Source organism: Hesperophylax consimilis, chromosome 27 (assembly GCF_061612785.1).
Source record: "Hesperophylax consimilis isolate HC1 chromosome 27, BYU_Hcon_1.0, whole genome shotgun sequence".
Taxonomy (NCBI): domain Eukaryota; kingdom Metazoa; phylum Arthropoda; class Insecta; order Trichoptera; family Limnephilidae; genus Hesperophylax; species Hesperophylax consimilis.
Window position 1 is genome coordinate 18,087,238 of NC_142862.1, and position 121,896 is coordinate 18,209,133.

A 121,896-nucleotide genomic window follows, 5' to 3' on the forward strand; every position below is an offset into this window, starting at 1 on the left:
TAATTAAAAAAAATGCTTTAAATACTTGACAAGCTAGTTTTGGCCTGGACTTATAAGTCTAGGCGTACACGAGCAACTTTAGTTGCGTCGCAACAGTTGCGTGTATCAAAATACATACAGACTTTTTTGTATTTGTATGGAATTTTAAATATATAGTGGCCAACTGTCGCTGCGACTATAGTTGCTCGTGTGAAGGTGTCCTAATTATATTATTTCATCATTGTAGGTAAATATATGACCAGTGTGGAAAAATCCCAACAAAATGTCAAATGATTCATTTATTGCAATAAAATATATTACTAAATTGACTTTCAAAATCAAATGACTTGTTAGATGTGTTGGCGTAAAGCGATATTAATCATGCTAAATTTCGAAAGATTTTATTCTATCTACAAAACGAAAAACTTTTGTACGCATACATCACTAAAATCTTTCTGCATATACCACTGAAATCTGTCTACACATACCACTGAAATCTGTCTGCTTTTACCACTAAAATCAGTTACAATGAATGTAATGCTAAAATTTGTCTGCATGTACCACTATAATCTGTTTGGATACACAACTTAACTCTGTCTGCATGCACCACTAAAATCTGTCTGCTTGTACCACTAAAATCTGTCTGCTTATACCACTAAAATCTGTTTCCATGAAGGTACTGCTAAAATCTGTCTGCTTATACGGCAAAAATCCATCTGCATGCACCACTAATATCTGTCTACATGTACCACTAAACTCTGTCTGCCTGTACCACTAAAATCTGTTTCCATGAAGGTACTGCTAAAATCTGTCTGCTTATACGACAAAAATCCATCTGCGTGTACCACTAAAATCTGTCAGCATGTACCACTAAACTCTGTCTACATGTACCTAACACTAAAATCTATCCGCACATACGACTATAATCTGTCTGCATTTACCACTAATATCTCTTTAATGGTAAACATAGGTATCATGAAATGTGAGTGTTTTTCTGCGTTGAATATAATACACAACTGTTTTCACTGGAGAAAGAACAACAGAATTTACATTTATAACTTGCTTGGTGTTGTATTTTTGAATTTTTTTTTTTATATTTAAATCTATTCTTATTTTATGGGTATTTTTTAGATGCTTTAGTAGGTTCCCTTTACTAACCCTTTTTACTTGTTTTATATTTTATACACATAACAAAAATTTATATATTATATGTTTTTGACAAAGAAGAATTTAGATGAAATAAATAGTACTACTTCCCAACATTTCACTCCCCACTTCCTAACCCTCCCTTCCCCTTTCATCTTTCAGCATCACAACATGCCATAATTGGTGACACCGTAGTCCCACTGGCTCGGGGAAGTTGGGACTCTTGTGCGAATCAAGGGTCTTTGAATCCTTGGCAAAGTTTTAATCTAATTACAGCATGTATTATATTATATTATAGATTTTTTTGTTGGAAATTTGTTCACCGTTTTTATCTTACCATTTTTGTATTAAATAAATAATTAATTTAAAGACGTAATGTTTTGATTTATTAAACCAAGCTCGACGGTTCCTTCAACTAATAAAAAACATTAACATTATATAAAAAAAATCGCCATCTACAATGCCTTCTCAAAACACATTGTCTTTGAATAACCATTATCTTTGGTATAACCGCTGTCTATTGTAACCTAGCGGTAAATTATTAAAGCTTCGTGAAACATGCTAATGTTTAAAAAAATTTCGGTAGATGGCGGTATATTATAAAAAAATAAAATACAGGGTTTTACAATAAGAGGTGTTATTTTGATATTCAATCGTAAAAGATCAATGGTTTCGTTGCTTGTGTGGTACGTAGCGCCGTCTTGTTGAAAGTAAACGTTGTCCAAATCAATACCATCCAATTCCGGCCATAAAAAATCATGAATCATCTCTCGATAGCGCAATCCATTCACCGTAACTGTTGCTCCAGCCTTATTTTCGAAAAAGTAAGGTCCAATGAATCCGCCGGACCATAAACCGCACCAAACAGTCACACGTTGAGGATAGAGAGGCTTTTCAATAATAACTCTTGGGTTTTCCGAGCCCCACATGCGACAATTTTGCTTGTTGACGAAGCCACCGAGGTGGAAATGGGCCTCATCACTCAAAATGATTTGCATTTGATTCACTCAAGTGAATTTTAATAATTTCAATGCGTTGTTGAAGCGTGTATCGTTCCATTTTTTATTAATGATGTAGTTTCTACTTGTCAAATGTCAAAAAATGAGAGCTTCAAAAGTAACATCTACCGAAATAACGGGCTATTCAAAATAACACCTCTTATTGGAAAACCCTGTAGAGTTTCATAAGATGCGTTTTGTTTAAAAATATGTTTATAGGTAACGCACAAGAGACAGTGAGACTATGGCATCACCAACTCAGGTATATTGTGAGTCTTCAGGTAGTGTGGAGAGGAAGGAAATGGGAAAGAGGAAGGTGGAAAAGTACCTTGCTATTCAGATCTGTTCACCAAACATGGCATTTCAATCAAAGTTTCAATTCTGACTGATATTCTTACACCAGGGCGATTTTGAAAATATCTACCGTGCGCAAGTAATTTTTTTCTTTACATTAGCTTCACACAGGAGGCCCTGATGAAAATAATTCCTCTCAGGGCCTATGTCATGTTTGGGGATGCTGTATGGAGGGTCTTTTAAGGAAAGGAAGATAAGTTCTGAGAAGTAAAAAGGCGTGAGTGGTGGAGAAGAATCTGGGGATCAGTATATCCCGGAATGACGAACGTCGGAATCCATCCCTCCCACTGCAGTGCAAGTAGATGTTCTGAGAGAGTCCTGCTGGAGAGGTCAAAGGGTCTCCCTCAACCAGTCTCTTTTGATCGGGCCTGCCAAGCAGTTGGTGAGCAGACGCTCCCCATGAACCCAGGCACCCCTGCTAAGTCACCAAACGTAGCGGACCACTTTGGGTTATCCGATAAATTGATTCCAAAGTCATCAAACGTATTATTATTTGATGAATCTGTCTTTTTTCACGATTTATTAATTTAAAATTATATGTAGTATACTTTCGGCACGTTCCAGAGTAGAAGATACTCTTAGTATCGCCCTGGTGTAAGATCACTGTTCAGAATTGAAACATTGCTTTAATGGCTTCAGCCGTGTTTGATGACCAGATCTGAACAGTTAGGTACACCCCCACCTTTCATTTCGCCATCTCCTTCACCTCCCCCCTACCTTTCCTCTTTCCCAAAACTTAAATGATGGCCTAAACACCCTTGGAGGGTGAAACAAAGAAGCATTTGAAAAAAAAACTTGTACGGGTGTTCCATCATTTTGTTTTAGGCGGAAGTTCATTTTAAATTTTGATAAAAAAAAAAAAAATCATTTATTTGTTCAATTAATTTGTCTCCTATTTTGTTATTTGTTTTGTTATTTATTCGGTTACTTATTTTCTCATTTATTTTGTGATTTATTTTGTCATTAATTTGGTCATATTGTATTATTTTTGGATAAATTATATGCCACTAGTGCCACCTATGAAGGTTAGATTATATTGTTTACGAAAGGTTCTCGCCTCTGCTATTTGTTTGTAATTAAGTCGCGTCGGCAAGGCCGATTCCTGTTTTGCGGCCTTTTGGATTTGAAGTTTGTCAACTGTCTTTTCAAATTAAAGGTTGGGTTTTCTTAAAAACTCGCTCTTGCTCAAAAACAACCAAAGGTTTCACCTTTCCTAAAGAACCACAGGAACTAGCCTGTATCTAGAGTATTTACTGTAAAAGTTCCTAGTCATATCATGTGATACCCAGTGTATATTTATTGTTAAATAAAGTGATTCAGTTTGCTCTAAAAAATAACGGAGTTTAATTAAAAGGATCCTAATTTATAACACATATATTTGGTCCTTTATTTGATAATTTATTTTGTTATTTTTTTTTCGTTAATTTGGTAATTTAATTAGTCCTTTATTTGATCATTTATTTTGTCATTTATTCAGTTCTTTATTTGGTAATTTATTCTGTCATTAATTCTGTCATTTATTTTTCATTTATTTTGTAATTTATTTTGTTAAATATTTAAACATTTATTCGGTCATTTATTTTGGTATTAATTTTGTCATTTATTTTGCACATTTTACTAGTAGAGGTAAAATATTAACAACATTCATGAACATACTTTTTATTGGCAGTATAATAATGACAAAAAGTTTCATGAATGCACGAATTTTGTCAATTAGCAATTATCTTTCTTTATTTCAATGAAACATTATAATAGGTGTTTAAGATGAAGGTGGTTTCATAAAGGTAAACGTCACGTTAATTTAAGTATTTTTTAATAAAGTAATAAATTACCGTTTATCCAACTAAATTTTTAGTTTTAAAATGGCGATTGAACAATTTGCTAATTCAGGAACAACTTTTTCTTTCACTTATTTTGAAGGCTATACCAATCAATGTGATAAATCATTGAAGAAGAAGACAATACTTATAAATCAAAATGAAACGTGACACAGAGAAATGGCTAGATTGTGGTTTATGACGCCTGTCAAAATTCAAAAATATTTACTGCATAAAAATACAGAGTTCAAAGGGTATAGCTTATAGGTTTCATCCTTTTTCTTTCAGCTAACCCAACAAATACACATTATATTACATAACCCAACAATTAAATGTTAATAAATGTATATAAATAAATAAAAAAAAGGTATTTAATCTATGTAAGGTATTCATTTAAGGTGTAGTGACATTTGTTTAAAAGAATTTTTTTAGTGATGATTTAAATTTAAGTATGTGGGTTATTTGTTTGATGCTACATGGAAGGTTGTTATATACTTATGGCCATGTAGCGTGGTGCTTTTTGAAATATAGTTTTACTATTTGCTTTCGGGATTAATAAGTTTTCTGTGAACCTTGTAGCGTGTTTATGTGTTGAGTTTCTTTGTGGGAACTTTTCTGGAGATGATCGAACTAACAGACATAACTCCATTATATATAATATGTCAGTCACTGTCAGAAGTTTGAGATTTTTAAAAATTGGTCTACATCCCGGTGATCAGAGTTTGTAATTTTTCGTATCACCTCTTTTGGGTGATAAAAACATCTTTGGCGTTTACTGAGTTTCCCCAAAAAACTATTTCGTATTTTATCATTGAGTATACGTATACATAGTATATATATTGTCCCGGTAAGAGAAGATATCCTGGATGCGATTCCTAGTTGTGATCGTAATCTTTTTGTTTTTCTGTATCTTGTTCTTGTTCATGTTTCGTTTAGGTTTATTAGTATTATCTTCTTCAGTGATATTATTTGCTAATTAGTCGTTTGGACCATTGAGAATAATCAAACTAAATAGAATATTAGGAATGATTCTTCAATTTGCGAAATGCGGTAGTTAAAGATCTAACCTTTCGCCCAAATCAGATATACCTTAAATAAAGAGACAGAGTTAAATTATCATAAAATACATTTTATTATAAAATTATAAAATTAATCATATAGTTTATATAACTGGCAGTGTTCCATTGAACATGTTACAATATTATAACATGTCTAATCTATTCTTGAACCTTGTACCTACAAATATACATCTTGCCCCATTGAAAAACCCCATTAATTTTTTTACCGTCATACCGAATCAAAAGCTTAACGTTATTGATAATCTTTTTTCTGGATTTGTTTTTAAGACTTATTTTTATAACCATAATAGTTGAATAACCACCTTAATAAATAAAATACATCTACATATTATTTTGTCTAATTATTATAATTTCCATTTTTAATACTAATTTAATTTTAAATAATATCACGTTTATCATAATATCAATTTTACAAATAAAATATCATGAAAATTTTTTATAAGAGAATGTTGTTTCTGTTAGACAAAATACAACAATGAAAGACAAAATACAACAGTTCAAAAGTCAGAAATAAAACCTGGAAATTTTCATCAAAATCCACTATTTTAAATTGACCAGGCTGCTAAATACATTAAAGTTTTTATTACTTTAGTCATTGTACTTCAAAACCTCTTCTATTATGTTTTTGTAATTTTTAAAATACTAGTGGCATTTTTAAATATCATTGTAGTCCTAATTCTTCTGATTCTCTCAACCGTTGTTTTTCCAAAAGCCTTTTCCTTACCACGGTAGGATTATAACTTAACCTAAAGTTCCTTCTTCCTCTCTTGACTATCCTACTTGAGTTCCGAACAGGAAACGGTAGTTCAACCTTTTTTACTTTGCCTGTCCGAGCACCAAATTGTGTCGTCGATGTTAAAATTTTGTTGTAATTTGACTGCGTTGTTGCTTCAACAAAATCCACGGCAAAATTACCACTGGTTTTAGGATAATTTCTAATTCCTGATCTTGATGCTGGATTATAATCTTTGAATAAGTCATTATTATGATAGGTTTTTCCAAAATCATCTCTGCCGTTTCTATGATGTCCCGATTCTCCCGCCGTAAGATCTGAAAGCCTTTCATTGTGGTTGATATTTGGTTTTGAAATTGGTTCGAAGCCTCCATATTTTGAATCTTCGTCTCTGTCAGGTACTCTTACATTCACGGCGCGATCTTTTAACTCAACTTTTTCTATCCGACCGAAAGGTATTTTATCATCAACTACTTCTGGTGATACTTCGTAAAATACTTGGCCGTTGTTTACCACAGATTGCATCGATTTTTCTGTGGTTGCAGTCTGCGTGTTTATAATTTCCGGACTTTTAAGAAACTTGGCATTTCTTGATCCACCTCTTCTGTCCTCATTTGTATCTATAGCAGCAGTTGAAATGTGTCTCTTAATTTCATAGTCGAATTGATCAGGAGCTGTGAAACTCCTTCTGCCGTTACGATTAGAATCAAATCTATCAACTGTAGTATAAGTTCTTTCTGTATACGTATCGGGAACTGACCTTCTGTCGAAAGAGTTATTGTGATTATTGCGAGAATTGTGATTTCTTGAATAGGTGTCGTCAGAAAGGAACCTTCTGTCACTTCTTGCACTATGGTTTCTGTAGCTAGTATCACTATAACTATCATCTGGTAGTCCAAGTTTTACTTTATCATCGTACTCGTCAATCTTTTCTGATTTCTTGTTTGTATTATGAAAACTGACTGGTACAAAAACTGGATCGAAATTATCTTTATATTGTGACCTTATTCCGTAATCATGTTGGGACCTCTTTTCTACTACCACACTTGTTCTGCTGTCATCCTTTCTTCTGAAAGACTTGCCGATCTCTTCTATTTGCTTTTCTTCTTTCAATAACCTCTCTAGGTTTGCTTTAGCATCTTTGTCTGTTATTTTGACCGGTTCATCTACGGTAAAGACTTCGATAGTTTCACCAGAGAAGTTTTCTAGTTTGTCGTCGAGTTTACTTTTGTTCTCCATGGAATCATCCTTAATGCTAGCTTTAATTCTTCCTCGTTTATCCATTGGATCGGGAGTTCCTTTTGCAGAATTGCTGCTTGATATCAAGACCATGCCATCATCACTTATACTGCTTTGAACTGTATTATTTTTCTCATTTTCTTTATCTCTAGCATTCCTTGGTACCTCCACTGTAGGATCTGTAGATGGTGAAGGGGTCACAGGCTTTTCAGTTCTATTATCTTCAATAGGTTTTGTATCGACTCTGTCATCTTTTCTGCGGTCGGCCCCTCTGGCGTTGTCTGGTTTTCTATCAAAGTTATCGCGAGAACCGACGTTATTATTATTTCTTCCACTTTCTTGATCATGGTTGTAGTACGTTGAGTTTGGTGGGCCGTTCTTGTGAAGGTAGGAAACAGGCCAGTACCTAAAATAAATAAAAATATAACTTTAATTTTTTTTTTAAATTCAAATGATTATTTTTTTTCAGGTGATACCGTACGTGAGGCTCAATTTTTTGGAGTCATCGACCAATTAATATATCGATGCCTGGAGCCAAATAGGAGAAATGTTTTGTTTGGTTAAAGGCTATTCAGATCTGACAATTTCAAAAAACTGGGCGCTGACCATCAAAGTAGCTTTACGTTTGAGAATATTTCTATCGCACCATGACTAATTGATATCTTTCACAGTTTAACAAGAAAGGGATGTACGAAATATTCTCTGAATCGACTTCTGTATTTGAATAGTAATAAAAATATTCACGATAGTTCTTAATTTATTTTTAAAATCAAAGCTTAAAGCCAATCATCTCTGCAACGAGGTCGAATAAAAGCTTCTCATAGGAAACACCTTGAATTAAATTCTCTTAGAAAAATCGTATTACAAAAGTTGTACCTTGCAGTTCCAAAGCCACCTGGTTTGGGTGGGTCCTGGAACCCTGGTCCATCGTGGTCTTCAGGGACCCTGACTGGTACCCAATGAGGTCTGTCAAACCCTGTTGGACCGCTGTTGTGGTGGAATCTGATGTGGTTCTTCTCGATCGTAGGCACTCGAACATAGCCTAGAAAAGATTAAGTTATTATTGATTTTAAAATGACCGTTTTGATATTTTTATTCCTGTTTCATCAAAGGAAGAAACAATAACAACATCGGATTGGAACAGCAAAATGACCCAATAATTTTAATCTAAAAGTGTTTCAATCTTTCTATAAGTGTTTCAATCATTCTCATATTATTAAACATCTTCTATTTATTGAGTTCCCTAAGAACCTGCTTGTTTTTTTCTTATGCTATCCAATGATATCTTCAGAAATATAGAAAGATACTCAATACGTGTCAATTTTGTTCATGAAACTAGCGTTCAATGCCTAAACACTTTGTAGCAGCGAGTATTTTTTTATCAATTTTTATTTAAATTCTTCAGAGACAATCTTTGTTATGCTAAGAAAATTCATCGTTGAATTCATGCCATTAGACCGTGCATGCCATAATATAAAAAGAAAAATGTTGGGTTAATCAAGTATAATTTTATGAAATGTAAATCTGGTAAGTATACGAATTATACTGTGGATATAATTTGCTGAAAAATATCAAATCTGTGTATCAAAAAGATTTACCTGATCTCCGTTGTTTAGTTTAAGTTAATTGAATTAAAATGCAGCATTAATAGATTCTTCCACATATTATACTAAATATTATCAAGTGATTAATAAGTTGCTGGCTAGTGCATTTTTGTGCGGTTAGTTTTTTTAATCTTCTAGGAGCCACTACAATCCAGTGCTTTTTTCCTTTATATTTTTGACTTACCAGGTCTTTCATATTCTCGATGGGGAGACCAAAATCCTCTATTGGGCTCTGGAAGATAGGGTCTACCGCCTAAATGTGGTCGGCCTGGTCAAGAAGAATATTTGTATAATACTATTTACTTTCCAAAACTTGACTATCTATAAAGAATTTTAACAAGTGCAATCCAAATTACCGCAATGGAAAAAGTTATCTATGCATTCAGCTACATTAAATTGTGATATTAGCACTGCCGGAGGCATATTTCTTGTAATGTACGCAGAAGAAAGAGCCGTAGCTTATATAAAATCACAGGGGAAGACTGAGAACTAGGATTAAACACAAAATTGTTTGAATTAAAAATCTTTGATCTCTAAAGCTGGACACACATGAGCCAAAGATCAGATCAGAGCCAAAGCATCTTTTTTTTTAAATAATGATGCGGCCGTATGCGGAAAATTTCCGACCAATGGCTTTTCAAATAGCTGTGCTATCTCCAGGCCAAAATCAGTTTAGTGTGAATTCAGACTTCGAGTCGTAAGTACGGCTTTTTCAAGCGGACGTGATTTAGTTCGGGATGATAGAAAAATATACACCTATTGTATGAACCTGCCAATGTTATTTCATACAAATTAATTTTAAATAAACCTTTGTTTGTGAAAATATTACCTATTTTATGAATGCAAACTTTATTCTTATTCACAAGTTCGAGTTATTCACTCGATGGTGACATGTATCAAAATGACCAGGCTCGGTTTGGCTCATCAAATGCTAAAAAATGGCTAAATCGGTGCCAAATGGCTCTGTCGTGTGTGTCCAGCTTTACATTTACATATCTATATGATCCCAAAGATCTCATAATTATTCTTCTTTTATTTTGCTCATTCTCATCTTTACTCAGGGTTCGGCAGTAGTTATTTTAATTCGATACTCCGCCACGACAAAGCGTAACGAATATATCGCCTTTATTATACATGTACGCCTTCACATGTGACACATTATATTCCTAATGCCTTACCAGGAGAGTCGTTCCTGTCGTTATAACCCGGCTCATAGCCGCCCCCATGAGGCTTGTCCCAGGGTCTACGGTCTGCTGGGGATGGCCCTCCACCGCCCCCTTGATGGGGTGGAGAAGGCCTGGAGTGGGCATAAGGATAGTACTCCTCACTGCAGGGGCGCCATTGATCACGGGACAGCCCAACATAGCACCTGTAAATAAATGGTAGTAAGATTTTTATTAGTACATATTGATATACGATTGCCACAATATTGATGGATGGTTTAGCTGAAATTTTATATTTATTTTTATGTGTATACCGCACAAGAGTTCTAACTGCTCCCAACCATCTGGAGCCAGTGAAACTATGGCATCTCAAATGGGAATGTTGTGAGGCTGAAGGTATTGGGAGGAGAAAAAGATGCAGAAGAGGATGGCGGGGAAGTACCTGGTTAATCAGATCTGGTCACCAAAATTTCACGGCTATAGTAAACAGTATCTTCTACTATGTAACGTGCCGCAAATATACCTTATATTATTTAAATGATTCGATTGTGAAATAATACAAACCAAATAAATAAAATTTACTTGCGCACGCCATTGATGTATTATATTTAGATGATAAATGAAGCGAAAAAATAGGTTTCACTTTTTTACCTCCAACTGACCTCCAACTCTCCCAACTAAAACCGATACCGAATTAGGCATACGCGCACCGCTTTTCGCGTTCATAGTGGAACAAGTTTCAACGAGCTATTTATTAGTACGCAGTAGCGCCTCTAATTGTAGCTCTATGGCGCACGCTGGGATTTTAACCCGCTACCCTCGTATTGCTAGTCGAGAGCCTTACCCCTTGACCGCCGAGAAATAAAAGTGACAGATAATAAAATATAGGAGAGATTAGATTAGGAGAGAATATGACAGTCGAGGGCACCCGCCACTGTGTTGTTTTGTATGGGACACCCTTTTACTTTCATTGAAGTCTAGAATTTTATTTAGCTTAGTAGAAAGTTAGCTTAAATAGTATTATCTTCTTCTTCAATAAATAAATATCATGTTTTGGTTGTAACCTTAAAAAGTTATTCCAATAAATTGAATATTATAAAGACGTTCCCATGGCAGCACAACAACGACATCTTCTGTCAAGCTACATGCAGTCCCAAGGGTCTAGGACGTTTCTACGCCAGCCGATTCTACGCCGCATTCAAATTAAATTAACAATTACAGTTAAACTTTATTGTTAAAACCTAACCTAACCTAACCTAACCATAACATCATTAAGATAACCCGGATTAAAACTTCTGATTACCTGCTTTGTCATGCTTACCTGCTTTGTCAATGGGTCATTAAGATAATCCTGGCGATTGTAACTTGCATGTACAAAATTTCCATTCGGAAATTCTTTTATTCTTTTAAATTAAAATAAATGTTAATGCTACTTTTTAAATGATTCGATAATTTTTGTATTGTCTACTTTATTTTCTATGACTGTATGTAGGTATGTGTTTAAACAATAAAGTTTAATTGTAATTGTTAATTTAATTTGAATGCGGCGTAGAATCGGCTGGCGTAGAAACGGCCAGTGCAGAACCGTCCCGGCGTAGAAACGGCGGCGATGAACTGGCGGCGAAGAACCGGCGGCGTAGAAACGTCCTATTCCCCAGTCCCAATGACAGATGGTGAGCAGTGGGTAGGAGGGTGATCCTTTAAACCCTTCAAGCTATCCTCGGTGGAACAGTGGCCAGAGGTAACCCTTGAAGGTGGGATAGTGACGAAGAAGAAGAACCCTTCTGAAGAACCTTGGGGAAATGGGGAATCAGTAATTCACACTTGGTCGAAATGGATTGAACCGAACAGGATAAGATGAAGATGATGATAATTACTAACCATGGGTAGTCCAGCCCCCTTGAGTGACCGCAGTGGTGTCCTGGGTGGCAGCAGTAGTCCCAGGAGCCCACCTCCCCGCCCTCCAGCTCGCAGCTCCAGTAGCCGGCAATCTTGTTGGGGGCGCAACGGGATCCCTTCCTGCAGGGCCAGCCCGACACCGTGAAGTAGGACCAAGTGTCCTGACCTAGGTCTTAGGGTAGAAAGAAGAGTCAGATTTAGCAGAAGTGAAGATTATTTAATAAAGTCAATAAAATCAAAAAAATAAAATAAATAGTTGTTTTAATGTACACAGTATCTTCATGCAGTGACCACTCTTGGGAGATGAGGTTTATATTGCACATAATCTGTTAGGACAAAGTGGAGATTCAAATAGATTTGAAATAAAGTTTTTGGTAATTATTCGGAATCGCTGGACAAGGATTAAATGAAATATTTTTAAATAAAACCTTCTGATTTACCTTAATTACTATAAAAGGAATCTGACTGCATTTGGGATATTTTTAATTTTAACATTTTAATTTTTAATTAAGTAAATCGAAAATTCACTTTCATTGTATGGGATGACAGCTGGAATGATTTCTGTTGATAAAATTTTCTTTTGTTGATATTCCTGATACGAGTGGCTATATTTTTTACCATGTGCAAATACTAGGTAGGTACTATTTTAGCCAAACTCGAAAAATAAAATAAAGATATTTAGGTATGTTTTATAAAATAGAAAAAATAAAAAAGGTGAGGTTATTATAGGTTAGGTTGGTTTATTATTAGGATTTAGGTTAGGTTAGGATAGATTGGATATTATAGGTTAGGTTGGATTATTATAGGTTAGGTTCGATTATTATAGGTTAGGTAGGATTATTATTAGGATATAGGTTAGGTTAGGTTAGGTTGGATTATTATAGGTTAGGTTAGGTTAGGTTGGATTATTGTAGGTTAGGTTCGATTATTATTTATTTTTTTTTTTTAACTTTATTTATTTTCATTTCTTTACACATATTATACATATTAATAGATAATATAAAATAACATAATATATAATACCAAATAGTTTACAAAAGAAATGAAAACCCACTAAGGCACTGACTGCCTGAGTGTGGGTAATATAAAACGATTACTATATTTCAAGTACCTAAAGTATAATATACATTAGTAGAAAAAGTTTTTTTTTTGTTTATAGTTATTATAAAAAGTAAAGAGAAAAACATTATGTACAATAATTTATAATGTTTCAGCAAGTGAGTTGTAGAAAGGATAAATAAATTTATAGTAAAAGCGTTTCAATATCTGCGTCAATCAGCCATAATTTTACCTCTTTAATATATTCTATCTTTTTGTTTATCATTTGAGTTTGTAGTGGTAAAAGGTTAAATGTACGAGGACCAATGAAACTGCTATGCGTCTGCATTAATTTAGTATTGGTTTGGGGGGTGTAAAATATATTATTTGTTCTTTTGCTCATTCTGTTTTCATTTATTTTGAAATTGTTTTTGTTTTTAAATAGATATTTCATAGTTTGTAATATAAATAATTTACGAATGTTAAATAATTTAGATTCCTTGTATAATAGGTCGGTCGAAAATGTTTTATTTTTGTTATATATGACTTTAATTATGTGCTTTTGAATTATTTGTAGAGGCTTAATAAAAGTATCAGGTGCACCACCCCATCCTATTATGCCATAAGTGATTGCAGATTGCACCAGAGAGAAGTAGATCATTTTCAATTTTTCAGCGTTTAAAATTTCCTTGAGTCTATAAAATATGTAGGTTAGATATCTTAGTTTAGAAGTGGTTTGATTAATATGAGATTTCCAATTAAGATTAATATCTATTGATACTCCTAAATATTTTATATTTTTGACATTAGCGAGTTCGTTGCACAGGAAGCACATTTCTTGATTGCAAGTTGTATTATGGATTCTAATTTTAAAGTTGTCTTTTGGTTTGTTTTTGATGTTTTTATAAAAAGGTAAGTAAAATGTTTTGCTGTAGTTTAAGACAAGTTTGTTGTATTTTAACCATTTTGAAACAAGTGAAATACATACAGTTGCATTCGAAAAAGTTTCTGTCCAATTATTACCATCCACTATTATTGCCGTGTCATCGGCGTAAGAAACAATTTTACCAGGGATTACAAAATTACATAAATCATTAATATAAATTAAGAATAAAATCGGGCCAAGAACAGTTCCCTGCGGAACTCCGTTTTTTATCTGTGTTTCTGAACTATAATTATTCCCAATTTTTGTTTTTTGTGTTCTGTCTTTAAGATAGTTTGATAGTAATTTTAGTGTGTGTTTTTTGAAGCCCAGTTGAGTTATTTTTTTAATGAGTAAATTATGATTAACGGTGTCGAAAGCTTTTCTTAAATCTAGGAATATGGCAAGACATTTCTTTTTTTTATCGATAGATGTATAAATATTTTTTGTCAATTCATATATGGCATCCTCAGTGCTTAGATCTTTACGAAAGCCGTATTGGTTTTTCGATAGAATTTTATATTTTTCTAAGTGTTCAATGACTCTAAATTTGATGCATTTTTCGAATATTTTTGATAGGTTTGAAACAAGGGATATTGGTCTGTAATTGTCTAATTTATGCGTATCCCCAGATTTATGAATTGGTATTATAGTGGAGATTTTAAACTGTTCTGGAAAATGACCATCTTTGAGGCATATATTAAAGATATGTTGTAATGGCGTTAATACATGTTGTTTTATTTTTTTTAATGTATCACATGATAGGCCATCATTTCCCTTAGAGTTGGATGGTTTTAGGTTATCAATATATTTTTCAATTTCATTAAATGTAATAGGAGAAAAATATTCTATTGAGTTAATTGAATCGTTATTAGAGTCTAATTGAGGAGATGTCTCCATATAATCATGATTAACATTAATGCCGGAAGATTGAAGTACCTCGTCTACTATATTTGTAAAGAAGTTATTAAAACATTCTGCAATGGTCGATTTGTTAGTTATTATTTCATTATTTATTTTAACCTCATTTACAATATTTGAAGACATAATTTTTTTGTTGGCAATTTCATTTATAATATTCCAAGTTTTTTTAGTATTATTTTTAGCATTTTCAATTTGTTAACAATAGTATTTCTTTTTGCAGTTTCGTATCAGTCTATTTAGTAAGTTTCGGTACATTAGATATTTTGTTTTCAGATAAGGCATTGTTCTGAGATTATTATTTTGGCAATCCATTTGATATTTTATCATTTCTCGATATAATTTATCCCTTTGTTTAATTGATATAATTAATCCAACTGTAATCCAAGGTTTAATTTTTTTATATTTTCTGTTAGTGACAACTATTTTACTTTCACTTTTTAGAATATACTCTCTAAGAGTATTATAGAAATTCTCTAATGCTAAATGTGGATTTTCTATTGATATTACATTTTCCCAGTTTTCTGACTGAAGTAAAGAGTTTAGAGTTTTATAATCAATGTCTACTTTTTCTAGAGTTACAGAATTTTGGTTTAGAGGTGTATTTTTGAAATGGTGTCCATAAAAGGTCGGGTAATGATCTGTGATATTAGTTTCAAGAATTGAAGAGATAATATTGGTCGCCTTGTGCGACTTGACAAATATGTGGTCTAAACATGCAGAGTTACTTAAGGTTACTCTAGTTGGTGAGCTAATATATGACGTATATCCAGAGCTTGATAAACAATCTAGATACTCATTTTGACAATTTACATTTATATTGTTATCATTAATATTTATATTAATGTCACCTGTCAAAATGGAAAAAGTAAAATTGTTTCTGTCAAGATTTCTAACAAAAGATTTTAGTTCTTTTACAAATAAAAAATCATTTAATGATGGGGATCTGTATATGGCTAGTACGTGATATTTATAGTTGTTTTGAAAAAAGGTTAATTTTATTGCATTGGCTGACTTAAATTCAATAAATTCAGTGGCAACATTTTTCAGAGTATTATGAAAGAAGACAGTGACTCCATCATGACCAGTATGCTTACAGGCAGAGGAAATTGTGGTATATTCTGATAAGTTATATTGAATAACATCTTTCATTTGTGTTTCAGTCAAAACAATTACGCTTGGAGAAAAATCTAGGTTATTAATAAGGATACAGAGCTCATCGAAGTGTTTCCTTAAACTTCTAATATTCATATTTAAAATAGAGAAATTAACATTTTTAAAAAGTAGATTTAGTTCATTTGGGTTTGTACATTTATAATTTTCATGTATATGGTTTTCTTCAGCCATGTTAAAGGTTGATTGGTGTTTGCTATGTGGTGTTATTATTATTTATTCGGAGGGGATGTCTTCTGAGCTGTTTATTTGTATGATGGGAGATTTTTCATTTTTTCTCATCCAAATTTTTCCGTTCTTTGCCCAAATAAATTTGTACCCAAGCCTTGAAGATTTAGCAAGGTAAAGTAGATGTTTATTGTATTGGGTCAGTTGTTCGTTAATATATATTGTGTTGTTTTCTTCAAAATTTATGTTTTTTGCACATAAAATACCATATTTCTTTTTATGTGTTATGATTACGTCTTTACTATCTTTGTTTTGTAGACAAACTACTATGGGAGGATTTTTGTTCGGGTTTTTATTTTTGCTTCTGAAAATATTTGCCACTTTAATAGTTTCTTTATCACATTTGAGTGTATCCAATATATTATTAAATACTTTTGTGATATTTTCATTTTCCTTCAAAGGAACACCCTGTATTTCGACGTTATTTTGTTTTTCATTTTGCTCCATTTTATTAATATGTAGTTTATTTCTTTATTTTCTGCTTGAAGTTGTTTAATCAATAATTCTTTGCTTTTGTTTTTTTCTTCATATTCGTCTAGTTTCTCACAACAAAATTCGACGGACTTCTTAAGTTCTTTTATTTGTTCATTAAAAGATTTCATAAGTTGACTGGTTAATTCATTAAATTTTTTTTCAATGCATTTGATCATTTTATTAGTCATTGTGTCTTCTTCTTCTGAGTCGCTAGATGGCGCCTTTTTTGAGGTTTCTTTTGCTTATTCATTTTGAAGAAAGGTTCGATGATCGGATGTTTTAAATTTAAAAATAAAAATGTACGAATTTATTTATAAAATAACTTTTTCTTTGGGCTTCAGTAGGATTCGATCCGACTTCACCGGGATGTCTGCATAAACTCGTCCGGCTGTTTATACCACTGACCCACGAACGGCGCAAGGCGATGCGTGGATTTATCAGATTATAATAGGAACCGAGCAGCAAAGAAAATAAAAATAGTTGTTTATTGTTGTGTTCATTGATTGCTGTTAATTTTTTAATTTTTTTTTAGAAAGATGAGTCCTATTTCACTGAATCAAAAACACTTCGTATGATAATTTAATTATTGTTAGCTAATTTAATATCAATAGAATTTGATGTATTTCGCAAGACAAATTTTAATCGTAGCTGGTAAAATACATTGAGCTGTCACTTTTTGATTGTTACTTTACTTTATCATTGGATCACAAATGTTTTTTAATGTTTCTCAGTACACAAGTCACTTTTGAGTTAAATTGAATTGAAATCCTTCACTGTAAACACTTCAAACACCGCAAAAACTTTTTACTTTCTATTTCATGGGTTAAAAATCATATATTTTTAATGTTAGTTCGGAGCGATTAAGATGCGTATATACTGTGTAAGGTACTATTGTAAGATCTTATTATTATAGGTTAGGTTGGATTATTATTAGGATATAGGTTAAGTTAGGTTAGGTTGGATTATTATAGGTTAGGTTGGATTCTTATTAGGATATAGGTTAGGTTAGGTTAGGTTGGATTATTATTAGGATATAGGTTAGGTTGGATTATTATAGGTTAGGTAGGATTATTATTAGGATATAGGTTAGGTTAGGTTAGGTTGGATTATTGTAGATTAGGTTCGATTATTATAGGTTAGGTTCGATTATTATTAGGATATAGGTTAGGTTAGGTAAGGTTAGATTATTATAGGTTAGGTTAGGTTGGATTATTATCGGTTAAGTTAGGTGTGTTGGGTAAGGTTAGGATATAGGTTAGGTTAGGATTTAGGTTAGGTTAGTTTAGGTTTGATTATTGTAGGTTAGGTTACTATAATTTAGGTTAAATACAACAATAATTATAATAATACCTAAATATAAATAATTGAAGTTTTTTAAGTAACATAAAAATATTTTATTTTTCGAGTTTGGCCAAAACAGTACCTAACTAGAATTTGCATTGTGAAATGATTCGAATTCTAGCTACTCGTATGTATTCTAGCTACTACTACCAGAGAAAATGTCATCAACAGAAATCATTCCAGCTGTCATCCCATACAACGAAAGTGAATTAAAAATTAAAATGCTAAAATTAAAAATATCCCAAATGCAGTCAGATTCCTTTTATAGTAATTAAGGTAAATCAGAAGGTTTTATTTAAAAATATTTCATATAATCCTTGTCCAGCGATTCCGAATATTTACCAAGTTTTTGAAAACACGTAGGGATAATTTGAACAGTTATCCTCACCTCCAGTTTCAAAATGTCTATTTCCATCATAGCCCGGTCCAGCTATCCCAGAAGGTCCACTAGGTCCCGGATGTCCAGGATACCCTGGGCCGCTAGGACCGGATGGTCTATCGGGTCTCAAATGCCCCGGAGGTCCGTAACCTGGTGGGTCCAGAGGTCTCGGATATCCAGGTGGATCCACTGGCCTTGGATAGCCAGGTGGCTCATCGGGTCGCAGGTGGATTGAAGGGATTTGGGGTCGGTAGTGACCTGGAGGTCCGCTAGGTCCCAAGTGTCCTCCTGGAGGTAGAGGTCTAGAGCCAGGACCTTGATGGTAGCCACCCGGTGGTCTTTCGGGGTACGAGTCAGGTCCGTAACTGAAATTTAAAAAAAAAAATACGGAAACTGTAAAAAATTTCGATTGCGAAATCATTTTCTGTATGCAGGCACTAGACGACTAGACACTAGATATTCAGTGGTGTAATATACAATTTATTTATTGCATTTTGATAATTATTAATTTTATAAATACTTGGGTAAGGTACTTGATCAAAATTAGAGATTCAATTAAAATTATTTAGGCGCCCTGCAAAAAAAGCCAACTATTACTGACCTTTAATTTGTCATATCTTATGTCTAAACTAGACATATGATTTTAGGTATTTGAATGTTGAAGGATTAATATCGGTAAACAAAAAACTCGCAAAAACTAGGTCGTAGATGTTATCGATCGTCTTTATTTTTATTGTAGAATTTAAATTATTTTCTGTAGTTATTGCTATATTACTTAACGTTTTAGATTCTTCCTTATATTTTTAAATTGAACTTTTAACACTTTTTCAAAACAATTCTCCATCGAAGTCAACTTTTTGTCGACGGGATTTATATATAGTAATTTTAGGTGTAGTAAAGTCATTTGTATTCACTAAACAAACTGAAGTCCATTTACCCAGAAATCTAATTTGGGCAGTAACCATCACCTTCTTTTGAAGTTTAAGTGTGCCAAATTTTATCAGTCTTGGAATAAAATTGCAGATTTGTATTACAATTGAACATACGCCGCCCAGAAATCAAATACAGAAATCCTACTTGATATAAATATAAAGATAGTTGGATAGATAAGATATAAAATTTATAGGTTATTCTATTTATGAGAAATGGGCCTTCCATTGGAAAGTTTAGTGGCTTACAGAAAGGACGATAAAGGAAGCTTCTTCAACATGTGCATCATTAGCCTACCTTGGCGGCAGACCAGCACCGAATCCCGGTGCGCCAACGGGTCCACAGTCAGGGTCGAAGGTGTCGTAGGCGAAGAGCCAGTGGGTCCTGGCTGGAGTGTAGTCCAGACCTGGTTGTAGATCCCGCAACTGAATGTCTGATAGCAGACAGTTGTCCTTGCTTGGAGGGAGGTCTGGGTCAGATCTGGTGTATGAAATAAAGGGTTTTAATTTATATCGGTTATTTAGGAAGATCTGTCTCTTTTTTAAGACTTGTAAAACAAACAAAGAATATCACTCTATCAAGATTAAAACAAAAAGAAGACCTTTCGCAGTTGGATCATTCATTAGTTCGTGTTTGCTCACATAACGATGTTACATTTTAAAAGGACAATTAAAGGCCAAAACACTGTGGAAGGAGGAAAATGGTAATGGATTTCTGTGTGCGTCCGAAATATGTGTGATTTATTTAAAAAATTATGAATGTATGTACATTTTTTTATAAATAACATTTTGCGAAAAATGGAAAGAATTATTTTGATGCTTAAAACATGATTTACCACAGCTTTTATTTATTTTTCACATCTTTCAGATCAGGCAATAAATTCTCTACTTGATAAGTATATTTTTTGCAAAGCTTTAGTAAGTAGCGCAATTCTCCACCGTTAGTAGCTATACCCCGAAATATTTCTGATGTGCCTAATAAAGAGATTTTCATATTATGCCAGCCTCTTTGTTTCCTGACATTGGCCCTAAATTATTTTCCTCAAGTCCTCTTGTGCGGACTTAAAGTAAAACAACGGATAGGTACCACTTTTTGTCTCCAAGAACATTCGGTGTCATTATTTGCCAAAATCTAAACAGTAATGGAGATGTGTTGACTGGACGTACCATTTCATGATATTTCAAGACCTGAAATAATTTAGGCGAAAAATCGGAATTAAAAAATCATAAATAAAACACTAACGTGTAACTGAAGCTCATGCATCTAAAGTGGGCAGAGGGGTCACCACCCCCACCCCGACCTGCACGCAGTTTGTCCGCACACAGCAGCTTGCACGCGTGCTCCGTGCCCAGGCGTGCACCAGCGCGCACGGAGGACGGCAGAAGTTTTGCAGAGGTATCGTATTGAAGGTAGCACACTGGAAATAAATTATGTTAAGGAATATCAATGTCGTGGGACTTGTTACGGCAATGTTGAAGATAAAGGATGGGATTGGAGATAAAGGATGGGATTCAAGATAAAGGATGAGGTTGAGGAATAATTATGAGGTTGAGACAAAGTATGAGATTGTGGATAAAGAATAGCAGAAAAAAATTAGCATAATTAGTAGCTACTGGGACTATATAATAGAGCTGATTTGTATATGCATTAAAAATGCCAAAATACCACGAAAAGTATTAAAATACACAATAAAACTGAATTAAAAAAAAAAAACAATACAATTTGTCCATAGCTGCAAACCGGCGTGACGTGTTTAACATATTTTTTTTCATAAATGGCTAAAACTACACTAATGGCAAACTGCGAAAGGTTCACGTACATATCAAAAGCGATTAAAGAGAAGTTCAGTGTAAAAATACCACAATGATGAAACTATCTTCGTAACTAATTATAAATTTTAATTTTTGTTCATTTACATACATTATTTAATATGCAAATTTCCTTGAATCATAATTATAAACATTAAGGACGGGTTGTTTCAGAGAATTTGAACAATTCATCATATTTTACAGTTAATTTTCAAGGACTGTGAAAGTTCTATTATCATTTCAGTACTGTGAAGTAACTGGCCCATGTTGATATGATAACAGAAGTTCAATAAGACTTACACAGAACTTAAAAGATAACTTTGAAATTTGATGAATTGTTCAAATTTTCTGAAACAACCCGTCCTAAATATTCTTCATCCTGATGCTCAACACTCTTTTAAACACAAGCGCCAGATTCTGTAGAAGTGAAAAATTTAAAAAAAAAACAAAAGCAGTTAAAACTAGTTTTATGGATTATTAATTAACATACATTATTATACTCTGTAAATTAATTAATTATTTAATAAAGAAGAAAATAAATGAACAACGTTTGCCAAAAAGGTTGGAAATGCGTTATTCATTTGCAGACATGCAAAAAATGGACGAGTTTAAAAGTCCTACTCCAACAGCACGGCAACGGCATAAACAAAACATAAAACTTAGGTTTTTTATCACAAGAATGCTGCAGCTCTCTTTTGCGTACTTAATAATAGAAGGTAGTTGTAAATGAGATAAACGATGTATGTCTGCTACCCCCATAGGAAAAAAATATAATCCCTCACACGTATTAACAAAATAAAACGCACTTGTAGTTTCTGTCGCGGTCCGTTGCCACAGGATTTATAAAAGCGCTAAATGCGTTTTATCATATGTCTACTAATCATTGTTCAAAATTAATTTGCTCACTCTCATCCGGCTTGCTCGAGTTCCCCCGGTGCGGGGGGCGATGCCGGGGGCTGTCCAGTCTGAAAGGGTCACCCTCGCAGCCGCGTCCGTAGGAGCCCCGCTCGTACAGGGCACAGGGGGGCGCAGGCACCAGTGCCGAGGGGGCGAGGGCCGAGGCGGGCGAGTCCGCCAGGAGACAGTTCTCTAGAGGGGCGCCTATAACCGCGGATCCGTGTCTGAAAAGAGTTTTAAATTTTTGTCATGTGTATTTTTGGAACAGGAGCCGATTGTAGCAACGCTTCTCTTAGGGAAAAAAATCATTTTTATTCCTATTACCATTTAATATTTAGTTACCTGTAGCTGAAAGCTCTGCAAGTGAAGGTGGTCAATCGGAGGCACTCCTCTTCGCACTCGGCGAGACTTCGGACCTCTAGAGCCGCCTTCGTGACCTCCGGGGTCAACCTTCTACCGGACCTCACGCGCCAGAAGCAATCTAAAGAGATCACAAAAAACAATATAATTTGTAGTTGTATTTAAAGATTCCATGACTAAACAGAAAACAGAAATAAAGCAAGGCACCAATTTGGGACCACCATTATTTTTAATGTATTTGTTTGATTTACTTAAAGTAGTATTTTCAATGTAATTTATTAGATTGGTAGTTACACTTCGACTTCAAAACAGAACGTTAAAGAAAAGTGAAAAAGTGATTTATTTCTTATGATATTCTGTGTTGTCACTGTTCTGTTTATTCACTATTCGGTTGCCGTATTTATTGCATTGATATGGAGGAATGCTGGGTATTGCCCTCAGTTCTTTAAGGTAGGTATATAAACTTCTAAACGGTGCCCTACCCCTACCGATACATGATATCCTTGTTAATGTATGTTCCTACGTTTCGCGTGTTTTCAAGTGAGTCTACTAACACGAACAATTGGTAATTTCTAGATGGAGAACATAGAATAAAAAAGAATACAAGAAAATGCGATGTGGGCGAGTTTTTTTGATCAAAATGTCTGTCCAGTTGGACCTTAAATTTATAATTATGTGTTTCATTATCATTATGAAATAAAAATGGGATGGCGATATACGATGTCCGACAAGTGTAAAAGCGATAGAGCACGAGTTAAATTGGCTAGAACCAAAATGTATTTGTATCAGTGGCGATATAGGCATCAATTCAAATCTACTTTCCATACAGTTGTGGAGAACTAACTCACAAACGTGTATGCTCCTGGTAAGACATAGCTTAGTAAGTATAGCTTAGTTAGCTGCCTTGGAGGAAATGAGGATATTTTTCATACAGCACGTTCAAATACGAACTTACTCACAATTATTTTTTTAATATGTTATATGGATTACATTATGTGAACCTGTTTTTTTGTTGTTAAAAAGTAGAGCTATGAGGATTATAATGAAGAAAAATAGATAAACAAAAATCAAGGAAATATTGAAGGAGTAAAATATCTTGTCATTTAAACAAATTATTCACTTCAATACTTTATTTGTATTGTACAAAATAATTACTAGCCCTAAAACCAGCAGCACAAATTCCACACATGAAACAAGGAAAATAAATTTAATACAGCTCCCCTTCAGAAAAGAAACCCAGAATCAAAAGTTGTTGAAATGAAAATATTTGGGGCGAATTACCAGATGAAAAAAAAATATAAGAAAATATATACAAATTAAAACCTAAATTACGAAAGGATGTGGTTGATTTATTCTAAAAAGTGTTATTTTAAATAATGCTTGTATACAAGGATTGTATTAGGACATAGATACTTATGTACCTATTTAAAATATCACAAATTAAGGAATAAATGAAAAATAACGCATATACTAAACCTGCACAATATATAATATGATGACCGGATAAATCATCACAATGCTAATTCATCACATCTTTAAAAAGTTATATAAAGTCATGGAAAGTGATGAAACAAAAACTTTATTAACTGGGTTAAGTAGGTTAGGTTAGGTTAGGTTAGGTCAGGTTAATTTTTTTTTCATCGTTTCTAATGACTTTATAACTTTTTAAAAGTGTGTTGAATTGTCACTGTGTTGAGTTATCATGGAACCATATAATATATACATTTTTATTCGTAATGAGATGATCCATACGTTATTAATTGAGAGTTATGTCAGACGTACTTGTATTACACAGAGTCATTAACAATTTAATTGACAGCTCTGCCACCGTCGCCACTGTAAAATTCCATGAAAGGACTGGGAACACAGGATAAAATGTAACATTATTCTGCAATACATACACAACCAACTATCAGACACACTCACTGACTATTATGATGCATCTGGGCAACAAGTTTGGGGGTACTATTTATGTATTAACTGACTCAACTATAGAATTAAGAAAAATCTATACCAGCGCTTTGTTGAATCCTACAAATTATAGTAGCGTTGGTAAAGCAGTTTTAGTGATTAATCTTTAATTTTGTATTTTTCTAGTTTCTATTTTTATTTTAAGTTTTGTTTAATATTTTATTTATTGTTTCATATTTAGTTTACCAGTTTAACATTTTTTCATGCTTCATTTTCGATAGATCACTAGGTACATTCTGTTCTTATTATCAAGAACAGCAGGGCGGAAAAACAAATAAAATATTTTTCATATATATATTACACTTTACACTCACGAGCTATATAGAGATTAAAATCCCTAAATTTGATTAAACATAGGCCCGGTAAATCAGTTGATTTAAAGCTAGGCTTGGTTTGAATGACGATTTTTGCGCGGCTTGGAACATAATCCGTATATAGGTTGGAAGCCTAGATATTAGCAATGTTAAACGTGTGATTTCAATAGTAGTCCAGTCAGTGGGGAGTTTTACCTTGCAAAAGGTTAGGTAGTAGCGATTTTGATATATGTTGTTAAGATTGGGACTCTAAAGAAAAAAAAAAGTTTTCGACCTTGAGAGGGTCGAGCTCGATCCGCCATCTTGGATTGAAGGTGCCAAAATTTGTTTTTTTTTAAATAATTGTGAAGTGGTTGTTTTTACAACCAAATTGTTGAAGGCAAACTTAAAGACAACTAAATTACCTACATTTTTTGTAGAAAGTTTTTTTTTGTAAGTCTAATAGGTAACGAGTTACAGTGGCGGAAATGTGAATATTTTTCAAAAAAGTGATGAAATTCCCAACTTTGTAATTTTTGCGGGTTATTCATTACATAATTATAATAATTTTGTTAACTCATTTCCACACCACCATGAGGTAGAGAACATTGCGCATTTTTTTTTTATTGTGGTATCCCCAGTAGGTCAACTCCACAGATATACCAGCGTTATGCTACAGTAAATTATGTTACATTACTGTGAATTATGTTACTATAAATTATGTTACTTAATAACAGTCTTCGTCATCAATGTCATCATCTAACTCATTGCCTGTGATATTTGGGCTTCCATTGACAAAATCTCTTCTTCTTCGTCCTCGACATCGATGTGAACCTCTGGCGAATTTCGGCATGTTTGACCATTACAGCACCCACATACAATAGAACACTTCAATCCAGCTTTCCTGCAGCCACATGCAACGCCGCATCCTTTTTTACAATTGCATGAAATAAATTTTAATAAAGTCTCGGGTGCTGGTTTCTTTGTCATTCTTACTGGAACAAGCCCGTTGATGTCACGTTTCCCGGCCCAGTTTTCTGGATTTTTTTGGATTCCATACCATTTTTGGACTTTATGGTACGTTCTAAATGCATGGTACCGTGTAGCGTCGTTCGTTAGTGGCAAAGAGGCAAGATTGAATTTGCTTTTTGTTGTCGACTTTGCGAAACGTTTGTAGAGGACTTTTTCCAAGGTTTCCTTATCCATGTCACCCCCGTATAAAGCAACAAGAAAGCGTGTTCCTGCAACTGCTATGTCTTCTGGTGTTGCATCATGTTGTTTGAAGATTCTTATCATGGCATTGAGTCTTGTGTCGTTTTGCACAAGCGAACAAAATTTATTTTTTCCTTGGTTGAAGAAGGACGATGTTGTATCGCAGCCGCTAAAGGCATGAAGAAACAGAATATTCTCAGCCGCCTCTTTGTATTTCACACTATTCGCGGAATACAATCTTTCAAAAGTTTTGCCTCTACCGGGTTTGCGAAGATATATACTATTTTGTTGTGGTGCTAATGCTGTCATGCTGTCAGCAGAACTAGGAGATCAACGTCTTCGCCAATAATGAAAACAGCGTCATATGATGAACACAAGGAAATCGCAGTATTGACAATCAACTCATCAGCATCTTCTTCAGCCTGCTTAACTGTAAAATCATTCTGTATAAATTGCTTTGTAAGCATCGAAATCAGACGGACTTTGTTATTTTCATTGGCTAAAAATCGTTCTTGTGAAACTTGAACTGGCATTATTTCATCGAAAAGAACATCTGCAGACATGTGCTTCTTCGATCGGCGAAGTCTTTCTGCGGTTTTCGTATTTTTTTCACCATCATCAAGCGGATATCCATCGAAAACAATGACTGCATATGATCCATAGTGATTTCTTACATAGTGAACGTACTTCTCGCAAATTGACCCAAAATAATCATTCCGATTCCATACAACTTTATGTAAAAGATATCCTCCATCTACAACATTAATTTTGCTACCTTCAAGTTGCACGCCTTCTGGAAGTTGTTCGAAAACACCATAAAATGATGATTTCGTACCTTTGCGCACGAGCACACTGAGTGACCGAGCATCCAGGCAACGTCCTGTAACCACCCCGACTCAATCAGTGTTGCCAAGTCAGCTGTAGACTAGGATCCCACTATAACAAATCAACGTCATCGAGCACACGGATGATGCTATATAAGTATATTTTAACGTAGAAATACGTTAAAATGATATTGTGTAATATGTTCGTACAAAATGTATCAAGAAAACTGGAGTTTTACAATTTTTTGTCAAAATTGTCTTCTTTCAACCGCTGTAACTCGTTACCTATTAGACTTACAAAAAAAAACTTTCTACAAAAAATGTAGGTAATTTAGTTGTCTTTAAGTTTGTCTTAAACAATTTGGTTGTAAAAACGACGACTTCACAATTATTTTGAAAAAAACAAATTTTGGCACCTTCAATCCAAGATGGCGGATCGAGCTCGACCCTCCCAAGGTCGAAAACTTTTTTTTTTCTTTAGAGTCCCAATCTTAACAACATATATCAAAATCGCTACTACCTAACCTTTTGCAAGGTGGAGCCCTTTTTTATCCCCCACTGACTGGACTATAGAGGAATGTTCTTATTTTTTCTATGTAAAACCAAATCACTGTCTACTTGAGTGGTACATCTATGCGTTAGTGGTTTATGTACTGTCATCAGAAGATCGAGAGCTTCCAAAATTTCAATTGTTTTAGGCGGGATTAATTTGTGAGTTGATTTTTTATAAAGTTCTCCACTTCAATCAGCGTAGAGTGCTGGAATTTAAAATTTTGTTTGCTGTAGTCAATGCACTCACTATTCATGAAAACATGACTAACAAACCGCCGGAAACCCTGTCAGAACGATACAAAATCCGTTTAATATTACCTTACCAGACTCTTTTTATATTTTTGATTGATTATTTATTAACGCCCTATCGGGCTTTTACATAGTAAGTTGACAGTTTATGTATGTAAATGTAACATGTACATGGATAAAATTGCTAAATATAATTTACTCACAAGGTAATTAGAAAATAATATGGTAAAGTAAATCAAACTATGAAGACAATTCATTTTTTTAAAGCTAATAAATAATACAAGTTAATAACTAGCAAATAGGTCTGAAATTAGTTGCCTTTTGAAACTCACAAAGTTATTAACACCAAATATATCAATAAGTTTACAGTATTTGTTTGCAAGGTGATGAATTCTTGGAGTTGGTGAATACATAGAGTAGTTAGTATTGAGGTTATTGTTACATTTAAAAGTGTCTTTGATTCGAGTTTGTCTGGCAGGTACATTTATATAAATTAATTCCAATAATTCAGGGCTGTCAATGAGAGATTTGATAATTTTGAATAAAAATAATATATCAGTTAGAACTCTTCTATCCAATAGTTTGAGAAGTCTGGTTTCGGTACGTAAGTTATTATAAGTTATAAATTCGATGGAAATATTCATTTTAAAATTGATGTACCAAAGAAATTTATTTTGTACCTTTTCTAAGGCTTGAGAATGGACTTTATAGAACGGTGAACATACTGTTGAATTATATTCTAATTTACTTCGTACTAATAAGCAATATAGATGTTTTAAAGTTTAACACATTTTTAAACTTTGCCCCCATTCTCAAAATAAAACCGAGCATTCTCATTACATCGCTAGTAGTTTCATCGATGTGTAAGTTAAACTGTAGACTTTCGTGGAATAAGACACCGAGATCTAGAATCTGTGAAACTCGAAGAAGATAAGCGCCATTAATGAAATAAGAAAAATGAAGAGGATTTTTACCTTTGTAAAAACTAATAATCTGGCATTATTATGAATTAATAACATCAATATCCCTAGCTGCTCGATGAATATAATAGTCGATACCGATAAAATTATGCAGTTGACGTATACTTTGGTGAGATGGAAGTACGAAATTAATTTTTTACTGCTAGCACCTCAGTGTCTAAAAAGCAGAGATGTGCAAAATGGATACACAAAACCATTTGAAATGCAAAATGGAAATGGGTCAAAACTTTTCCATTTGAAAATGCAAAATGCAAAATGGTTTTTAGAAAAGCATTTCAAATGCAAAATGCAAAATACCTATTTTCAAAATGCATTGAAAATGCAAAATGGTTTCTCAGGTCAAACAATTAAAATAATTATAGAATTTTTAAACAATTTTGTCATTTAACAATGGACATCAATGTAGAACATATTACATGATGGTAAATCCAAAAACACCACGACTACAGATTATGAAACCACAAAAAATTTGCGCGGGACTAATGTTGCCAACATAAAAACATAGAAACTGCTATCTAACATTTAATATTACAGCGTCATGGCCATGTTCAGTATTTGAATCAGTATTTTTTGTAATGGTATCACTCAATTGCCAGGGCTCCTACCAAGGAGCAACTTGACAAATGTAAATTATCTCTCATAGCGAGGTTGAGGACCGACTGATATTTGGGGCTTATGAAAAAAAGATGAGTGGAGAAAGTAGGAAGAATGTTGCAAAAAGCATTTAAAATGGAAAATGCACTGAGAAAAGCATTTAAAATGCAAAATGCAAAATGGTTTTTAGAAAAGCATTTAAAATGCAAAATGGAAAATACCCATTTTGCATTTTGCATTTCCATTTTAAATGGATTTATTTGAAATAAAGCACATCTCTGCTAAAAAGGGAACTATTCTGCGGCCCACCAAACCTTAAGCAGGTTAACCTGCTTATCTTATCGAGGAATGTCACACATAGCGAGGATACGGACTGACTGATATACCAGACAATAGTAAATATCACGCATCCGAAACGCCACTACTACCGTCAGTAAAAATAATAAGTCAAAGTGGGATAATGAACTATGTTTACCATTTCTACAATAGGTACCATTGAATTAAATTTACGCCATCTTTAACATGTCGCATTAACCAATAGTTCGTACTTCGTAGTACTTACTGACTAGGTAACAATGCTACAACATCTAACAACTTTCGTGTCATCCTCACCTGTAATCTAGCTCCAAAATCACTGCAGCATAAAATCACTTGACAACAATGGACTAGTCTTTAAATTACCCTAATGGCAGGAAGGACCAAATGCAGGCAAAAAATAATGCAATTGTTAGAGATTTGATTGTAGCTTGCACTTGTACTTTAAGATGTTGCAATTTGTGTGTTATTTAAATATCGTTTTTTGAGGTTTGTCATAATATCACGATGGAATTTGGAATATGGAAAATTTGGAAGTGAAAAACATCATGGCACCCCTTCAGTAATCATTTAAAAGTTAAAAATGGAAAAAAAAACCCCTTTCACTATCAATGAATTTTATTTACTCAAAATATATATCCTCATATAAAAGCCATTTCGGGCCCAAAATGGGACTGAATATTGATGTTGTGGAATAAACAGTTAAAATTTTTCTTTAGTATGAATTCCGAATTCTGGCACATAATAGTCGCCAGAGTATACTCGGGCGTGGTCCTTAAGAGGTTAAAAACACATTTTCATATAGATCAACAAACGCTGTTTAAAAATATAGAAGTTTTATTATATACAAAACGATCACGAAAAAAATATAAAAATGGCTGACATTATATTAACCTCGGAACCAAATGATCTATCGAATTTAAATAACAACTCTTTCAATATACTACACAAAAACATAAGAAGCATAAGAAAAAATTTTGATGAATTGCAAATTTTATTGAAATATTTAAAAGTTAATTTTCAAATAATAATACTTACTGAATGTTGGATAAATCATAAATACATGAAATTGGAAATTGCTGGATATACAACCTACTCAAGTTTGAATAACAAAAAACAAAACGATGGTGTAATTATATACATTAAAAACGAAATAAAAGCCGAAGTTGAAGAAATTATTATCACTAATGCCAATTGTTTAAAAATTAAAATCAGTAAAGAAAAAGCTATATTAGCAATCTATCGATCGCCCTCAACAAGAAACATCGACCCATTCCTTAAATCCGTTGACAAGGAACTCTGCCTTCTTAAAGAAACGAAAAACATATTTATTATTGGAGATGTAAATATAAATATTTTAGAAAATGGACACCCTAAGCGAATTCAATATCTGCAGATGCTAGCATCCCATGGACTGGAAAGCTTAATAAATGTTCCTACTCGAAAAGTGGACAACAGTGAAAGTTGCATAGACCATATAATGAGTAAAACAAAAGACATTACTCAAACTGTTGTATTTAATTCAACTATAACCGATCATTATACAACTATGCTTTCAATAAAAATAAACAAGTCAAATAAAATGAAGAAAAAACCATTAACAACAGAAAAAACAGAAATAAACTGGAATATCATTAAACATAATCTACAATGTACCGATTGGAAAAAACTGCAAAGTATGAACAATACAAATGATGCATGGAATTATTTCATAGAACTTCTTCAGAATAACATACTATCTAATACCACAAAAATTACTAAGAAAATCTCACACAAAAATGTACATATTAAACCATGGATTACACAGAATGTTATAAACTGCATAAGAAAAAGAGACGAGTTACACAAGAAACTTAAAAAAATTCCATACGATATACACATGTTAAGATACTACAAAAGATACAGAAACATTTGCAAAAAAGTTATTATGTGTACAAAAGAAACCTACTATAAAAAAAAATTGTAGATTGTAAACAAAATCCCAGGAAAATGTGGCAAATAATAAATGAAATAACCAGTTCTAAATCTGCCAACGTTACATCAATTGACGTGCTGAATATAAACAATGTTCCCAGGACATACGCTGATAATCCTGACCAAATACTTGAATACGTCAATAATTTTTTCATAAATATAGGATCAAATCTAGCAAAGCAAGTTACAAAATGTAATGAAGATGTACAAATAAACGAACCACCTGAGCAAGGAAATCAGCTCAATTTTAAACAAATTACAGCTGACGATATCAAAAACACAATTTCTTCTTTAAAATCAAATATTTCTTCAGGGGAGGACACAATCTCAACCAACGCAATAAAATATCTCTGTAAAGAACTTATCGAACCACTTACATACTTAGTCAACATGTCTATAACGAATAGCATATTCCCTACAGCCCTCAAAAAAGCGATTGTTATACCAATATTTAAACAAGGATGTAAAAATGACATAAACAATTACCGACCAATAAGCCTACTAAATACATTTTCAAAAATATTGGAAAGAATACTAAAAAAACAACTCTTATCCTACTTAGAAGACAATAAAAAATTATCAAAAACTCAGTATGGATTTAGGGAGAACTTAAGTACTAGTGACGCCACAGAAAAAATTACCGATATGATCACTAAAAGTTTAGACAGTGGAGAAAAAACTTTGGCAATCTTCATAGACTTACAAAAGGCTTTTGACACAATAGATCACAAAATACTTTTTTCAAAACTTTCGAAAATTGGTATGTCATGTACAACACTAAACTTACTAAAAAGCTATATGACGGAGCGTACACAGAGCGTCCAAATTAATAAGAGAAAAAACAAACCTCTCCTAATCAACCATGGAGTACCACAAGGAAGCGTACTAGGTCCGATATTATTTTTAATATACATTAATGATATCTGTAACCTAGAAACAAGAGGAAAAATCATTAGTTTTGCTGATGACACAGTAATTTTATTTAAAGAAAAAGATTGGATAAATACCTACAAAAAAGCTGAACACGGACTTGGTCTCCTGCAAAACTGGCTTAAAAGAAACTCCCTGACGCTTAATGTCAATAAAACAAAATATCTGACATTTTCTAAAACAGCCAGAGGGCAGCCGTCAGAGGACCTTAATCTCAAATTACATTCATGCCAAGGAATTTATCAAAAAAATCAAGGCTTATCATGCCTCTGTCCCACTATAGCACACTCCAAAAGCATCAAATATCTTGGAATTGAAATTGATGATAATCTCCGTTGGAACTCACATATAGATGTAATTACAAAAAAACTAACCAGGTACATATACTTCTTTAGAAACATTCGCAATATCCTCAATATAAACGATATTAAAAAAGTATACTATGCTTTGTGTCAATCACAAATAGATTACGGAATAACTGGATGGGGGTCTGCCTTGAGCACTCACACAGAGCGGCTTAATATAGCACAAAAAGGAGTATTAAAGACTATACTGAAAGTTCCGCTTAGAACTCCGACAGAAGAAATATTCAAAAACTTCAATGTTTACAATGTACAGAAACTATATTCAAAAAATATTTTATTTAAACTGAAAAAAAAACATATTCGAATACTCCACTGCCCAACATAAATACACAACCAGGGCAAAAAGCGAAAATATCCTGATTACTCCCAGTTTGAACACATCCTTTGGACAGAGAAATAATAAATTCCATGCTATAAAATTGTTCAATGCTCTACCAAATGAAACCAAAAAAATAAACGAAATGAGTATATTTAAAACAAAAGTCAAAACATGGCTTAGAGATCAAAGTAATAATCAACTTACAAACATTATGAAGACAATGTAAAGACAATTCAAAACTAAATACAAAAATTTAAGAAAAACTACAGGCCGCCTCAGAACAGGAAACCCTAGTGAGGAGGACTGTGAAAAAAATACAAAAATATACTTATATTATACTTTAAACCTACATAATGTACAAATTTTGCTATTGGTATTAATAAAAAAAATAAATAAAAAATACAATTAGAGGTAGTAGTAATAAATCGTCATTTAAATACGATTAAAATCGTAAGAGTCCTAAACGCTCTGTGATTGGTTGGCGGGTTCTGACAGATTTTACACCGTTACCTCACGGATAGGTCGGCCGCGTGCGATTAGAATGCGGACAATTTTGCGCAAAGTTGCGCTGCGTAGACTCGACTCGACTCAAACGGGTTACTACTGTGGTATACTAATTATGAAAGAATTAATTTTTTTGGTAATCTTGTTGAATATTCAAATGGGGATTTGTTGATTTCATACCAACCATCCTCTGTGGTCGAGGGGTAATGCTCGCGACTAGTAATCCGAAGGTCGCGGGTTAAAATCTCGGCTTGCGCAAGTAAATTTTATTTTATTAATTAGTGTTATTTCACAATTTATTTATTTAAAATAATATATAGTATACTTGCGGCACGTTCTGGAGTATAAGATACTCTCAGTATTGCCCTGGTGTACGACCACCATTTAGAATTGAAACGTTGTTGAAATGGCTTCACGCATGTTTGGTGATCAGATCTGAATATCTTGGTATTCCCCACCTTCCTCTTCCCCATCTCCTTCCCCTCCCCATTACCTTCAGCCTCACATGATTCCCCAATTGGGGATTCCATAGTCCCACTGGCTCTAGACGGTTGGGAGCAGTTGGAACTCTTGTGTGGTATTCAGATAAATAATTTTTTTTAAACCCGAGCAGGATAAACCTTAACTACTGTTAACGACAAGACCGAGATACGTATGACGTCATGCGTATCCCATCAGACTTGATTGTTTTGGCGGGCTTTGAAAAATGCAAACTGTGGAAATTACTTACGTACGAAAGTATTGAAGTTATTGAAGTACGAAATCGACAAAAATTGACTGGAATTCCTAATTCCTTATAAATAATTTAAATAGATGCGGTCTGATAATAAACATTAGTTTATTTATTTTATTTATCGTTAGAGATTTTATCTTGTCCTGAGATTGTAGCTTGGAAAATAAATATTTTCAAATACACCACGAAGAGTATTTTTTAAAACCACACATAAGGTTGTAATGGACCTGTTTGGGGTAAAGGAACGTAAAGATTTTTTTTTTATATAAATTAAAATACGTTCAGAGAATAGGGAGAAACGAACAGACTATGGACATCTCTGGGACATACTAGAAGCTTTATTATAGAAACCTACGTCGGTAATAGGTGTTAACCACGTAATAATTGAAAAGAGGCGTGATGGAGCTCAACGAATCAGATCATTCCCAAAATCAATTAAATAATTTTTCGCCAATCACGGAGACTAAGGGCGGTCTAAAGACACGAAACACTCTAGGTTGATTTACTGTTGAGCTAACCTTGGGATCCGGTCTCACGATGCGTGTAAGGGCACTTGGAGAGCGACGATAAATTTGCATTCTAAGGTAGAAACGAAGCGATACCCAACCATCGATAACGAAACAGGGGGGTGACGGTTTGGCGAAAGAAGATGGTTTTTTAGAATGTTTTGGTCCAGAAGACATATTACGAGGTGATCCTCATAGCGAGAATTGTTTACGATCGCTGAAGTTCTGAGTGCTATTTCAAGTGTTGACAATGGACACGAATTTTAACTTAAGATGGGATGTTTGGCCGAAATTGCCTAATTATATTAACACGGGGGAGATGCAAGTGGGGTAATTAAGAAAAGACATAAAAGTTAATGGGTCACGAAGTCTTTGATTAACGATCAAAATTTTACGACCTTTTTTGCGCGTAAACAAAGTTACGAGGATAATATATTGAAATTCCTGGATGAAGCGAGAAAAGAGTATATGGATTGGGCTAAAACTAGACGCAAAAAAACTGTAAAAACAGGGATGTACTGGGCGTAGATCACCGAAAAGAAAGGACCAGGAATCGAAAAGAAACCCGAAAGGTAGTTTAGCTCATGATGGAAGAGGTGTCACCGACTCGGGTAGTGGACAGCGATGGATTACGAAAAATTACCAGAAGATATGCGGCGGATATCACGAAAAGAGTCAAAACAGGTAGGCGAAATTACAAAAAACGTGTCGAATCAAATTTTGGAACGAATGCCTACGTATGTCATCACCGAGAGGAAGGTATATGTGTCCTGGGATCACCCACGGATCGTGTAGACACCAATCAAATGCTAGAAGGCAGCACACAAGGAAGGATACTGGATTGCGCAAGCGCTGGACATAATAGGTGAAAAGCTTCCGTTAGTTGGGATAATTTATCGATTATATTATCGATATCAATAGCGAATTTCTCGGAAAGATTTCGAAAACAACGATATAGAAATGAGCTACACCTAGTCTATAGGCCGGAGATCAACCAATATTACGGACACAACACGCGTACGAGAAAAAATAATCAAATAATTTTGCGCAATAATCTACATCGCCGAAAATCATTTACGGGAGGGCGCCCGGAAGTCAGGTCACCGAGTACACGCCTGTACCCGTCTCGGCAGGGGGGTAGGTGTCTACCTCAACTCGGGAGGCGGGGGCCAAAAATCCTGAAACGGGGTTATGCAATTCTAAACTTAACGGGAAGTGAAACCTTGAATTCATAAAGGCGAAAGTCGCACAAATTTTAAGTCGATTTATTCGAAAAAACATTATTAAATAGCGTTGTTTGGAGGGAATCAGGGCTTTTTTCGTTTTAACTTGGTAGGAGTCGGTCTTCGAGAACTTAACGTCGCGACAGTTTGGTGTGCTATCTTTAAACTAAACTGATAGAGTTTTAAATATAGTGAAGTTGTGGTTTTAATATTAATTGAAATAATTGAAGTGTTTTAAAATTTAATTAGATTCAACCAAAAAAAAAAGGGTAAACTCATAATTAGACGATACTAAATTCACGGGTTGGAGTCTCTTGGTTCAGACTAATATAGAACGATGAAACTCAACTGCAGTAATGTTTAATAATAACGCGTGTGCCATTAGAGGAGAAAAAAAATAGAGAACCATAATAATTATCAAATGACCTGACGAAAACGGCTAAGACAAAGTTCTAAAAATTTTGTGAAATTGAAGAGACAGCGTACATTGATCAAAAAGAAATAATAATAAAAATCGTGTAGAAACGCGGCGAATGAGTTTACTCGGAGAGTAGAATTTAATAAGAGCTAAATACATCATTCGTAAATCACATGTGGACCTTCTGGTCAAAATTAATAATAATTCATTTCCAATATATAAAACGTAGAGTAAATTGCTCATTTGAATTGGGGGTATAGACAGTGTTTTCCTTGCGAACACGGGAAGGATTTTAACGGTCTACACGATATAAGAATTGAGTGAAAAAAATCGAAGTGAACGTGGCAGATAATATATGAAAGGTTCTAGGGAGGGGAAGGGGGTTTTGGGTAGATCTCGGCAAATACTTACTTAGATACTCTAAAATAGTCGATAGGGAGAGATATCTAGACTAGGTACAGTGGAGGCCAACAAATACCTATGCATGTCAACTATCAACTTACGGTTAGGGAGGAAGAGATATTCTATTGAAAGAAATGATCCGCTTAAACATTCCGAAATCTAGTATTCGGTAATTTATGTGCTATCTACGGGGCGGCGTATGAAAGTAGAAATTTTAGCTAGAAAATTAGATCCAATATGGTTATAGTTCCTACTGGCGAGTAGACGGGTGACATAGATAATCGATTTCGAATTTAATACGAACCCTTAACGGCTTAGAGGCTTCTACATCCTACCTACAGCCCCTGGACGTGGATTAATGTACATGTCGTCGATATCCCGACTGGACTGGTAATATAACGATTTTGGGTGAGTGATCTTGCATGAATATATATTTCCAGAACGTTAAAATTGCGACGAAGATGGGGCTGCAACTGATAAAATAGTATCACATTTAGAACTGTTTGCTTGCTTCTAACAGCTGTGTTTAGCACGAGGCCAATGACCTACTTATTTGTAAGCAGTTAGTGGCGACACACGACCAAAAGGAAGAAAAGGGACCCCATAAATCACTCGACGTCCGTGCCTGACGACAAAAGTCGTACACTCTACCGAGTTGGCGGCCGCGCAGAGGCACCTCAAATCAACATGGAAGCGACTAGCTGCAACCAACTCGTGCTCAAAACAAATAAAAAATTAAAATTAATAATATTTGTATAACCTTATATGTTCACTAACAAATTCCTAAATACCTTTGGCCTCGGCTTAGAACTCACCGTTGGAGTATGTTGTCCGTAAGCTGTCTTGGGAAAGCACACAACTTCCTCGGCTCAGAAGATTTTCTACTTTCCTCATCACGCGATTTCGGGGCGTCAACGTTGTATGGAGAATCACGAAGAGTTCGGGAGGTCATCCCTTTTCGCGGGACCGGGTCGGATGAGAGGACACGAGAGGCAGTATGAAAATTAATGTCAAGTTGGAATGTTTGGGCCTTGGTTCGCTGCGAAGGCGTTTAATTGAACGGGCTCCAAGTCTTTCAAAATCGCGTGGAGGGGACGTCGGCGTGATGAACGAGGGTTCAAAATCGGAGGACGAACACATACTAAAGCGGGGTTTACCCGGAGGTTGATGCAACTCGACTGGAAAACCCTCGAGACCCTTTGCAGCAACCTTCGTGAGGTGGATAGTAGGCCTGGCGGCTAGTGGACGTTGAAAGCCTCACCAGAACAAACCTATTTGAAACATGCACGCGTTTAGCATCATGACAAGGGACGCAATGAAAAATTCCCCTTTTACAGTCAGTAAAGTAGTCCGTTGGAGGAAGCGGGGCGGGGTGATTTGGGATATTCCAACAGGTGCATTATCTCTCCCTCTGACGTGAGCGGTCCGGAGGTGTCAAGGCGACTATAAGAAGAAGTTAGACCAGACCTCGGGGAAAGCCAGACACGTATTGGTTCTTGGGGTTTTGCATTTGGAAGAATAGCGACCATTTCATTTGGGGCAGTGAGGTGCCGACCCAGTTTGCAAAAAAAAAACCTTTTTCTCGTCATTCAATCCGTTCCCATCTCCTTTTCTCTCGTTTCCACTTCCATCCGCAACACCCAAAGTTTACTAACCACAGCTAAACCCATTTATCTAGTTTCAGTACATCGTTACAGAGGTCGATGAGAGAGTCCCGGTACTTATGCGGAAACAACACACTATTCAACGAAGGGTTTAATAGCCCGTACACAAGAGGGGGGGGGAGGGGTACGGTTCTATGTCACAATCTAGAATTTATAAACACGGGGACGTTAGAAATGGCGGGGATACAAGGCAATTGTAAAGATATGATAGAAACTGTTAGGTCGATTAGTAATAGGGTCCAGTATCCGAAAGTTAGGTGAGACACGTACTCGTTCCTTGTAGAACTCGCTGAGGGTCGATGGACGTTTTCCCCACACTTTGGCTAAAAAGAACCGGGAGTTACCACAGAAAGGAGACATTAAATACCTACCACCCCATAGCGGGGGGGCTTCGAATTAACAAATCACACAACGTGAAGTTAAGGGATTTATTGTAGATCATCCCCAAAGCGAAGGCCTTATTTTACTGTGTCCAATATCGCAGGGGCGGGGGATGTTCAGAGTTAGCTAGGCTCAGCACGATATCATTTTGCAAAAGCGAACTGAACGCTGGGAATAAAGAGGTATAAAAACCTCATTCAAGCGAGTTAGGACAATTAGGAGGTCGAGTCAACACATTTGGTGCCTTGAGAACCAGGAGCCGAGAGTTTTACAAGTTGGGGTGGCTTCATTGACCTTATAAGCGATAGAGGTACGAGTATGGTGTCTCAAGAAAAAAAAACATGTCAGGAGCGAATAGAAAAAAAATAGGTCGAAACGAATGTGGGTCAGTTGTAAAATAGTCTAGACAGGTGAACAAAAATTAAGCTGGACGCACTGTTAGACTCTAGTGTCATTTGTGATTTAATTACTTACGATGGAGACGGCGAGGCGCCGGACAATAGTGGAAAAAAAAAAGGTTACCTACTCTTACGTATCTACAGCCGGTGGTAGATTTATCGCTCTGAACACGGCAGGGATGTCGGTCGGCTGTTTGTTGGGACTCGTGTGGCGCCGTTTTGGGTAAAGTCGCCTCAGGCGCGCCGTACAAATGAATAAAGAGAATTAATACACAATACGGTAGTTAGTAATGAATAATATAAATTGAGTACTTTCACGAGACTAATAATAAAAGGGAAAGGTTACACAGTTAAATGGAAAAAAAAAAAACGTAAGCTGATGTTAATCAACATTTCATGAGAAAAAAAAAAGAGAAAATAAATAAATAGACAAGTTAATTACGGAATCTTTATTTGAGTGGAGATTTGTATTAGTTGATATTGCGAAATGTACGCCAACCTTCGATAAGGAAAAAATATACAAATCAGTTAAATGATCATAATTTGAGAAGGGCTCGCATTTAGATGGTGAAACGTAAAGCATCTGACTAGTATTTTGTAGACCGCTTGAAAAAAAAAATAATATGAAATGAATATTATTCAAACATTTTAAATGCCTTACGAAAGTGGGTAAAAACCGTACTAATATCGGTTTGTCGTTTCGAAGAGACCTATCGATGGTCACTTGAAAATTATTGCAAGCTAAAAGGAACTAATAGACCTTTTCATGATTTACAACGGTCGGGTCATAAATCTTAGAAAGAAAAAAATATCCACCGAGCATTTGCGAGACGATTTGTAGTACATAAAAACGGTTTGTTATCTTTGGATAGCGTGATATTAAGGGGAAACCTAACCGGTGAACATTTTGAAGGAAACAGCTTCGAAAATACAAGCTTTCATACAAAAGGGATCCGTCTATCCTCTTAATATAGAGTTAAACTTCGCAATGGGTGGTGATAACAGATAACAGATATTGTATGCGCTTTTGTACGACGTAGGTTGGGGTCTTTGAGTGCCATTTAAATTCGTTGAACGAAGTTTGGAAACGTTATGCGTGCAGACTTCGGTAGTCTTGGAATGTGTATATTACAAATGGTCGGTAGATAACGGTTTTTCGATACCTAGCAAGCAATATAAAGAGGGAGAAAGTGTGAGATGGTAATAATAATGATGTAAACCGAAGACTAGGGAGATTTGACTTGGTTACGAATCGGGACAGCCGGGATTGTGAGAGAGGGAAGATAATAATTATTTTGTTATGTTTTCGAAAAGGTTTAAATTAAACGTAGTGAGTACAAGCAGGGATACAATACGTTTGCGTACCACGACGAGTTCATTGAACCTACAGTGAACATTACCGGTGATTACTATTACATGTTTTTCGGTGAAATAAATGCAGTGTTCTTGTGAAGTGAATAGTTACAACCATTGGATATAATCTAACTTATTATTTGAATAAAGTGAAAACAGTGATATTATGAGAAAACTACAGCGTGAAATAGTGGAAAAAAATACATATACCATCATGGAAAATATCATACCATCATGGAAAAAAAAAACATACAACCGAGACTTCAGTCAGGTACCCATAGAACTTTGCTTCGACCCTTTGGGGGTGCAACAAAAACTTAGCCATAAATGTGTAGTTAAGAGGAAACACGTCTACTGACGAAGCGCCTAGAATATAAAGCAAAGTTACGAGTTTTGTGACAAATGAAACCGTGTTTCGTCTTAATGAAATCACGAGTGGTAGGAGGCGGCAGATTTATGAATGGCATTGTGCCTTACGTTTTGTTTAAAGGCATTTGAGTTAAGACACGTACAGGGGCGAACTTCGTGGGAAGCAGATAAGCCAAAAATTAACGGAAGATTGGAAAGAAAAAAAAAGGAAAAGACCCATTCTAGAATTTATTTTGCATTTAGGGAAAATAGGAACATCTCCTCTTAGGGAGGTAAGGGGTACGCAACCTTTGGAGTACGAAAAAAAAAATTTGGAAAAGGAAGAAAAATGAGTCAATCTAAACCTATTGTTAGTAATGATTTCACCAACTAAACACCAAAACGTGTTTATCCGCTGTAATCCTTACTAAAGGGAGGCTGTAATGGACCTGTTTGGGGTAAAGGAACGTAAAGATTTTTTTTTTATATAAATTAAAATACGTTCAGAGAATAGGGAGAAACGAACAGACTATGGACATCTCTGGGACATACTAGAAGCTTTATTATAGAAACCTACGTCGGTAATAGGTGTTAACCACGTAATAATTGAAAAGAGGCGTGATGGAGCTCAACGAATCAGATCATTCCCAAAATCAATTAAATAATTTTTCGCCAATCACGGAGACTAAGGGCGGTCTAAAGACACGAAACACTCTAGGTTGATTTACTGTTGAGCTAACCTTGGGATCCGGTCTCACGATGCGTGTAAGGGCACTTGGAGAGCGACGATAAATTTGCATTCTAAGGTAGAAACGAAGCGATACCCAACCATCGATAACGAAACAGGGGGGTGACGGTTTGGCGAAAGAAGATGGTTTTTTAGAATGTTTTGGTCCAGAAGACATATTACGAGGTGATCCTCATAGCGAGAATTGTTTACGATCGCTGAAGTTCTGAGTGCTATTTCAAGTGTTGACAATGGACACGAATTTTAACTTAAGATGGGATGTTTGGCCGAAATTGCCTAATTATATTAACACGGGGGAGATGCAAGTGGGGTAATTAAGAAAAGACATAAAAGTTAATGGGTCACGAAGTCTTTGATTAACGATCAAAATTTTACGACCTTTTTTGCGCGTAAACAAAGTTACGAGGATAATATATTGAAATTCCTGGATGAAGCGAGAAAAGAGTATATGGATTGGGCTAAAACTAGACGCAAAAAAACTGTAAAAACAGGGATGTACTGGGCGTAGATCACCGAAAAGAAAGGACCAGGAATCGAAAAGAAACCCGAAAGGTAGTTTAGCTCATGATGGAAGAGGTGTCACCGACTCGGGTAGTGGACAGCGATGGATTACGAAAAATTACCAGAAGATATGCGGCGGATATCACGAAAAGAGTCAAAACAGGTAGGCGAAATTACAAAAAACGTGTCGAATCAAATTTTGGAACGAATGCCTACGTATGTCATCACCGAGAGGAAGGTATATGTGTCCTGGGATCACCCACGGATCGTGTAGACACCAATCAAATGCTAGAAGGCAGCACACAAGGAAGGATACTGGATTGCGCAAGCGCTGGACATAATAGGTGAAAAGCTTCCGTTAGTTGGGATAATTTATCGATTATATTATCGATATCAATAGCGAATTTCTCGGAAAGATTTCGAAAACAACGATATAGAAATGAGCTACACCTAGTCTATAGGCCGGAGATCAACCAATATTACGGACACAACACGCGTACGAGAAAAAATAATCAAATAATTTTGCGCAATAATCTACATCGCCGAAAATCATTTACGGGAGGGCGCCCGGAAGTCAGGTCACCGAGTACACGCCTGTACCCGTCTCGGCAGGGGGGTAGGTGTCTACCTCAACTCGGGAGGCGGGGGCCAAAAATCCTGAAACGGGGTTATGCAATTCTAAACTTAACGGGAAGTGAAACCTTGAATTCATAAAGGCGAAAGTCGCACAAATTTTAAGTCGATTTATTCGAAAAAACATTATTAAATAGCGTTGTTTGGAGGGAATCAGGGCTTTTTTCGTTTTAACTTGGTAGGAGTCGGTCTTCGAGAACTTAACGTCGCGACAGTTTGGTGTGCTATCTTTAAACTAAACTGATAGAGTTTTAAATATAGTGAAGTTGTGGTTTTAATATTAATTGAAATAATTGAAGTGTTTTAAAATTTAATTAGATTCAACCAAAAAAAAAAGGGTAAACTCATAATTAGACGATACTAAATTCACGGGTTGGAGTCTCTTGGTTCAGACTAATATAGAACGATGAAACTCAACTGCAGTAATGTTTAATAATAACGCGTGTGCCATTAGAGGAGAAAAAAAATAGAGAACCATAATAATTATCAAATGACCTGACGAAAACGGCTAAGACAAAGTTCTAAAAATTTTGTGAAATTGAAGAGACAGCGTACATTGATCAAAAAGAAATAATAATAAAAATCGTGTAGAAACGCGGCGAATGAGTTTACTCGGAGAGTAGAATTTAATAAGAGCTAAATACATCATTCGTAAATCACATGTGGACCTTCTGGTCAAAATTAATAATAATTCATTTCCAATATATAAAACGTAGAGTAAATTGCTCATTTGAATTGGGGGTATAGACAGTGTTTTCCTTGCGAACACGGGAAGGATTTTAACGGTCTACACGATATAAGAATTGAGTGAAAAAAATCGAAGTGAACGTGGCAGATAATATATGAAAGGTTCTAGGGAGGGGAAGGGGGTTTTGGGTAGATCTCGGCAAATACTTACTTAGATACTCTAAAATAGTCGATAGGGAGAGATATCTAGACTAGGTACAGTGGAGGCCAACAAATACCTATGCATGTCAACTATCAACTTACGGTTAGGGAGGAAGAGATATTCTATTGAAAGAAATGATCCGCTTAAACATTCCGAAATCTAGTATTCGGTAATTTATGTGCTATCTACGGGGCGGCGTATGAAAGTAGAAATTTTAGCTAGAAAATTAGATCCAATATGGTTATAGTTCCTACTGGCGAGTAGACGGGTGACATAGATAATCGATTTCGAATTTAATACGAACCCTTAACGGCTTAGAGGCTTCTACATCCTACCTACAGCCCCTGGACGTGGATTAATGTACATGTCGTCGATATCCCGACTGGACTGGTAATATAACGATTTTGGGTGAGTGATCTTGCATGAATATATATTTCCAGAACGTTAAAATTGCGACAAAGATGGGGCTGCAACTGATAAAATAGTATCACATTTAGAACTGTTTGCTTGCTTCTAACAGCTGTGTTTAGCACGAGGCCAATGACCTACTTATTTGTAAGCAGTTAGTGGCGACACACGACCAAAAGGAAGAAAAGGGACCCCATAAATCACTCGACGTCCGTGCCTGACGACAAAAGTCGTACACTCTACCGAGTTGGCGGCCGCGCAGAGGCACCTCAAATCAACATGGAAGCGACTAGCTGCAACCAACTCGTGCTCAAAACAAATAAAAAATTAAAATTAATAATATTTGTATAACCTTATATGTTCACTAACAAATTCCTAAATACCTTTGGCCTCGGCTTAGAACTCACCGTTGGAGTATGTTGTCCGTAAGCTGTCTTGGGAAAGCACACAACTTCCTCGGCTCAGAAGATTTTCTACTTTCCTCATCACGCGATTTCGGGGCGTCAACGTTGTATGGAGAATCACGAAGAGTTCGGGAGGTCATCCCTTTTCGCGGGACCGGGTCGGATGAGAGGACACGAGAGGCAGTATGAAAATTAATGTCAAGTTGGAATGTTTGGGCCTTGGTTCGCTGCGAAGGCGTTTAATTGAACGGGCTCCAAGTCTTTCAAAATCGCGTGGAAGGGACGTCGGCGTGATGAACGAGGGTTCAAAATCGGAGGACGAACACATACTAAAGCGGGGTTTACCCGGAGGTTGATGCAACTCGACTGGAAAACCCTCGAGATCCTTTGCAGCAACCTTCGTGAGGTGGATAGTAGGCCTGGCGGCTAGTGGACGTTGAAAGCCTCACCAGAACAAACCTATTTGAAACATGCACGCGTTTAGCATCATGACAAGGGACGCAATGAAAAATTCCCCTTTTACAGTCAGTAAAGTAGTCCGTTGGAGGAAGCGGGGCGGGGTGATTTGGGATATTCCAACAGGTGCATTATCTCTCCCTCTGACGTGAGCGGTCCGGAGGTGTCAAGGCGACTATAAGAAGAAGTTAGACCAGACCTCGGGGAAAGCCAGACACGTATTGGTTCTTGGGGTTTTGCATTTGGAAGAATAGCGACCATTTCATTTGGGGCAGTGAGGTGCCGACCCAGTTTGCAAAAAAAAAACCTTTTTCTCGTCATTCAATCCGTTCCCATCTCCTTTTCTCTCGTTTCCACTTCCATCCGCAACACCCAAAGTTTACTAACCACAGCTAAACCCATTTATCTAGTTTCAGTACATCGTTACAGAGGTCGATGAGAGAGTCCCGGTACTTATGCGGAAACAACACACTATTCAACGAAGGGTTTAATAGCCCGTACACAAGAGGGGGGGGGGAGGGGTACGGTTCTATGTCACAATCTAGAATTTATAAACACGGGGACGTTAGAAATGGCGGGGATACAAGGCAATTGTAAAGATATGATAGAAACTGTTAGGTCGATTAGTAATAGGGTCCAGTATCCGAAAGTTAGGTGAGACACGTACTCGTTCCTTGTAGAACTCGCTGAGGGTCGATGGACGTTTTCCCCACACTTTGGCTAAAAAGAACCGGGAGTTACCACAGAAAGGAGACATTAAATACCTACCACCCCATAGCGGGGGGGCTTCGAATTAACAAATCACACAACGTGAAGTTAAGGGATTTATTGTAGATCATCCCCAAAGCGAAGGCCTTATTTTACTGTGTCCAATATCGCAGGGGCGGGGGATGTTCAGAGTTAGCTAGGCTCAGCACGATATCATTTTGCAAAAGCGAACTGAACGCTGGGAATAAAGAGGTATAAAAACCTCATTCAAGCGAGTTAGGACAATTAGGAGGTCGAGTCAACACAAGGTCTTAAAGTGGAAAAAAAATAATCCTATATGAAACTTATTTAGCACAAGAACCTTACTTTAAATTTAACCTTTACCAAATTTGTAATTTCATCGAGTTTTATTTTCTTCGTCTTTGATTTTTACTAATTTTATCAAATGTAAATTTAGCATGTTTAATTTCTGCGCAATCTGATATATTTGAAGCTTCATTGTGGTATCTCCATTCCAAAAATGTCTAATAAATACAGCCAAGAAACATTCGCTTATCTTTTACCTTATATATTTGATATGATGACAATGGATGTAAAAAGCTAATCAACTTACAACACTGAACTTTAAAAGAAACAATTTCTTTAATGGACCAGCATTTTTTAAATTGATATTGTTTACTAATGCATTAAGTAACCATTGATTATACGCGTGTAGTTGTATAAATATGTCTATCAGTGTGTGTATGCTTATGATGTATATTGACTGTGTTATACATATGTTATCCCTTTGTTAATGTTATTCTTCCTTATCTACTTTATACATTGTGGATTCTATTTTTATGTGTGTTTTATTTCTCTAATTAATATTGTGAAATTGACTTGCTGACAAACTGCTTTGGCATATTAGCGAGTGTTTGACTGTAATAGAGAATAAAAAAATTAAATTCACCAATATTTTAGTTATGTTATATGCTAAACCAATTTGCGGAATTGAAAAAAATGTTAAATTTACATTAAAAATACTGTTTCTTATGGGTGACAGGACTCTTCAAAGCTATTTTTTTTTATCAAAGTCTACTTAAAATACTTATTGCGTCACGTTTTCAATGTATTTTTTATTACTAATATCAAAAATGATCTCAGGTGACTTGGAGAGTCCTGTCAGAGAAAATTTACCAATATGTTAGCTATATAATAGTTTATTTGCTAAACTCCGACTAAGCTAACGAATAAGTAAAATAAATCAAGACTTTTTTATGACGAATTCATTAGCAGTGCATTTCCCTTCTATGTTACACAATTTAATTTCCTCAGCATTGTGACGTGAAATCAATTGCCTACAGAGGTGCCTGTGAATGCTTTTTCATTTTTATTGTTTGTTAACAAGGTAACATATTTCATTGCACGTGAGCAGTACCGTGCATTGTCAGTTTGGAATGATAAGAACTATATAGATATGTTCACATATTTACGCATGTGCAAGACGTCTTTTATTATGTTCATTTAACATGGTTTCCATTTGAACGATTGTAATTAATAAATCTAGTTATGATTGCGAATAGGATTACAAAATATCAGACACAGATATATGAGTAAATCGGTACCCGCTTTGAGATTCTAACTCGATCGATTCGACCGAAATCCAACCCTAATAATGCATCTATTCCTTCAAAAATGTTGATATGGCTTGGTCAGGGTGTGTCGCAATGGATTGAACATTTTAATTACGAGTAGTTATGTCTTTAGGTGCAGTTATTTAGTGGTAAGTTTATGGTTTAATAATTTACTAAAAATTACAACCCGGCTCACACTACTTTCTCCAAATATTTTTTTGTCGAAACAGTTTAAAGTGATTTGGTGATGGAATCAGCTTTGGTAGATGAAAACTGTTTATATTTTTTAATGGGACTATCGCACAAGAGTCTCAACTGCTCCCAACCGTTTGGAGCCAGTGAGACTATGCCACCCCCAATTGGGGAATGTTATGAGGCTGAAGGTAGTCGGAAGGGAAAAGAGATGGGAAAGAGGAAGGTGGGTGGAATGCCTGGCTCACCAAACACGTCTAAAGCCATTTCAAGCAACGTTTCAATTCTGAATAGTGGTCTTACACCAGGGCGATACTGAGAGTATCTTCCGCTCTTGAACGTGCCACTAATATACTGTATATTATTTTTAATTTATAAATTGTAAAATAACACATTTAAAAAAAAATTACTTGCGCACGCCGGGATTTCAACACCGATCTTCGGCTTGGTAGTCGATAACCTTACCCCTCGATCAGTTTTTTCAACCTTTGAATAAATGGTAGGAAAAGCTTTGCAAGTCTTATGTGACTAAGGTTCACTGTTCAAGGGTTTTGTCTACAACAAGAATACTGTTAATATGCGAATAATAAGTAAATAAAATGCGAATACATTACTGCTTGAATAGTTACATTTTTGGCGAACTCCGGGACTGAGACCTCCGGCATTAAACTACCGAATAGTATGTTAGCTTATGTTTGTTGATATGCACACAGTGATATTATAATTACTGGGCATCTAACTGCTATTAATTTGGTTGTGAGCTAAAACAAACTAATGCTATTAATGTACGATTCACGAGATCGAAACTGAAAAGTAACTCACCACTCTCTAAGTTTTCGTCATACCCCGGTCTACCACTGGGCCCGTGGGACTCGAGACCTCTGCAGTACTGCCGGTCAGGGTTCATGGCGTACACGTCAGAGTCCCTGTCTGGTTGCACGTCATTGTAGAGGTCTAGGGAACGGTATAGACGATCGGTCAGGAAACAGTTGTCGGAGGGACCGCGGGTATACCTAGGATTCATTAAAAAAAGCATTAGTTGTTGAAAAAAAATGGATGGGATGTAACCACGAGGTTAACCAAATATTTGAAGATCGGTCAATGTAAGATGAGTTATAATTGTCAGTCCATGAATGAATGAGTATTTTTCTTTTACTGCGGTGCAAGTTCGATAGGAGCAGTTAGGTTAGGCAAGTTAGGTTGGAGAGGTCAAAGGATCAAATTCAACCAGTATATCCCGATCCGCCACACAGTAAATCGGCAGACGCATCAGCTGCCAAGACCTAGACAAACCTCACCCCATGAACCGAATGTACCTCACCAAACGTAGCGAACCACTTGGGGTGACAAATGGCAGAGGTGTTGATTTTCTAATTCATGGTTTCTGGTTACCCATACCCGCCTCTTAAATTGATATTCCATTTTTCTTTAGTTTCTAATTGCTGATGATCATGACTCTAATTTACATTGCAAACTAGGTTCCTCCACTCCTCGTGGTTCTGTGCCTCTTGAAGAGCTGCCATGATACTCGATCACTCCAACCCTTGAGCGACCTTTCTCTTTTTCTTCTACTTTCAGCTTTACCAGTAACCATGAGTTTCTCCAGGTTGGAGTCTTCAATTTGGCCAGCAACTTGTCCCAATTGAAAATTGCCGAAGTCAGACCATTGAGAGCCTATTGTGGATGCGCAGTTCTTCCAGAATAGATTAGTGCCCCTGATTGTTCACGTAATCTTAAGCATTTTTCTCCAGCTCCACATTTAGATTAGAACACAATTCTTTTCGCTGGGTCTAAGATTATTGTCCAAGTTGCCACACTGAATGTAATATGACATTCCATTAAATATTCAAGAAACAATAAAGATATGTCGAAATATCTGATTGGCTTGATGCTCGAAATTAGGAAACGAAATATTACCTGAAGCTGTACGATTTGCAGTCTATATGTGCATCACTGAAGCAAATCCTCTCACACTCATTGACATCACGAACCTGCAGAGCCTTCCTAACTATGCCGTGGCTAAACCTAAAGCCGGAACCTGATCGGGAAGAGCATTCTGAAATCAAAAAGACAACCATCAGCACTTCCAGGGTCATAGCTTCCAATTGAAAAATCTACATAACGGTGATATAGGGATTGTGACTAACCGACGTGTTTATTGTATCCATGATATTCCTGATCATCTCCGTAATCTGGTCTGTCCCTATCTATGTTAGGTCCATATCCTTCATTTGGAGTTAATCCATGAAGTTGGTGTCCATGGCTTCCATAGCCAAAGCCACCTCCATAGCTGTGGTGCGCTGATCCTTCCCATTTATCGTGATGCTGATGATGTTGACTAGTGTGTCCCAAGCTGTTGTAATTGAAATCGTGTTCGTGATTTCTGTGGTCATCGTATCCATGATCGTAATGCGTCACGCCTCTGGAAGGATAATGGCTTGCATTTGGAAGGTAATGTGGTTTATTATTGTAAGCGTCGTTCAGACCCCAATAGTTGTAACTTGATCCATATTCTTTATTATGTTTTTCGATTTCGTAATGGTGGTCTGCTCCATATCCGTAAGATCCACCATACTGTCCCCACGCCTTTCTATCATTGCCGCCTCCTCCTGATGCAATGTCGTACGGTACAAAGTGCCTGTTCCACCGCTTGTCTCCCCCGTAACCCCCTCGATCGTTCTCGTACCCTGACCCCCCTTGATGATGCTGCCATCCTTTTTGGTTCCATTGGTGATTGCTGTTGTATCTTTCATCTCCTGAACTTGCGTAGTAGTGTCCTACATCATTGGTTGGTCTTTCGTTATATCCTGGATATCTTCCATCATTGCCAGGTCCGCCGATGCCTGGTAAAGGTCTTGGATAAATCGGATGAGCTCCGCACCCGCTGCATTCCCACCTTCTGTGATTGCTTTGATGTCCACTGCTACTTTCACTTCCATAATATCCTTCCTGATGGAAACCTCCTCCGGGAGGTCTCCATGGAGGTCTCGGGTGGCCAGGATATTTTTGAAAGCTGGGCCAGAGACTGCAGTCAGGAGCAGAGTTTCTGTCGAGTTCATAGAAGTCGTAATCCCTGTCTTCTACGAAGTCTTTTCTGACATCAAGATGAGAAACAGGTGTGGCTGTCATTTCACATACTCCTTTTCCTCTGTTTGATGGATCCAATCTAGAAACAGAATTTAATGTTATTAATTGGAGATTAGGTGAGATTTAAAGTGGATGATGCAACACAGAAAGACACACAAAAAGATCTAGAATGAGTCAAAACTGTGCCGAAAAGGAATCAATATTTTTGCAGCTCCACAACTCCACACAAGATTTGCTTAAGTATGTCCAAATAGGGAAAATTGTCAAAAACTATCAATCCTGACAATTTTACCCATTCAACACAATAACATTTTCCGACTAACGACGATTCAATAGAATCAAAATGGAATAATTTGTAATAATCTCGATAACGTCAACTAAATGCCCTAATAAAGGCAAAACATGAAACAATGATATGACCCTGGTAGATGGTATATTGAAAGTGCCTACTGTTATGTGTTGAGTTCAGAGACGGGCAACTTTTATCTTGTTTCGACTTGAAAATAATGAATTATCCTATTCAGGCTAAACAAATATGTTTTTTTTTCAAAATTACATCTAAAAATTAAAACACATTTTTGGTTAAAATCCATCCGTCTTGCTTCTATCCAGTTTTAACACTATTTAAGTCATATTTTAAACAGCCGAATTGATACAAAATTTTTTTTTTTCACAATTTACGTTGGATGTGTCGTTAAAAATAGAAAATAGCTTTTATCTAGAAATTCTAAACTGAAAAATAAAATTAAGACATCCAAGAGCGTTATTATTTTTTTGTTTACGTATCACAATGCTTACATTTTTTGAAAAATTTAAAGTGGATCAAATAATGTTGCAGTTAGGCTCTGTAAGTATTTAAGTACTTTTTTCAGATTTAATATTCTTTTAAATGACGTGAACTAAAATAAAAGTCGACTGAGGTAATAATTTTAAATTATAAAAAAATAATATCAACAATTTTATCACACCACGACAGTTAGTCAATGATAACGAATAACCCAATATTCAACTCCTCCATATTTTTAACATTATTTCATCCGATAAAACTTTTATTATATACTCGTATATTACTACGAACCTCCTTGATTTAAAAAACGAACTCGAAAGTCATTAAAAATTAAATTCCCTTTTGACGATAGATTTTTTTATATTCTAGAACTAAAGGTTGACGACCAACTCGCGTAGTGTGTGGATACATTGCACAAGCGTGTAACAATCATAATAGTAGTGAATAATGGCAGCTAATTGTAGAAGGGGTAACTGTTGGCGATGAAACTAAGCCACGGACGCGCAGGACGGAAGAAGTGAAGTTTGATAAGCATCTCCGTGTCTATTGTCTCGGTATACCCGCGCGGAGTGCCCTCAATAGATGCTGGTATATCTGCGATTGTTATTATTGTGTATTATTAGCGTTTTTGAATCAATTTTTAAGTAACGTAAGATATCGATTTGAGAGGCTGGGGTCTATTTACTTACTCTACCAAGTGCTTAGTGAGAAGTGGATTTTTGGTATTTTATTTTTTATGAGAATACCCCACAAGGGTCCTAATTACTCCAGACCATCTGAAACCAGTGAGACTATGACTTCACCAATTGGGGTATGTTTTGACGATGAAGGCGGAGGGGAAGGAAATAGTGAAGAGAAAAGTAAGGAAGTGCGTGGTTGCTCAGATTTGGTCACCAAATACGGCTATAGCCATTTCAAGCAACGAGTCAGTCCTAAATGTTACACATGGGCTCTATTATAATCTTACATTAAATATCGTTTTTATTTAATTATTTGTGAATGAAAATAAATTAATTAAATAAACTATACTTGCGCACGCTGGGGTTTGAACCTGTTACCTCCGGATCGCTAGTTGAGAGCCTTACCCCTCGAGTACGAAGGCAGTCATTTGCACCTTGGACTAGTTATCAAATAAACTGTTGTAAGAGTGGTAGATATTACCCCGGTGAAAGACCAACATTCAGAATCGAAACGTAGCTTGAAATGGTTCAGGCTTTTATAGCAGATCAGATTAGCCAGATACTTCCCAATGTTCCTCTTCCTTATTTCCTTTCCTTCCTTACTCCCTTGCAGCATACACCTAATTGAGGATGCCATTGGCCTCCTGGGGGCAAAATTGATATGCCTAATTTTCGATTTCAATCAATCTCTCAGGCGTTGAAAACTAAGATTCCCTAGTTATGTTTAAACACAAATCACTTCTGGTAATAAATTATTCAGTTTTTAGCTTTTTCTAAAAATAATGACGTTTTTTTATCGTAAACGTGGAAGAAATAATATCAATTTGTAAAACAAACAATGGACGAAAGGTAATCCATTACGAATTAACTTGTGCGATCATAAAGATAGCCATCTTCGGCATTGAAATTCTAAGTGTTTTTGTTAAGCCCGTTGTTATTAAATAGTAAAAAAGTATTTAAACGAAGTTCCCTGATTTGAGATTTGTGCTTGAACACGTTGATGTTCGTGGTACAATCAACTTGCATGAGCTCATACACGGATACTGGTACAGTCAGTAGATTAGTGGAAAAAATAGTATACTATTTGCAACTAGGATCTCGTGAATGAGTGTCCAAATTTGTGAGTGTCTATTTGGCACAACAAAATATTAATTTTTATGAAATAAGATATGAAAATTTTACATCTAAATAAAATTGGTGTACAGGGTATTAAGAATGTACTTGACTTACTTTCACAAGTGATTTCTGACATTATTTGGAGTAAAAAATGTGAACGTCATTTTGGTCTCCGGTAAAATTTTCGATGTGTTTTTTTTAACTCCAAATAATTTCAGAAATCACTGGATAAAGTATTGGTATTAAGTCAAGTGCGTCCATTAAAACCCTGTAAAATTTGCCTTCCCCTATTACATAATTTGAATTAATGGCCTTGAAGATCCTTACATAAAATTATTAAGTCTAGTATTAAATCAAAGATCTGTTTAAAAAAAAAACAGTAAAAACTGTCCAAAGAAGCAAAGCTAACAGTCCACAATGGAGTGCTATTACCTACCTTGATATATGGCAGTGAGGCATGGAGCTGGCAGAGGAAGGATTAAAGTAAACTGAATGCTGTAGAAATGAGGTCCCTGAGAAGAATGTGTAGTAAAACCACGTGTGAGAAATGCGGAGATCCGCAAATAATGCAAAGCTGATGATGTAAGCGTAATGAGTAAGATTAAGGACGGGATGCTCAGATGATTTGGGCATTAAGAGCGAATGAACGAAGAAAGGAGTGTAAGGAGAATATATGACGCAAATGCGATTGGTAAAAGAAGTCCGAGAGGCCCGAGGAAGATATGGCACGATTAAGTAAATCAGACACTAGAGTCGGGCCATGTTAAGAGTCAGAATAATAGAAGAGTATGTAAGAATGGTAATGATGCAATGAGTTTATGTTAAGACAGAGCTCTTTGGTGGACCTTCCTCTCAGCCTACCCCTGCGGGGAAGCGGCGTGATGGTTAATTAGTTAGAGAGATAGAATTTTAAAACATTAGAATTTAAAACATGTACTTCATGTTCGAGTACCCATATCGATAGAAAAATGCGAAAAATTCAAAATACCAAAAAAATAAAACTTGTTTCTTAGTACATCAGGATTTTAACCCGATGTCTACATGTTGACAACAATGGATCTAGCGACATAATGGGGGTTAAGCATTTTAGGTTTCAAATTAAGGCGATGCACTACGTCGAGTAATATTTTAAATTGAACCGTTATCAATAACAACCCTTACGTAGATGGCGATAAGGTTTAAATTCCCGCTTAACACCATCCGACTGTTTTGATTTATCCAAGAAAAAAACATGGCCAAAAAGTGCCTTTTATTTTATTTTGTGGATGTTCAGGAATAAATATTTTTTTTTTCGATCATTTTATAAATAACTTAATTTGCCACATTATACAATAAAATCATAACAGAAAATGAGTTTGTAAGTAGGAGATTTTGAACTTTCAAGCAGTTTTCATAGGCCTTATATATAATTTTTTTTCTGGGCTTATAAAAAGACTTATATAAAAAATACTCGATTATTTCAAAGGTCAAGATGTATTCTACTGGCAGTATTTAATTAAAGCATTTGAAACATTTCTAGGCGACCAAATTTTCAAACCAAAAACACATGATTTTGCATTACTACGTATGGCATCGCCTTAAGTAGGACAGAGAATTTTTAGAACAGAATCTAACCTTTCATGCTAGCATTTTAAATGTTGCTAATTATCAAATGCAATTCTCGAGAAAATCCAAAATCCATACTGCATTTCTCAAACGAATACAAATGATTTACAATCATTCTTCCAACTTCTTTAAACTATAAGATTTCACCTTCTAAAAAAGAAGGACATACAAAAAACCGAAAGTTTTTCTTTACCGTATTCACTGCCTTTACCAACACTTTTGATTTCATCTCAGAAGTTAGATCATTGTTGCTGGCCCTAGCATTGTACTTTTCCCAACAATAGGAACCTCGACTTATTGGATGTATGGTTTACAGGTATTCGTGTTTTATTACCTGTTAAAACAACAATCTTAGCTGGTTCTTCGATGAGCAACTATTGTTTACAACAAATATGATTCCGCAAGAGACCGCCATTGTATGCTAATAATTGCTGAAGATTTGCATTGTCTCATTCTTATAACGTTGTACTTCGCACATTTTTTCTCTCAGGACCTTAGAATAAGGCAGAATGGTCGAAAATCTAAGGTTATAGAGATAAAACAGAGAACTGATGATCGTGATAAGCACAATATCAATGGACCTAATTGACGTCCTTGTGGCACGCCATTATTCGAACTTTACAAGGGTTCTGATCATAAGGAAATTCAGTATCTGTATTTATCACTCTAAAGCAATATAAACGACATTTTGAAATAAAAAGTTATATAAACACTAACTTATTGTTAAATTAGCAGTATGATGTCCTTTAATGATTGTTTTATTATTTAAAGACGATTGTGTGCGCCATAATTTTATTTTAAAACCTGTGAAACACATTAAAAAGTAAATAATACTACAAAATCTAAAGGAACCATGAAACATAACAAAACAATAAAAAATTAAAAGGTAACGGTGGCAATTGGGAATCAAACCCAGGACCACTGTATTACCGATTGGTTTGAGGCGTTCTTTCAGTAAGACAGAGATTTCGTGTTCGATTCACAATTGCGACTGTTACCTTTTGTCTGCCTTTTTCTGTTTCATGTTTCGTTTAGATTTATTAGTATTACTAATTCTTCAATGAAAAATACATAAACGAGTGTTTCAATTCCAGCCTTCAAGCCTGTGACAGACCACGCGATAAGCACGCTGCACTCTCGTGGCCCATTCCCAATGGGATTAGCGATATGCTGAAATATGCCAAGCCATGATGCGTGTAACGTAGTCAGCCCTATCAAGATTTATGTGTTCAGTAGAAATTTATTTCTCACCCGGAAACATTACTCATACATGAGGGTATTTTTAAGAAAATGAAGCAGAGCTAGTTCTGGTAAGGAAAAGGGTATGAGGGGTAGCTAGGAATCTAGGAATCAGTGTGTTCAGGAGTGAAGAACGTATGAATTTATCCCTGCCGCTAGTCTCTCTTGACCTACACGAGAGACCAGTTGGAGAAGTAAAACGGTCTTCCCAAACCAGCATCTCCCGATTTGGAACCCAACGCAGCTGGTGGGCAGCCACACCCTGAAAACATCCCACTGGATGTACCCGGGCAACCCTGCTTAGTTACCAAACGTAGCGAACCACTTCAGGTGACCTATGGCAGAGGTGTAATCGGTACCCAAACCTGCCTCAAAAATTAATAATAGTGAGTAAAATAAGTTACCTATAGTTGAAAGTTTCACAGTCGAATCTTCGCTCTTCTGCGCAGCTTCTCTGGCAGTCCTCCAGCCTCTCGCAGGGGACTATTCCCAGGATCATTCTGTCCTGGACCCGCTTTCCAGCCAGGACTCTTCTGTAGCATGCTACAAGAAAGGAATACAAAATAAGTAAGCATACTGAAATATTCAGGATATCCGGAGATGAATAACTATCATCCTGGTCAACATATTAATTATAGATCATGGTATTAATAATAATAATAAAACATTTTTTCGTGAATAGACTATTAATTCTTTACATGTTTTTACAGCGTATTTGGTTAAATAAATGGGTTACTGCTCATATGTACATTCCGGACCTGAAATGCAGCTGGTTTTTAACAGTGCCTTCAAATAAAATTTAAATTCAAATTAAATAACAAAATCACTGACAGAAGCAGGTATCCCTTTCTACAGGTATATATTTGATCAATTATGATGTTGTGCGACTGACAGTGCGGTTATTAAATATAAGTTTCAGAGTTTTTGAAACTTTTGAAGACATAAATACTTTTTGTTCGAAATATTCAGTATGATATGCCGATAGAGGATACGCCAGAAATCAATTAAAAGCATCGTCCAAGATACCAGACCATCGTAAAAGAGTCTTTCCCAATTGAAAAAGTAAATGAAATTAAGTACCTGGGTGTGATACTAGATTCAAAACTAACTTTCGCAGCAAATTTTGAATATGTGCTAAAGAAGGTATCTAAAAAAGTCAATTTTCTTAGAAGATTAAGAAATAAACTAAATGGAAACACTACAGAGCTGATTTATAAAACATAGTTGAATAAAAATATAGTTGCTCCACATTTAGATTATTGCTCTACTGTGTTGTATTTGGCCAATGAAGTAAACTTGAACAAGCTAGATGTTATACAGAATAGAGCTATGAGATGTATACTAGGAAAAGGAAAATACGCAAACATAGATCAAATGAGAGAATAGCTAAATTGGATTTCTATAAAAAAGAGACTATTATTTAATGTGTTAATTTTTGTACATAAAATCATGAACAACCAAATGCCAAAATATTTTAAGGATGAAATTGTTTTTAATAGAGATGTTCATAATTACGAAACCAGAAATGTAAATAGGATTAGATTGCCACATATGAAAAAAACAAAATCACAGAACTGCCTAATGTACAAAGGACTAAAAATGTATGATGAAATGCCTGAAAGTCTGAAGAATGAATGTATTTAAAAAGAAATGTTATATTTATTGTAAAAATATGTAAAATTACAAAATGAAATATGATCTTGTTTATATTAGTTTATATTCAAATGTATAAACTAACTCAATAAATAATAAAAAATAAAAAAAAATAAAAAATTAGCAAATAAATGATTAAGCAGTCAAAATAGCAAAATAAAGAAATCAGTTGTATTCTGGTCTTCCCATCAATGCTCAAGTTTGGATGAAGCTATTGATAGATCCCGCAATGATTTATTGGAGTATTACACAATACTAGCCAATCCGGAGGTCCTACTATGCCTTGATGCAAAGAGCATCTCATGTTCCTTGTCTACAATCCAAAATCGTGGTTCCATCAACTTTCTTCCAAAAAATTTTTCTCTTAAATTATTCGAATGTGAATTGGAAAAAGGTCATTCTTCCGTTCCATCTAATATTTTTAACATTTACGTACTTTGGACTGAAGGTGCTAAATTTGGTCTAGAAGTGGGAATTTTGTATCTCACATTTTTTGGTTGTCCCTCTCTAAACATTTTTATTCTTCTGTTTTATTTATTCTAGCTTAAAATTGCTTTCCCTTCACCAAACATCCCATCTCTTCTAAACCTGAACTCTATTCTATTTTTCTTTATTGAAATACTATCCGACGTTTACCTGGCGTTGCTGGGCTTATCCTTAGACATACGAGTATATCATCGCGGACTTTTCTGTAGACCATTTTAATATATTTATTTATTTATTATTGGATAATTTGCATAGCGCCGCTTTTGTGAGATATCACCTCAGGGGCATTAATTTTGATGCATCTCATCAGGTTTAGCCAACGTTTGCAATGTAGTGCCCGAAAATATATTTTTACGAATTTATAAATATAACATGCATGTATCATATTTGTAAGCCTTTCAGAAGAAATTTTCTAAATGATTGTGCAAACCCTATCAAAATCCATTGGGAAGTTTAGAAGAACTAAGCGCACAAGAAGACAGACGCGGATAGCGACTTTATTTTATACTATTTAGTGTTTAGAGATGTCCAATCCAATAATATAAATATGCACGAGGTCAATAAATTCATAATCTACATCACAATTGTAGTCGATGTAGAGGTGAAGCTTTTATGATTTGAGCTTTCGTTTATGATTATTTTAGGTCAAATTCGAAAAACATCGGTCGCTAGGGGGTTAATATTAGCATATCTTTTAAAATGCGACCTGGCTGAAAAAATGTTTTTTGGGGTTCTGCATGTGATGCAGATTTTTCACCAGTTTGCCGACACCGTGTACATTATAAAGTCGTCTTCCATTCCTCAATTCATTCAAGTGATGGCCAAGAACAAATAACAAAAGATAAGAGAAAATAAAGTATTTAAGTTATAATGTATTAATTATTTATAAACAATGATGAGAAAAAAAACTAAAATAAAATAAATTAATAAATTCAGAGATAAAACAAAACCTTTGGAAACAAGTTTTTTCCGGGGCATGTTATTTATTGAAACCAGTACAAAAAACTTGCATACATTACGTCATTTAATCTTGCATACATTACGTCATTTTATCTTGCATACATTACGTCATTTAAACGTGCATATATTACGTTATTTAAACTTGCAAACATTACTTAATTTAAAATTGTAATTGAACAAATTGTATTTGGGGCATTTTTCAAGGATTTTCCATTATTTTGTCCACTTCAACAAAATATGCATAAAAACCTGGTTTACATGACAAAAGGTGGAAATTCAACGATTTTTTAAAGAGGAACAGAAAAATGCTAATATTGAGGTCGTGGAATTACGTAATAGGTGTAATAATTTATGTACATAATACCGAGGTACTTCCCAGTGCCCGAGAAGAATTAGATGTGCAAAAGCATTTGTTATAATAATATATATCTATTATATGCCATAAATTTGACAGCTGATGCACTATAATTATTGTACAGTTAAAAATTATATCAATTAAATAATTTCATATTTAAACTAAAATAAATTTTTCAAAAATTCATTCCTTCGTTTCTATTTTTTTTGTAAAACCGCACAAGAGTTTCAACTGCTCCCAACCGTCTGGATCCAGTGAGACTATAGCATCCCAAGTTAGAGTGTGTTGTGAGGCTTAAGGTAGCGGCGAGGGGAAGGAAAGGAGTATCTGGCTATTCTGGTCACCAAACACGACCAAAGCCATTTCAAGCAACGTTTCACTTCTGAATAGTGGTCTTACTCCTAAGCGATACTGAGAGTATCTTTCACTCTTGAACGTGCCGTAAATATCCTATATATATTTTTTTAAATTAGTAATTTTTAAAAATAAAAAAATAATCAAAAAAAATTTATTTGATTTGATTTTGGATTTGAACCCGCGACCTTCGAATGGCTGGTCGAAAGTCTTACCCCTAGACCACGGAGGCCGCCACTCTAATATTTTGATAATCGTATACAATTGTTATCCCTTTCTCACTAGCGACAATGCAGAGGCGAAAGCAAGACGAAAGAGTAATCGTAATTTATTTTTGTCAACGAGGCAACAAAGACAATTTAGTGTTTCTCAGTGACGTTTCGCAAGGAAATTACAGTCAGAAGTCATATATGAAATATGCACCAATACACACGTTCTCAAGCGTGTGTATTTGGGTCAAATCTAATATAGCGACCTATGTGTAATTTCTCGATGTAATAATCTAATTTTGAAAACTCAGCGATGAATTTTGAGTTTCGTCCCGGTTTCGTGCCGGGTCTCAATTCAAAACATGCTCCACAATACACCCACACAAAAAAGAAGGATATTTTTATTAAATTAAGTTGGAAAATAAAATTTAAAAAATTATAAACCAGTGAAAAACGGATTTTTTAACTCTAAAACATCTATTTTTACTAATAGATGATTTTTTTTTTGGTTTGACTGAGAGAATTGATCCTTCCTCCCCAGGGACTGGAGTTACTTCACTAACAACTATTGGTTACGACCGGCATTTATTTCTTTTATTAACTGCTGTAATGATTGCCAAGTTCAGATTAATTTGCATATGTTCGCGTGTGTATCGGTGATTGCCACCAAAATTTTACAGAATGCATTGTCATAGATATTGAGTCTATTTGCAGAGTTTCAGCTCTATCGGATGTCGGAAAGTGAGTCAATTTCCACTTTCAAGATTTACATTCATTCATTCACAACAACAGAATTGAAATTCTGATAGCTATTTTTAAAATGATTATTATTTTTATGCTTCCGATTTTGTTGTCCGGGTTAAATCTTCCCCATAGGAAAAACTAAACCCTTCCACTCACTTTTCCACAAATGATCAGCTAGTCAATCAACACTATGCAAGTGCATTATATAAGTAAAATAAATACAAAACAATACAAGAACAACAGCACGTCAACTCACCAGAGATCAAATGGGAAAAAAAAATTCACCGACTCCAGATATTTTCATATCAGAGGGTTCGGCTCGGTAGTACTTCTAACAGGGCCTATAAATCCTACTGATCCCTCAACATAAATATTTAAAAAATCTTTCGTTATCCTACATGTATTCAAAATGACCGACTTTTGCATCTTTATATATAAATTTTTTGATAGATCTAATACGCCTAAATTTTTAATGAGAGAGCTAGGTATAATGCCAGTAGCCGAAATAACGAATGGTAATATTTTTATAGTCTGAGAATGCCAAATTCTTTTTATTTCGTTTCCTAAATCTGTGTATTTTCTAATTTTTTCATTAACAGATTTTTGAACGTTACAGGAATTTGGAATAGCGACATCAATGATATAAGTTATTTTTTTAATTTTGTCATGTAAAACTATATCGGGTCTATTATGACTAATCGTTCGGTCTGTTAGTATAGTTTTATCATAATATATTTTATAAAATTCGTTTTCTAAAAATGAATTTGGTTCGTATTCATAGTATGGTACTATATTACGGCAGTCAATCAAGTTATGTTTAATTACCAAATTTTGGTGAATTATTTTTAAAACTTGATTGTGCCTAAATGTATACTCGGACGGTGCTAATATAGAACATCCAGATATAATATGTTCTATAGTTTCCGGAAAAGCCAAACATTTTCTACACAAATCATCAATTTGATTTGTATCTTTGATTATATGCTTTCTATAATTTTTAGTATTAATGACTCTATCCTGAATGGCAAGCATAAATCCTTCTATTTCTGCGCTCAACTCTCCAATACTCAACCATTTGTTTGACGAAAATTTGTCAACATATGTTTGGTTGAGATAATTGAAGTGTTTTGCGTGTAAAATTTTATTTGACCAGGAATCTAATAATTCCTGGTTGGGATTTATAAAAATGTTGGCATTCTCATCGTATAAATTTAAAGGTGTAATATTTCTATCTGCCTTGCAAATTATTTTGTGCATTTCTGAGCTATGAGCTTTCCTATGGAAAAAGGTTCTTAGCATTTCTACCTGATTATGTTTTAAAGAAGTTATTTTGACTATACCTCTACCTCCTAAATTTCTAGGTAAATTAATTCGTTCTATAGCTGAATTTGGATGATGGCAATTAAACTTTGTTAGCGTAGTTCTAATTAATCTTTCTAAGTTATCTAAATCTGTATTAGACCATTTAATTATGCCAAATGAGTACGTTAATAGAGGTATTGCCCAAGTATTTATTGCTTTTACTAAATTTTTAGCAGATAGATTGCATTTTAAAATTTTCCTGATCCTAGTTTGAAATTTAATCCTAATATCATTTTTAATACTAGTATGGTCTAATCTATTTGATTGTGGGTATCCTAAATATTTATAAACCTCATCCCTTTTCATACTAGTAATTTGAAAATTTCTAAATATACTCTCGTCCCCATCTACAATTTTGCCTTTCTCTATATGGATCGTTCTACATTTATCTAAACCAAAAGTCATTTTGATATCATCCGAAAAGTTTTTAACTACCTCAATCATTTTCTCTAAATTTTGTTCAGAATTCGAAAATAATTTTATGTCATCCATAAATAATAAATGCGAAATTGTACTACTCTCCCCTGTATTACCCTTAACTTTTATTCCAAACTTGCTTTTAATTAACATTTTAGATAGAGGATTCAATGCTAAGCAAAACCAAAGAGGACTCAATGAGTCTCCTTGAAAAATTCCTCTTTTAATTGAAATGCCCGGTATTACTATTTTCTTACCTTTTAAATTGATAAGTAAATTGGTATTCCAAAAGGACATAATATTTTCCAAAAAGTTAATAATAATGGGGTTAATTTTATATATATTTAATATTTTGATCAGCCACGAGTGCGGGACACTATCGAAAGCCTTTTGGTAGTCTATATAGCAAGTATGTAAATTACGTTTTCGAGTTTGAATCTGTTTTAGAATTACAGAATCAATAACTAATTGTTCTTTACATCCCATATGTTTTCTGCGACAACCTTTTTGTTGTTCAGATAAAATATTTTTTTCATCTAAATGAGTATATATTAAATCTGTTAAACAAGAGGTCAAAATTTTGTATATTGTCGGTAAACATGTAATGGGTCTGTACTGAGAGGGATTATTAATATTTTCGCTTTTGGGTAACATATAAGTAATGCCCTTAGTTAGAAAATTTATTATTTTTTTTATTATTTATTGAATTTTTTTTATACATACATGGATAGTTACATAAAATATTGAAAAATGTATGAAAAATATTTTTATAAATGTACATAATTAAAAAAAAAAATCTCACCAAGGCGAAGCCTGAGTGTGGGTATTATAAGTATTTTTATCTTATTTCCATGGTTTAAGTGGAGATACAATACCAGACATAAATTTAAGTTATTTTAAAAGAGTTACTGTAGAGATGCAATACAAGAAACTAAATCATGAAATATGTAAAAGTTTTAAAATAATACAAAAAATAAGGTAAATACTAGTTTTTAAAGAAGACATCTTAAAAAGTGAATTAGCAGACAAAGCATAACAAACAATAAAATATATCCGCTGTTTTGTATGTATGTGAAATAATAAAAAAGAATCTCTCCATGGATATAAAAATGTTATAGATACCTTTGCTAAAACTGATAAGAAAAAATATCTAGTTCAGTGTTTTTTAGCCAAGATTTGATGTAGTTTTTAAAAGATTGAAGGTTTACACACGTGGCCCTTTTAAAGCTTGTACATAAAGAATTTTACATTTTTGGAGCAATAAAACTAATATGATTAGTTTGCTAAATGTAACACAGAACTATTGCGTGTTGACGAAGAAATTTCAAATATTTCGGCAAGTCACATTCATGTTATTATGCATCAGGCAGTTTGTTCTCAGTCCGATTTACTTCCGTGATTATGTGGGCCACATTATGTTGTAATACAATTCGTGTGGTCAGTAATTACAATGTTTACCACATTTTGTCGATTAATAAAATTTTACGAGGTTGCTTGTTAGATCTTACGCGTTTGCTTCACATAGATGTTGTGGAATTTTTTCAATTAGCTGGATGGTGGTGATGCACCCAGGCTAAAACTTAAATTGTTATTCAATTATTAAAATTGTTTTAATTATTATTTTTGGAATTATTTAATGAGTAATTTTAATAAAATTGATAATTTATCAAAGACACTAATCTAGATTACATTTAGTTTGGAAAGAATTTTGCAATCATACATAAATATAGTAGCCAATAAATATGTGTTAAGAAAATGAAGATGATGTTGGTAGTATAGTCTCAGTATACAGTTTTATGACCGACCGAAGGCAATAGTGTTGGATTAGCTCAGTGGTACAGCAAATGCCCGAGAAGGGTAAGGTCCTAGGTTCAATTCCTAAATGCGACCGATTATTTTTCTGTTCAAAATTTTCCTTTCAGAGTTGTTTCAATGATTAAATAAATTAATTTGGTTATAATATTGACATTTTTAATAGCAAGCTGTGTTTGGCCAAGTCGTTTATTATAAGTAAAATTTATCTAAGCAGCCACAATATTACTGTTTATTCATTATAAGTAGACTTTTGATGGAAATTAAAAAGTGTATAATCATTCTTGGATGTTTATGTAGGATCAGGAGGTAATTCCTAGGAATATTGCAGATAAAAAAACACTAAAATCTATTCTAAGGATAGTCAATTCTAAGACAATAATATAACCTACACGTAATGATGACCCAATTTAAAAATAGATAGTGCCAACTTGTAATAATTAATAATATTGCCAAAGGATTGAGACAACCAACGGAAGAGGAGGAACTGCAAAAAGAAAACAACAGGCCGTTTGCTGTTAGGCTATTGATGGGCATTGTTGTTTTTTGTGATTAATTAGTCTATTTTACAATGGGAAGCAAATCATCTAAAATTACACTGGTGAACGTATGCATTATTTTACATGTTGGGTTATACAGGTGATAAATATTGGCAATTCTCGAGACTTTTTGGCGTTCAACAAGGATGCCATTAAGGTCCTATTTAATTTTAATATCAATAAATTTACACAATATTTCGTTATTTACAAATACAGATGCTTATGATTGTCTTTTGAGGAATTCAATTCAGGAGTGAAACGTTATTGTGATAAATTTATAAGTTAAATTCGATCTATGCGCTATTTTAACTCCTCCCTCAGATAAGGAATATCTTTACTGATGCTAAGGCAGGTCCTAAGTCCTAAACCCAGAAAAAGGAAGGAAGGTTGAGTGATGGGTTATCAGCCCTACTCTGTAAAACACTTTCTGTCATGGTGCGTAAATTTTCAATTTTGAAAAGTAATTGTTTGTGTAGTTAATTTATTTGTATCAAAGAACCTCATACTGTGAATATGCTACGAACTGTAAGTATGCGGACGTACGAGTTTGAAAGTTGCGAACCACCTTAAACATTGAAAAAGGGTATCTTTAAACGTGAGCCGAACTTTGCTTTTTGAAACAAAAACAGTTCATTCGCAGATTACATGGAATAGTGATCTAATGATAATTGGCAGCTTCGTAAGAGTAATGGTCGCCAATAATAGGCATAATTTTGGATATTTGAGGTAAAAGCGGCACGCAAGAAAGTGTTTCATCAACCTTTCACTTCCTATGACTAACTGTTGTTAGTCCTTATTAAATGTTGTTTTCAACTCCTTATTAAATTAATGTAGGAATGCAATTCAGCGGTGGCTTATAACTTTCAGATGTACTAGAGTGCTAATACTATAAAAAATGGCAATATTGATGTTGTAGCAGAAAAGATTTTTTTTTCAAAAATTCAGAATTTTGTGTGAAGATTTTTAGGAAATGCATGCGGCGCACGGCCAAACTGAAATTTCCTGGAAATCTTCATACAAAAATTTGAATTATCTGAAAAAAAAAATATCGTTTTTGACTAAACCACATCAAAAATGTCGAATTCTTCGAAATAAGCACTCTATCACACTCAAATGTCACGAGCCGCCACTGGTATGCATATCTCCTAAGGTGCGAAACTAACGATTTCTTAATTTAAATTCTTCGATAATTGCAAATTCGTTTTGTGGCGTCATTTTAATTTAAATAAAGTAAATAACTTTGTTTACTCCATCATTCAATCAAAACTATCGAAATGTTTGAAAACCAATGGTTTCTTTCGTCATAATAATGAAAATTAACAAATATCAATATTTTCGAGTATACTTAAATTTCTCAAAGTTTTTTCGTTTAGATAGTGAAAATTAAAAAATGTTTTTTTTCAATAATTGCAAAATCACTTTGTGTCGTCATATTGATTAAAATAAAATAAATATATGTATTTCAAAACTAGTGGTTTCTTCTTCAGGAAAATCGTTATTATATAATTAACCTGACGGTTTCTTCATTAGTATTGAAACCTGTCAATCCATTAATGAAAAAGTGGTGTTTTCAAAGATATTTATTTTATTTAGACTTTTCATTACACAATTGGCATCCTTATTTTTTTTTTAACTTGTCCAAATCTTGTTTATCCGAGACACTATATAAGTTAAAACCAATGTCATTAGAAACGTTGTTTCCATTTAAAAAGGTAGATGCCAAAAATTTAAGAAAAATTAGTAGGAAGAGAATATTGTTTATTCTGAATTTAAAATATTATAATATCGACAAATATCACGCTTAATAAATAGTAACCAATCAGGAGTGGTTTAAGATATAACTTGATAAGTTATCTTTTTATTTTTCTGTGTCTTCTTCGGTTTCATGTTTCGTTTAGTATATTAGTATTATCTTCTTCTTCAATGATAACTTACAAAAGAGAATAAGAATCCAGTCAAGTTTAGGCGGGAACACATGATACATTTAATATATTTACAACGTATAATAAATACACAAAAAATCACATACAAAAAGTTTGGAACTTTCAAAACTTGTTTCTGTAAATCAAAAAAACTTCATTGATATTTCGGATTAGCGGACCATTTGAAAAAGAATAGTTTTATATAAATAAATGCATAATAAAATGATTAAACAATTACCATTACCTCTTGCGTCTTCAACAATAATCACTGAACAACATGCCTCTGTGAAGAGAAGAACAATCCCAATTAGCAGCATACTTGGGATCATGTTGTTTATCATACACATCTTGACTCGGTCCATTTTAGAAACTTTTTTTGTGGGTCACCACATCATTGTTTTATATTATTTCACTAATTATATAACACAAGAAATGCATTCACTGATTTTTGGATGACACTGTAATTATTTTTACATCATACTGTATAATTACTATCTGCAAATGAAGAAGCAAGTCATACATAAAAGCTTACTTAAAAATCTATTAATATTAAGATCACATTCATAATTTTAACCCTAAATTAAAATACGTACTTAACGGTAAACATAAAATGCTCGTTTATAGATGGTGATATTTTAGGAAAAAACATTTTTGCAAGTTATGCTTTACAATATTAAGATGAATTATTTGTTTGCGCACGTACATACGCAATTTAAATGTTATTAAATAGTTTAATCCTTATAAAAACGCAATTCTTTCAAGAGAGGCGTACAAATACAAAATTGTATTGAATCACCGATGCAATGTTGTATTTGTATGCCTTTCTTGAAAGAATTGCGTTTTTAAACGGAATAAACTAATTCATTATAATCATATTGCTTATGTACGGGCGCAAACAAATAATTCATCTTTATATTTTAAGGAACTTATTATTTTTATTTTTTACGTGACGCCTGATAAGAGCGAAACTGTCTGTACATTGTCTTTTTGAAGGGGAGCTATGTCGCCACCCGGTTGGGGAATATTTTGAGGCGGGTTAAGTTAGGGGCTGTAGGAAGGGATTTAATAATGCGGGTCTTGAAGAGTCCGGGATCATACGAAGGAGGAAAAAGGTAACCGGTAACTCGTTCCACATAAAAGCCGTATTACACAAGAAAGAGTCGAAGATTTCTCATGAAGTCAACATCAACTGTGAATGGGTGTTACGCTCGTGTACGTCAAGTTTCACGCACGTTTGTGGGGATCAATGCTGCTGTTAGCTCCTTAAAGCAGGCTCCATTAAAATACCTGTAGAACGTGGCATTAGAGATGGCAATCGGGAATCAATAACAACAGATTGTCAATCAGACGGACCGCCCTTGTTTGCACAGAATTTAGAAGGTTTTTCAAGTATTGCGATTATATACAAACATAACTTGCAAAAGAATTTTTCTAAAAAAAAATAAATTATCGCCATCTGTGAACGAGCAGATCATGAAGTACGTTACTTTTACCCAAAATATGATTATTTTAATTCTGAGATATTTCACGTTTAGTATGTACAAGCTATTAGTACCGGATTATAATAGTAATTATTATTTTAACTATTTTGGTTAGTCAGGGCGTGGGTCTATTTCTCACGCTAATTTCAACTACTTAGCATTTCGACATTATACTCTTTATTACAAAGGATGCCGCTTGTAAATAAAGGCATTAAAATATTATTTATTTTTAAAGACATAATCTTAAATGTTTACAGTTAATTCGCGGTCATCTCGATACTATCTTATGTATTGGCAACATTTAAATAAATATTCCAATTTCTATTGTTGAAGCCACATGGCGTATTTCATCATAACACATTTAAAAACAATATGGCTATTTTAGCCCTATGACCCAAATTTGTCTACTATGTAAAAATATTTATAAATTAAGAGTGTGCTGAAGTAGACATTTTCGTCGATAATTTTCGACGAAAATGTCTACTTCAGCACACTCTTAATTTATCAATCTTAAGAGTGTGCTGAAGTAGATATTTTCGTCGATAATTTTCACAGATTCAGAAAAAGTGTCCTGCTATTGCTCAAAAAAACAAAATTTGATGAGCTAATTTGTTACTTGTCTCTATTTCTCTTTTGTTCTACTGGTTGTTCTTCTCTGTATGAATCCAGTATAAATAAAAAAATCAAATGTTGCTCGTAGTGGAACACTCTAATGAAATTGTTGAATACTGGTTATAATGCAAAATGGTTTTGGAAAAAACAGTACCTTCTTATGACAATTGCGGCTAGAGAATTTTTGTGCGAGTGGATAATATGCTTACAAAAATACTAAATCGTGAAATTTGCACCCCTGCCCTATTTTTGAGAAAGTCGGGTTTGTATCAGAACTAGACTCAGTTGACTTCAGCCCAATAAGTTGATTGCTTAGTATCAGATAAAAAGTATATGTATATTTTTTTGTTTTATTTTTTTATTTGTAAAAAAACTTTGGGTCAGAAAAACTACAAATACTTAGGAACAAATTTCTTCAATAAATTTCCAGAAAATATAAGATCACTAAATGATAGTTTCAAAAAATTCAAAACACAATTAAAAAAAAATAAACTGAAAACCTAAACTAAATAAAAAAAACGTAAATAAATAAAAGAAAAACAAAAATTAAAAAAATAAAATAAAAATCTAAGAAACTAAACAAATAATACCTCATCCCATACACACAAGCAATTGCTTATTATGGGAGAACATTGAAAAATAATAAATATTAATCATATCATAATATATTTTATCTTATCACTAGTGAAATATATATATGTACATCACACATTGTAAATTTTTTTATTGAATAAATATAATTAAAAAAAAAAAAAAAATCTTTTTCATATATCCTTTTATTTATATCTCTGATTCTATGTTAATTCTAAAACTATTCTTGCTCCTAACTGTTGTTGTTATTTTATTGCTTAATAAATGATTTAAAAAATATATATGTGAAGGTATTCTAGCTTGGTTTTCTGTCTTGCATTTGAAACATTATCATTGTATATACTAGTGGAGCCATAATGCTTCGCTATTGCTAATGTCTTTTTCGGGCGTCTCTACTTCGTTCACCATCCACTAGTGTATACTTTCACCATTCACTAGTGTATACTTTCACCATTCACTAGTGTATACTTTCACAATTCACTAGTGTATACTTTCACCATTCACTAGTGTATACTTTCACCATTCACTAGTGTATACTTTCACCATTCACTAGTGTATACTTTCACCATTCACTAGTGTATACTTTCACCATTCACTAGTGTATACTTTCACCATTCACTAGTGTATACTTTCACCATTCACTAGTGTATACTTTCACCATTCACTAGTGTATACTTTCACCATTCACTAGTGTATACTTTCACCATTCACTAGTGTATACTAAAGTGTGACTGTTAAAAAAAACTACATTACATCGACTTTAATTCGACTCCATATCTCAATCCGGTGCAAATATATTACTTTAAGTATTCCTAGGGCGTCCCCGACTTTTTATACCTCTCAAGCACTCCTGGCAGTAATGAAAATTAGCTTTGAAATTTTCAGCGATATCAGTCGACTGCTTTTCGATTTTTACGAGCGCAAATATACGCCGGCCTAATTTTAAAATATTATTCATTTATTGCATCTCACAATACATACATCACGTTTTTTCTCGTAAAAATCAACCTCACTAGGACTAAGCCTGTATCGAGGTTAACAATTTATATTTGAGTAAAGCAAACATAAAGTAACCACAAACATAAAATCATACTACATTCGAAGAGAAAATATTTCAAAAAGAAAGAAAAAAAAATGTATTTGAGTTACCAGATGTGTACTTTGACAATATGTTGTAACAATATTTGAACTATAACTACTTATTAAGGCGATGCCATACGTAGTAATGCAAAATCATGTGTTTTTGGTTTGAAAATTTGGTCGCCTAGAAATGTTTCAGATGCTTTAATTAAATACTGCGAGTAGAATACATCTTGGCCTTTGAAATAATCGAGTATTTTTTAGATAAGTCTTTTTATAAGCCCAGAAAAAATAATGTAAAGGTCTATGAAAACTGCTTTAAAGTTCAAAATCTCCTACTTACGAACCCATTTTTGGATATGATTTTATTGTTTAATGTGGCAAATTAAGTAATTTTTAAAATGATCGAAAAAAAAAATATATTTATGCCTAAACATCCACAAAATAAAATAAAAGGCATTTTTGGCCATGTTTTTTTCTTGCATAAATCAAAAAAGGCGGATGGTGTTAAGCAGGAATTTAAACCTTATCGCCATCTACGTAAGGTTCGTTATTGATAGCGGCTCAATTTAAAATATTACACGACGTAGTGCATCGCCTTAATCATTATTCCCAAGAAGAAACAAGTAGAAGATAAAAAGAGCTAGGGTGACATTCAGTTTTTAGCAAATGGGACTTATTATTTAAGAAAAGACAAGGATGAAAAAATATTAAGACAACCATCTTAATTAACTTTTTAAATTTAACTAAGGAATTATTACACTGATAGATCATGCGTCACAATACAAAAAAACGATTTTATAAAGCAATTAAATCTATTTTTGGAGAAGTAAAATTAAAAAAATCTTAATATATTTTTTAAATGGTGGCAAAGATAATAATTATCTGATACACCGTCTCCGTCCAGAAGGGATATCTGTCATTATTTTTAACAAAATTAGGGCAAAAGAATTCTTCATAAATGTATGAGTATTTTGTTAAGTCTTAATGAGCCCACAATAATTTATTTTCGATCTTCCATTTTCATTCTATAATCCTATTTTCTACCGAACAATTAACTCTACAATATTCTTACTTGACATTGTTAAACTTTTTATTGAGCAAAGACAATCGCATTCCCGCACCAAACTAATCCGCTAAACACGTAAAAATTACTATGGAATTTGATTAATTCTAGTGTGTCTAATAAACTCACAAATTACAAAGTCTTTTTGACAAATGAGGCTTGTGCCTTTAGGTAGTTTTGATTTTAAAAATCATTATCTCAACATTTTAAACAAGCTACAAACATATACGAACCGGAAGGCTCCTTAGTAAGCGTTCAAAAAGAAGAATAATGTGGTTCGAAAGAGATATTACATAAATATAGATGTTAGAGGGAGCGCCCTAATATTGCAAAAAACAATAATAATAATTAAGGCGATGCAGTACGTCGTATAATATTTTAAATTGAGCCGCTATCAATAACAACCCTTACGTAGATGGCGATAAGGTTTAAATTCCCGCTTAACACCATCCGCCTGTTTTGATTTATGCAAGAAAAAAACATGGCCAAAAAGTGCCTTTTATTTTATTTTGTGGATGTTCTGGCATAAATATATATTTTTTTAAAAAACTTAATTTCCACATTATACAATAAAATCATAACCGAAAATGGGTTCGTAAGTAGGAGATTTTGAACTTTAAAGCAGTTTTCATAGGCCTTTACATTATTTTTTTCTGGGCTTATAAAAAGACTTATCTAACTGCTTTAAAGTTCAAAATCACCTACTTACGAACCCATTTTTAGTTATGGTTTTATTGTATAGTGTGGCAAATTAAATTATTTATAAAATGATCGAAAAAAAATTAAATATTTGTGCCTGAACATCCACAAAATAAAATAAAAGGCACTTTTTGGCCATGTTTTTTTCTTGCATAAATCAAAACAGGCGGATGGTGTTAAGCGGGAATTTAAACCTTATCGCCATCTATGTAAGGGTTGTTATTGATAGCGGCTCAATTTAAAATATTACACGACGTAGTGCATCGCCTTAAGAAACATTTAATGAAGCGCTGTGAATATTTTCATACCTATAACATGTTAAATAACAGAACCAAAGGCGTATTTATTAATTTTCGGAGCATAATTTGCGATTTTTTTCTATCTAGGGAATTTCAAATAATTACCGCTTCGGCTCTACAAATATATAATTACTTTCTTCAAAAACAACATATATTTTTTTAAGGAACTTAAACATAAAAGTGACCAAAAGAAGTTTGGAACACATCGGTAAAAATTTGGAATACTGCAGCTTAGCCAAAAAAACAGCTACCATTTAGCATAGCAGTTATGAAAGATATTTCGTTCGTTCTCATTAAACCATGCAAAAGGCGAAACAGTTGTTACGCTCCAAGTAATTCTTAAAACTCATATACAGGTTTTTTTATGATAATCAGATAATGTAAAATTATATTGACATTAAAAAAATTGTTCAAAATAATAAAAAAATTACATGTGCAATCGCATGGGTACACATAATTATAATTAAAGTAAAATGCATTTTTTTGAATATATACAACTTAAGTTTAGTAAAATATGTCAGCCAACAGGTTTCAATTCAACTTCTGATTTATATATTTTACTAAAATAAAGTGATATTCAAACTAAGGACGAGTTGTTTCGGAGAATTTGAACAATTCATCAAATTTCAACGGTCATTTTCAAGTTCTGTGAAAGATTTTTTCAAGTTCTGTTTTTATTTCAGTTTTGTCAAGCAACTAGCCTACAATGATATAAAAACAGAACTTGAATAAGTCTTTCACAGAACCCGTCCTAAGCTATTTTAATCTGATTATAAAAGTATTTATTTTTTATTCACCGTAACTGGCAAAAATTATGCTTTTGTTGCATTACAGTTTCATTACAGTTGCATTGCAGTTGCATTACAGTTGCATCACAGTTGCATTACAGTTGCATTACAGTTGCATTACAGTTGCATTACAGTTGCATTACAGTTGCATTACAGTTGCATTACAGTTGCATTACAGTTGCATTACAGTTGCATTACAGTTGCATTACAGTTGCATTACAGTTGCATTACAGTTGCATTACAGTTGCATTACAGTTGCATTACAGTTGCATTACAGTTGCATTACAGTTGCATTACAGTTGCATTACAGTTGCATTTTAGTTGCATTGCAGTTGTTGTAAAAGTTTAACAATATTTCTTAATTCATTAATGCATTCCCAATTTCTACCGATTTATAACAAGTTTATCTTTAGATCTTTAATTTTTGAAGTTCCTCAAAAAATATTTGTTATTTTTCAAAATAATATTTATACATTTGTAATGCCGTAATGAAATGCCGTATGAAATTTCCTCCATAGAAAAAAATCGCTAAGTAAGCTGCCAAAATTATTTAAAACACGTTTGGTTCTGTTAAGTAATATGTTATAGGTTTGAAAAAAAATCACTGTGTATCTTTAAATGCAACTAAAGAATTTTTCTAGAGATGTTTGCTCTATTCCAAATGAGCCGTGTTTTATTAATTTTTTAATATTAGCGCGCTTCTCCTAAAATTCGTTTTTAAATATCTCCCTTTCAAACCATCTTTGAACGCCTACTACGGGGCCTTAATCCAAGATAACTGAATGAAATTAAATCGATATATTATATGTATATAATAAAAGAAGCCACAACTTTTTTTAAATCCATAAATTTAATTTCTGCCGTCAACCGATTTCGCAAAAAGTTTTCTTTTGTCAGGACCAAATACGCACACAGAATTCAATGAAATGTTTAGTTAGTTTATTTTTCGTTCCAGAGTGATAGATATTCTAAAGATGGTTTGTTTCAGAAAATTGAACAATTCATACAATTTCAAAGTTGATTTTTAAGTGAAGGTGAAGGTTCTATTCAAGTTCTGTTATTATTTCAGTTTTGTGAAACACCTGTCCAATAATTATGTAGTAACAGAACTCGAACAGAACCTTCGCAGCACTCGAAAATCGACTTTGAAATTTGATCAATTGTTCAAATTCTTTGTAATAACCTATCCTTAGTATAGATAGTGTTCGATTTAATTCATTTCATTGTTTTAAAAACACTACACAATTGTTATTTAAGTGCTTTTTTAAATACACTTTTAAAAGAGAATTACATTACTATAAACAATAGCTATCAGTTATAATAGTAATAACATTGCTTAAAATTTTAAAGGCAGCTTCATTGATGCTAAATATGTCGATATCCGAATTGATTTTTTCCACAGCAAGATAGCTCTACCCACAGGCGTGATCTTGGCAAGTTAGTCCTGCAGGTTGTTGGCGATGGAGATAACAATCTGGAACATGGAAATGAATGCTCTGCATGATAGCCGAGTTTTCAAATCATCCACGAATCATTTTGAAGTTATTATAAATGTTATATAGTTAGGTGACAATCCCAAAGTCCAAAATAGGTACACCAGATAAAGTCCCAAAATTCCTCCTCCCCATTTTATTCAGCGCCGATACATACCCCAATTTATTGAGGAATTCACCACTGACTCCAAGTAGAAAGGACTATTATGCTGTAGTTTTAAATTATATCAAAAATTTTAAGAGGATTTAAAATTCTTAACCAACGATTGTTTGTATTTTGGAAAAACTGACCGATGACGAAAATAAATTTACGGTTTTAAACTACGTTGTTGTTTCATTTTAGTCGAGAAATATTTATTGCATTATATGTGTAAACAAAGCACTGAAAATGTTAAAAATAATCACTGGCGTTAAAATGTCCCAAAAAACAAAACGGTTTAAAAAGTTTGTACATTATTTCATGCTACGGTAACACAAAACGCAGTTAACCACACCGTAGCACTGCCGCAACTGACAGTAGCATATTAGAAAATCGGTTAAATTATTCATAAATCTGATAAAATCAGATTAATCAGATAAAAACTCAACAAACAAACGACAAACGCGCCCCGACAACGAATAGATTAGCATTTTTTTTAATTGTGCTTGTTTATTGTAACGTTTTGGCTTTGTTTTGTCGGGAATATTTGCTACTTTATTGTATTGGCACTTTATTTTTTTGTGTTGGCACTTAGTTGTGATGGTACATAGTTTGTTGAGTTGGCACTTAGATCTGATGGTAGTTAGTTGGGTTGGCACTAAATGGTGCATAGTTAGTCGTGTTGGTACTTTGCTATTTGTGGCGGCGTTCTATGCGGCGGTCGGGGAGCTACTGAAATGAGTTAAATGGAATGGGTGTATATAAGAAGTTATGTAAGGCCTACTTTGGACGTAGAAAGAGATTATTATGATTGTTGTGTGGTGGCGATGAAAATGAACATACTAGGTGCGCCCTCCGCTGGAAATATGAACTTTTTAACTAATTCTCAAACTAGTTTGTTATGATTTGTTTTGGAAATTAATAAAATAAACAAGTCACTGATTCTCTATAACAATTGTTATAAATATCTAAATAGTATAAAACAATGTCGCTATCCGCGTCTGTATGTTTGTGCGCTTAGTTCTTCTAAACTACGCAATGGATTTGGATAGGGTTTTCACCATCATTTAGAGATTTTGTGTGAAAGATTTATATAAATAAATCATGCATATTATATTTCTAGAAAGTAGTATAAATCCAAGCAACGCCGGGTATTTTGGTTTTAAAGCTGGTTTTATTAAAATTAAACAGCCCTCCACACTAGCGACGGAATTCTTAAAAAAATATATGAAACGATTCAATCGAAGATCATAACTGTAGGTAGATATATCGCAAAATGCAGCTCTAAAGTTAATATATTTATCCACAGATTTTCATATTTTTGTCTTTTTATTGGGTAATTTTGGTGCATTTTGATTAATCGGTTGATGGATTTTGGTTTTTATAATGGTTTTACAAGAATTTGATCACTGATATGGAAGCTTGTTTAAAGACAGTCAGTTTTAGACACAATCGCGCCTCCTATCAATCCCAGGAAGTTTTGAAGTTCTTGCAAAAAAATATTACGCTAATGAACTAATGATATTTGAAAAGTAATTTCCAGTCACATTATTAAAACGTATAAGTTTTTTTTAATGTAAAAAACAATATTAATGTGCCTACTCATTATTTATATGACACAATTAATTAAAATTAATAAGAATTTGAAACCTAACCTACCTTGTTACAAATTAATATAATTTATTTATTTAGAATTACCGGCACAAGTGCCGTTTACAACGATGAAAGTTTATGACAGTCATAGTACAATATGGAAAGAAAGGGAAAATTATAATATTAAATAATAAGTTAAAAAAAGAATACATATTATTAAAAGGTTATTAAAAAAATAAAGAAGAAACAAAAACGAAAACCTGTTATGTTGTGATCTAATAAATATTTCCTAGAGGCATATTAAAAACATCAGCAAAATGAGTTACTAGTGGTGTATAATCTATTTATAACAGAAGTTTACTCTGAAACCTTAGTATGATGTAAATGAAAATTCTTGAGGATAATTTTTCGAATAATCTTAAAATATTTCAATTCCTTATACTACCATTATTATAGGTAGTTGAACATGTCGCTTGTGCAATGACGGATGACTTATCTAGTATGGGGATCGAAGTTGTCATGTCTGGGTGAGAACCTGACGCTTTGGATCACTGGACAATTTTTAAATATCCATAATAAAAACATTAAACATTTTACAGCAGACAGGAAGATAATCTCAGCCCATAGACTGTAGTTAAAAATACAATTTAATAAGTTAAAAGAAATATCGGTAGGTGCATATTTCGCTTTCTTAAATTACAACATGTAAGTATTTTTTGTTTAAGGCGATGCCATACGAGTAATGCAAAATCATGTGTTTTTTGTTAGAAAATTTGGTCGCCTAGAAATGTTTCAGATGCTTTAATTAAATACTGCGAGTAGAATACATCTTGGCCTTTGAAATAATCAAGTATGTTTTAGAGCCCAGAGTCTTTTTATAAGCCCAGAAAAAAATAATGTAAAGGCCTATGAAAACTGCTTTAAAGTTCAAAATCTCCTACTTACGAACCCATTTTCGGTTATGATTTTATTGTATAATGTGGAAAATTAAGTTATTTAAAAAATTATCGAAAAAAATTAAATATTTATGCCTGAACATCCACAAAATAAAATAAAAGGCACTTTTTGGCCATGTTTTTTTCTTGCATAAATCAAAACAGGCGGATGGTGTTAAGCGGGAATTTAAACCTTATCGCCATCTACGTAAGGGTTGTTATTGATAGCGGCTCAATTAAAAATATTACACGACGTAGTGTATCGCCTTAAAATCATTAATTCCCTTATTGGAAGGCTCATACTATTGTAACCAATTTCATTTCATGTTCGAGTTACGCGAACTAATCATATATTTTACTGCAACAATGCCGATTCGTTTATAAACACTCTTATACCATGCGCACACATTCTTGTAACCTATATGCAGAAATGGCTGATTTTTTAATGGCACCGAAGAAACTTACAAAAAGCATTTCAGATATTTTTTTAATACAATAATTATTATTAATTTACATTTTTTTTCTATCTTAGCCTCATCGTGAATTTGAGTTTATTTGATACATTATTTCTGATTGAATTTGACGATTATATTGACGGATGGCCGCTTCCTCCTGGTTTAATAATAATAATGAGGTTTTATATGGTTTAATAATAATAATATTTGGTTGATTTGTATAGCGCTGTTTTTGTGCAAAATCACCTCAAGGGCGCTTTAAAAATAAATAATGTATTTCTACAATGATCTATGTTATTACTAACTATATATAGAAATGGTTATAACTATATATGGTTTCGCTTAATACAACAGGCGAATGCGAAGGAATTCCTAAGAATAGGCCATAGCCGACTCCTTCCTACTCCCAACACAACAAAAACAGACATGTATGTGATATATAGATAGTGTTGCTGATGCTTGGGCTGATGATGATGCAAAAACGTGCCATTTTAATAGGGTTTTTTAGGAAACATTTTTTTCCCAACCGAGAAAATACAAGGCCTCGTCTATAATAGCCAGGTAACATTTTAAACACCCATATGAGGTAAAAATTGTGAGGCAACATATTACGCCGTTCTCTTCGTGTAAAGAACATTAACTTTAAATTCAGTAAATTTAGATGAAAAAAAATTATACATTATTTCATACATAATATTCGTTCTTGTGTTGTTTGAAATTGCTTTAGTAAATAGACAGGCATCTACTTTCATACCTTCCCCTTTCTCTTGTCATTCCAGTGCACTACTTGATTCAGTGGCATGTGTTATGACCAGTGTAACGATATTGTGTCGTTTTCCCTGTCAAAAGGCCGTCTGTACAATTCAGAACAATGAGAGCGTGTTCTATGTATTCTGAACCACATCAATCCAAGTTTTTTCAGTGGGGTTAGATTTAATTAAAAAATATTGTATATGCAATAGGAGGGCTTTCATTGGACATTTATGTGCAAATTCAACGCAAACTTTGAAGATTGAAATAAATAAAATTTTGTCCTAATTTTTTAAATATTATTTGATAGGAAACACTGCATCCACAAATATAGAAATAAAATTCATAGCTCGCCACTAGAATATGTGAACACGGTGTCTGGAAAACTCGTAGTATACACAATACAGTGGAATCGACATCAGAGAACCCAAAAAACTTTTTTCTTGCAACTTAAGTTGAGGGTTAAAAAAGTTTTGTAGCCGAGTCTACGCATCTGGGACGTGAAACCGGGACCTTTGCCTTGCCAGGGCACAGCTCTACCAACTGAGCTAATGGGACCTTATCTTCTTCGGTCATGTTTAACTGTATCATACTTCGAATAAGAACTACCAACATTGTCGTCTTATTCGAAGTATGAATGTAAGCAATCGAAGTTTGTAAAATGGCGCATCGCTCCTGTGCTGCACCGATATGTGTTCCTGCACCAATTGAAATATATGGAACCGAGCTTTCACGGTATTGCACATACTTACTGCACTCTGTTTATGTCGATTCCTTACCGGCCCATGAGGGGGGCACTTAAGTATGAGATACGTGAAAAATTTAATAGCAATAATTAAAGCAAAATTAGTATAAGTGTTGTTTTATGTCACTGTAACTCTTCGCGAAATCAATTACATACACATTCCCTGTGATAGTACTCAAACAAACATTTTTTGTTGACATACAGCACAATAAACTTCCCCACATTCCTTTACCATATCTCTTTCCCCTTATTCGACCTTCGTCCTACAACCGCACAACATAACCCAAAGCCATAGTCCTTAAGGTTCCAGTCAGTTGGGAATCGGGACTCGGGGAAGTGGGTTGATGTCCACTTCCAAAATTAATTGCACTAATTCCCTCTCAAAAACCAAATTGAAATTCAAGCAGAAGTATTTAAAAAGTAATTTAAATAACAATTACAATTACCAATAAAAAATCTCTTTTTTCTCTGAAATCAAGTGACCGTATCTTTACTTCATTCATTTTGCACACAAAAATCAATACGATCGCTCTTATATACAAACGTATTCATTTATAAAATGATATTTTATCACAAAATATTATTTTAAAAATATCAAGTTTAAAACTATGATAATTAGGTACTGTGTTTTCACAAATTCTCTGACATTGACGTTGTAGACATAACAATAATATTTTTCGATTCATTATTTAAATTCTGACAAGGGAATCTACTTTCAACAAATCGTTATTATTATGTGAATAACTATTGTTTTTTTTTTAATTATTCCGTGTGAATTGGGCCACACGATACAAGATCATTCAGATCGTTATATAACGTACAATGCATAATACGAACAGTAATAAAATTGAGTTTTAGGCGTACTAGGGCACGCGCCACACTTCATTGGTAGCTTATTTACACTTTAGTTGTAGTTTTAGACTTCATTGGTAGTTGATGTACACATTAGTGGTAGTTTTACACTTCAGTGGTAGTTGATTTACACCTTAGATTAAGAATTGCGAATTGCGCTGTATTACGAACCAACAAGAACAAATAAATAAAATCAAACTTTTTTTCCAAAAAAACTTATATTAAAAAAAAATAAAAATATATATATATATTTTTTTTTTTAAACTTCCGATTTAGTTGTCCGGGTTAAGTCTTCCCCAAAGGAAAAACTTAACCCTTCCACTCACTTTTCCACAAATGATCAGCTAGTCAATCAACACTATGTAAGTGCATTATATAAGTAAAATAAATACAAAACAATACAAGAACAACAACACGTCAAATCACCAGATATCAAATGGGAAAAAAAATTCACCGTCTCCAGATATTTTCATATCAGAGGGTTCGGCTCGGTAGAACTTCTAACAGGGCCTATAAATCCTACTGATCCCTCAACATAAATATTTAAAAAATCTTTTGTTATCCTACATGTATTCAAAATGACCGACTTTTGTATCTTTATATATAAATTTTTTGATAGATCTAATACGCCTAAATTTTTAATTAGAGAGCTAGGTATAATGCCAGTAGCCGAAATAACGAATGGTAATATTTTTATAGTCTGAGAATGCCAAATTCTTTTTATTTCATTTCCTAAATCTGTGTATTTTCTTATTTTTTCACTAACAGATTTTTGAATATTACAGGAATTTGGAATAGCAACATCAATGATATAAGTTATTTTTTTAATTTTGTCATGTAAAACTATATCGGGTCTATTATGACTAATCGCTCGGTCTGTTAGTATAGTTTTATCATAATATATTTTATAAAATTCGTTTTCTAAAAATGAATTTGGTTCGTATTCATAATATGGTACTACATTACGGCAGTCAATCAAGTTATGTTTAATTACCAAATTTTGGTGAATTATTTTTAAAACTTGATTGTGCCTAAATGTATACTCGGACGGTGCTAATATAGAACATCCCGATATAATATGTTATATAGTTTCCGGAAAAGCCAAACATTTTCTACACAAATCATCAATTTGATTTGTATCTTTGATTATATGCTTTCTATAATTTTTAGTATTAATGACTCTATCCTGAATTGCAAGCATAAATCCTTCTATTTCTGCGCTCAACTCTCCAATACTCAACCATTTGTTTGACTTAATTTTGTCAACATACGTTTGGTTGAGATAATTGAAGTGTTTTGCGTGTAAAATTTTATTTGACCAGGAATCTAATAATTCCTGGTTGGGATTTATAAAAATGTTGGCATTCTCATCGTATAAATTTAAAGGTGTAATATTTCTATCTGCCTTGCAAATTATTTTGTGCATTTCTGAGCTATGAGCTTTCCTATGGAAAAAAGTTCTTAGCATTTCTACCTGATTATGTTTCAAAGAAGTTATTTTGACTATACCTCTACCTCCTAAATTTCTAGGTAAATTAACTCGTTCTATAGCTGAATTTGGATGATGGCAATTAAACTTTGTTAGCGTAGTTCTAATTAATCTTTCTAAGTTATCTAAATCTGTATTAGACCATTTAATTATGCCAAATGAGTACGTTAATAGAGGTATTGCCCAAGTATTTATTGCTTTTACTAAATTTTTAGCAGAAAGATTGCATTTTAAAATTTTCCTTATCCTAGTTTGAAATTTAATCCTAATATCATTTTTAATACTACTATGGTCTAATCTATTTGATTGTGGGTATCCTAAATACTTATAAACCTCATCCCTTTTCATACTAGTAATTTGGAAATTTCTAAATATACTCTCGTCCCCATCTACAATTTTGCCTTTCTCTATATGGATCGTTCTACATTTATCTAAACCAAATGTCATTTTGATATCATCTGAAAAGTTTTTAACTACCTCGATCATTTTCTCTAAATTTTGTTCAGAATTCGAAAATAATTTTATATCATCCATAAATAATAAATGCGAAATTGTACTACTCTCCCTTGTATTACCCTTAACTTTTATTCCAAACTTGCTTTTAATTAACATTTTAGATAGAGGATTCAATGCTAAGCAAAACCAAAGAGGACTCAATGAGTCTCCTTGAAAAATCCCTCTTTTAATTGAAATGCCCGGTATTACTATTTTCTTACCTTTTAAATTGATAAGTAAATTGGTATTCCAAAAGGACATAATATTTTCCAAAAAGCTAATAATAATGGGGTTAATTTTATATATTTTTAATACTTTGATCAGCCACGAGTGCGGGACACTATCGAAAGCCTTTTGGTAGTCTATATAGCAAGTATGTACATTACGTTTTCGAGTTTGAATCTGTTTTAGAATTATATATATTATTATATTATTATATTATTATTATTATATCTCATTATGAATTATGAATCTAAGTAAGAATCGTGGCTCCCTTATCAGGCACAAGAGCTCCTCTTTTCTGATAAGGTATACATGACCAATTATGAACCTTAATATTATATTTTGCAAAATATGTATGTATTAATGTAACCCATATGATGTATATTAAAATAATAAAAAAAAAAAAAAAAAAACTTCATTGGTAGTTGATGTACACTTTAGTGGCAGTTTTAGACTTCAGTGGTAGTTGATGAAAACTTTAATGATTATTTTACCTACAATGGTAGTTTATGCACAATTTAGTGGTATTTGACACGCTTCGTGATAGTTTTACAATGCAGTGTTAGTAGATGTATACTTCAATGTTAGTTATACACTTCAGTAGTGGTGCATGTTCGTGACCGAGCGATTAAGATCCTTGACTCCGGATCCAGTGATCTCTGTCTCAAAACTGAGCTCGCGGAATAAATTAAATTTACAAGAAAGTTATTTCACAAATAATTTGTAAATAATAAAATCAAGTATGTTTGTGACAGGTTCCTGAGTAATATGTACTCTCAGTGTAGCCCTTGTGGAATATAACCATTCATTACCGAAACATTTCTTTAAATATTTTTAGCCATGTTTACTGACCAGATTTAAAAAGCCAGATACTTAACCTAATCCAACCTTCATCTTACTCATCTCCTACCCCTACCCACTTCCTTCGACCCCAAAATATACCCCAATCGGGGATTCCATCTTACTAATGACTCCGGGTAGTCATTACCTAGTGAGAGTAAAGGGATTGGGGAGGGGAAGGAAAAAGGAAAGAGAAAGGTTCCGATTAGATCAAAAAAGCTCTATAATTATCAACTTCAATCATAATATTAAAAAAAACTATCTTTATATTTCTGTGTGAAAGGGAAATATTATGTAAATTCAGGGTTTTCCAATAAGAGGTGTTATTTTGATATTCAATCATAAAAGATCAATGGTTTCGTTGCTTGTGTGGCATTTAGCGCCGTTTTGTTGAATGTAAACGTTTTCCAAATCAATACCATCCAATTTCGGCCATAAAAATTTATTAATCATCTCTCGATAGCGCAATCCATTCACCGCAACTGTTGCTCCAGCCTTATTTTCAAAAAAGTAAGGTCGAATGTCTACGCCGGACCATAAACCGCACCAAACAGTCACACGTTGAAAATAAAGAGGCTTTTTAACAATAATTCTTGGGTTTTCCGAGCCCCAGATGCGACAATTTTGCTTGTTGACGAAGCCACCGAGGTGAAAATGGGCCTCATCACTCAACATGATTTGCATTTGATTCACTCAAGTGAATTTTAATAATTTCAATGCGTTGTTGAAGCGTGTATCGTACCATTCTAATTAATAACGTAGTTTCTACTTGTCAAATGTCAAAAAATGACAGCTTCAAAAGTAACATCTACCGAAATAGCGGGCTATTAAAAATAACACCTCTTATTGGAAAACCCTGTACAAATGTTAGAGGGAGCGCGGTAATAACAAACCGGTTACAATTGATGTGATTAAATAAAAATATTTAACTAGTACCTTGTTTTTGGAGAAAAAGTGTTTTTTTTCATACCTGTCACATGTTAAATAACAGAACCAAATGTGTTTTTATAATTTTATATCGAGGGAATTTCTAGTGATTAAACTTTCAACTTACATAGAAAACTTCTTAAAAAATACAGTGTTTTTTTTAAGAGCTTAAAAAGTTTTATACATGTTATATTTCGGTAGAAATTTGAAATACATAAATCACCCACTCATACAATTTATCATCATTTTTCTAGGAATCCCAAATAAACTCATTAAAAAAGCTTTTAAGGTTCCGGAACTTAATTTATTAGTTTTTTGGTTGCAACACCTTTACAATGTTCCCCAGACCAGAAAATGAGGCCCGAAGCCACGGCGAAACAATACAACACGGTTTCCTGCTAATCATCATCATCATCTGATGATGCTACAATCATGATCGGTTAGTCACTAGATTCGTTAAGTAATTATTCGTCATTCGTCCTTCGCTGATCTTTAAAAATAAATTAAATCGGTATATATTCGTAATTGCGACTTGTTTCAGATGTTTTGACAATTTGTAAGTTTCCTGCATTTGCAATTATATTAATTAGGACCTCGTGGTTTAAGGTTTATTCTCTCGACTAGCAAGCTGCAGGTAGCGGGTTCAAATCCCGGCATGCGCAAGTAAACTTTATTTGATTAATTTGTGTTATTTCACAAATTACTCGTTTAAAATAAAACATGGTATATTTTGCGGCACGTTCCAGAGTGGAAAATACGCTCAGTGGTATACACTTGGTGACCAGATCTGAATGGCGAGATACTTCTCCACCTTCCTCTTCCCCATCTCCTTCTGCACTCCACTACCTTCAGCCGAAAACATACCCCAGTTGGGGATGCCATGGTCTCACTTGCTCCAGAAGGTAGCGGTAGGGAGTTTCACATAAAAATTTGGTCTTTTTGATAGTCAGAAATCAACCTTGACTATATGTTTGATTGCGTTAGTATACAGAGACCCAACTGCCCGGAACTAGTGGGACTGTGGCATACTTAATTAGGATATGTTGTGAGGCTGGCGGCATTGGGGATGGGATAAAGGAATGTGAAAAATTACCTGGCTATTCAGTTCTGGTCATCAAACATATCAAAATCAATGTTTAAAATATAAATGAATTTATTTATTCCGAGTGACGCTGAAAGTAACTACCAACCACTGAAACTTGTTGTAAATATATTTCATATTATTTAAAATGACCATGAAGTATGAAAAATAAATTTTGTTCGCTGTGCAACGTCGGGATTTGAACTCGTGGTCTAGAATTTAAACGGCTTAATCGTTGGGGTTGAATTAATAAGTTGTTTTTTTTTTACTTATGTTTAAAACAGTAATGAGTTTTAATCTATATAAATAAAATCTAAATGTTCGTTTGTTCAAAATCTTAAATCTCCGAAAGTTCTTTTCCGATTGCTTTGACATTTTCACCTGAAAAAACATGTTTTTTTTACAACATCCCCATCTGTTGGACGTTAAAGCACCAAGCGCTATTGTTTCTCTATCTGCACAGACAGGCTGGGCGGCAGCAACGCGTGGCGGGGTATAGTTAGTAAAAAATAAAAAATCTAATTCAACATACACGATGAATGGCGCTGTTAAATGAAATATTTGAAACAGTGGATGTATTTAATTCCTCTTTAAAAGGCGAAGCTTAATGCTAATTCATTATTTTGATTAATCTTTATAACGAATTGGTGTACATTATGAATACCAAAAAATTCTTTAAATAAATTGAAGGTTTTTTTTATCGTTTTGCTTGAGTATAATACAAATAAAAAAATAAATTACTAAATAAAAAACACAAATGTAAACTACTAAAAAATATATGTTTTCAATTGAAATGTATGAACGCATATAGGAAACAATATTTAAAGAATACAGTTTTATAGCTAAGATTATCTGTGACAGTTTCAGTTGATTAACTTTTTGGCTTTCTTATAGAATTATTTACAAAATAAATAAAAACCAGTTTTGTGCTTGAAATCTAACGTTTCTAGACTACGTTTGTCAAGCGATTTTAATGCCTATTACCTAAAATATAAGGTATACCAAGAATATACACAATTTTGGCTTGTAGCTTCCTCTTAAGACTTATTTGTATAATTATCTACCCAGGTGTTAAGAGTGTTAAGAATGAGAAGATTGTACTGTAAATGGATTAATAGTCTAAAAACAAATAAACACATCATTTTTTTGTTTTATATATTCAATAATAATATTATAAAATTTACAAAATACAGTTTATTAATAAACTAGTTCTGCTGTGTAATTATTATTATTATTTTTTTTTTTTTATAGTGAATACCTCACAAGAGTCCCAACTGCTCCCGTCTGGAGCCAGTGAGACTATGGCATCCCCAATTGGGGGATGTTGTGAGGCTGAAGGTAAGTGGGGAAGGGAAAGAGGAAGGTGGGGAAGTACCTGGCTATTCAGATCTAGTCACTAAACACGGCTAAAGCCATTTGGAGCAACGTTTCAATTCTGAATGGTGGTCTTACACCAGGGCGATACTGGTAGTATCTTCCACTCTGGAAAATTAAATTATTACTATGCGTGACAGCTGTTTCGCCTTCTGAAGGCGTTTTCAAACTGTGGTGAAGCCAAATAAGATTTTCACGGCCAAAAGTATTTTTGTTATTGTTTTTGGGGTGTTATGATAACACATCTGCCCTGATGATGGACACTGCAATGCTGTCCGAAACGTTGGCTAAAGAAATATGGTGAAACCACTTACAGACGATATATTTATATTCTTTCCATATAGATACTTACAATGATAACAAATAGATTTCATTATTTTTAACTACGCCATTATTGATTTCAGAGCAAATATCGGAAAATATTAAAGGTTTTTAGCCTTTATTATTATTAAATTGTTTAAATTGGAATAAAGGTCGTTAAAATAACATAAATATACACCGGAGGGATAAGAACAGGTTAGTAGAAACGTTACTTATTAACGCGTGCATGCGTACTTCGTGTACTGACCGTAATACCGCAGTATTAGTGGCTGACAGATGTTTAAATTGCTCGAATCCTATGATTGGAGACGTATTACTATAATCTGGTTGATTTGAAAAATATCGATCGGTCGCTCGATGAAAATTTAAAAAAGCAGTAATACCCATTGGCAGCACTTTGAGAGGAATATTTTACCAAATTAAATACGGAACGTATAATCAAGTTGACTAAATTTAGAAGCAATTCAAAGCATACCGGGTCAACGTCATATAAAGAAACGTGAAGTTAGCAAACTAAACGCGAAATGCGAAAATGACTTTGTTTTTGAGGATTGGAACAAAGTGGTGGCAGCCTAAAATAATCTTGCATGAATATAATTATGAGTAAATATTTTAACCCGAGCTTCACCGTATAGCTATACCAGAGTTTGTCACACAGCAGAACTTGTCTCTATAACTGTTGTTTGTAATATTTTAATAACAATGTTAGTAAACATATAAAAGTAAAACCAAGAATTAAAATGGTATTCTACAAATACTTGAAAACAGTATAAAATAAACATTTTCTATTGTTTGTTTTAAAATATTATTTCTTGTTTTCCTTTTCTGTTAGCTCGCATGAAATCACTATTAATGTATTTTATTCACAAAAGAGTGCTATAAACAATGTTAGAATTTAATGAGCATAAAAACAAGTGTAATTTTGGAACTAATTATGGTAAAGTTGAAGTAGGTAACCTAACGCGTTCTAAATTCTCCAATGAAACCTTCAACGATTTCCCACAGTATAAATAATCCATAATATATTCGTTGAAGGTATTTATTAATGTATGTATGTAGAGATTCAATGTTCTATGAACAATTCTAATTCAAATTATCAGTTCTCAAGGACTCTGGACGATTAGATTCCTAAACAAGAATAGGAAGATAAAACCAAATAGTGCTCTGAAAACAAAAGGATTGTATGTAAAGGTTATTCATTTATGTTTTTTTAAAAGAGAAAATTCTGAAATATGGTAATTTTAAGGTCATAAAACAATAACAAATAGTTCTGTACACCAATTAATTATTTACAATAACCATCATTGTTAAGTGTGCTATTTTAAATTCATCTGTGAAATGTCATTTGAATGAACGGCAGTTTGGTATGAAAGGATTATATTAAATATTGTAACATTACAATTTTTTTAGCCAGTCTGGAGCCAACGAGCATACCTCATAATTGGGAATGTTGTGAGGCTAAAAGTAATAAGAAGGGGAAGGAGATGGGAGAAGAAGGTGGAGGAGTATCTGGATATTCAGATCTGGTCACCAAACACAATTAATGCTATTTCAAGCAGCGTTTCAATTCTGAATGCTTGTCTTATGCTACTGAGAGTATCTTCTACCCTGGAACGTGCCGCAAGTATCATATATTATATATTATTACTAAGGAATAAATTGTGAAGTAACAAAAATTAATCAAATCAAATTTAATTGCGCGTGTCAGGATTTGAAACCACGAATTTAAAAACTTAAAAAATGACGAAGTTTTTGGTATTTCATTTTTACTTAATTAATTATTAGTAAAATTTATGCAATAGTGTCCATTTAATTCTCACGCAGTAAAATTATTTATAATTCGTATAGCGGTACTCCAACACCCGTCTAAATTTTCAATAAATTCTAAAAGTTCCTTCCTCAGCTTTCTCTAATTAATGTGGTGACTGGATAACTCATCAAAATGGGGACTTAAGGGTACAATACAACTCTATGCAGATGACACAGTGATTCTTTATCACAATAATGATTTAAACGAACTTGAAAAGGAAATGGAAAGGGATGTAGCTTGCCTGGCAAACTGGCTGCGATTTAACAAACTTAGCCTAAACATAAAAAAAACACATTACATACTGTTTGCAAATAAAAAAAATGTAAGTCTTAATATAAGTCTTGATAATAACCGCCTTGAAAGGGCTAATGTTACATGGAATCACCAATTTAAACATGTTCTATCCAAAATTACTCCTATAACTGGTGTTTTATATAGACTTCGCGGGTTACTTCCTCCCTCTCTATTAAAATCGATTTACCATGCTATGATTCACTCACATCTAATATATCTCGCCGGAATCTGGGGATTTGCTACAAAAAAAATGATTTCAGAAGTCCAAGTCGTCCAAAATAGAGCCCTGCGAAATATTTTCAGTTTACCTTGGGACACACATGTCAAAGACATCTACAGAAACATCCAAATACTTCCTTTTAATACCATTCCCACTTTTGAAATAACGAAAACTATATTACAAGTAATTCAACACTCGGCACATTCCAACACTACACTCTATTACAATTACGACGTACACCAACACAACACAAGAAATCACAACAAACTACATATACCAAAAATCAAATCAACAAAATATGGACTAAGATCCCTAGAATACATAGCTCACACAAAATATAATCAACTACCCAACGAGATCAAATGTGCAAGTCAATGTAAAAAGACCCAAACTAACATGCTCAAACTTCATCTTATTAATGACTATCTGAAATAATAATGTTGTGTATGTCCCATCATATGTCCATTTAATACATACAGCTATATGTTTGATGTAATGCGTATCATTCCCGCAATGAGTTTATTAAAACTCCTGGTTAACTCCATGCTTTATATAATATACTATATTCTGTATTGTATACTTTTAATAAATAAAAAAAATAAAATAAAAAATGACAATTCAACACATCTTTAAAAAGTGATAAAAAGTCATGAAAAGTGATTAAACAAGAAATAGGTTACTTTTTCATCGCTTTTTATGACTTAATATCACTTTTCAAAGGTGAGTTGAAGTGTCAATGTGTTGAGTTATCATTGAACCAGTTTTAGTTTGTTTGACTCTATTAGAAACATAAAATGAAATCAATTTCAATAATGCAGTTCTGTCAATAAGGGAATTAATGATTTTAAAAAGAAAAATAACATCAGATACCAAACTTCTGTCGGTTGACAAACCATGACAATATTTGAATTTCTCCTGAGTGGAGAGTGTTACTTGTGCAATTATGGAAGACTTAGATAGTTGGGGATTAAATCATGCAAGCCTGGTTGGGGGGACCCGATGCATTTGTCAACTCGGCCACTAACCGGTGTTTTATTTCATCACGACAATAGAAATATATGCAGTTTTTCATACGCCCTTGCATTTTCCGCGAATCAAAAAGTGACCATCACAAATCTAGATAATTCTTTTGTTCGACAATAATGACGTGGCTGATGTCATTGGTTTTAACATTACTGAAAAATTATTATGCTTAACTGTGCTCACTTAAATATGCATTTTTGATGACAGAGACTGCAATCATATTATTTATAACTGTTTTGCAATACAATAGTACCCTCAGGACGACCTCTGCAGTTGAGTGGTAAGCTCATTGGCTCCTGACAGGTATGTATGTAATTCTTAAAGTTCCTCTTCACACATTATATCTCTTTTACACATTATATCTCATTCACACATTATATATCTTTCACACATTATATCTCTTTCACACATTATATCTCTTTCACACATTATATCTCTTTCAAACATTATATCTCTTTCACACATTATATCTCTTTCACACATTAGATCTCTTTCACACATTATATATCTTTCACACATTATATCTCTTTCACACATTATATCTCTTTCACACATTATATCTCTTTCACACATTAGATCTCTTTTACACATTATATATCTTTCACACATTATATCTCTTTCACACATTATATCTCTTTCACACATTATATCTCTTTCAAACATTATATCTCTTTCACACATTATATCTCTTTCACACATTATATCTTTTTCAAACATTATATCTCTTTCACACATTATATCTCTTTCATACATTATATTATCTCTTTCACACATTATATATCTTTGACACATTACATCTATTTCAAACATTATATCTCTTTCATACATTACCTATATCTCTTTCACACATTATAATATATTTTTCCCCTACCACATAAGAACATCATTCTCACAACATACCCTATTTGGGGATGATATAGTTGACAGGCTCCGAGGATTTTTGAACACTTTTACATACATAAATTAATAGTTCTGTGAACAGAAGAGCTCCCGTCCTAAGTCTAATTTTCTAAAGTCTTTTCTAGTCTAAAGTTTTATAATTAGGTTCTTTAATATATAAAATAATAAATCTTCTTACCAAATATTTTATCATAATTTTTTGAAACTCAAATACACTGTATGTTTGGTAAACTTCACAATCTCCATGACAATTATTGTTTTAAACTTTCTTAATGCAGGTAGGTACCATAAAATTGAAAAAATGCGAATAAGAAAACCACATTAAAGAAAAAAAATATTGAACCATTATAACGGCCACCATCTTGAACCGTAAACGGAACATACAAAAAAAACCGATTGAAACTGTCTATGCTCAGTCAAATAATAAACATAATTTAGTATTGCCACCGGGCATCAAGTGGTTGATACCCTCAGCATTGCTCTGAACTTTCCTCATCTTGCTTCGGAATCGAAACGTTACTTAAAGGTTCCATGATAACTCAACACAGTGACAATTCAACACACTTTTAAAAAGTGATATAAAATCATTAGAAACGATGAAAAAAAATCTTTTTAACCTAACTTAACCTAACCTAAACTAACCTACATAACCCAGTTAATAAAGTTTTTGTTTCATCACTTTCCATGAAATTATATAACTTTTTAAAGATGTGATGAATTATCATTGTGATGATTTATCCGGTTACCTTAGAAAACACATTCCTTTTTTGTAAGGAATAAGTAAGAAAACTGCTACTAAAAAAAACATAAATATTTTTTTAAACTTTCAACTATCAATGAAAAATTCTGCCAATTTGTAATCGTACACTTGGACCATTTTTTAAATTTTATCCATTTAATCGTGTATAAATATTTGAGACAAACTGAAAAGAAAAATTATTTATCTTTCCAACAAATAATAACAGTATATAAATAAAGATAAAAAATATTGTTATAATGTATCGACGCCCCGATCAGACATGTCATTCAGAGCCTCTAAAGCAGGGGTTCCCAACCCCGTGCCCGCTGGAACCATGGCGCCCGCGGAACGATTCTTATGTGCCCGCCACTATTTGAAAGTGAAACAATTTTTTCATAAACATTAATTAAACATTAACTAAACCGAAGACGCCAAAACACATGGCTTATGACTCTGCCAGTGAAAGCAATAAGCATGGCCCCGACAGCCAAACTGACAGTAGAGCTCATGCCGTCCCGATCGGTTCGGCGATCATCGGCTCACTTCGTTTTTTCGGCGTGTACAAGGAGTGATGTGCAAATAGCATTCCCCGCCTGGAACCGCGTTGTTGTCATTTTGATTGCAATTGCTGCCCGAGTTTGTCGATTAAAAATAGGTGGTGCTCGCCACCCTACCGATATTTAAGCATGTGCTCTACAGTACAAAAAGGTTGGGAACCCCTGCTCTTAAGGAATATGATATTCCGAGGCTTGAAGCGTTAAAACACTTTTATTAGTAAGGCCCGTATTATATAACATGGAATAACCTATTCAGTGCTACCAGCTATTTAATTCTCAATAGAGTAATTATTCGTGCCGTACAAATTAAAGTAATTTGTTCACAATTTTTTTTTGCAAGTACTTGTATTAGATTATACTTATTGTAGAATGTGGAACCATTTTTTAGCAACCCCGCGAAGATGCTAACTTGTGCTTGAATATTTTAATGATAATATTGTACCTACACAATAAACTCAGTGCAATAAACTATAAAAGGTCAACCTTTTGTAGTTTAACAATTACTGAGTGCAACAACCTATGCAACACAATAGCTCGGATAGAGATATTAAGTGTATTTGTCTAGTCATAGAAAATTATCTGGATCTCTTTTTCTACATTTATCGTTTCGGATCAAAATTCTTTGAAAAAATTTGAACTTTATTCGTTGTCGTTCATCAATTTCATTATCAGTCATCCATAAAAGGCGATTAAAATGATGATCTACACCAGAGGTTCCCAAACTTTTTTGCCCCGTAGACCAATTGCCAAATATATTTTTTTCCGTAGACCCCCTGCCTGCCGAATATTGAATTTTTCTGAAACTATTAACTTCCAATGTGTTAATCATTTCTCTTTTTCGTAAAAAGATTCCCTTCCCTTGCCTGCACATTGCACAACCGGGTGGCGGTATAGTTCCTCTGTCTATACATCGTGCAGACAGGGGCGCCCTTGTGAGGTATTACACCAAATGAAAATGGAGCAGGATAAGCAACGGGAATTTCTTTCTGTAGCTGGCTCTACAGAACTGCCCCTTAAGTTTTTTGTTAGCGCTTATTCCGGTCAGTTCTTCTTGTCATATGATATCCGATTCTTCAACATTCCACATTCACAGTCAGAATGTCCTCAAACTTAGTTTTGAAGTCTGTGTGAAGTACATTTAAATGTCGAACGTCATTATTACCCTGGACGTTTTTCAAAAACAAGTTGGGAGTCTACGAAAATTCGCAGCTTTCGATGTGCAATGTTTTGCTTTAATATATTATTAATACTGACAAGAAAAGGAACGTGTAATTTTATTTATATACCTCAATAAACAACTTTAAGAAATATAAAAATGTAAATATCAAATAAGTAAGTAATTTCTCAGTCTATTATTAGTATTACGTAAACTGTGTTATTTGTGTTATGTGTATTGTGTCATTTACGGAACTCCTAAATGTTGACTTAAGGTAAATGGGGGTCCGCTCGTATGTACTCCCATTTGAATCTCGTGGACCCCCAAATTTTTTTCTCACTGACATAGACCCCCAGCATGCCGATATCGACCCCTGGGGGTCTATAAAGACCACTTTGGGAACCTCTGATCTACACTAAGAAAAATGAGTATTGCTGCAGGCCATTTCCTAATAAACTATTAGTACTTTCATAATATATCGGAATACGTGTTCATGTAGCCGCGTTTATCATGTTATATGAAACAAATTTATATATATTTTTTTTTTATTTGATAAAACGAAATATGAAAATATTGGAATTTTTATGAACATGTGTTCCGACATCACCATAATACATTCGTGTGTTACTGATAGTTTATTATGAAATCTGTCAATTCATTCGTTAAAGGCCTGCGGTTCCGGTATATCGGTAGGTATTTCATATCGGTAGATTTTCTCCGTGTAGTAAAGTAGTCGCGAACTACGGCTCACGAGCTACTTGCGGCTCTTTGGATACTTGAGTGCGGCTCTTCGATGAACGACGAGCTTAAAATACATTTTATTTTATTTTATAACTGGTTGGGGTCCTCCTTGAGCACTCACACAGAGCGGCTGAAAAACGAGCACTAAAGACAATCCTTAAAGTTCCGGTTAAAACTCCGACAGAAGAAATATTAAAAAACTTTCATGTCTAAAATGCACTAAAAATTTATTCAATTAATATTTTATTTAAAATAAAAAAATACGTATCGAAATACTCCACGGCATAACTTAAATACTCAACCAAAGCTATAAGACAAAATATACTGGTTACTCCCAGTTCGAATACATCTTTTGGACTAAGAAATATTAAATTCTATGCTACGAAATTATACAAAGCTCTACGAAATCAAACAAAAAATTACGGAAATTAATATATTTTAAATAAAAGTAAAAACATGGCTGAGAGAACAAAGTGATATTCAACTTACAAACATTATGAAGACGATGTAAAGACAACTTGATATTAAATACAAATTTTTAAAACTACCTAGGAAACCCTAGTGGGGAGGACTGTGAAAATAATTGATTTTTTAGTATAATTTATACCTACATCATGTAGTAATTGAAAATATAAAACGTAATTGTAAAAAGCATTCACTTTGTGGCTCATCATAATTTATTTTTGTTTTTAAATTTGTTTTTATTGAAAATATAAAAGTAAAAAAAAAATAAAAAAATTAATGAAAATTGTAATTATTGATAAAATTACACTGGGTACTTGCTAAATTAAACAAGTCAAAAGATTTCTGTGAATACTCTTCTCGTCCGCCAGGATGCGCTATCGGTAGTTACTTCTGGTATACCTGGCCGAAGTTTTCCATCTATCTTTATTTATGGGTAGCCATTTAGAATTTGACATTTATTTAATACTGAAAGTTTTTTCAGGACATTTTAGAAAGCGCATGGTTGGCGTTCCTCAGTTAATTATGTTTATTTTGAATCGTTTATTCGTAGAAAAATTTATTATATTTCTCTAATATTTGCACGCAAAACATTTTTATATTCGCGAATGCGAAGTTTGCATTCGTTGTTTATACTGTATTTCGACATAATGACGTAAATTTAAAAATTTTCGATTTGAGCGTTCGTAAGTACTAAGTAAATGTTTTTAATAATACAAATGTAATTGTTATCAATAAATAAGATTATCATAAAGCATTATTCATATACGTACAGTTTTTTTAGGTATACCTAGTTTTAATCAACTTTTAAAAACAGGATTGTTGTAAAGAAATTTGGCTCTCAAAAGAAAAATAAATCCTCGTTATGTGATTTTTAACAACTACTAACTGTCACTGAGCAATATATGTTTCCAATAATACAGAACTAAATGGAAATACCCCATCATGTTTCTGTGCTCCTAGCATTTCGTTCTTGTCGGCAGGTTCATGTTGTGTCAGGTGACTCGTGAAAAATCACTGGTAGTCTGAATTCTCGACAAATCAGTTCCGATTTTGAAAATAATAATTATAATAATTTTCGTTTGAAAATAGTATATATTATTGAATATGTTATCACTTGTCTGAATTCTTCAAATAAATACTTCAAAAAAAGACTCAAAGCAAAAGTTCTAAAGTTGAACCCTTGCAGATTGATGGAGTCAGAACCGAAATTAACAGTTTTAATTATAAAATTTTATTTACTTTAAATTACAAAAAAATAAATTGAATTCTATGAAATAACTCCAACTATACAGAGATCCATACCATAAACCTGATCATAAACATTGTTCATAACTTCATAATGATTTTTAAGGTGCTTTCAAATTTATATAATCTTGTACGCAATTTTTATGTGAATTGTCAATTTTAATGGAAACAATTGTTCCATTTAGCTAATCAGACAAACGCTCTGCTTCACTTACACTCGCCTGACATCGTAGATATCCATCCTTTAATTTAGCAAACACAGTTTTTTATTGACAATTTAAGGCACAATCTCACAAATATTTGGGTCACGAAGCACGTCTACAAGGCATTCCTTGTGTTGTTCTTTTATATGTATCAACCCATATTGATATCAGCCTGGCTCGTTGCTCAGTGATCGATCCCATGTTGTAATTATTATAATAATATAAGGACATGACTTTCAATACGACCAATATGTGAAAGAAATATATATATATATATATACGAAATATATGATTGTGTCCGGAGAAATAATAAGAGTGGAAGGGGAAGAAGAAAAACAGTAAAGTGTGAATAAAATGTCTATTCAAAAGTAAAACAGTACAAAAATTGCATCAAACAAGTCAATTAGGTGCTTTCAAAAACAGATCTTTCACTCACCATTCAAGTTTCCTTTCATTCCATAGTCTGGTCTGTTGTTTGGTATTTCTGGTCCTTTTGGTCCATTGTATCCTTGTTGTTGTCCCCTTTCTCCTCCGTAATCCCCTTTGGCACTATTATATCCGCCACCATCATATTTGTTTTTATCGTTATTTTGTGGTCTTGGATACCCATCGGGTCTTTCATCGTGACCTTTACCACCATAACTGGGATTTTCATGATAATCGTCAGGTCTATCATTGTAACCTGTAGGTCTGTTATTTCCATAATCATTATTAGGCCTTCCAATGTAGTCATTGGGTCTGTCTCCATATTCAGGCTTATTATTATATCCTCCAGGTCTGTTATTGTTATAGCCGTCCGGCCTGTCATTATAACCATTTGGCCTTTCCCCGTATCTGTTCGGTCTATCGTTATATCCATTTGTTTGATCTCTATCCCCATCAGGTCTATTTCCATATTCATTTGGTCTCTCGTTATTTCCACCTGGTTTATTTGCATAACCTTTAGGTTTTTCACCATACCCTGATGGCATATCCTCTCCTTTTTGCTTACTATAACCTGGATCTGGTCGATCATTCTCTCCGTTTGGTTTTCCGTAGCCTGGGTCCGGTCGATCATTAGTAGTTGGTTTATTTGAATAACCTCCACCAGATATGGTGTCGATTTTGTAGCCACCAGAATTGTTATCAGTACTAGAAGAACTTCCGTACCCTGCACCAATTGGATCAGGTTTATCTTTATCGTATACATCTGGCCTCAAATTATTATTCGGTTTTGATCCATAGCCGGATGGGTCTTCGTAAACTTGATAGCCGCCTCCTGGTTTAAGGGATTGGTTCCCATTCCCCTGCCCATTATAATTTTTATTATTATTGTTTTCTGGTTTATTCACATTGTAATCATTGCCGGGTCTGTTAAAATCATATCCTGGTCTAATCTTGCTATCGTACGTGGCCGGTTTATCTCTGTCATCATATTTACCAATTTCGTTGTAACTAGGTTGCTTCCTATCACCATAGTAGGTATTTTTTTCGTCGTGGTAATTTGTTTTATTTTCTTCGTACCTGTATCCACCGTAGTTTTCGGAATGATATGACCCGGAGGAACCGTAATATCCCCCCTTAGCATTTTGGTTCTTGTCATATATTGGACTATTCGGCATAAGGTTATCATATCCGTTACCTCTGTAGCCTTCTACTGGTCGATTCGGCACATGAATACCGTAACCGCTTGGTCTGTTACCTGCTTCCGTGTCTGAATTGTCGCTGGAACCATAACCGGGACGTTTATTTTGACTGTCATCAGGTCTATAATCAGGCCTGTTATCTTGCCTATCACCAGAACCGTACCCGGGTCTTTTATCTTGATCATTTGGCCTGAAGTTAGGTCTATCATCTTGGCCACTATCAGATCCATATCCTGGTTTTATATCAAACTTACTATCGTATCCGGGTTTTTCGTTAGATTGATATCCTGGCCTGTCATCTGGTCTCTCATCAGGTCCATTATAACCAGGTTTTAAATCTTGACCGCTGTTAGGAGGTTTTCTATCATATTTATCATCATTTCCATAACCAGGTCTTTCGTTAGATTGATATACTGGTCCATCATCTGGTCTGTCGTAAGGTCTAGTATAACCTGATCCATAACCTGGTTTCCTGTCTGACTTTTCATCATGTCCATAACCCGGTCTTTCATTAGATTGATATCCTGGCCTGTTGCCTGGTCTGTCATCGGGCCTATTGTATCCTGGCCTTGCATCTTGACCACCATAATTATATTCGTATCCTGGTTTTTTGTCTACCTTATCATCATATCCATAACTTGGTCTATCATTTGGTTTGTAACCCGGTGACCCATGCGATACAGCAATCGTTTGCCCGTAAACTGTGGCAACGCTATCAGGCCTATCATAATCATTATAACTTGGTCTCTGGGGTCTTTCATTATAATCCTGTTGAATATAGTTCCCATATCCACTTCCATAAGTGTCTGTTCTATCGGAACTTCCGTAGATAGGTTTTCCGGCACTATATTCATAGTCTGGTTTTTGTTTTTCATATTGAGGTCGATTATATTTATCATGGTCTCGATCGTATCGAAAATCCTGGTAAGAGCCAGGTTTCTTGTATGGGTACCTGTCTCCATACGTAGTAGGATACGGTCTATTGTAGGAATTTTGAGGTCTATTCCATCCAAATCTGTCACCATTAGCACCATCTTGTGAATATCCATCGTAAATGTCTCCATGGTAACCGGATGATGATGGCCGATTGCTATTATAGTTATCATTGCCAGATGGTCTGTACGATGAGCTACCATAATTATTGTAATTGCTGGATCCACTTGAGTAAGAGTTACTAGAGCTACTGTAGTGGTTAGACTCATCCGATCCATAGGAGTTTCCGTAATAAGGCCTTCCTCCATAAGTGACACCGTTTTCTCCATAAGGCTTATTGCCACTATTATAAAACCCTCCCCCGTTTGAAATTTCATTTCCATTGTAATGGTTTCCACTTCCGTAAGAGCTGCTCCATCCTGGAGGTCTGCCTCCAGAAGAACTAGTACCGCTTCCATAAGGTCTTTGATTGCTTCCATAGCCAAGTTGATCATTTGGTCTGTTACTTTCGTAAGGTCTCTTACTTCCTCCATAGCCAGTATCACCGCTTTGTCCTCCATATGGTCTATTGGAACTTCCATAAGAATCATCGTTACCATAATAATTACTATTACTACTACCATAACTGGAACTGCTTCCGTAGGAATTGCTGTTACTGCTTCCATAACTCCCATTGCTATTGTAAGAGTTGCTTTGACTATTTCCATAACTACCACTGCTTCCATATGAAGAACTAGTACTTCCTTCTGGTCTGTTATGTCCACCATAACCGCTGTCATTAGATCCATAATCGTTGCTGCCACCTGAAGGACGACTTCCGGAACCGTAGCCATTTCCACCTGAGCCATAACCGCTAGATCCACTGCTAGCAGATGGTCGTTTACTTCCGCTGTAGTCTCCGCTATTCCCTGATGAACCACCAGAACTGTATCCGTTTCCACTACCTCCAGAACCATAGCTACTTCCACTAAACCCAGTTGACGGACGATTACTTCCGCTATATCCAGCATTTCCTGCTGAAGACCCGTATCCATTTCCACTGCTTCCGGAGCCATAACTACCTCCACTACCAGATGGTCGGTTGCTTCCACTGTAACTTGGAGTGTTTCCTACCGAAGTTCCAGAACCATAAGTACTTCCACTTCCTCCTGGTCTACTTGCTGAAGGTCGATTACTTCCACTGTCGTAACCTCCATTATACAATCCTGTAGGTCTTTTGTTTCCTCCATAACTGTCGTTAGGTGCGTCAGAAGGTCTTTTGTTTCCTCCATAACTGTCGTTAAGTGCGTCAGAAGGTCTTTTGTTTCCTCCATAACTGTCGTTAGGTGCGTCAGAAGGTCTTTTGTTTCCTCCATAACTGTCGTTAGCTGCGTCAGAAGGTCTTTTGTTTCCCCCATAATTGTCGTTAGGTCCATCAGAAGGTCTTTTGTTTCCCCCATAGCCATCATTTATTCCATTAGAAGGACGATTACTGCCACCATAACCTCCAGAGCCCAATGAACTTCCTAACCCGTAGTTATCATTACTGTTGCTTCCCCCACTTCCTGAATTAGGTCTGTTGCCTCCACCATAGCCTGAACTACCTCCATATCCGTCATTTGAGGGACCTGGTCTTCCACTGTTTCCACTGTATCCTTGATCATCTTCAAACAAGGGGTCAGGGCGAGGTCTCTCTGTGACCAAAGGATCTTGAATGTCCCCATCCTTGTCGTTGCAGTTGGACCTTTTGGCGTAAATGTCGAAGTCTGGATCAGCGAACGTGTCGGATATTTTGGTTTCAGATTCTGGCAGTTCTCTTATGCTAAGCTCACAGGTTCCGTTGCCTTTGACGCTGATTCTGAAAATGGAAAATTATTTATTAATAATAATATTAATTGAGCAATGTTCATTACATCATTGTAATAAACATTATAGTGATGTTTGAAAGAGAAATTCAAATATTGTCAGTCTGATAGTGATTTATGATAAAAAAGAGAAAAAACACCGCATTGTTTTGCTATTTTTAGAAGAAAGTGAAAGGGAATTTAGGTACAAAATTTAAAAAAAATATTTTTCTTTAAACAGAACATTATACCTAGTATCGTTTGTTCAGTAGTTTAAAAATTGAAAAAAATGGAAAAAAGTTATGGCTCAAAGCAACTTTGTTAATGGAATTCTGTAGGTTTGAAGGAATTTCAGGATGGAAAGAAGGAAAGGAAAGTTGAAGTGTGTGACTGAATAGCCAAAGCCATTTCAAGTTGTCTAACGTTTCAAATAATATTCGTATTGATGGTAATCAAAAATACTAATTTCGTTTATCTGTGCGTCCTGCGTGGAATCTTCTTCAATAATTCAAAATTGCTTTTAATTTAAATGTCATTTTCAAAAGTTGAAATGATTGTTTGAATAATTCAGACGTGCGACAATCTAGGTAACTACTTAAAAATATATGATATTTTAATAGGTTTTTTTTTTGTCTTTTTTTTTCATAATTGTGACTTTTATTATCAATAAACGAATTTCTGTTATGTGTGTTTCCTGGGTAACTATGGTTCAATGAACCCTGAAACTGAATTTGTTTATGTGAAGAATTCAGACAAGCGATGAAGTAGTTACATCTTCGGATCTACCGGATCTGCCTTGATGATGGACACTGCAACGCTGTCCGAAACGTCGGCTAAAGCCAAACCCCAAAAACAAACAACAAAAATAGTTACCTACTTATTTAACAATATTATTTTGATCAGAATTATTTTGATCGGTATTTTAAAAGTTGGAACTTATTTGACAAGAGTCGGGGCTAGTATTATAATAATATTTACCCAAAACTGAATGAATTGCATCTTTCCTTGTCCTCAGTACACTCCCTCTCGCACTTGCTGACGGAGGGGGTGTCTACCCTACGCGTAGAGTCGCCAGTTGGGAGTTTCTCGCCCAGAGCCACCCTGATGAAGCAGTCTGTAATGAAAATAGTTCTCGCGTTGATTATAGGGTATTATCTAAAGAAGGACTATTAAGGAGAAATTTAATACGACGCAAAGATGAATGGTAGAGAAATCGTAAAGCATGTAAGACCGTGCTACAATTTACAAATTTACAAGAATGCAAGAAAATACAAAATAATAATATTAAGAATGGGACGCTTAGATGGTTTGAACATAAACAGAGAATATTTGACTGGAAAGTGATTGTTAGAAGAAGTCGGGGACGCCGGAATCAAATACTTCCATCAAAAATCTCCCGTCAAATATCTTAAGTAGCATTTCAAGAAACACTCTGAATTTTTTCATACAAAAATAACAGAATCCGATGTGTTTTTTATAATTTTCGGAGCACACTATGCGATTTTTTTTTGAATTTCATATACCTTTTCAGTTCAGCCAATATGTAAAGATTATCTTAAAATTACATTTTTTTTAAGAGCTTGGTAACTTAAAAGTGTGAAAGGAAGGTTTGTGATAAATACGTAAAAATTTGGAAAGACAGCGTAATAATTGAACTAGCAGTTAAAAACCCGCTCCGCGGGTTTTTTTCTGCTAGGCCCTGCGGGCGGCACTTACTTAGATTTCGCCCATTTTAAGTGATATTAACAACAGTTACATAATAGATAGATATCAGGCATTGATGTGTTGTATTTAGTCTATGATATCAGGTCATTCACAGAGAGAGGGTCAGTATATATAGTTAAAACACGGAATAGGAAGGAGTTAATGTATAATAATATGCTAAATTTACGCATAATAAGAATGACAGTTGTTTAAATAAATGAAATTTTACGTATTTGTGATGGATTATTTCAAATGAAACACTATTATTGGCTACTATTATTGTCTACAACTTATATTAACTGCTACCGTACCTAATATAATTAGCTCATAGGAGACTTGCAGTGCTTAAATATGTGTTCAGTGGCGGTTTTCTCTAAAGTGCGTTTGTGCGGCGAACCCCCATTAAAAATATGAGAAAATAAAACATCCTTGTTTTATAATAATATAAGCACATTATAGATAGCACGCTATTAAAATTTCGCCTTCAAAACCCGCGCCACCGAAAAATACGATGCCTATTCCAAATTTGTGCGAGTTAAAATCCGCGCCAAACTCTCCATACAAAATAATCTTAGCCGGTACAGACCCTATGACGGTGATATATACAACATTTGGTCTTTCTTTGCAAAAATAAGACAAATTGTGTGCGCCGAACACGCGTTGTGATATCACGTGACCTCCGAACATTGACGAATGTAACCGAAGAAACCCGAGAACTTCGCGGCCGACGTTTAACCTTTGAACCATAGGGATGCAAGTTAAGTGTTATTTTTTTATGTTATATTATGGTATTTAACTTTGTAGTCATTTTTGTACATATTTTTGTTTTCTTGTTTCTGCATTTCTCCAACCGTTTGCTTATGGCATGTGTAAATCTACTACCTATTTTTAAATTTATTTCGTGCCACCTTTATTTGTTTTTTTGATGTTTTAAAATATCTATTATATATTCTACGAAATTATTCTTCTCTAAAAAACAATAATAATTAGCAACGTACCTACATTGAGTGCTATAAAAACATTAAACAATTTAATTCCTATAAAACTTTTCTCATTATCTAATAATTGTGTCTAGGTAAAGTGATTTAAAAACAATAATATGTAGGTACCCCTCCCACTAACTTTATTTAAGTTGTGTGACTGCTGCCGTATTCGACTATTTGACGTAGGACAACAGTAAGTAAATTTTAATTAGATATGTTTATCTTCTCTTGAATTTCTGAACCCCCTGTTAAAAAAACCACGAACCGCCACTGTATGTGTTACAACCGTCAATGTCTATAAGTTGAATCAATATCGTATAGTTTGTCACAATTAAATATAGTTATAACAAAGTTGACTTAAATAATAGATTATTACATATTGATTAATTGTACCCGTGTTTTCGAATAAAAGGAGGGTAATTGTGCGATGAGATTAGCAGTCGGTTTAATTAAAAGGTGTGAATTTTACTCCAACTGGTGGTAATTCTTTACCTAAAACTGTTACTGTATCTAATAAATTTTAAAGTTAGATTATATATATACACCTTCATCAGGAGAGTAAAAATCTATATATAAAGGTAGATTATTACAATATAGCACCCCTGAGGTGATATCTCACAAAAGCGGCGCTATGCAAACTGTCCAATTAATAAATAAATATAATGTTTACATTTTATAATATAAAATAATGTTATCCGATTAAACTTTATTTTATTAAAAAACAAATAACTTTTTTAAAATCACTTTATTATATACAACCAATACATGTTTCATGAACGAAGTATACACCGAATTCAAAAATTAAATATAGATTACAATTGGAAAAAAGAAGTGGAAGGAGGGGGGGAGGGGTAAGAGTAGGCTGGGTTTATAAGAATTAGGAATTACAATATGAAAGACCAGTTAAGTGGGAAAATATTTAAAAGATAGTTTATAAAAAATTCTTGTTAATTATATCTGCTTTTATAAACATGTTCTCTTATTTCTAAAATTTCTAAATTATTTATTTGCGATGCTTTATATCCTGTGTGAAGTATTTTAAGACCTGAAAAAAAAATAGCATGTAACCATAAAACAATAATAATGATTGGATTATTTATAAAGCGCCGTTTTCGTGAGAAAATCACCTCAAGGGCGCTTAACAACTTAATTTATGCATTGATCACTTAGACTTAATTACTTTTGGTTTATAACTAAGTTTCATAGATAGAGAGAGACTTATAACTAAGACTAATGTCGAGTAATTTACAACTAAGACTTTCAACTTATGACTTAAGCTATACATATTTTTATGACCAAGTGGGCATTTTTACACTATACCGCTACAAAACGACTTACAACTACGGCTTAAACTAGAGATTTACGACTAACATACATATTTAATTTATATTTACAAATACCGATTGTTATGATTTCTGCGCGTGGTGTCAGTTATAAAATATTTAAAAAAAATCGTTTACGCGTAATAAACGGTTAATAACGGTGAAAAAAAAAGTCAAATAGAAAATCCCCTGGACTGAGCAATGAAACTGAGCTGATGAATAAAACAATAAAAAAAGGTCATCATTCTGGATACGACAAGTTGAAAAGGTGAGTCTTTAGTTTTGCTCTGAACTCAGATGAGCTGTCGATCTTTCGCAAATATGAACGGAGTTTGTTCCAAGCTGTTGGGTCTGCTACTGCAAAAGCTCGGTCTCCAAAATTGGTATTGTGATTGCGCATAGGTACTGAAAGTCTACCTATGGCTGTTGAAGATGCTGATCGAAGCATTGCTTGCCTAACATTAACATCGTTTGGAATGCAGAGTTCCGACAAGTAGGGTGGCGCCATATCATGTACGGCTTTAAAAACCATCCAGCAGAGTTTGAATTGGATTCTCTCAGGGCACTTAAGCCAATGAAGGTTCCGCAAATGTTGTGAGATGTGGGAATATTTGGGAACACCAGTTATCAGCCTTGCTGCAGCATTGAAAACTGACTGAAGTCTGTCAGTGTATATTTTAGGGAGACTTGCGTATATGCCATTGCAATAGTCGAGTCGTGATACAACGTAGGAGTTTACTAACATCTTTGTGGCGCTAGCCGGAATATTTCTTTTTATAGATTTGATTTGACGCAGGTGAAAGAAACCTGCGCTTACTGTTTTGTTAATTTGGGATTTGAGTGAGAGATCTTCATCTAGACTAGATGAACACCTAGGAGTTTAATGCCATTTTTAGGGATGATGTTGCAGCCAGAAGTAATGAGAGGAGTTTTGTCTAACATTGACTGGCGCTTTTTTGTTGCTGTCCAGAGAAATTCTGTTTTGGATGGATTTAGTCTAAGTTTGTTCGAAGACATCCACTCTGTTATGGCACCAATGCATTTAACAGTAATATCTTTTAATTTGTCTTTCTCATTCGGTGCACAGTAGAAATAGATTTGCTGATCGTCAGCATAGCAATGGGAAAGAAGTCCGAATGAATCTATAATTTTGGCAACATCGTTGATGAACAGAATGAAAAGTAGGGGCCCCAAGACTGAACCCTGGGGGATTCCAGAAGTCAGGGTCACGTAGGGAGAGTTTTTATCAAATCTGACAACACGCGCAGTAATCCAGTCTCTGTAGAATGGTACCTCCTATAAGCTGATTGGTACTTTGACAGCAGTTCATTTTTCGCCAGATGGGCGGTTATCTGCCTGATCACAATTTTTTCTAGGATTTTTGAGATGAACGGTAGATTTAACACAGGACGATAATTACTTAAATCCTCAGAATCTAGTTGGGGTTTCTTTAGAATTGGTGAGACAAAGGCCTTCTTAAGCAGTTGTGGTACCTCGCCTAAGTCAAAAGTTTTGTTATATAAGTAAACTAGGAATGGTACTATATGTTTCAGACACTTTTTCAGAAGCCACGTTGGGATTGGGTCTAAAGCACATTGTTTGTTTAGTGAACTGGACACAATTTTGGTGACTTCTTCCGATGAAGTGTGTGTGAACATAGTAAAGGATTCTCCGTTGTAGGTGGTGAACGTAGGTGGAGGTGCAGATGCTGTTGTGGCCCGAATATTGTAGATTTTTTATTGAGCGCTGCCGTGGTTGAGTTTTCAGACTCACCTCTGACAGTTTTAAGCGAATTCCAAAGTCGCTGGGGGTCCGAATCTTCACTCTCAATCTTCGTAATCCAGTAATCGGCTCTTTTTCTCCGAATTGTTTCCCTATATTCAGTTAAAAATAACAATATATTCATAAGACAAATAACATTTAATAACGGTTATTCTAATAAATTGATAGTTGAAATACTAAATAAAAAATTAAACATATTCTCTTCGGTATTTTTACCCAATTCCTTAGATATAAATAAACAATCAGGATTAAAGCATCGCAAATAAATAATTTTTAAATTTTAGAAATTAGAAAACATGTCAATATAAAATCAGATATAATTAATAAGCAAAAAAAAATATAAATAATAATGAAAAATGCCACTGCAAAGTTTAAATAAACTTCCAGAAGAAATCTTCTTATGAAACGCTTAATGGTCAAATATTTTTGCATATTTAAATATTCGAGCCAGTTATTTGGTTAGTTCTTACACCGCCAGAGGTGCGCTCTGTTGGCCAGCTATTGCCGCGGCCATATTGAATGAACGCGTGCTTTTCGTCAAACGTCAAACGTAATCACGTAATTGTGGATAATTTTCACTGTAATGTAATTAATCCAATGGATTATGAACTTTCTAAAACATATTTTCTTCGATATTATCCAAAAATTGTATGAGTAGAAACGATATTTTTGAAGAAATATCGTATTACATTATTATTATTCACAATCGTGTCTTAATTTTTAATGTCTTATTTTTTTGTATCCAGTCGCCTACAAACCGAAATGAACCTTACGGTTGCTTAAAATTGAGGGGCAGATTGGTATTTTTTGCCTGCAGACCCCCTATGCAGAATTTATCAGAATCACACAATTTTAATTTGACCAATCAGAGGGCCTAAATCGTCCAGACGCTGGGACATTAATACTATCAGATGTAGCAATGAATGTGTTTCAAGACATAATTGCTTGGCGGTCCATCCTCTGTGCATACCCCTGCGGGGAAATAGCCTAATTAGTTAGTTAATTATGAAATATATAGTAAATTTTATTTGCAGAGAATCCTTTTTAAAAATGTATTAATCTTAATCATTGAAGATAATATTAAAAACCCTCAAACGAAAAATTTGAAACAGAAAATTCAGATAAAGATACAGTCGCATCTAATAATTGAACTCAGTACCCCATCCTTGCCGGAGCTATGCTTGTAATTTAATTTATTTATTGTTATCATGTTTAATTTGTAGAACTGTGTCTGCAGCTTGATAATGCCTTTAGAAGCCGAAACAGCTGTAAGGCGTAATAATAATTACACAGCAAAACTTGTTCACAAATAAAATGATTTTAATTTTTAAGTTTTTCCTGTAACTTCTCCCTTGTATAATGTATTTTTTTCTGAATGTAACAGAAAGAGAGGTCCCAAAAGAAAACAAAACATTTCTTCATAATATGTTCGTTGTTAGTGTATGACAATATAAATATATGCTTTCCGCGAACCAGTTATACTCATGTAAAAAAATGAAATTATTATGAACCGCCTCAGCAGAATTATTACCCATAAACACTGCCATCTACACAGCATGGTTCAAACTATCTTCAAGAAAAATTAACATTCGTCTTCTTTCAATGTTGTTAATAAATAATATGTTCAAGATGGTTCGCTTACTAGATAGGTAAGCATTCACTTAGTTTACTGAATATATGATGACTTATTTCAATAAATAATTACAGCTCAAAAAAAAATTATTTAAAAAAATTACTATATCTTTCAGAAATGTTTCAAAATATTTCTGAAAATTATGAAATACCCAAAAGTATAAAAAAATATGTTAACGTAATATTAATTATGTGGTTCACTTTTTAATAAACACCTTTAACATGAAAGAATGCGATATTATTGTTTTTTTAACGGTTTAAACCATTATTTATTTGTAAATGTGATTGCGCTTAAGTATAAGATACCATTGTAAAAATATTCTTCGTTTTTGTTTCAGTAATTAACAATTAAAGACGGTTTGTTTATTATGTTAGTACGATGCGTAAAATTACTATATTGTTTTAAGAGGAAGCTACAAGCCAAAAATGTGTATATTCTTGATATACCTTATAATATCGTGGGTAATAGGCATTAAATCGCTTGACAAACGTAGTCTAGAAACGTTCGATTTCAAGTAAAAAACTTGTTTTTGCTTATTTTATAAATAATTTTATAAGAAAGCAAAAAAGGTTAATCAAATGAAACTGTCACAGATAATCTTAGCTATAAAACTGTATTTTTAAAAAATTGTTTCCTTTATGCGTTCATACATTTCTATTGAAAAAATATTTTTTGTAGTAGTTTGCCTTTTTATTTTTTATTGAATAATTTATTATTTTATTTGTATTCTACGATAGGAAAACCTTCAATTTAACTAAAGTATATTTTTTGGTTTTCATAATGTACACTAATTCGTTATAAAGATTAATCAAAATAGTAATTTGGCATTAAGCTTCGCCTTAAACTACACACCGGTTTTTCTGTCCGGTTTCGCCCGAAGTTTTATTACAACACAAAATCTAACGCTTGACGAATATAGGGTTTTCCAATACGAGGTGTTATTTTGATATTCAATCGTAAAAGATCAATGGTTTCGTTGCTTGTGTGGCACGTAGCGCCGTTTTGTTGAAAGTAAACGTTGTCCAGATCAATACCATCCAATTCCGGCCATAAAAAATCATTAATCATCTCTCGATAGCGCAATCAATTCACCGTAACTGTTGCTCCAGCCTCATTTTCGAAAAAGTAAGGTCCAATGACTCCGCCGGACCATAAACCGCACCAAACAGTCACACGTTGAGGATACAGAGGCTTTTCAACAATAACTCATCACTCAAGATGATTTGCATTTTATTCACTCAAGTGAATTTTAATAATTTCAATGCGTTGTTGGAGCGTGTATCGTTCCATTTTTATTACGGGCGTAGTTTTTACTTGTTAAATGTCAAAAAATGACTTCAAAAGTAACATCTACCGAAATAGCGGCCCATTCAAAATAACATCTCTTATTGGAAAACCCTATAACTCAGATAACATCTTACCATATTTTTAAATGTTAAATGGATATTATACCGCTTAAAATGGGGGAAATAACTACGTACTCTATGTGATTTGAAACAAGTCAAGTTGACCTAGACAGAAAAAAGCTTTTTCATGTTTTAATTTCAAAGAAGCTCACTATTCATGAGATGTGGCTGATTAAAACAGAATTGTGCTACATAATTAAAATTTCTGGGTATCTGGGTTCAATTTGTAGAAAAAGAGGTAAGTTTATCTCTACTATCTCTAAATAGTATAAAACAAAGTCACCATCCGCGTCTGTCTGTTTGTGCGCTTAGTTCTTCAAAACTCTGCAGCGGAGTTTGATAGGGTTTTCACTATCATTTAGAGAATTTCTTCCGGAAGGTTTATTTATAAAATACATGGATATTTTATTTATTGAAAGTGGAGAAAATCTGAGAAACGCCAGGTATATGTCATCTAGTACTAAAATAAATTCGCAATACGTCTACCAGTTTTTGCGCTTAGTTCTTTAAAATAACGCAATGGATTTTGATAGGGTTTTCACTATAATTTATAAAATTTCTTTCGGAAGGCTTATATGTATAGAATACATGCATATTTACGGAAAGTAGAGGAAATTCGAGCAACTCTGGGTACACGTCATATTTTTCACAATAATAATTAAATTTAGGTACAGGTTAATCATTTTAACGAAACCTTTGCTTGTTTAGCGGTGTACTAGATAGATAAAAAAATAATGTCATTTAACAAAAATGTTTTTACTTAGGAATGAAACAAAAAAACATTAAGGCGAAGCTTAATGCTAAAGCACTATTTTGAGTAATCTTTATACCGAATTTGTGTATATTATAAATACCAAAAAATATGATTTAGATAAATTGAAGGTTTTCCTATCGTTTGGCTTGAGTAAAATACAAATAAAAAAATACAAATTTAATGTACTAAAAAAAAAAAATTTCAATAGAAATGTATGAACGTATAAAGGAAAATACTTAAAAAAATACAGTTTTATAGCTAAGATTATCTGTGACAGTTCCACTTGATTATTTTTTTTTGCTTTCTTATAAAATTATTTACAGAATAATAAAAAAACAGTTTTGTGCTTGAAATCAAACGTTTTTAGACTTCGTTTGTCAAGCGATTTTAATGCCTATTACCTACAATCAGTGGCGGTTTGTGGTCTTTTTAACAGGGGGTTCAGAAATTCAAGAGAAGATAAACAAATCTAATTAAAATTTACTTACTGTTGTCCTTCGTCAAATAGTCGAATACGGTAGCAGTCACACAACTTAAATAAAGTTAGTGGGAGGGGTACCTACATATTATTGTTTTTAAATCACTTTACCTAGACACAATTATTAGATAATGAGAAAAGTTTTATAGGAATTAAATTGTTAAATGTTTTTATAGCACTCAATGTAGGTATATTGCTAATTATTATTGTTTTTTAGAGAAGAATAATTTCGTAGAATATATAATAGATATTTTAAAACATAAAAAAAAAACAAATAAAGGTGGCACGAAATAAATTTAAAAATAGGTAGTAGATTTACAAATGCCATAAGCAAACGGTTGGAGAAATGCAGAAACAAGAAAACAAAATATGTACAAAAATGACTACAAAGTTAAATACCATAATATAACATAAAAAAATAACACTTATCTTGCATCCCTATGGTTCAAAGGTTAAACGTCGGCCGCGAAGTTCTCGGGTTTCTTCGGTTACATTCGTCAATGTTCGGAGGTCACGTGGTATCATAACGCGTGTTCGGCGCACACAATTTGTCTTATTTTTGCAAAGAAAGACCAAATTTTGTATATATCACCGTCATAGGGTCTGTACCGGCTAAGATTATTTTGTATGAAGAGTTTGGCGCGGATTTCAACTCGCACAAATTTGGAATGGGTATCGTATTTTTCGGTGGCGCGGGTTTTGAAGGCAAAATTTTAATAGCGTGCTATCTATAATGTGCTTATATTATTATAAAACAAGGATGTTTTATTATCTCATCTTTTTAATGGGGGTTCGCCGCACAAACGCACTTTAGAGAAAACCGCCACTGCCTACAATATAAGGAATACCAAGAATATACACATTTTTGCTTGTAGCTTCTTCTTTTAAATGGAATTGATAAATGTCGCTAAGCACCCAATGTATAGGCATTTGCCGAATGAACACGGGCGGGTGTTCCAAAAATCAAAAACCTTTCGATATCTGCTATCGGTGTGTACAAATACATTTAAACGAAATAAAAGAACACTCACGAAAAATATTAATAAAATTTTAAATCTTAATCTTTTGAAAATAATTCGGATCAGAAAGGTTTAGTAAGTGGCTCAATTACTTACCAAATTCCGAAAGGATTTTAAAAAAAATTATAAAACATTCCCAAAATTTAATTGAACCCTGAAAAGGCTCGGGACCTTGAACTAACAATAAAACTGAATTCATGGTTCGTGAATCAGAATAAACCAGATTGGAGGTTGAATAAAAACAATTGCAATGCGCTTTGTAATCGAAACCAAGCGAGAAGAAATGTTTTCTATAATTATTATTTACCTTAACACCTACACTTATATATTTATAGAAGTATTTCAGTGAACAGTAGTTTAATCCGTTTGATAAATTCCCCTATATAAACAAGCAGATTGCAATCTTTAGAGCACAGGAGTCAAATAGGTATGCTGTCCTTATTTTGACGGTATTACAATGGAAGATGTTCCGAGGAACAAGCGTCACTGATCATTGATTCCTTCGACACTGGTGCATAATCGGGAAACACTCCAAACGCATTGCGTTTAAACGTTACAAGAGAACGGGTCGCTCTCACCACTCGTTCTTGAGTTATCAACACAGAGTTATAAAACCTACCTAGATACTTAATTATAAACTATGAAATATTTAATTTAAAATTTTTGTATTAGTTTCAAATGAGGAGTTATACAATTTTTCCAAAGAAACGTCACTGAGAATTCTTTTTTCTATCTTTCACCTGGTCGGTAGGTACCATAATATGCATTTAAAAGCTCTGAAAATGTTGGTAACATAGTTAAAGATAGGCATCAAGTCAAGATATAAAAAAAGAGGATGCTGCACATTTTCTAACCCGGAAACGGAACGTAAAAATTTACGTACAGAAAAAATGCCAAACGGTCGAGTTAAAACAGGACTTCGCAAAGCTCTGTCAATTATAAAATAAAATGGGGGTTTTCTTGATATTTCAGAATAATTTCGTATATGAGAGAAATATTCTATCATTCAGAAAATTATTAAAAAAAAATAACAAAAAGTTGGCATGTATTTTGCACAGTTCTTTTTGTTGTTGTCTGGAACGAATGGATTAAGACATTTTTTCAATGTTCGCTACGTCATTACTATATTGAGTGTATTATTGTGTTACTGAGTGTATTACACATAATATATTTCATTAATACGATAATGGTAAAATGATAAAATATTTATTAATATACTGATGATAAACGTATTTGCAGCAAGTTCCAGGTTGGTGGTAGAATTAAAAATGGCTTTTGCGGTGGTGATCAAATCTGAATAGCAAAGTACTTCCCATTTCCTTTTATCAACCTTACCCTTCCCGCTCCCTTCAACATCACAACATGGGAAGATGTAGTTACACTGGCTACGGGCAGTTGGGATTCTTGTGCGGTATTCGGTAAAAATTGGCCTGATTTAAACGCATTTTCTGATGAATATAATGGTGACCGGATAAATCATCACAATGATAATTCATCACATCTTTAAAAAGTTATATAAATTCATGGAAAGTGATGAAACAAAAACTTTATTAACTGGGTTAAGTAGGTTAGGTTAGGTTAGGTTAGGTTGGGTTAAAAAAAAAATTTTTTCATCGTTTCTGATATGACTTTATATCACTTTTTAAAAGTGTGTTGAATTTTCACTGTGTTGAGTTATCATGGAACCGAATATAATATAATATCTTCTATATAAATAAAAACGTAAATGTTCGTTTGTTCAAAATCTTAAATCTTTGAAAATTCATCACCGATTGCTTAGAATTTATTTCGAATAGGCGCGTGTTTTATATACATATACTATACAAGGTGTCCGGGGGTGAAATGAATTTTAATTTTTGAAATTACAATTTTTTTTTTCTTCCTAAAATTTTTTTTCATAGAAGGCTATTTATTTTCAAATTCAAACAATTCAATTTTTAAACGTTGGAATTTAAAAAAAAGTTATTTAATTTTTCTACTTCTAAAATCATGTCGAATTACCCCTCGAAGTTAGTGTACTTTACCCGGGTAAAAATATGCTTTTTTTGGAAAACATCGCCACCTGTTGGACGTAAAAGCAACACGCGCTATTGTTTCTCTATCTACACAGATAGACTGAGCCACGACAAAGCGTGGCGGGATAAAACCAGTAATAAGAATTTTTTACTATCTTCCTTTTTTGTCGCTAGCAGAGATAATTATTTCCTCTATGAGATCTCTGATGCTGATGATTTCATATACATACATATTAAAATTTAATTATCTGAAAATTACAAAGTTACTGAAAAAATTATAAATCAATTATTTACTGTCTTTAGTTTAGATTGAGTGGTTTTTGTTACAGTCTGTATTTTTTTTTGGTCAGTATGTTTTCCATTTCTGATTTCCCCATATTTTGAATCCAGCCAAATATTTCCGTTTTAAATGCTATAAAACTGTTTGATTTTTTAATGAAACCGGTTTTTTGTTTTATTACACCATAAACAATATATTTATATATATATTACACCATAAACAATATAGAGTATAAAGTGTATATATATATACAAATTATATATACACGGTGTCCGGAAACTCGTAGTACAAGCGGGAAACTGGAGAATCTACACCACATGGGGAGCCCAAAAAAACATAAAGTTTTTTGATTTGAGCATTTAAAAAAAAAAAAAAAAAACAAAAAAAATATTTTTCGGCTATTTTAGGGTTAAAGTTTTTTCTGGTGTTTAGGGTTGAATAACAGATGTTTTAACCCTGCAGAGCAGAAATATTTTATGATTACACCGGGTTAAATGAAGGGTGATTTCAAAATAATGCTTCAAATCCGAGTTTCTTCATTTGTTTTACTTTCAAATAGTTTTAATTAGTTGGGTACTTTGATCTTCAGTAATAATTTACAAGAATTTTATTAAAAAAAAAAAAAAAAATCAACTTCAAACTCGATTTACTCGATAACGGAAGCTCAAATAAAAAAAAATATACTACAAAATCGACTCCAAATGTGATGTAGATTCACCAGTTTCCCGCTTGTACTACGAGTTTCCGGACACCCTGTATATATATAATTTGTATCATTTAAATTTGTGAAAACACTGCCTTCCCTTAGTATTAATCTTGCTGAGGATTGATGCGAACATAATAAGTTTACCATGTGGTTGTTTTGTACATGTGCAATTTACTTAACTGAGAATCCAATATTACAGATTTCCTCAGATAAAACATTATATAATTAACAGTTAAACAGCGTATTTATAACAATTAACAGATAATTAATTCATTCATTCATATATCGCACACCTAGATGAAGAGTAGTACAACTCAAAATACCTCTTTTTTCAGGAACAGCAAAAAACATTTTACTCGATTTTTATGTGACTGATTAAAAATATTTTTATATAATGTTGTATGTTATTTTACTAGGATATTTATTTGCTCAATTAGTTATCATCAAATACACGTATGACTTGTTTATTAATTAATTTCGTGTTATTTTAGTATTTGTGACTAAATCATTGTTTAATAATTTTATCAACTCAAATTAATCAACTATTATGAATTAGTAAAATTAAAATTACTTACTTTTGTAAACAAAACCGGAGTATGTGGAGTTGATATGTAGAATGCCCGAGAAACAAGACAGGTTCAATCACGAATACCAAATCAACTAAAATAATTCACGCTTTATGACTGCAGTTAATCACGAATACAATACTAAGTCGAAATAATCCAGTCTTTGTGCGTATTGACAGCACCTTCCCCTACTGCTGGTATGTCGTAATTGGTGATGTGTTACTGTTGTTGGTGATGGGTGTACGTGGAGCAACTCAGAAAGACTAACTTACATCGCCATCACATTATTATTGATGGAGATTTTAAAACAGGTGTCTTTGTAGTTTGTGTAGTTTTCGACGTAGATTCCGAAAATCGCAATAACTCAATTTTGAATTATTTCGAGTTGTGCTACCCTTTATCTAGGTGTGCGATATATACTAGCTGATGTGAACCCGGCGTTGCTAGGTGTTATCTTCAAGAGATAGACATATACCTTCGCATACTTTTCTGTAGGCCTTTTAAAGATATAAATACACAAACAGACAGACGCGGATAGCGACTTTATTTTATACTATTTAGAAATTGAGTATTTGGTGAATCCTTTCATTCAATATGCTTGTATTATATACAGGGTTTTCCAATAAGAGGTGTTATTTTGAATAGCCCGCTATTTCGGTAGATGATAATTTTGAAGCTGTCATTTTTTGACATTTGACAAGTAGAAACTACGTTATTAATAAAAATGGAACGATACACGCTTCAACAACGCATTGAAATTATTAATATTCACTTGAGTGAATCAAATGCAAATCATTTTGAGTGATGTGGCCCATTTCCACCTCGGTGGCTTCGTCAACAAGCAAAATTGTCGCATCTGGGGCTCGGAAAACCCAAGCGTTATTATTGAAAAGCCTCTCTATTCTCAACGTGTGACTGTTTGGTGCGGTTTATGGTCCGGCGGAGTCATTGGACCTTAATTTTTTGAAAATGAGGCTGGAGCAACAGTTACGGTGAATTGATTGCACTATCGAGAGATGATTAATGATTTTTTATGGCCGGAATTGGATGGTATTGATCTGGACAACGTTTATTTTCAACAAAACGACGCTACGTGCCACACAAGCAACGAAACCATTGAATATATGAACCATCTTTTACGATTGAATATCAAAATAACACCTCATATTGGAAAACTCTGTATAAACCTTCCGACCGAAATTCTCTAAGTTAAAATTAAAACCCAAGCCTATTTTAGGAAAACTAAGCGCACAGAAAGACAGACGCAGAAAGTGACTTTATTTAATACTATTTTGAGATATGTATGCGCCATAATACATGTCATTATATAATTTGTCATTACATTACATAATATGTCATTGGTTTAGTTGCGATATGAATGTATTTTCAATAGAGATTTTATGTTTATTTTCATTACAATTATATTATCAAGATATTATCTACGTCAGGGAGAATGGTTTTTTATGTTGAATACAGTCTTGTGGGGCAAGCATTGTGATTTAAATTAGTTTTAAATTAAAGAGATTTCACAAACGTGTGCGCCGCGATACTTTCAAATAAATTCTATTATTCAGGACTGTCAGTAACGTTGTATCAATGAACCAATTTCGAAAAATTGTCGCATCGAGATATTATTATATCGATTGTGCAAGCTGTAAGAAATGTATGTAATGAGTTTTTTTTTCAGAATCGATTCAATTTTATTCATATCTAATGCATAAAATTAAGACCACACGCAAGCTCTAGATTGCTTCGTAAGTACGCTAGTTTTTTGACAGTGACAATGTTTGTGAATTATTAGTTATTTCTTATAATGAAACCAATATACGAGTAATAAGTATTAAGAATGTTGTAACTTACTCTTTGTAACCAGTTGTGAATCGATGGTCAAAGTCGTTGAATCCACTATCAAATACACAACAACTAATAACACAATAGCAAATTTTGCCATCTTCGTTGGATTGAACTTCACTTTTTGTTATAAGATAGTCATTTCACCTTTAAAATTAAAACTAAAAGAATATGATTATTAAAAATAAGTAACATTAATTCGTTTGGTTTATCATTCAAACTAGACAGCAAACAAACACGTATTTACAAAAATATCACCAGAGGACCAGTTTTGTAAATTATATATTTTTTATTTATTATTATAGTACACTTCAGTTGTAAAGTAATGTTATTTTAAAATAAATAAAAATTATTTTTTTCAAAAGTTATATATCTCAATAAAGTTAGTTAAAATAACAAACTTTGTTTAGACCACTATTTAAAAAAAATTATCATCATGTTCAAAACCAACAACGCATATAAAAAAAGAATATGCAAAAGATAAAAAAATAACATACAAAAGGTATACAAAGGACATATTAAGGAAATATAAAGGATACACAAAGGATATGTAATTTTAAAAATAAACAAAGAATATACAGAAGAAATGCAAAGGATATGCAAAGGATATATAAATTATATACAAAGGAAATATAAAGGACATACAAATAGCATACAAAGGACATATAAAATATACACAAAGGATGTACAAAAGATATGTAAAGGATAATAAAAGAATATACACAGGATATGCAAAGGATATATAAAATATATGCAAAGCATAAACAAAGGATATACAAAGAATATATCCTGTATCCTGATGAATGAACCATTGGTTTTGAAAAAAGTTGATAATTTTGATTAAATAGTGTGTAAAAAATTTCGTTATTTTCGTTTAATTAAAATGACGCCCCCAAAGGATTTAACATTTACTGAAAATGTTATTAATCAATCTGTCGAAGAGTGCTTTTTACGCTAAAATGCTGTTGATATTTCTTCTAGTGTATATTTTCAACACTGAAAAAATGTGTACGTACATCATTATTAATTAATCATTGAATATTATTGCATTTTTCATTTGTTATTATTGAGACCATTTTTGTTTTGTACCTTCTGAAATATTGTTCATGGATAATTTGTTTTAAATAAGTAGCATAAATATGGTACTGGCTATCGCGGTTCATTTACACAGTATCCCCAAAGATGATACAGACCCTGAGAGATATTATTACCCTCAAGGCATCTTGTGAGACGTTAGAAAAAAAAAAGTAAAAGAGTTATTTAGTTTTTAACGCATGATTACAATTATGGTACATAACTTAGAATTCCAATACGACAATGTATTGTTATAAAGTTATCGTTTTTAAAATTTTATCGTTCTTAACTATGCATTTTTTATAAATTATATCTAATCATGCATCATTGTAGTTCTGATTTAAGACTGTGCATATTTATTTAAAACATTAATCTTTTTTTTAATGAAATATATGATATTTAATTAAGAGAATCGCAGAGAAATAATACATTACATCACCGTACTTGGCGGCTTATTTATGGTGACCAATAGAATAAAATTATCTTGTTTGAAGTGTAAACAGATGGATTAAAGATATAAATAAGCAGAAAACAGGTTAAAATAAATAATACAAAACTATCACTTCACATTAAAGCAGAGAAAAAAACATCCTGAAAATGTTCACTGAATATTATAACGTACAAACAAATAATGATAATAACAAACAAATAATGATAATAACAAACAAATAATTATAATAACAAACAAATAATGATAATAACAAACAAATAATGATAATAACAAAAAAATAATGATAATAACAAACAAATAATTATAATAACAAACAAATAATGATAATATTGTATTAACACACTCCCCATACACACAAAATCAGCCTAATTATGAGGGTAAATCTTATGTTTTATTAATGTTTAAAATCTCTTCATCTCTCTACAGATCTTCTTACTATTTAGTAAGATTTGATAGCATTACTCACACCTGCATCATTAGTAAGAATTAAGAAATATAATTTTCATTCTAGAAGAAATTAACAAGACACTTTAAGGACGTACGTAATAGCTTTAATGATCTATGTTAACTTTAATTTAGAACCATATAACTTGTAGTACAATGTAATGAATGAACAAATAAATAAATATAAAATTATTATTACATATTTTATTGTACATTATGAAACATAACTTCATTGAATGAAGAAAAAAAAACTAAGTTGAAATAAATATAAACTAAAATAAGAAAATAGAAAATGTAATAGAAAAACATTTGTGTAATTATTTCTTAATTTTTCTGATACAACTATCTATTCAGACATAAAATGTATTCAAAATTTCACTATCTATTAAAAACAATTCCATCCTTAAAATATTTTGGCATTTGATTATTCATGATTTTATGCACAAAAATTAACACATGAAATAACAGTCTCTTTTTTATTGAAATCCAATTTAGCTGCTCTTTCATTTGATCAATGCTTGCGTATTTTCCTTTTCCCAGTAAACATCTCATAGCTCTATTCTGTATAACATCTAGTTTGTTCAAATTTTCTTCATTGGATAAATATAACATAGCAGAGCTGTAATCTAAATGAGGAGAAACTATAGTTTTATAAATGAGCTCTGTAGTGTTTCCATTTAGTTTACCTAGATACCTTCTTTAGTTTATATTCAAAATTTGCTGTGAAAGTGAGTTTTTAATCAAGTATTACACATAGGTACTTAATATCATTTACTTTTTCAATTTTTTCATTATTAATTGTCAATTTTAAGTCTATGTCATGCGTTTTGTTGCCTATTTCCATATATAGTTACTTCGAAGAGCACGCTTAAAGTCTGAAATTGATTCAATTTTGTTATCTATGAAATATTGTTATTCTTAATTGCCTATTACTACGTGAAATAACTAAACGCTTGAATTATTAAACGTCAAAGAATTTAAACATGCCTTCCTATCGCTATACACTTTACAATACGCGAGTAACACGATACAATTCAATTTATTCTGTATTACGTTTTGTTTTTTATTTATCACAGTTCACAAGAGAATGACCGCAAGTCTAATTAACGACAATGAACACAGCAGGTGCGACGGACCGAGAGGAGGGTATGGTCCCGACTGACCACTCGGTGGAAGAGGAAAGATGTCGGAGTTGATAATAATTGTTAGACTGGGTAGATGGGAGATGGGAGGTGGAAGATGAGCAAGGGGAAGAGGAAAATGGTGGGGGGAGGATGTCTGTTGGGAGGCTGGACCAAAAGTTCGTCTTAAATATATATATTTTTTAAATTGTGTGGTTTAAATTGTTGGCATAATCAATACTTATTATGTCTGTTGTTAAAATGAAAGATGTAACATACTAAATGGGATTATCAAAATAACTATTTTTAACAATTTTTATTGTATTTACATATTTATTTCGGGATATCGACAGTTAACAATTTATCAGTTTTTACATTAGTAGTAAACAGAGTGTTCTGGGGGTAAAGTTTAGAAAAGGGATAAAGTTCGGATCTACCGGATCTGCCCTGATGATGGACACTGCAACGCTGTCCGAAACGTCGGCTAAAGAAGGAGTTAGCGCAACACGGCATAACACCCCAAAAACAAACAACAAAAAAGGGATAAAGTTAATTATAGTTAATATGGTTTGTATAGCGCCGTTTTTGTGCAAAATTTTAGAATTTCGAAAAGACTTATTATATTATTGTTTTTACTTGTACTATCCTGTAAAATCACCCCCCGAAGTTAGCGCACTTTACCCCCTGATACCCTGTAAAGCAAAAATAAAACTAATAATAATAATAAAGATAACCATTCGGAATCGAGTGATAAGTAGGTGCGGAAATCACTACGGAATCGCCGTAGGGAAAGACCATCATCCGGAATAGAGTGGTAAGTAGGTACAGAAATCACTACGGAAACGCTGTGAGGAAAGACCACCATTCGGAATCGAAACTTTGTTTGAATGTGCATTAGCCATGTTTGATGATTTGAATAGACAGGTACTTCTCAACTTTCATCTTTCCCTTCTACGGGTACTTCCATTCGCTTCAGCCTGACAATGTACCACACATGGGGATGCAATGGTCCCACTGGCTCCAGACAGTTGGTATCAGTTGGGACTTGTGCTGTATACACAAAAAATATTTCAAATGGCTTAAGACATGATAAGTGACCTTATTGGAGTCAGACTATGGTTGTGGCTCCGTACTATGCTGAAGTCATTAACCGTCTGAATACCGCGTCAGTTTTAGGCTTTGGAAATGACAAAACGTCGATTACGTAAGATGGGTTCAATGAATATTAACTATTATTTATAAAGCTTGCAACGTTGATTGTCACCACATATATTTAACTTACCGTATTCTGGTAATATGATCCACCATAGCTTGCAGCAATAAGGGGAATTGAAATGAACACTCAGAATATCAATTGAGATATAATAATATGATAGT

The 121,896-nt window shown here is 33.7% G+C and overlaps 1 protein-coding gene across 2 annotated transcripts; it reads right to left on the bottom strand.

Annotated features, from left to right (window-relative positions):
• Positions 1-5,451: 5,451 nt before the first annotated feature.
• Positions 5,452-120,551, bottom strand: LOC149410688 (uncharacterized). Of its 2 annotated transcripts, XM_089648112.1 has the most exons (18): positions 120,452-120,551; positions 117,439-117,590; positions 101,909-102,044; positions 96,986-100,944; positions 56,461-56,599; positions 49,690-50,708; positions 49,460-49,598; positions 48,365-48,555; positions 22,465-22,603; positions 22,132-22,346; positions 20,660-20,834; positions 19,715-19,897; positions 18,497-18,852; positions 11,994-12,183; positions 10,128-10,318; positions 9,134-9,217; positions 8,222-8,387; positions 5,452-7,751 (listed from the first exon to the last, which is right to left on the bottom strand). In XM_089648112.1, exons 2-18 carry the CDS (start codon positions 117,527-117,529, stop codon positions 6,035-6,037), a joined length of 9,090 nt encoding a protein of 3,029 aa, XP_089504238.1. In that variant the 5' UTR covers positions 117,530-117,590; positions 120,452-120,551; the 3' UTR covers positions 5,452-6,034. The 2 variants fall into 2 exon arrangements, with proteins under 2 accessions (XP_089504238.1, XP_089504240.1); XM_089648114.1 differs by lacking the exon at positions 9,134-9,217.
• Between the last annotated feature and the right edge of the window lie 1,345 nt (positions 120,552-121,896).

What these genes read in the sequence shown, in the direction of transcription:
- LOC149410688 (XM_089648112.1), bottom strand. Translation starts at nt 117,529, where the DNA reads ATGGCAAAATTTGCTATTGTGTTATTAGTTGTTGTGTATTTGATAGTG. An exon ending in TGCAATTCATTCAGTTTTGG is followed by an intron (nt 100,945 to 101,908) that starts GTAAATATTATT and finishes TTCCATTTTCAG; the next exon opens with AATCAGCGTCAAAGGCAACG. An exon ending in TGTGAAACTTTCAACTATAG is followed by an intron (nt 50,709 to 56,460) that starts GTAACTTATTTT and finishes TTCTGTTTCTAG; the next exon opens with ATTGGATCCATCAAACAGAG.